The 144,179-nt window shown below is 37.1% G+C and overlaps 3 protein-coding genes across 13 annotated transcripts in view; 2 read left to right on the top strand and 1 right to left on the bottom strand.

Moving 5' to 3' along the window:
* IFT56 (intraflagellar transport 56) overlaps positions 1-41,036 on the top strand; it is a 44,236-nt gene extending 3,200 nt beyond the window's left edge. For 4 of the 7 annotated variants that reach the window (XM_057731684.1, XM_057731687.1, XM_057731686.1 and 1 more), the window contains 18 exons: positions 1,798-1,890; positions 3,234-3,348; positions 5,174-5,223; positions 6,929-7,074; positions 8,414-8,585; positions 15,155-15,229; positions 19,194-19,296; positions 20,617-20,672; positions 20,987-21,004; positions 21,775-21,828; positions 22,879-22,942; positions 30,555-30,643; positions 30,858-30,941; positions 32,551-32,620; positions 33,690-33,796; positions 37,230-37,363; positions 38,734-38,916; positions 39,913-41,036. In XM_057731684.1, coding sequence (XP_057587667.1) covers positions 1,798-1,890; positions 3,234-3,348; positions 5,174-5,223; positions 6,929-7,074; positions 8,414-8,585; positions 15,155-15,229; positions 19,194-19,296; positions 20,617-20,672; positions 20,987-21,004; positions 21,775-21,828; positions 22,879-22,942; positions 30,555-30,643; positions 30,858-30,941; positions 32,551-32,620; positions 33,690-33,796; positions 37,230-37,363; positions 38,734-38,845 — 1,542 coding nt within the window. In that variant the 3' untranslated portion in view covers positions 38,846-38,916; positions 39,913-41,036. Of the gene's footprint in view, positions 1-1,797; positions 1,891-3,233; positions 3,349-5,173; positions 5,224-6,928; positions 7,075-8,413; positions 8,586-15,154; positions 15,230-19,193; positions 19,297-20,616; positions 20,673-20,986; positions 21,005-21,774; positions 21,829-22,878; positions 22,943-30,554; positions 30,644-30,857; positions 30,942-32,550; positions 32,621-33,689; positions 33,797-36,303; positions 36,390-37,229; positions 37,364-38,733 lie in introns of those variants that run through there. The other 3 variants (XM_057731685.1, XM_057731688.1, XM_057731691.1) reach the window with 3 other exon arrangements.
* On the bottom strand, positions 9,899-11,380 carry LOC130851087 (60S ribosomal protein L36-like). Its single transcript, XM_057730957.1, is given in 3 exon segments — positions 9,899-9,905; positions 11,050-11,200; positions 11,203-11,380. Coding segments are annotated over 3 exon segments (336 nt in total).
* Positions 41,037-59,874: 18,838 nt separating the features above from the next.
* UBN2 (ubinuclein 2) lies at positions 59,875-140,399 on the top strand. 5 transcript variants are annotated; one of them, XM_057730703.1, is made up of 18 exons: positions 59,875-60,354; positions 66,115-66,204; positions 83,858-83,959; positions 89,214-89,351; positions 90,002-90,105; positions 92,147-92,636; positions 97,586-97,656; positions 101,142-101,271; positions 109,781-109,899; positions 110,419-110,532; positions 111,113-111,256; positions 111,976-112,026; positions 114,762-114,804; positions 115,140-115,190; positions 118,254-119,804; positions 126,236-126,467; positions 126,913-127,002; positions 130,206-140,399. In XM_057730703.1, the coding sequence occupies exons 1-18, from the start codon at positions 59,884-59,886 to the stop codon at positions 130,253-130,255; spliced, it is 4,041 nt and encodes a 1,346-aa protein (XP_057586686.1). In that variant the 5' UTR covers positions 59,875-59,883; the 3' UTR covers positions 130,256-140,399. The 5 variants fall into 5 exon arrangements, with proteins under 5 accessions (XP_057586686.1, XP_057586685.1, XP_057586688.1 ...); XM_057730702.1 differs by having other exon boundaries at positions 66,112-66,204; XM_057730705.1 differs by lacking the exon at positions 111,113-111,256 and having other exon boundaries at positions 66,112-66,204.
* Positions 140,400-144,179: the final 3,780 nt, after the last annotated feature.

The following is a 144,179-nucleotide window of genomic DNA, read 5'->3' as shown; positions in this document are numbered from 1 at the left end:
AGAATTGGCCTATAGTGCTCAGGAACCCATAATTTTGGGCGAGTAGCCTAAGTGCTCCTGATGTACTTGGTCTAAGGATACTGCACTTTGGGAAATGGCTTTATGGGAAGCACATATTATAGGAGAATGAAAGGGGTGCACCAAAGCCTGAAGAGATGAAGAGTTTTGACAGCACAGCCCAGTTGAGTTGTGCCATAATCATTTCTCTAAAGCACTACAACAGTTGTATTACTCTATCAGCAATAAGTGTTTTAATTAGCTTTATGTATCTTCTCAGTCTTTCATGTAGAGTCCTGTGTTTCTTGCTAGTGCTCTGGTATTGAGCACATTGCTTAACTTTTCTGGCATCAGCTTTCTCATCTTTAAAGTGGGGGAGTTGACTTGGAAGGACCATCTAGCTTTGCAAATCAGTGGACTGAGTGGTAGATATATGTGTAATTTTTGTCAGTCTCTTTTTCTCTTCTCTCTTTTCTTTGAAGCAGTGACCACACTTTCCTTATTGTGTAATCCCATGCTGCGTTTAACTTGTCAGGAAGGTTCTGCTCTACGCTTTCATTCTTAGGCAGCCAAAGTGCCATAATGAATGGGAGTGGGACCTGCCGTGGTTTGGGATGAGGAAGTCTCGTGACCTCTCCTGTGGCTCCAGGGAATTCCTGGGGCAAATTCAGGGAGACCTCAAATAAGAATTTCTTCAGACTTAAGGCACTGCACTCAAATTCACAATCTTTGGTGAGGGGAGAATTTCTGATATTATGGAGTTAGCTACAGGAATAAATTCTTATTCAGACAAGAAAGTATCAACGGATGTCTTCATCTTGTAATGGTTGAGGTACCTGAAGTTTTGTAACAATGATCTGGGTGTTTTTTTAATTTTAATTTTACTTTTTATTAATTTTTATTGGAGTATAGTTGTGTTTACAATGTGTTAGTTTCTGCTATTTAGCAAAGTGAATCAGTTATATGTATACATATATCCACTCTTTTTTTATTTCCTTCCTATTTAAGTCACCACAGATTGACAATGATCTGTTTAATTTTTGCTTTCTCACCCATGTTTTTGACTTATTACCATGTAGGATGAAGAAAATCTCACCTCGCTGTGGTAATTCAGACTCCTCCTTCAAGCTCTCACTGCTTTCCCCCAAAACAGGACTTTTCTGTCATTGGCTGATGAATTCATGAATGTTTTTTCACAGTGGACATAAATGATTAGGCGGTCTTCTAAACATCTTTAATTCTTGTAGGCCCTGATATGCCTGTTCAAGGGTAATAGCATGATTTAAGGGCTTGTCCTCAGTGAAAGGTTATAACTCATGAATAAATATATGTGTGCGCTCATGAGACAGGTTTGAAGTGTGAAGCTGAATGTGGGACAGAGCATAAGGGGGGTGAAAATATGGGCTTTGGAGTCAGTGGGCTATGGTGGTCCCTGCCACCACACTTACTGGCTGCGCGTGGCCTTGAGTTCATTGCTTAATTTCTCTAACCCTCAGGTATTTGGCATTAAATATTTCACATAAATCTTGGTTCCTTATATATCACTCAGAATTGTTCTGAGGATAGCCCTTAAATAGTATCTGGAGTAAGCTGTCAGTAAACACAGAAAAACAACTGTGAAATATTTGACGTAAAGGTAATTGCTCTGAGTTCTGTAGGTATTGGTTTAATTAAACTGAGATTATCTTGCTTCTATAACTTGTGATTTCCTATTGCTCATTAATAACAGCAGTTTTTTACACAGAGCGTTTATTATTCGAAGTACTCATAATTATTTTTTCATAAAATTTTAACGTGAAGTTCAAACGTCATGTTGGGGAACAAGAAGAGGACACAAACTTGTGGATTGGATACTGTGCTTTTCACCTGGGTGACTACAAGAGAGCTTTGGAGGTTAGTTTAAATTTTTTTTTATAACAGAAGGGTTTTGAAATATTATTAAACTTTGTATTATAATGATACCTGCTCATGGTAAAATTCAAACAATATAGAAGGGAACAAAGGAAAAAGGAAAAAAGCCACCCTGTCTGCCTTCCTCAATCCTATTTCTTTGTTAACAGAAGTAACCATTGGCTCTTTTTTTGATGTATTGCTTCAGAAATCTTCTATATATGTATATGTATCTATGTTTGTTTACTTTTTCCTTTTAGACATATACTAATGAGATTGTTCAATATATTAATATTAGTCTTTCTTAAGGAAATCTTCACGAGAAGAAAAATAAGCCCTTTTGATAAAAAATTTCATGATTCTTTTCTCAAAGGAACTTCATTGTTATTTTGCGTGGTTAATTTTAGACATAGGAAAGATTATATTATCTTTATATTTTTTTAAGTGTAGCTTTGAAAGTTGTTTTTCTTGGTCATTGTAAACCCTACAATGTAAGTAACAATCTATGGAATTATGGATCTAGATAAAATTGTAGATGCCTTATGTCAAGTAATTTTTAATTCATAAATGAAATTGTTTGGACATTTCCCACATATTCTTACTCTCAAAATGTGATCTAAGGATATTAAAAGAATCTGGGCTACTAAAATGAAAAGTATCCAAGATCAGGTAATGAGGAAGTAATATGAATAAAAGCAACAAAATCAGTGAAGGACAAGTGAAGATGTGAAAAGGGCAGAATAGAAGCTGGTAGTATTTGTGAAAGATGTAGGAGAAAAGAGAGTAGCCCAAATGGAGTAAGAAAGAAAAAAGGCATCTGGTGAAGACTGATAAATAGTAAAAGTGTGTATGGAAAATATAGTTAAGAAAGTGAATCTCAGAAACTGTCCTTAACAGGAAAAAAAAACCAAAACCCACCAAACTTAAAAGGTGTAAAGCCAAATAAAGCCAGAAAACAATTAGAATGAAATGAAATTTGTAGGGTATTAAGGTTATCAGATTTTAAATTAACTGAACCTATGCATTTTTAATCACGTATCTTTTTTTTAATGTCTTTTTAAGTTAGCAAAAAGAAAGTATTTTAGTTGCTTTTTCATTTCTGCAGTTTGTTCGCCCATATCAATATTAAAAGGGGGAAAACAAACAAATATAAGGTTATGTGGACAACAGCCCAGCATGGGTAGGATTGAGCCTTAGCTTCAGTATTTAATATTACAGGTATAGAATAGTTAAGGAGCATATAAAATTCCCTAAATGTGAAGTTGCCCAATCAATTAGAACTCCTTTTCCATTTTACATAAAGGAATAGCCCATTGATTGCTTTACTGCTGAAATGTATATTTTAGGAATATGAAAATGCAACAAAAGAGGAAAATTGCAATCCTGAAGTTTGGGTGAACCTAGCCTGTACCTACTTTTTTCTTGGAATGTATAAACAAGCGGAAGCAGCTGGATTTAAAGGTAAATTGGCCCTTTTAATATCTGGTATTCATCACTAATAGAGTCATTTTGGAGATTTTAAAACTTATTTAATTCCTTTTTCTATTGAGGAAAAATCAAATGACATTAGAAAGCTTAAAAAAAAAAGCTTTACTCTTCAAAGAATATTAGATCTTAGCAACTTTATGTTTAAAAAGAGAGTTAGGGGCTTCCCTGATGACGCAGTGGTTAAGAATCTGCCTGCCAATGCAGGGAACACAGGTTCGATCCCTGCTCCAGGAAGATACCACATGCCATGGAGCAACTGAGCCCACGCACCACAACTACTGAAGCCCCTGCGCCTAGAACTTGGGGCTCTGCAACAAGAGAAGCCACCGCAATGAGAAATCCTTGCACCGCAACGAAGAGAAGCCCCCGCTCGCCACAGCTAGGGAAAGCCCATGTGCAGCAACGAAGACCCAGTGCAGCCAAAAAATAATAAAATAAATCTTTAAAAAAAATAAAAAGAGAGTTAATTTCTGTGCTGCTTACCCTCCGCACTTCACCTCCCCAGAAGCTACAGCCAAAAAGCAGAAGGATGAGAGAAGAAAAAGGGCAAGGTGCCTTTCTTAGGCCCCACTGTGGTGGGAAGTTCATGCTGTTGGTAGGAGTTGGGTATAGTCGTTCAAGCTCTTATGAATGTGCATTTTATAGCTTCTTCTCCCGCTTCTGAATGAGAAACCAAGTAATTCCAATGTGAAGAATCCAGGTTTCTTCCCTTTTGCTTTACTTGCCAGAACAGTCATCTTAGGAGAACTGGACTCAAATTTGCAAATAAGAGTAGAGCAAAAGGGAAATATGGGAGGAAAGATTAAGAATAATTAGAGTATGAATCAAATTAAATTCAAAGAAAAGTAGAGAAATTGGGCAAAAGAATGTTTGTTAGGAAGTATGTTAGGGAAGACTGTATTCCAAGGAAGAATTCTTAGAGAATTAGCTGGTATATGCATATTTAGGTACAATTCCAGTTCAAAGTCATGCGAAATGTAGAACTTGAAGCCTCTTAATTTGTACCCAGATTGTTTCAATTTACTAATGTAGCTTTTCCTAATTTAGTTATAAAGGCCTTTGAGTTATTTATGTCATGTTTTTAGATTTTATCTGTGCTTAGAATAGTTAGACACACGTAAGGTGATCAAGGTAGCCATCTCTCTTTCCATATCTGTTTTTTCTTTATTTTACATTGACGTATGACTTTTTGCTGTAAAGAGATATAAGATTGAGTGTTCAGAATTAATAAAATTCTCCAAGAGCACAAAAGGGATCTGGAACTTAAAAGGTGTTAATCTTTTTGTTCGGCTACTTGTTTTAGATGGAGGATAATCATGCCAGAAGATCTATGAAATGGAGACTGGGCTAGTATTTAGGGAAATGTGGCAGTGTAATTATGAAAAGGAGATTTCAGAAGGAATTGACAAAGAACACTGGACGAATAGCTGAATGGGAGTGGATTCTTACATGTGTTGAGATGACCATAACCATTTGCTTCCAGTGTTTGGTTCAGTGTGTGAACTACACAAGGTGGGCTGCTACTGGAGCTGTGAGGAGTGCCATGCTGTGCTTTACCACCAGAGAGTCAGGAAGAAGTATGGGCAAGAGAAGAACCTTAGAGTATTTAACTTCTGGTTCTTGATGATGTTGCTGCTACTGCATTAGGACTAGACTAAAACAATATAGCAGAGATGTAGCAGGATGCGATAGGTAAGGATTTGGGAAGATTTACCTGAGTCTCATGTCACTCCTGCAGGGAACTAAGTGCCATAGAAAATTGAGTTCTTTAATAAGCACCTTGGATTTTTTTTCTCAGCTCCAAAAAGCCGACTTCAAAACCGCCTCCTCTTCCACTTGGCTCACAAGGTATTTAAATTACTATTTCACACATTTAGTTTTTATGTTTTAAAATTTTAAAAAAATTTTAAGTATTTTTTAATTGAAGTATAATTGACTTCACCCTTTTTGTTTTTAAAATATTTTTCTCTTTCTTTCTTCTTGTTACCAACAAGGGTGAAAGAATTAAGTAGAAATTCTCATTAATGGTATTTCTAGAACCAGTAGAATACAGGTGTTAATTTTATAGGACTTTCTCCCTCATTAATTTTTTTTACTCTATTTATTCAGAGATGTTAGGTTTTGATTCTTCTTAAGCAGTAGTCATTTAAGATTCGTTTTTTTCCACCATGTTATGGTCTCTTAGGAAACAGAATCAAATACACCCCGCCCTGACTCCTGAAAATAAATACATACTTTTCAGAATTGCCTTATAGCAATAATTTTGATCATATCATAAAATGATTTTAAAAATATTTTTTCATATTATAAAATTACACAGTCTATTAAGCAAAATATAAATATGCAGTAAAAGAATATAACATCTACCATATTTAAAGCTAACTACATTTCAACCTTTTGCCATATCTCCTTTTGGGATAATTATTTTTTATATGCATGTTTGTATTTTTGTTCATTTGTTTTGCAGAATGGGATTCACGTTAAAAATATATTTTTGTATTCTGCTTTTTTAAAAACTTATCTTTATACTATGAGCGTATCCCCAAGTCACTAGTCTTAAAAACCATACTTTTTTTTAATAACAGTCCTTCGTATGCATGTGCCACAATTCACTCAACATTTCCTAGTTATTTGACTCCTAGATGGGTTTAATTTTAATTATAAAAATGTAATTCTAACACCCTAAAATGGGCTTATTGAGTTACTGAATATGAACAATAAAAATGTAAAGCTTTTAATTGATACTGTCCAGAGGCAGTATTTGAAAATAATTATTTTTGGTGCATTTAAAAATTTCAGGAATTCCCTATTGGTCCAGTGGTTGGGACGCCACACTTTCATTGCTGAGGGCATGGGTTTGATCCCTGGTCAGGGAACTAAGATCCTGCAAGCTGGGCAGCGTGGCCAAAAAAAAAAAAAAAATTCATTCTATAATTGTCTGTCTCTCTAAGTTCTTTCCATTTTTGCTTTACATGTCTTGCAGACTATCATTAAGTGCATACAGATTTAGAATTATGTCCATCTAGTGGATTGGAAACATTTATCATTAGGAAATGTCTCTCTTTATCTCTAAAAGTCTCCCTTCATGTAAAGACTACTTTGTCATATTTGTGTAGCTCCACCAGCCCTCTTTTGGTTAGTGTTTTCTTATTGTATCTTTTTACATCCTTTCACTCTCTACCTTTCTATGTCCTTCTATTTTAAATGTCTCTCTTATAAACAGCATGTAAAAAAGATACATAGAAAAAAAGGAAAGGGAGAAGATATAAAGAAAGAAATAGAAAAGAAAAAGAAGGTAAGAAGAGGGGGGTCAAGTAATTAATATGAGCTGTAATTTAAAGGCTTTCCATTGTTAAGGCTCTGCCTCCAGGCACTGTTTTTATTCTTTCTCTGAAGGAGAGATAAAGAACACTAGGAGCTGAAGGAAAATAGAGAGAACAGGGACAAATGGCTGAAGAAGGAGGAGTTAAAATATCCATTATGTAGATGTTGATTTCTCTAACTGTACTCTAATGTGAATCTTTACATGTCTTTTTCTTGCTTACAATTTTAGTTTAATGATGAAAAGAAGTTGATGAACTTTCATCAGAATCTTCAGGATATCACAGAAGATCAACTCAGTTTGGCCTCAATCCACTATATGCGATCTCACTACCAAGAAGCTATTGATATTTATAAGCGAATTCTGCTAGATAATAGGTCTGTGTCCTTTTATGCCTGCTTGAAATCTCATTTTGTTCCTTTCTTCTGTACCTAGTTTGGCTGACGAACTAGTGTCCTTTGGATCTAATATCACCATCTTTTCAAATCTATTTAGTTAATAATCTGGTGAGATTAAGAACTCCTTATTGTCTGGATCAGGGTTGCGCCACCTTTATTTCAGTGTTGACCTTCCAAGGAGACTTTTTAGACTTTTTTCCCCCCCTTAATTGCTCTCCCACAAAGTTTCAATACCACAGATATACTTAGGTATTGTATGTATATCTATGCTTTATACATAAAATGAGTATGATTTTCCACCTCTTCATAGGTATTGTATGTATATCTATGCTTTATACATAAAATGAGTATGATTTTCCACCTCTTCATAAGAACCAATTTTTGCCCCTTTGGGGGTGATATCACACCTGTTGAAAATGCATGGTCTAGGTGTATCAGTGTTATAGTTACATTGTACGTAACTTGCTGACAAAATTAGAAACAAACCATTCTGAAGAATTAATACTACAACTTTGTCACTGACCACTTGGCATCTCGCCTTCATCCCCATAATATCTCATCCACTTCCCTTCTCCTTTCTTTTGCTTTACTGTCACAATCTCCCACCCATTCCCTTTCTCAGTTATCAAATCTACTTGCCTTTTCTGTCCATATTCTGTGTGGTGTCTGCTTGTTTGTGTTTATACTTAATTACTGATTATGTTAGTTTTTTTTAACGTGAACAGGGAGTAGTTGAACTTTTCCCTTTCTCCTCTAATTGTCATCTTTTACTCTACTTATATCAAAGCACTCAAGTATTATAGTACAAAAAGAAAAATACTACACTGATTATATTGCTTCTTTCTTTTTAAAAAAAAATTATGTGTTTATTTATTTATCAGCTCATTGAGTCTTCATTGCTACACATAGGCTTTCTCTAGTTGCAGCGAGTGAGGGCTACTCTTCATTGTGGTGTGCGGGCTTCTCATTGCAGTAGCTTCTCTTGTTGCGGAGTATGGACTCTAGATGAGCAGGCTTCAGTAGTTGCAGCACACAAGCTCAATAGTTGTAGCTCGCAGGCTCTAGAGCACAGGCTCAATAGTTGTGGCACATGGGCTTAGTTGTTCCGCAGCATGTGGGATCTTCCTGGAGCAGGGATCAAACCCATGTCCCCTGCATTGGCAGGCGGATTCTTAACCACTGGGTCACCTAGAAAGTCCCAACATATTGCCTCTTTCTTTGCCTTGCTGTCCATTAGAGCCATTAAAAAGTCTGTAGTTTGCCTACATTTCTGTGAAGTGGACTTAACTTGTTAATCTTTAATTCTTTCATCTAATAGGGAATACCTTGCCCTCAATGTTTATGTGGCCCTGTGTTACTACAAGCTGGATTACTATGACGTGTCTCAAGAAGTTCTGGCTGTTTATCTTCAGCAAATCCCTGATAGTACCATCGCACTCAATCTTAAGGCCTGTAATCATTTTCGCCTTTACAATGGCAAAGCTGCTGAGGTAGTGATGAAATTTGTTCTTAATTTACTTAAGTCCAGTTTGAATTACCCTGTACTTCCCAGGTTATTCATGAAACTATTATCTGTTAGTCTTGATTAATCTCCCTTTGTTATTGCCAGTGTGATTCTATAAGAAGCCAACTGTATAAATATTTATATTTACCAGATATTCTAAAAAGAATGTTGACTTCTGAACTCTCTGCGTGTATCTGATATACTGTAGATGATGTTTATCTACGCCTTACATTAACTTAAATATGTTAAAACCAAACACTTTTGCTTCTTTCTGTGAAATATGTTTGTGGCTTCAAGCCATCAGCACATAATCAGAAACCTAGCATATCCACCACTCTCTTCTCTTTCATCCACAATCTAATTATCCACCAGTTCCTATCAGTTCTATGTCCTAGACATATCTTTTATCTGTCCCGTCTTCCCTTTTGCCACTGCTCTAGTTCAGGCGTTCCTCATCTCTTATTTTAATTCTTTAAATAGTTTTCCTGCCTCTAGTCTTATTTTCTCCAGTCCAGCCATTGAGTTTGTTTCACATACCTATGTTCTGCTACTACCATAGCTATGCATACAGCATTCTCATTTCCTGGAGCGCCTTTCTCTGCTTGGTATACTTCAATGTCTCCTTTAAGGTTACCCCAAGAGGCATTAATGGTAGACATTTTGTAAATACTTAGAAATTGGTTAACTTATAGGCATTGTGCACAGTACTTTATATCCTTTATTTAGTTTCCCTGACAATCCTGTGGATAAATTCTGTTATAGCTCTCTCTCTCTTTTTTGTTTTTAATTTTTTTTCCTTGTTGTTATAGCTCTCTTTTATAGGAAACTCAGAGTATACAGGAGGCCATACATTATGACCCCATTTTATTTAACTACACACACACACACACACACACACATAGATATAGATATAAATAGATCTATAGATATGTTCTATACTATATGTATACACAGATTCAAGTGTATATATTTGTATATGCTTTATGTACAGATTTTTTTTGGTTAATCCTATGAGGGGGCCGTGCTTAGAAATTACTTCCTTGGCCATTACCTTATTTGATGTCAGAAGCCACCAGAATTTAAATGTAAAATTTCTGCATGTGTCAAAATTTTAAAATCTCACCTTGCCAAAAAAGTAATGTAAGTGGCATCATACCACTCTAGAGTAGGGGGAGGAAGGAAAGACTGAAACCAGAAAATTAACTACTATATCAAAGCAAAATTTATTATGTAATAGCAAGGAACACTTTTAACATGCTTTATACTAACAGCAGATTCAACTGCTGAGTCAAATAGTGTTTAGCAGCTGGCGGTTGGAGAACACGTCCTTAACATAAGCTGAGATTCACTTTTCATGGCTTATGTCGATAAGGGTAGTCAGTTGTGGCAAAACAAATGCCTATCAATTAAATTGCTTAGTATGCAATGCAGCGGTCTCTTTGTATATTGATATTACATAAAATACATTCTTGGATATACTCGTGTCAACTAGAGTCCCTAGAGTCTGGCTAGTTCCCAGCATCAGCAGTTTAATCGTAAACTCGATTTGCATTTTGATCTCATTAGAGGTTTGTTTAGAATAATAAAAGAAGTGTATTCTTGCCTTTCTACCTTGAGTCAGTCTTGGGGACTTTGCCAATTGTGGTATAAGGTCCAACCTATTAAATGTTTACATTTAGTCTGCACATGTTCTTTCCGTAGTCTGGTATGGGTGGCATGGCTAACCAATATGCTGTAGGTCTAACGCTATCAAAGTTAGGATAATAAATTGCACTTCCCATTTACTAAAGGCGTGCTTTTTCATTTGAAATTGTGTCCATGCAGATCACTTATTGATTTTATAATGGTCTCCAGCAGTAGATGACTATGTCAAAGATACCCTAAGAAGCTTTTTTTTTTGGTAGCAATAGGATATAGTTTCTGTTTACTTATGATAATTTTATTAAACCATTTAAAAGCAGGCATTCCTCTAGTAACTTTTATAACGGGCTCTATATTGTGTAGTTCATTCTCTCTCCAAACACCAAAGCAGTCTGCTTTTCTATAATAAGCATGAAATAATCTGTAATGGTTCACTCAATTCTTAAAGTACTTTAAACAACTTGCCCAGGGTTATACAACTAACAATGAGAAATTCAGGTCTCAAATCCTGATTCTAAAACCCATAGACTTAACCACTAAAATTTATTGCAAAGTTAGGTGTACATTCCTCTTACTCTTAATTTATATATATACATAATAATATAGCTAGCAAATAATAAGCATGATTTTATATATGTGTATATAACATCCAATAATATGGTTATAATAATACGGTTGTTGTATCTTACCAACAAATAACTGGTAATAATATGGCTATTATATATGATTTTATATCTATATATAAAAGCATGCTTATTATTAGGTAGTTGCCTAATTTTTTTTTTTTCTGAAAAGGTTTTATTATGCACAGAAGGGAGGGAGCTCTGTCCTTCTTGGCTGCTGCTTTGCTCATGGCTGACAGGACATGACTCAGCTCCTTACTCTTCCTTTTGGCATGGATGTCTGTCCCCACCCTTGTCTTGATGAACTTGAGGGCCTGCTTGTCCTTGGAGACCTGTGCAGCTCCATGGCCCGCCGTTCCTAAGGAGCGAGGCTGCATACCTCTTGGGCCCTGTCACTCATGCACTTGGGGTACTTGGTGAGGCGCCCGAGGAGGCGGCTCTGCCTCGGCCTGCTTACATTCTTAGTCACCTTGTGGCCCTTATTGAGGCCTACAGCCGTGGGGTAGCACAGAGCCATGGCCCTGAGCTGCACTGGGGCCCTGGGGGTCCGGATGGTGGCAGATCCTACCTGAGCAAGGCCTCATTAACCTGCTTTAATTATCTTTAATCTAGACAAGCTCATTGAGGGTTGAGACTGTCTTTTGACATTTGTATGTCAGGGCCTGGCACAATGCACACACAAAGTCAATGCTAGCTCAGTAATGGCCGAATGAGAAATTTAAAATATGACTAACAAATTAAGGGAGAATCACGTTTAAAGATGGAGGAGGTTCAAAAGAGGTTAATAAAGATGAAGACTGAGAAAAAGCCACTGGATTTCATAACTGGGTTTTCCTACTCTGATTAGGGTATCATTATTATTGGGTGTTGAAGCTAGATGGCAAGGAGATAAGGAGTGAATGAGTTGTCCTAAAGGATATGGCAGAGGAATGACAAGTAGATGATGAAGAAATAGAAGCAGTGAATATAGGATGCTGGTGAAAGGAAAGAGAACACTGGTTTCAGAGGATAAAGAAATGTTATCCCCCCAAACTGGGAAGGCCTCCAGGGTAGTGATTAAGAGCAGGAGCTTTGAAATCAGTTAGACCACATTCCAATCCTAGCTTACTAGCTATGTGGCTTTCAGTGAACTACTTAACCTCCTTAAGTTATCTGCAAAATATGCAAAATAACAGTACTGAATTATTGTAGGTTTCTGTGATGTATGTTAAGTCCTTAACTTCATATACATAGTAAAATCCCAGTGAACTGAGCAATTATCAAAGATTTTGTAGACTGAAACATAGTCAAATTTATCTATTTTCTTTATATTTAGTATTTTCTGTATTTTGTTTAAGAAAAGACTTCCTGGGCTTCCTAGGTGGCGCAGTGGTTGAGAGTCCGCCTGCCAATGCAGGGGACACAGGTTCGATCCCTGCTCCGGGAAGATCCCACATGCCGCAGAGCGGCTGGGCCCATGCGCCACAGCCACTGAGCCCATGTGCTGCAACTGCTGAGGCCCACATGCCTGGAGCCCGTGCTCCGCGACGGGAGAGGCCACCTCAATGAGGAGCCCGCGCATCGACGAGTAGCCCCCACTCACCGCAACTAAAAGAAAGCCTGCACACAGCAAAAAAGACCCAACCCAGCCAATAAAATAAATAAATAAATTTATAAAAAAAAGAAAAGACTTCCTAACTCAAGTTATATTCTCTGATATTATCTTCTAAAATCCTTATTGTTTTGCTTTTTTCAAATCCAAATTATCTGTAATTATATTTAAAAGGTTTGATTTCTCAGTTAAAGACAAAGATTGATAAATTAGATTGAAAAGACAAAACGCTGATATATGTTTTAGATATAGGACACAGAAAATTTGAACATAAAAGCATGTATTTCATGAGGAATATTTCTTACGTGATTTCTGTCATATTGTCGTGCTTTTAGAAAGATCATTTTCACTCTAACATATTATAAGATGACCTACATCTTCTATTTATAGTTTTATGTTTTAACAGCTTTATTGAGTTATAACTAACATACCATACCATTTATCCTTTAAGTATACAATTTGATGGTTTTTAGTATATTCACCACTATGTGCAATCTTCACCACAGTTTTATTTATTTATTTATTTATTTATCTATTTATCTATTTATTTATTTTTGAGTACTTTTTTTTTCTTTTCTCTATTTCTGGCTGCACCATGCGGCTTATAGGCTCTTAGTTCCCTGAGCAGGGATCAAACCCATGCACTCGGCAGTGAAAGTGTGGAGTCCTAACCACTGGACTGCCAGAGAATTCCCACCACAGTCAATTTTAGAACGTTACCATTACCTCAGAAAGAAACTCCATACCCTATAGCTATCAACTGCCATTCCCCCAGCCCCAAGCAACTACTAATCTACTTTTTGTCTCCATAGATTTGCCTGTTTTGGATATTTTTCCAAATTATGTTAAGTCCACATTATATATTGTCATGTTATATGAAAAGAAGTCATATAATATATGATCTTTTATGACTGCCTTCTTTTACTTTAGCATAATGTTTATAAAATTCATCATGTTATAGCATGTTTTAGTACTTCATTCATTTTTATGACCAAATAATATTGCATTGTATGGATATACGACATTTTATTTTTCCAGTCATCAGGGTGATATTTGGATTGTTTCCACCTTCCTATTATAAATAATTCTGCTGTAAACATTTGTATACGTGTTTTGGGGCCTGTTTTGAACATGTTTTTGTTTCTCTTGGGTATATACCTAGGAGTGGAATTGCTGAGTCATATCGTAACTCTTTATTTAATTGAGGAACTGCCAGACTGTTTTCCAAAGTGGCTGCACCAGTTTACATTCCCCCTAGCAATGTAAAAGGGTTTCAATTTTTCTACATTCTTTCCAACAGACTTTTTCATCCTAGCTATCCCCGTGAGTGTGAAGTGGAATCTCACTGTAATTTTGATTTGTATTTCCCTGATAACTAATGGTGTTGAACATCTTTTCATGTGCAGTGAGCTCTGCTTTAAATTTGGTGCGCTAGGCATCTCACCTGCCTCGCCTTTAGTCCTGGCTGGCCCTGCCTGAGATCAAAGCTATCCTCCTCATAATACTGAAAGATTTTATCTTTTCATTTTCATTCACTCAAGTGTGCAGTGAAGTTTTCCAGAGACAACATGATTTCAAAATAGGTTGATTGCAGGCACAGACATGCCGATTCAGCTGTCATCTGTGAAGCCAGACATTAAAGAAATTTGCAAAAATTTGAAACAGTAGCACTCTTCTCACTAAATTTTTGTTTTGGTAAATACAGTTTTTTAAAATGAAAAATATGTTATTTGTGTTCATGTGTAGTGGCTTTATTATTACTTTTGATTAATTGAATACTTAAAATTTCTGTTTTAATTTCAAACACAATAAATACGAATGGCAATAACCCACATAAACAGAAACTCTTTGGGATCCTTAATAATTTTTAAGATTTAAAAAAGATCTTGAGATCAAAAAGTTTGAAAACTGCTGAACTAGTCCAATATTACCTAAGACTTTGGAATTACTGCTGTGGACAAGGGAGGAGATTAGTAGAAGGGTTGCTGAATAGGTGTGCATTCCCATATGACATCAGGTAGAACAAGTTTGTGGTGCTTAGTGAGAACAGTCAAGGATTTAATTATTTTATCCAGAAAAGCTTAGCTACCCACTGATGGAACTAGAAAAAAGAGGTGAGGAGGATTAATCAAAATTATAGATTGGCAAGATGGGGATAGCAGAAATCTGAGGAAGGAGGTGAGTCTAGGACATTAGTGAAGACACTGTGGAAATGGCTGACCATCTGTGCTAAGGGGAGTTGAGAGGGCACGATAATACAGAAGAGATCTGATAGGTCTAGTAGATAACAACATGAAAGGGAGAAGGTATGTATCATGTAAATAAAGGCCAAGTCAGCAGAAAGGAGGTACTATGAAAATTCAGGACATAGGTGGAATGGTCCAATTGAAGAATAAACCTTAGTTATTAAAAGTTTATCACCTGAAAGAAAAGACTAACTCTAGGAATCTTCAGACTTGAGTTCACCAGTTTCAAACTTGCTGTTTAGTGTAAGGTTTAATCACTTAATGTTTATAAGCCTCAATGTTCTCATCTGTAAAATGAGGATAATAATAATTACATTATTTCTTTGAGTCCTGCAGAACAAAGGAAACAGCATGTTAAATTCTTTATAAACTATAAAACATTGGAACATCTTATATGTGATGTAAGAACTATACACTTGTCATTTTCATAAGCCTTTCCTTTTTTTAATTTCAGGCAGAACTCAAAAGCTTGATGGACAACGCTTCTTCTTCCTTTGAATTTGCTAAAGAACTCATCAGGCACAATCTGGTGAATAATAGTTTCCAGTCTTGACAGACTTGAGGCCTACCCTATTTTGATACATCACAGTGGTTGGAAAGCTGAATGAAGGGAGATATCTCAACAAGTATTTCTCTACCCGAGTGAACTCTTTTTTGCTGTGGAGAGGAGAGAATGAGTTTAGAATATCATTCTTTCCTCAAGCAAATCCTTATTGGGAGGGCAGTGATACATACTTAACGTTTAGAAAGCAATGTAAGGCAGTGAGATCCAAGTATTCATTTTGTTGGTAAAGACAAAGGAACATATCCGTTTGGGTTGTAATAAATGGGAAGGATATTCTGATGAAAGTAAACCTTAAGCTGGTCTTTGAAGGATGGCTGGGATTTAGAGGGTTCATTTGTGGCAAGGACATGGATGCATGAATGAAGACGACATGTGTAAGAGTGTGAGCAGATTGAATTTAATAGAAAAGAAAGTTTGCGTTGGGGTACAGTGAAAAGTAAAGTTTTACTTAGTGAAAAAGTAAAAGGGTGGTTAGGTTTAGGGCTGGATTATGATGGCCATTACTAAAAAAAAAAAAAAAAGATTCAGATGAAGTTTCAAGTTTGATTCCATTGACTATGCAGTGGAATGGGTACAGAGCAGCTATATTCAACTCACAGACCTGGGGACATTGAGCAAATTATTTAATATTGTTGAGTTTCAAATTCCTCATCTGAAAATGGCGGTAATAACACCTTTTCCTTCTGATTTCTCTATTCCTTCTTTCGCACCAAGTCTCCCAGTATGGATGCTGAAAACCATAGCTGTTTTAGTCTTTCTCTTCCCCTTTATCTCTGATAGCTACTCAGTCACTTAATCCTATTAATTCTTGGTTGGTAGTGTCTTATATTTATTCGATTCCTCCTCTAACTCAGGTCTCCATCACAGGTGGAATTTTCTGTGGTTATTTTTTTATTATGAGCTTCTGCCTCTAATCTTTTCACTTCTAATACAGTTTATAAATTAAAGCCAGGTTAATTTTTGTTGAGAATGATGTGTTAGAGATAGTAGTTTGGAAATTAAACTTGGAAAGAGATTGAGACTGGAGAATAGGTTTAAGAGTTTTCATAAGAGTAGTGATAGCTGAAGAAAGGATTAAAAACAGAGAAGAATATGGCTCCAAGAGAGCATTTGTATTTAAGGGGCTGGAAGAAGGAGAAGGAGAAGAAAATAACTCAAGAAAGGGCAGGCAAGAAAAAGAACCTTGATAATGTACAGTTGACCCTTCTACAGCATGGCTTTGAACTGCATGAGTCCACTTATACACAGATTCTTTTTCAGTTGTAAATAGTGCACGGTCTGAGGTTGGTTGAATCCTCGGATGTGGAGGAACCATGGATGTGGTGGCTGACTATAAATCATACTCGGATTTTCAACTGTGTGAGGGTCAGTGTCCTTAAACCACCCCCCACCGTTGTTGAAGGGTCAATAGTAATGTCATTTTAAATTTGTTTCCTGATTTTCATACAATTTTTAAAGATTACACTCCATTTATAGTTATTACAAAATATTTCTTCATGATATACAAATACATCTTTGTATGCTATCTTACACCCAATAGTTTGTACCTCCACCCCTATACTGCCCCCCGCCCCAAACTGGTAGCCACTAGTTTGTTCTCTGTATCTGTGAGTCTGCTGCTTTTTTGTTATAGTCACTAGTTTGTCACATTTTTTAGATTCTACATATGTGATATCATACAGTATTTGTCTTTCTCTGACTTATTTCACTTAGCATAATGCCCTCCAAGCCCATCCATGTTGCTGCTAGTGGCAAAATTTCATTCTTTTTTATGGCTGAGTAATATTCCATTGTATATTCCATGTACCGCATCTTCCTTATCCATTCATCTGTTAATGGACACTCAGGTTGCTTCTAACTGTAATGTCATTTACAACTACACATTTTAATCATCTGGGAGATTTTTTTAAATGATGGATGAGATTTTTATTGAATGGTTGGGCTAGGGTTCAGCTATCAGTACTTTTCTGAAAAGTTTCCCAAGTGGATATAATATACAGCCAGAGTAAATAACTGTTATATGTATGTTTAACCGGAAGGTGCATATTAGCTAGTGATAGGAATTATCTTTGAAGGGTGGGATTAAAGAGAAAAGTAAGAAAATGGAAAATTTCCTTTTTCCTGTTGTAATACTTGTGTATAAAGTTTTTTCCAGTGAATACATATTACTTTTATAGTTTAAAACAAAACTTGAAAAATATTAAGCAATATAAGTTGTTATTAACATCAACTTTGGCAGTCAGACCTGAGCTCAAAATCAAGTTATACCATGTACTAGCTTTGTAACTTTGGGTAAGTCACTAAACATTGATGAGTCTCCAAGTTCTCATGTGTAGAATAGGGCAAATTACAGCACCTACCTTATTTCCTTGTGATGATGAAATGAGGTAATGTGTATAAGGTACCTCAAACAGTATGCAGCACATAGTAAGCATTTAGTAAATAGTGCTGTTACTGTCATGCTGTGGCCATAGGTTTCAAAAGTGCAGATACATCGTGGAGCAAGAGGACAGAAAAGTCCATTGAATTTGGCCAAAGGGGTTAATTTGTGACTTGTAGAGTGAGTTTACTAGTGTGCAGAGAGCAGAAGCCAGTTTTCTGGGAGGTTAAGGAGTAAGAGGATGAGAAGAAAGTTGAAGCAGGGAGCCACATACTTTTAAAATATGACATTGAAAGAAAGGAGAAAAATAGGGTGCTATCCAGAGGGAACAGTGACACCAAGTGGAAGATTTTTCAAGAGAGCAGAAACCTTTGTGCGTATTTAAAGTTGAGAAGTGGGACCAGGATTAATGAAATGGAATGATTGATTGATGCAGAAACAAGATCTAGAAGTCATGACATCAAAGAAAACAGCTGGAGGAATTAATCTTGGCAAGAGAAGGGAGCGTCTCAAACAAGGAAGAACCAAATAAGATGACTAGATGAATATTTTGAGATAAAAAGAAGAGATTAGGTAGTTTATATCTGACTGCCTTGATTTCTATATATTTATTTGTGAAATAACTTACTATGTGCCAGATACTGTGCTAGGCCCTGGGTACAAAACAGTATGCAAAACTGTCCTTTCATGGATGGTGATTTTGTTTTAGCTATTCTCTGTAGCATTTATTATCGTGTGACAACATACCTAAGTTTGCTCTTTGAAGGTCTCTCCCTACTTGAGTATAGCCTATATAGTGACAAGGGAGTGACTTGTTCCTGGTGTAGCCCTGGTATTAAAATACCAGGCATATAGTAGGTGCTGATGGATATTTACTGAATAACTAAATGAAATATTACCTACTATATGCCAGACATTTAGCCCACTTTAACTCATTTAATCCTCATGATAACCCTGAAAGGTAGACGTTACTAATGCCATTTAGAGATTAGGAAACAGTCTCAGAAAGATTATATAAATTCCTTCATGGAGTTTTTTTTAAATAATTTTTTCTTAGTGCATTTTAAAAATTTTATTTATTTACTTATCTATTTATTTTGGTTGTGCTGGGTCTTAGTTGCACCATGCATGCAGGGTCCCAGGTTTCCCAACCAGGAATCTACCCCAGGCCCCCTGCATGGGGAGCATGGAGTTTTACCCACTGGACCACCAGGGAAGTCCTCTTCATGAAGTTTTTTATGTAGAATAGCTGTCTATAAAAAAGGTTTCGTTAATAATTGGGTACTTTAAGAGTTTTCTACAGTTCTTACAAGGAGAAAAGGAAATGTATGCAATAAGGTTATGCTTTTATTCTATTTCTTATAATTTAGATAATGCTTTCTTTCAATGTGGTCAGGGTCATGTGTATAGAGAGAGAACTTCAGGAATAAAATCATACTTTCAAAGAATAACTGCTGTGTCAGCTCCTTACATATTTACACCAATAGCCCCTTACACCAATAAATGTACTCATACTTACTGCCAATAACAGAGTTTCTCTGTCTTTAGGTTGTTTTCCGAGGAGGTGAAGGGGCTTTGCAAGTCTTGCCTCCCCTGGTAGATGTCATTCCTGAAGCTAGACTAAACTTAGTGATTTACTACCTTCGTCAAGGTAAGAAAAATTTGTCTTGGTCTTGCCTATAATAAGATATTTTAAAACATTTAATCGCTAACTGTGCTACTTGTTTAACTTTTAAAATCAGTCATAATACTATAAAAATATATTTGCAACAGGTTCATAAGATGGAAGAAATTTATTAGTATTTATTTGTTGTGCCTTTTCTCTTTATCCTCTCTTTCCTCTTCTGTTGCTTCCAATCTCTTGCTCATTCTGTTTTTTTCTTTTATTTTTCTGCCCTTTGTTCTTTGTTCATTGTATTTCAGTTTTTCTGTTTCTATTCCTTCCCCTCCCCTGCTTCTTCTTTCTCTTGTGTCCCCCTATGTGTTATGTACATCTACATTTTCTTGAATCTTTTCTTTTTCGTCATTAACTGCCTTTTATTTGCTCTAATTGTCTGCCTTTCTGTTTCTTTGTACGCCCAGCTTCTTATGAGAAATATTATGGTGCAAAGAGAATGTGATATTTGTTGCCCCTAAGTAAGGATAAAATTTTTAGGCACATGTCTAAAGCAGTCTTTTTCTTTTTTTTTTTCTAAAGCATTCTTTTATCTAACGGTTGTGAGTGCAGGGTAGGAGCTACCATGCAGTGGTGCTGGCACTCTGTCATGGACCTTGGACTAACAGTGTGGGCCTTTTTAGGTGCATGGTAGAAACCAACCAGACAACATATTCCTCACTGAGGAAAATGTGTTTATTAGCATAAGAACATGAACTTGCAAATAGTTCTCTCTAATTTGATATATAAGCACAAAGAAATATGCTTTTGGACAAGAATTAAAGCAACACTATATATTTTATAAATTAATTTTTATTCTAAAAATTTCAAACATAAACAAAAGTTAATAGTATGAACACCTAAAATGAACACCCAAATATTCACCCTAGATTCAACAGTCTTCAAGATATCACCAGTCTTTTCTCATTTATCCTCCCTCTCCCTTTTTTGTTGCTGAAATATTTTAAAGCAAATTCCAGACTTCATGTCATTTCACTCCTACAATACTTTATATATCTTTAAAAAAAAGTGGTTGTTTTTCTTATATAATTACAATGCCATTGGCATATACTACCCCAGTCCTTATTTTTAGCTTGAACTTTTAGGTGCTTCATGGCTTAATATGAGTTTCCTATAGATATTAGGTAATCTACTACTCGACATTGAACTTGATGGAGAGTTAGGGGACCAAAAAAAAAAAAAAAACCCAAATCATACTTCCCATGAATGTTTGAAGGATCTTCTCAATTGGGGGACTGTTTCAGAAGAGTTTGCTAGGATACAGACAAGTATGGCTACTTATTTCTTATGTTTCAGATGATGTACAAGAAGCTTATAATTTAATTAAGGATCTGGAACCTACTACTCCTCAGGTAATTGAGAATGTGTTACATTTTTACTTAACCAAATTCTGTTGAAAGGTAGCTGGAAGGTGTATTAGAGAAGATTTCTGCTTGCCAAATCTCAGGAAAGATGGTATATATTGATCTAGGAATGTTATGTTAGACTTTTGATATGAGAATGAATATTCCGGGCTTTTTGATATTTGTAAACTCCCATATATGTGGTCATTTCTTCAAAAAGGTTGAGGTTTGAAAATACTGAAATCTAGAATTCTGCTGAAACTAGGTATAGAAACTTACGCCACCAGTATAATTGTCTGTACTGTGTCTTTGTCCCCTGCTAGGCTGTTAGCTCCTTGCAGGTAAGGACTGTGTCTGTATTGTGTCTCCAACACTGTGTACACTAAGCACACAGTAGGCATCCCATTCATTGAGTGAGAAACTGACTGAAAAATGTTTCCAAGCCTAAATAGGTATGTTTCTCAAAATGCATTAAAAGCTTAAGCATCTTTTGTTCTGTTCTTTTTAAGAGCCCTCTTAAATAAAAATAGTACCCACATAAAGATTGATAGAGCTAAGAAGAGTATCTGTTAAAGAATAAAACCGAGTCTGAAAGGGATACAGTTGAGGCCTTAGGACTCTGAAAGCGAGAATACCTTACAAATGAGAATCAGAAGATACTTTTTTTTTTTTTTTTAGGAAAGGGATCACTAGCAAATGAAGGTTATTATATCATTGGAAAGGGAAAATAATATATATGATGTGGTCACAGAGAATGGCAGTGGCTGACAAGGTGTAAAAATTATTATATAAGCATTTTATTGTTAAATTTTTCCACTGAATTGAAATTAAAAAAAACAAACTTAACTCCTGTGAATGTACACTGAGTTTTTCTGCTTAAGAGTGAGAATTTACAAATATGATGGGTTCTGTTATATGCACACTTTCCTGGGAACCAAATGACAGTCTCCTAATTCTTTCATTCAAACCAGGGATAGAACAGAGAAAAGTGACTTTGGGTAACTTTTGATAATATATATAAAGCATTGAGTTGATGCAAATGATTTATTTGAAAGATATCTCATAGCTCCACATTCCTTTTAAATTAATTAGTGATATTCCATGTTTTTAGGAGTATATCCTCAAAGGAGTGGTCAATGCAGCCCTTGGCCAGGAAATGGGTTCGGTGAGTATAAAATCACTGGTAATCTATAGTTTGCAAAGTTAGAGTGTATGGAAAAGATCAAAATGAATGTCAGAGTTCAACCAGCAGTAAGTGTACAAATAGGCTCTTCTGCAGTTCCTTTTATTTTTCCATATCCTCCGATCCAGATTCCATTGTGCAAAGAATTCTGTTATTTAAAGACAAAGAAAGGGAATTCCCTGGCCATCCAGTGGTTAGGACTCTGTGCTCTCACTGCCAGGGGCCTGGGCTCGATCCCTGGTCAGGGAACTAAGATCCCACAAGCCGTGCAGTGTGGCAAATAAAGTAAAGTAAAAATAAAGCTATAACCCTAAGAATTGCTGCTTTGTTTAAGCAAAAAAAAAAAGCCCAATTGTTAAACAGTGTGTATATCAGCATATGATTGCAAAACTTCATTCTTATTTTCACTGTTTTTTTTTTTAACCTTGCATACTTCTGAGCTATAATTTTGGCATCTGTAAAATGGGAATAATTGTTTCTCTGGGAGAGCTTTTTATAAATACCAAAGCACTGACTAAAATTAAGCTCTTATTCATCTGAATATGGCATAGTAAGTTCTTTTTGGAACAAAGTGGGATATAAATAAATCTTTTTATCTCCAACTCACTCTGAAGTGCTTCATATAGTAGATAGGCAATAAATAGCTACTGAATAAATTAATGATTTTATTTAATAAATACCCCTTGATATAGCCATAGCTCCTACCACAAGGTCTGATATATGATAAAAAGAGCAATAAATATTTGTAAAATGAATGAATGAATGAGTTCATTTAATGAAGGTACTTTTAAGATAGAATTTGGGGATTGGATTTTTTTTTTCTTCTTTTCTATCTGACCCTAAATAGGTTTTAATTCAATTGCAGATTATCATTTTCTAGTTGCTTATGCTAATAAGAATTGTTTATTTGGGGAGGATTTAAAACAAGGGTATATGTTAAATCCTGACAAATATGTTAAAACCATAGAGATTGTAATACAAATAATATATTTTCAGCTTATTCTTCTACATCAGCTCTGCTTTGTTTTTCAGAGGGATCACATGAAAATTGCCCAGCAGTTCTTCCAGTTGGTGGGAGGCTCTGCTAGTGAATGTGGTATGTCTGAATTCTGTACTTGTGAGCATAATTTATAATTGGAGTTGGTCGTATACTGACTGGTGAAGTTTGATTCTCTGTCCAGGGATATATATCTGTTAGGCTTCCTGTTATAAAGTAGGAACTCAGGCAGAGGAGGGAATATTGAATTAGCCCTTCTTAACAGCTCAGCTAAAATGGGATGAGAGGATATATAAATACAGGAAAACAAGTGTATTCTCTAGTTCATTAGAATTTTTAAAATTTGATTCTGTTTTTTTATTTGAACTGTTAACTTTTATTGATTTCTCAAGAGTTGTTTATGTATAAAATTTTTGTCATGCTGTAGATATTTTTCCAGTAGGTCATCTACTTCTGACTTTACCTGTGGTGTTTCCCATGTGAACACATTCAAACCTTATTTATCTTTCCTGCAATGATTTCTTACATGGATATCAAGCTTAGAAAATGCTTTTTTATCCCTGAAGTTATGTAATATTCACCTGTATTTCCCACCAGTAGTTTTTTTTAAAGTAGATAAAGGATTTTTTAAAAAACATTTATTTACTTATTTATGTATTTATTTATTTATTTGGTTTCACTGGGTCTTTTTTTTTTTTCAATTTTATTTTTTAATTTTTTACAATAAACTGCATATATTTAGAGTGTACAGTTTGGTATTCCAGTCTCCCAATTCATTCCCCCCCCAACCCTCCCCACTTTCCCCACTTGGTGTCCATATGTTTGTTCTCTACATCTGGATCTCTATTTCTGCCTTGCAAACCAATTGATTTGTACCATTTTTCTATAGTCCACATATATGTGTTAATATACAATATTTGTTTTTCTCTTTCTGACTCACTTCACTCTGTATGACAGTCTCTAGGTCCATCCATGTCTCTAAAAATGTCCTAGTTTCATTGCTTTTTACAGCTGAGTAATATTCCATTGTATGTATGTACCACATCTTCTTTATCCGTTCATCTGTTGATGGACATTTAGGTTGCTTCCATGTCCTGGCTATTGTAAATAGTGCTGCAGTGAACATGGGAGTGCATGTGTCTTTTTGAATTATGGTGTTCTCTGGGTCTATGCCCAGTAGTGGGATTGCTGGCTCATATGGTAGTTCTGTTTTTAGTTTTGCGAGGAACCTCCATACTGTTCTCCATAGTGGCTGCATCAATTTACATTCCCACCAGCAATGCAAGAGCGTTCCTTTTTCTCCACACCCTCTCCAGCATTTACTGATTGTAGATTTTCTGATGATGCCCATTCTAACCGGTGTGAGGTGATACCTCATTGTAGTTTTGATTTCCGTTTCTCTAATAATTAGTGATGTTGAGCAGCTTTTCATGTGCCTCTTGGCCATCCGTATGTCGTCTTTGGAGAAATGCTTATTTAGGTCTTCTGCCCATTTTTTGATTAGGTTGTTTGTTTTTTTAATATTGAGCTGGATAAACTGTCTATATATTTTGGAGATTAGTCCTTTGTTGATTCATTTGCAAATATTTTCTCCCATTCTGAGGGCTGTCTTTTTGTCTTGCTTATAGTTTCCTTCGCTGTGCAGAAGCTTTGAAGTTTCATTAGGTCCCACTTATTTATTTTTGTTTTTATTTCCATTCCTTTAGGGGGTGGATCAAAAAAGATCTTGCTGTTATTTACGTCGAAGAGTGTTCTTCCTATGTTTTCCTCTAGCAGTTTTATAGTGCCTGGCCTTACATTTAGGTCTTTAATCCATTTGGAGTTTATTTTTGTGGATGGTGTTAAGAAGTGTTCTAATTTCATTCTTTTACATGTAGCTGTCCAGTTTTCCCAGCCCCACTTATTGAAGAGGCTGCCTTTTCTCCATTGTATATCCTTGGCTCCTTTGTCATAGATTAGTTGACCGTAGTTTATCTCTGGGCTTTCTATTCTGTTCCATTGATCTATATTTCTGATTTTGCACCAGTACCACACTGTCTTGATCACTGTAGCCTTGTAGTATAGCCTGAATTTGGGAAGCCTGATTCCACCAACTCCGTCTTTCCTTCTCAAGATTTCTTTGGCTACTCAGGGTCTTTTGCTTTTCCATACAAATTGTAAAATTTCTTGTTCTAGTTCTGTGAAAAATGCCATTGGTAATTTGATGGGGATTGCATTGAATCTGTAAATTGCTTTCAGTAATATAGTCATTTTCACAATGTTGATTCTTCCAATCCAAGAACATGGTATGTCTCTCCATCTGTTTGTGTCGTCTTTGATTTCTTTCATTAGTGTCTTATAGTTTTCTGAGTACAGGTCTTTTACCTCCTTGGTTAGGTTTATATCCTAGGTATTTTATTCTTTTTGTTGCAATGGTGAATGGGATTGTTTCCCTAATTTCTCTTTCTGATCTTTCATTGTTGGTGTATAGAAATGCAAGAGATTTCTGTGTGTTAACTTTGTATCCTGCAACTTTACTGAATTCATTGATTAGCTCAAGTGGTTTTCTGGTGGCATCTTTAGGATTTTCTATGTATAGTATCATGTCATCTGCAAACAGTGACAGTTTGACTTCTTCTTTTCCAATTTGGATTCCTTTGATTTCTTTTTCTTCTCTGATTGCTGTGGCAAGCACTTCCAAAACTGTGTTGAATAGGAGTGGCGAGAGTGGACATCCTTGTATTGTTCCTGATCTTAGAGGGAATGCTTGCAGTTTTTCACCATTGAGAATGATGTTTGCTGTGGGTTTGTCATATATGGCCTTTATTATGTTGAGGTAGGTTCCCTCTATGCCCACCTTCTGGAGAGTTTTGATCATAAATGGGTGTTGAATTTTGTCAAAAGCTTTTTCTGCATCTATTGAGATGATCTTGTGGTTTTTATCCTTCATTTTGCTAACATGATGTATCACATTGATTGATTTGCGTCTATTGAAGAATCCTTGCATTCCAGGGATAAACCCCACTTGATCATGGTGTGTGATCCTTTGAATGTGTTGTTGGATTCTGTTGGCAGTATTTTGTTGAGAATTTTTGCATCTAAATTCATCAGTGATATTGGTCTGTAGTTTTCTTTTTTTGTAGTATCTTTGGTTTTGGTATCAGGGTGATGGTGGCCTCATAAAATGAGTTTGGGAATGTTCTTTCCTCTGCAATGTTTTGGAAGGGTTTGAGAAGGATGGGTGTTAGCCCTTCTCTAAATGTTTGATAAAATTCACCTGTGAATCCATCTGGTCCTGGACTTTTGTTTGTTGGGAGATTTTTAATCACAATTTCCATTTCATTCCTTGTGATTGGTCTGTTCATATTTTCAATTTTTCTTGATTCAGTCTTGGAAGGTTATACCTTTCTAAGAATCTGTCCATTTCATCCAGATTGTCCATTTTATTGGCATATAGTTGCTTGCAGTAATCTCTTATGGTGCTTTTTATTTCTGCGGTGTCCGTTGTAACTTCTCCTGTTTCATTTCTGATTTTATTGACTTGAGTCCTCTCCCTCTTTTTCTTGATGAGTCTTGCTAGAGGTTTATCGATTTTATTTATCTTCTCAAAGAACCAGCTTTTAGTTTTATTGATTTTTGCTTTCTTTGTCTCTTTCATTTATTTCTGCTCTCTGATCTTTATGATTTCTCTGTGTGTACTAACTTTGGGTTTTGTTTGCTCTTCTTTCTCTAGTTTCTTTAGGTGTAAGGTTAGATTGTTTATTTGGGATTTTTCTTGTTTCTCGAGGTAGGATTGTATTGCTATAAACTTCCCTCTTAGAACTGCCTTTGCTGCCTCCCATAGGTTGTGGATCATTGTGTTTTCATTGTCATTTGTCTCTAGGTATTTTTTGATTTCCTCTTTGGTTTCTTCAGTGATCTGTTGGTTATTTAGTAGTGTATTGTTTAGCCTCCATATATTTGTGTTTTTTACAGTTTTTTTCCTGTAGTTGATATCTAATCTCATAGTGTTGTGGTTGGAAAAGATGCTTGATATGATTTCAATTTTCTTGAATTTACCAAGGCTTGATTTATGACCCCAAATGTGATCTATCCTGGAGAATGTTCCATGTGCACTTGAGAAGAATGTGTAATCTGCTGTTTTTGGATGTAATGTCCTATAGATATCTATTAAATCCAGCTGATTTATTGTGTCATTTAAAGCTTGTGTTTCCTTATTAATTTTCTGTGTGGATGATCTGTCCATTGGTGTCAGTGGGGTGTTAAAGTCCCCACTATTATTGTGTTACTGTCAATTTCCTCTTTCATAGTTGTTAGCATTTGCCTTATGTATGGAGGTGCTCGTATATTGGGTGCATATATATTTATAATTGTTATCTCTTCTTCTTGAATTGACCCCTTGATCTTTATGTAGTGTCCTTTCTTGTCTCTTGTAACATTTTTTATTTTAAAGTCTCTTTTATCTGATATGAGTATCGCTACGCCAGCTTTCTTTTGATTTCCATTTGCATGGAATATCTTTTTCCATCCCCTCACTTTCCGTCTGTATGTGTCCCTAGGTCTGAAGTGGGTCTGTTGTAGACAGCATATATATGGGTCTTGTTTTTGTATCCATTCAGCCAGTCTGTGTCTTTTGGTTGGTGCATTTAGTCCATTTACATGCAAGGTAATTATCGATATGTATGTTCCTATTACCATGTTCTTAATTGTTTTGTTTTTGTTCTTGTAGGTCCTTCTCTTCTCTTATGTTTCCCGCTTAGAGAAGTTCCTTCAGCATTTGTTGTAGGGCTGGTTTGGTGGTGCTGAATTCTCTTAGCTGTTGCTTGTCTGTAAAGCTTTTGATTTCACCATCGAATCTGAATGAGATCCTTGCTGGGTAGAGTATTCTTGGTTGTAGGTTCTTCCCTGTCATCACTTTAAATATATGGTGCCACTCCCTTCTGGCTTGCAGAGTTTCTGCTGAGAAATCAGCTGTTAACCTGATGGGTGTTCCCTTGTATGTTGTCGTTTTTCCCTTGTTGCTTTTAATAACTTTTCTCTGTCTTTAATTTTTGTCAATTTGACTACTCTATGTCTTGGCGTGTTTCTCCTTGGGTTTATCCTGCCTGGGACTCTCTGCACTTCCTGGACTTGGGTAGCTATTTCCTTTCCCATGTTAGGGAAGTTTTCAACTATAATCTCTTTCAGTATTTTCTCAGGTCCTTTCTCTCTCTCTTCTCCTTCTGGGACCCCCATAATGTGAATGTTGGTGTGTTTAACGTTGTCTCAGAGGTCTCTTAGGCTGTCTTCAGTTCTTTCCATTCTTTTTTCTTTATTCTTTTCCGCATCAGTGATTATCATCATTCTGTCTTCCAGGTCAGTTATTTGTCCTTCTGCCTCAGTTAATCTTCTATTGGTTCCTTCTAGTGTATTTTTCATTTCCGTTATTGTGTTGCATATCTATGTTTGTTTGTTCTTTAATTCTTCTAGGTCTTTGGTAAACTGTTCTTGCAACTTTTTGATCTTTGCATCCAATCGTTTTTCAAAGTTCTGGATCATCTTCACCATCATTATTCTGAATTCTTTTTCCGGAAGAGTGCCTATCTCCTCTTCATTTAGTTGTTTTTCTAGGGTTTTATCTTGTCCCTTCATCTGGTACAAAGTCTTTTGCCTTTTCATTTTCTGTGTCTTTCTGTGGCTGTGATTTTCAGTTCCACAAGATGAAATACTGCTGATACTGCTTGATGCTGCTGTCTGCCCTCTTGTGGAGAGAGCTATCTAGGAGGCTCGTGGGTGCTTCCTGATGGGAGGGAGTGATGGTGGGTTGGGCTGGGTGGGTGGAGCTCAGTAAAACTTTAATCTGATTTGGTGGGTGGAGCTCAGTGACACTTTAAGCTGCTTGTCTGCCAATGGGTGGGGCTGTGTTCCCACCCTACTGGTAATTTGGCCTGAGGCGACTCAGCACTGGAGCTTACAGGCTCTTTGGTGGAGCTTACAGGCTCTTTGGTGGAGCTAATGATGGACTCTGGAAGGGCCCACGCCAGTGAGCACTTCCCAGAACCCCTGCTGCCAGTGCCCCTGTCTCCTCGGTGAGCCACAGCTGCCCCCACCTCTGCAGGCAACCCTCCAACAACAGCAGGTAGGTCTGGTTCAGTCTCCTATGGGGTCACTCCTCCTTCCCCCTGAGTCCTGGTGAGCACACTTTTTTGTGTGCCCTCCAAGAGTGAAGTCTCCATTTTCCCCAGTCCTGTGGAGGCCCTGCAATCAAATCCCACTGGCTTTCAAAGTCTGATTCTCTGGGGATTCCTCCCCCCATTGCTGGACCCCCACATTAGGAAGCCTGACCTAGAGCTCAGAACCCTCAGGACTTCTTCTGTATAACTGTTCTTCAGCTTGTGAGTCACCCACCCAGCATTTATGGGATTTGATTTTAACGCGATTGCGCCCCTCCTACCATCTCATTGTGGCTTCTCCTTTGTCTCTGGATGTGGGTTGGGTTTTTTTTGGTGAGTTCTAGTGTCTTTCTGTTGATGTTTGTTCAGCAGTTGGTTGTAATTCTGGTGCTCTTGCAAGAGGGAGTGAGTGCACGTCCTCCTACTCCGCCATCTTGATTCTGACTCTTCACTGGATCTTAGTTGCAGCTTGTGAGCTCCTTAGTTGCAGCTTGAGGGCTCATTAGTTGCAGCTCTCTGTCTCTTTAGTTGTGACGTGTGAACTCATTAGTTGTGGCATGTATATGGGATCTAGTTCCCTGACCAGGGATTGATCCTTGGCCCCCTGCATTGGGAGCGTGGAGTCTTAACCACTGTGCCACCAGGGAAGTTCCCCACCAGTAATTTTGTGGCTTCATCACTCAAGATTCAGAGTAAGATTTGAGAAAGAGATCTAAAAATGGCTAATAGTTAGCTAATGAGAACCAGTATGGCTGTCTGTACCAGTTGTCCATGGCTGGCGTCTGTTCTGATCAACAGTGTTCATGCTGAACTGATTGTTAAAATATTCTAATCACCCCTGGATATTCATTTTCTTTCAAATGTTTCATCAAAACCATTTATTGATAATACTATCTTTCCCCACTTCAATTCATTCATGCAACAAAAAATCGTTGAGGGTGTTGGGGATACAGCAGTAAACAAAACAAACCAGTCCCCCTCTCCTTATGCAGTGTACAGTCTAGTGAGAACAGGCTATAAACATAATAAATAGACTGTATAGTATATCTGACTGTGATACGTGTTATGGGGGAAAAATTGAACAGAGGAGGGAGGATTTGGAGTGACAGTGGTGAGGGTGGGGTATTCCTCTGCCACTTCAAATAAGAATCTGTTATCAGACAAAAATTGGTCAGGATCAGGATCAGATAGTTCTGTGGCAAATTATTTCTCCATTTGAGATCAGAAGTGTTAGGTTGTCTTGGATGAGCAATGATGGGTGCTAAGTCACATTAGTTGAGTGTGCAGTTGATAGAGTTGGGTGAGGGAATCAAAGATCTGGGGAAAACTGTAGCCTGTAGGACATGTGCTCATATTGGACTCTGAGAGTTTACCACAAGAGAGATTATTGGTCATTCTTGAGTACTGTGACCTCCATCATGCTGAGGTTTTGCCCATTGAACAGAATCTGTAATTTCAGAATCTAGAAGGATGTCTTGGAGTGCATTCCTGTCTCTAAATTATCAAATAATTCAAATTTCAGCTAAAGAGAACTTTTAGTTTCATGAATACACCTGGTTTCTTTTCCCATTCCATTTCAGATACAATACCAGGGAGACAGTGCATGGCTTCATGTTTCTTCCTGCTTAAGCAATTTGATGATGTCTTGATTTACCTCAACTCATTTAAGGTCAGTGTAGAATTTTCTAAATGACTTTGTATACAAAATACTGTACATAATATGTCACAGATAAGACACTTTTAGACATGACCCGTTTACTGTGATGGCAGTACTGGCATCAGATAATTCCTTAAGATTATTTTTGTGTTTACGTCATATAAGTGATATTTTTATATATTATATGTTAATGCTCAATGTGACCTGTTCTTGGGGTGTTTTTCAGAGTTACTTCTGTAATGATGACATCTTCAACTTTAATTATGCCCAAGCCAAAGCTGCAACTGGCAATACCAGTGAGGGTGAAGAGGTGGGTACCTGCTTTTGAAGGCATTTGAATGATTCTATCTAAAAACATTGTTATTGGGGCTTCCCTAGTGGCGCAGTGGGTGAGAATCCGCCTGCCAATACAGAGGACATGGGTTCGATCCCTGCTCCAGGAAGACCCCACATGCCACGGAGCAACTAAGCCCGTGTGCCACAACTATTGAGCCTGTACTTTAGAGCCCGTGAGCCACAGCTATTGAGCCCATGTGCTGCAACTACTGAAGCCCACGTGCCTAGAGCCCGTGCTCCACAACAAGAGAAGCCACAGCAATGAGGAGCCCACACACCACAATGAAGAGTAGCCCCCACTCTCCACAACTAGAGGAAGCCCATGCACAGCAAAAAAGACCCAACACGGCCAATAAAATTAATTAATTAATTAAAATAAATAAATAAATAAATGAAAACATTGTTATCTTTTTCTCACTGAAATAAAATGTTTAATGGTAAAGGATTACTAAAAGTTCCATTGTTCTTAGGTTACATTAAAAAGGACAATATAGGGGAGTAATAAATTGGGAGACTGGGATTGACATATACACACTACTGTATATAGACTAGATAACTAATAAGGACCTACTGTCAGCACTGGGAACTCTACTCAGTACTCTGTAATGACCTATATGGGAATAGAATCTAAAAAAGGGTGGGTATATGTGTATGTATAACTGACTCACTTTGCTGTACAGCAGTATAGTTGATTTACAACAACACTGTAAATCAACTATACTCCAATAAAAAATTTAATTAAAAATAAAATTAAATTTAAAAAATGTACAATATAAATAGACGTATAGATTTTATAACCATATTCATGTTTTCCTTTTTTGGATAAATTTTGTAAAAAACATAACATACATGGAGAAAAGTATACAAATCAAAGTACACAGATTGATGAATATTTAAAGTGAACGTACCCAAATAGTCAGTACCCAAATCATGAAACAGAGTATTATCATAACCTAGGAAACCCTCTCATCTCCTTTTTGAGTCAATCCCTTTCCCCCAAGGCTAACCACTATCTTGACTTGTAACTCCATAGACTGATTATCTGAATGATTCAAAATAATTCAATTGAATTATTTACTTCAATTTTGTTATTCAACAAATTACTCAACTTATTATTATTTAAATTCCAAGCATTTTCCAATTTCCATTATGTTTCAAAATGATCTTTTCATTATCTTTGTGAGTTATCCTAAAACATGTTTCATGAGTTTCAAGTATATATGTTATCCTTTCCAGGTTATTTTATTTTCATCTCTAACTTAATTGTATTGTGGTCATAGAGTGTGGTCTGTATAACACCAATCCTTTAAAATCTGTTGAGACTTGCTTTATTGCCCAGTAGCACATGCAGTTGTTAATTATTCTGTTCATATCTTCTATATGCTTACCAGTCTCATTCACCTTGTGATATCAATAACTGAGAGAGGTGTGTTAAAATCACCACACAGTTTTGTCCTTCATTTTCTTAGCAGCCTGTATAAAATTTAGTCATTTATAATGCTTGTTAATGTAAGGCAAGCTGCTATGGGTATTTTTACCATAAAAGCATCTTCATGTTTATTCCCTTTTTCTTCCTCTTGTAGGTTTTCCTTTTAATCCAAAGTGAGAAGATGAAAAATGACTACATTTATCTCAGTTGGCTCGCGCGGTGCTGTGAGTCTTCTTTTAAATGTTATAGAGGAATCCTCCTTTTATTGAGTGTTTTCTAGTTTTGTTTTGTAGGATGAGTAAACTCTGAGATTGTGTTGTTAGTGCTGCTCGGTAAGGGTGGCCATGTACATGTGTTATGTAAGTTTACCCTGTGACTAGTTCTACCATATGACATTGACCTAGCATGAACAGTCCTAAAAGACGCTAACTTCTTCCATTAGCCTGTTAAAGCTTTCAGAGTCCCAGTTTACATTGTTTTTTGTTAAATGATATTGTTATGCTAATTTTACCTTTTCACTATGGTGCAGACCTGAAAAGTGGTAAAATGTCAAAAACATAATTTTTGTACTATGTAGCCTATCATCTCTGTCTGTCTGTCTGTCTCTCTCCACTATCTTTTCTTGCTCCTTTTTTTCACTTGGATTTAAAATATTCACTGAGTTTTTGACATCATGGGAAAATTTTAGCACTTAGGACTTTTTAAAAATTAATTAATTAGTTTATTTATTTATTTTTGGCTGCATTGGGTCTTTGTTGCTGCACACAGGCTTGCTTCTCTTGTTGCGGACCTCGGGCTCTAGGCATGCGGGCTTCAGTAGTTGTGGCTCGAGGGCTCTAGAGCGCAGACTCAGTAGCTGTGGTGCATGGGCATAGTTGCTCCACGGCATGTGGGATCTTCCCAGACCAGGGCTCGAACTCGTGTCCCCTGCATTGGCAGGTGGATTTGTAGCCACTGTGCCACCAGGGAAGTCCCTAGTAATTAGAACTTCTAAGTGAGGCTGAAACTGTATGAGTGGGATTGAATTAGTGATAGCAGGTGAGCAAAGTGGGAACCATTGGAAATCAACCCAATCTAAAAAGACATAATGATGTGAAGCCTAACAAGTATTATAAGTATGGTAGAGTTCTGTTGGGGAACCAGCTTAATGCCAACATTGCAAGCTTTCCACCTAAGAGCTGTTTAACATTACTTTGTGTATTTGTAACATAGAACCAAATCCACAGACTAGCAAGATGCAAAAGTGTATTTCTTATACATTTAAAAAGCATAAATCTTCGTTTCTCTTTGTAGATATAATGAATAAGAAACCAAGACTAGCCTGGGAACTTTATCTCAAGATGGAAACCTCTGGAGAGTCCTTTAGCCTCTTACAGCTCATTGCTAATGACTGCTACAAGGTGAGTCTGAGTGAGGCTAAGGGGAAAGTGAAGATCAGTATCACATTGCTCCATTGAATAAATACTAGGGGAAAGTGTCTTAGAGATTAAATGGCTATAGGTGAGAGGATTCGCATAGTGATGTCAGAAATGTCATCCCTTTTATGAATGAACTGAACTCAGAGATAGACAGCATTTCAGGGTCTTATGTGTACATAAAACATGTATACATATAAATGAAATATGAAATAATGTATATGAAATAGTGTTTTAGAGAGGAGGTTTTATTTGATTAATTATTTTAATTTTCTTTTTTTTTTAATTTATTTATTGGCTGTGTTGGGTCTTCGTTGTTGCGTGCAGGCTTTTCTCTAGTTGTGGTGGCTGGGGGGGACGGTTCCCTTTCTCTTTGCGGTGGCTTCTCTTGTTGTGGAGCATGGGCTCTAGGTGCAAGGGCTTCGGTAGTTTCGGCACTTGGGCTCAGTAGTTGTGGCTCGAGGGCTTAGTTGCTTCCTGGCATGTGGGATCTTACCGGACCAGGGATCGAACCTGTGTCGCCTGCATTGGTAGGCAGATTCTTAACCATTGCACCACCTGGGAAGTCCCTAGAGAGGAGATTTTAGATTTGCAAAGGCTGTGAATCTTTAGGTACCATGCAAGTAGAGATATTCATCTGGTAGTTGGAAGTTTGGTTCTGAAGCTCAAGAATGATGTCCTCTGACATCAAGAGACAGATTTGGAAAAATCATCACCACTTCAGTAGTAATTGAAACCCTAAAAACAGTGAAATCACCCAGATAAGGGAGTAAAGTAAGAAGAATAGAGAGTTGCAAACCAAATCTTTGGGAAAACCATGGCGCAAATAGTAGACAGGAAAGACAAAGGAACCAGGAAAAGAGAGTGAAAGAGCAGTCAGATTTAGTAAAGGATGCGCTGGGGGGTGGGGGTGGGGATTAGAAAGACAGAGAGGAGGGAGGAGTTTGGGGCCCTATCCTGAAATTCTGGAAAACTCCTATTTTGGGAATATTTCTTCCTGTTCAAAAGACAGGAAAACATCAAGTAAAAAGAGTCTAGTATCAAATTAATTAATAATATCTCATTTCAAAGTGAGTCATTACAAAAATAAAGCTAATCATTGTCAATGGAAAAGGTTTTAAAACATAGGAAACTTGAAAATGTTTAATAGAACTTGGTGGATGGCAATGATATTAAGTGAGTTAGGGAAGACAGAGGAAAAGAAAACACTAAAAGACAGGAATTTAGTTCAATTTTAGATGTATTAAATCTGAAGTGTGTTGGGGCTCCCAGGTAGAGGTATTACATGTGGGAAATTATCAGGGTGTGCCTGGAGCTTAGGTATTCATGTGAGAGGTTTGGATTAGAAATGTGGCTTTAGAAATTAACAGTAGTTAATGACGGTAGTAGTAGCTGCAGCAGTAGCAGGAGTAGCAGTGGAATATGGGAGAGAATGAGATTAACCAGTGAATGGGGTGAGGAACCACGTGGAACACCAGTATTCAAGGGATAGAAATAGAAAGAAGAGTCAGTGAAAGAGACAGAGGATGAAGATGAACAGAAGGGGAAAAAAAGAACCAGGAGAGAGAGGAAAAAAGTTTTTCATTACTCTTTTTCTTGTTTCTATTTTATCAAATGCTAAGGAAGGAAAATGTCAAATCTGCAACTAAATGGAATTTCATGAGGCCTGAGAAAGCACTAGTAGACACAGAAGAGAACTGAATAAGGAAGCAGATTCAATGAGAATAACATAGCCCACAAACTTTAAAAAACTGATGTATGATTTCATATTTGTAACATTCTTGAAATGACAACAGTATAGAGATATAGAAAAAAATTGGTGATTGCCAGAGGTTAGGGATGGTCAGCTATGAGGAGAGTACAGCTTTGTGGTGATGGAATAGTTCTGTATCTTGATAGGGGTGGTGAGTACATGAATCTGCACATTTGATTAAATGACAGAACTGTGCATACATGTTGCAGTGATGTCCATTTCGTTCTGTGATATTGTACCATAGTTGTGTAAGCTGTAATGGTGGAAATTGGTTGAAAGGTACCTGGGACCACTTTTTTGTAACCTTCTGTAAATTTGTAATTATTTCAAAATAAAAAGGCTTTAACAGATGACCCAACTAGAACTATATCCAACAATATAGATAAATCATAAAAACGTATGCAAGATGCAAAAGAATATTTACAGCATTATTTCACATAGCTAACGTACGAAGAGGCAACACTCAGTTATATTGTCTAAGGATGTATACCTAGCTGATAAAACTATAAATAAAGTCAAAGAACTGATGACCATAAAAGTCAGACTAGTAATTACTGAAAATAGGGAAAGAGGGGGTTGTGGTGTGAAAGTGACACACAGAGCTTTTGTTTTGCTGTCAGTGTTTTGTTTCTTGACCTGGGTGGTAGGTATACTTGTATTGACATTATAGTCATTAAACTGCGCATGTATGTTTCCCACACCATTTTGTGTGTTACTTTACCAAAAAAAATTTTTTTAGGACACAGGAAGAAGGAGTAACCTTGAAAAGGAATAAGAACACTTCTTTCTGTGAGATAAGCAGAAAAGAGGGGAGGAGTGATGAAGGTACAAGTATAATTTGACCTGAAGGAAGGAAAGTTATGTCTTCTCTATGAAGTATAGAAAAAAAGCTAAGCTAAGAATGCAGTAGAGGTCTTAAGTAAATTGGCAAAGGTTTAAAACAACAGTTTTCAGGAAAGGAAAAGTAACTAAACCACCTGAGTGAGGAGGATTGCCCAGCAACTTGAAGACTTCAGAGAAATTGGTAACACTGTACATTTTTGATTGCCCATCAGGAAACCTCATCTAAGCAGAATTTAATGATAGTCAGCATGCTGTACGAGGCCAAGGAAGTGTATAGTGTATTTGGGAAAGAAGTTTGTCAAAATGAATTAAATGTTTAAAAGTTTGCTGTTAAGGAGTCAGTATACATCAAGGCATTCTGAGACTTTAGGGACAAGGTCAGGGAAAGAGCATCCTCTTTTGTGGAACATGATCATATTAGCATAAAATGAATAATAGTAGTCATCTACAGAATGTGTGGAGGAAACTTGAAAAATAATCAGTTCAAATCACAGTCATCAGAGTTTATCCTCAAGATTAGAATATAGTTAGAAGAAATGACAAATGTTTTGATTACAGCATAATTTGATTATATGTAGAAGAAATGTTATATTGTTGAAAACTTAATGAAGGTAAAGGGATTTAAATTGAACCAATGTATACAAACTGTGATTTGCCTTCTTGTAATAAGAAATTGAAATTTATCTAATTTGCTAACTGAGAATGTTGTTATTGCCCATGCACTTATTTTATATAGTTCTGTTTTATGGTATCTTAACGTTTAGTTTCATTCTGTGCGATCTTTTGACTACAAGTATTACCACAGTACTTTCTTTTATTCAGATGGGCCAGTTTTACTACTCAGCCAAAGCATTTGATGTCTTAGAGAGGCTGGATCCCAACCCTGAATACTGGGAAGGCAAGAGGGGTGCCTGTGTAGGCATATTCCAGATGATCTTAGCTGGGAGAGAACCCAAGTAAGTAGACAGACAAGAGACACTACCTCTATGCGTTTCCTGGTTCCTGGGGGATGAGAATTGCTTTCTTGGATAACGTCTTCTGGAAACTAGAAGTGATGCTTTAGAATGATGAATAAAAGGTTAAGTTTTATATTTCTATCTGACCTTTTTCCTCCAGAATTTTTATTTTATAGAATCAGATTATTCAAAATATTGGGCACATGGAGTATACTACAGCTCTCAAATATAAGAGAAAGATGTATATTTGGCTCCAGATGAATTGCCATTTCATAAACCGTGTCTTTTTCAATCTCTTCTGCTCTTTTCTTTGACTCTAGACTTTTTTCTTGTGTCTCTTAGTTTAGACCTCAAAGAATTAGAAATGGAGTGAGTATGATTAACAATTCTTTTTTTTTCTTTTACTTTCTCATATTCCAGGAAATACTGAGACATTAGACTACATACAATTATGTGGCATTATAGCTTCATTTATAATAAAAGTTAAACTACTTAAAACTAAATTCAGTTTTCTGAAAATAATTTCATGGAATGTATTTGTTACTGATGTATGAATGGAAGATATGACTATTTTATAAGTAAATAATCTATCAAAAATTGCTTCCTGCCTTGTATCTACTTCTAGTCTTAAATAAAAGTTTAAAAGAACTTGGGTAGTTGAAAGAAGATGCTTGAGGGGAAATGTAGAAAATATGAGAGAACTCTTAGGGAAGAGGATCAATAGGCAGTCATCTATAAATTTGATGAGGTAATAGGGAAGTTTTAGTATGCATTACTTAAAACATGAGTTTTAATTTTAATTGAATTTAAATTACTTAAAATATAAATACTGGACATTGGTCAAATCTTGGTCCTTACCTTTCCTCACTTCCGTATTTATTAATATATTATTTTTCTTAAAGAGATCATCTATCTCTGGCTTTGTAAAATTTTACAGATATGGTAGTGACACCCAGTTTGGGTTGATTACCACCCTAAACAAAGGAGAAATCTGGGACTCAGTAAAGTTAAGTGACTTGTTAGCACAGAACTGGAATTTGAACCCAACACTTTGTACCCAGCTCCTTGATATACACTTTCTACTTTGTCATACAGAATAAGCATAGAAATGGAAATATGTATGTCAAAAAGAGAGAGATATATATTTTATAAGTAAACAAGGAAAACTTGGATTGGTGAGAAGGATTTCACAGCATTTCCATTTACTATGGCAGCATAAGAGTAGAAGGCTATGAATGGTCTGTGAACACACAGTGAAAGAGTAAGCAAAAATGCCCTGCCAGAGGATATGAAGAACAGTCACAAGTTTCTTTACATGTTAATTTGCATTCTTTTTTGAAACACTTTGTCTTTTCAAATCTTTTCCTCAGGGAGACCCTTCGAGAAGTGCTCCATTTACTAAGAAGCACGGGTAACACCCAAGTAGAGTACATCATCCGGATCATGAAGAAATGGGCCAAAGAAAACAGAGTGCCTGTCTAAAATAGCCCAGAGTCCTAAGGAACCAGTCACCACTTTGACATAAAAGTGGAAATCATTTTCCTCAAGTTTATGTAAGATATGGGGCTCTATTTTATTGACACTTCCTTCCTTGCTCTTCGAGCCTCAAGATCAGTGACTGGCCTACTTAGACCAAGCCTCCTGGCTGAACTAGAGCCACTGTCTGTGCTACGGCTCTGGTATGATCTGACGAGCAATAAGGCTTTGGACTTGTCTAGTGCCTTTCTTCTAAAAATACTCAGAGTACTCTTATGTAATTTACTGACTTTAAGGAGAATGGCATCACTTTTTTTCTATATTAGCATTCCATGGCATTTTCTCCAAGCTGCAATAACAAATGCCTTTAATGCTCAAAGGCCACCATCATTATGTCATCTTAATTTTAGCCATCTATGTACATGATCCTGTTTTACAGGGAAATTCCATAAAAAGTTTTGTATTACATCTCTGAATCTTGGGAGAGCAGAGGTTATAAATAGCTACATGATTCTAAGAAAGGCAGTAAGATCCTTTATCAAACTGTCCAGTCATTAATAGATAATTAGGCTTATGGAATTACTCTTTCAGTAGTTGAATTCTTGATGATAATAGCATGGTTACAGTAGAGTAACGTGAATATTGCAGTTTTTAAAGGTGAGTACTGTGAAGAAAATCTGTGTGGTACATTTAAAGATATTCAGGAAACAAAGTGTACAAATCTCATCAGTCACTTCATTATATTTTAGGTAACATAACAGGTTGGGTTTTTTCTTCATATATCTTGCTGAATAAACATCAATTTTTGAAAGTAGGGCTACAAAGATTATTTTATTTATTAATGTAATGATAATAGAAAATGGATTGTGTAGAGCCCTTTGAGGGGTTTCCTAATGGCTGGACTCTTCGTCCTAAGTCATATACCAGCCTGATGTTTCTGAGCTCTCAGCAATGTAAACCTGTTACACAACTGAGCATTTTTAGGCTCACAACCTATTTTCATAAGATAGGCCTACATGTTTTATGTACCAGATTACCTTTGTTTCTATATTACATAATTTTTTTTCTGTTAGTTTAAGGCACCAATATTACAGGTGTAGAAAGTGCAGAGCCATCCCTATCCAGGATGAGAACTGAGCGTCATAATTTCTTGAAGCACTAAAGAAGAATTCCTGTAAGAACTGTGTCAGTTTTTCCACCTATACCCCCAGCATCCACTGTGGAAGAAGAAGCTGTGTATAATGGAGATGGGAACATGGCAGGAGTCGGAGAAGCTAAGGAGAGAAGTCACTGATGGCAGAGAGCCTCTGCCTTCTGGACAGGTGCAAGGGGTTCTTCCAGCTCTGCTTAGGAAGGTGGCCAGTTTTCCAGCCTTTTATTTAGACCCAGATCTATTCAATTCAGAGCACAAATCAAAATAAACTGGCCTGAGTAACTGAATTTTAGAAAACAAAGTTGTATCATTTTTCATATGCCAAAGTTTCTGTTTCCTTATGTTGTTTCTGCTTTTTCAGTAATCGGTTCTCAGTATCTAAGTTACTAAGTGGGTCAGATCTGGACAGAACCTGCTGTATAATCTTTAGAATCCTTGTGATTCTTACTTACCTCACTTAAAATATTAGGGAACTTAATAGTAGAAAAAGACACATGGAACAGTTCAGTGGTTCTTAGCAATGAAATTTGTCTTCCAGTTAATTGCTATTATTTTCAAATTTCCTATTCTTGGAAACTTTTCCACTGATGGTGATTTTCTTTTAAATGAGTTCTTGTTGAACTTAACACTTTAGCTTCTTCCTGCCATTTTCCTGTTTTCTGGGAAAAAATAGATATTCCAAAAGGAGCAATTCCCAGAATTTTAGATTAACTTTTTAAAAAGTTTTTAATCTACAGAATTGAGCCAATAAAATAAATACAGGCTAGTTTAAGAGAGATACTATCCAATTCTGTTATTAAGGATAGCAGCTTCTGAAACATCTTGGTGGGGCCTCAAGATTGCAGAGTAGTGTTGCATGGAAAGGGGGGTGTTCCAGGCTTAGGAATGTAGTGTAATGTGTACAGGTCTTAGCATCAAGGTACTCTTTATAATCTGTAGCAGATATTAGTTGCAAATGGAAAAAATTTTTAAATTATTTTTTGTACTTCAAAAGAATTATTATATTCCACTGTAACATATTCAAATTAAAGCTTATTGTTTGGTTATTTATAGTATGCTGTTGAGTGTGGTTAAGCGTGGGCCCTGGGTGTGTCATGTGCCTTTTCTTCTCTCCTGACCCCCAGAGTGAAGGGGGAACACAAAGTTTTGGGCTCCACTTACTCTTTTTGAGAGGAAAGTAGATATCCCCTAAGACACCTTGTCCACTAAGGCCTGTGGTTCCTGCTCAATCATATTAGATTTGTCTCTTTACTGAGTTACAGCGCATTCCAGAAGTTGTTTGACCAGTGCATAGTATAACACCTCATATGCAGAAAGCTCCCAAATAGTTGTTGACTGAGTAATTAAATATACAGTAACTGGTAGAGCAGGGGACTTGTGAGACCTGACCTCATGTATTCTGCTTCCCATCTAATTGTTGTTTATGGTGCGCCAAGCATTTACTAGGTGCTATGGGTGCAAAGAGAAAGAACGCAGTCCTGATCCTTAAGAAACTCAGTCTAACAGAAGTATACACAACTAAGCACAGTAATGTGTGATGGTTGTCTTGATAGGAATAAGCTATTGAGAGAGAAAATTAGGCAATGGGAATGTTTGGATCCATATATATGGGACACCTCCTACCTCATTTTGAAGAAGCAACGAGAGTAGATCCTGGAACTCAACAGCTAGCAAGATGTCCAGGCTTCCTCCATGTGTGTAGCACATGCAACATGTATCCAAGCACACAGAAGCCAAAGGACTGCTTTTCTTCTTTATGGCTTGATACACTTAAAAAGTTGCAAGCAAGTGGGCATTAAATCACAATAGTTTTATCTACTTTCTAATGGCAAAAATGAATTTCTATCTACTTTCCTGTATTTATGACTCCCTTAATATGGCTTAGATAAATAGCCATCTCTCTTTTTCATCCTGTAAAATACGTCTCAGGTTTATATGTATTTTATGATAATGTCAACCAGTCTTCTGCATATTCAGAGATGCTCTCAGAGAAGCAGGGCTAAAGATTTGATGATGCACCCATAATGTACCTCAACTCCGGACTGCAGGAATATGTGAAGATATGAGACAGTACACAATAAAACCATGGGTAAATACAATCAGGTGATGTGTGCATATTGAATGTATAGTGTATAGACAAGTTTGCACTCTTCTGCATCAAAACCCTTTATTTTTATTTTTTTAAATAAATAAATTTATTTTTGGCTGTGTTGGGTCTCCATTGCTGCGCACAGGCTTTCCCTAGTTGTGGCGAGCGGGGGCTACTCTTCTGTTGCAGTGCTCAGGCTTCTCAGTGCAGTGACTTCTGTTGTTGCGGAGCACGGGCTCTAGGCGCATGGGCTTCAGTAGTTGTGGCACATGGGCTCAGTAGTTGTGACTTGCAGGCTCTAGAGTGCAGGTTCAGTAGTTGTGGTGCACGGGCTTAGCTGCTTTGCAGCATGTGGGATCTTCCCGGACCAGGGCTCGAACCCGTGTCCCCTTCATTGGCACGTGGATTCTTAACCACTGGGCCACCAGGAATGTCCCAAAACCCTTTCTTTAAATAAAGTCTAGATGCCAAGTACCATAAGGACTGTCCTGGTGGTTAGGTCCACCACTCAGGCTGCCTCTCAAGGCAACACAGTTTACAAACCTCCGATATAGGGAAGAAGTACCCTGCTAGGTGAACCTCTGGGAAGAGGACAGTGGGAAGCGCATATGTGGACATCCATGGCATAAACTGTGGATGCATTCGGTCTAATTCAATCCACCATTGTTTTGTATATTGATGTATTCCTGTATTTATTTGGTCAGTTGCTTATATTCCACTGTGTTCCAGAAACAATTTGAGATGTTACCAAATACATACACAATAAAACTTAACAGACAGAAGGCATGTAAGAGTAAAGGAAGCCAATAGTAAAGTTCATACACAAAAGTACATTCCAGAATTACCAAAGATGGGCCAGAAATTCACCTTCAAGCTTCTCACCAACCAAAGCAAAGGGGGAAACACAACCAGATAGAAAATTCAGTCCATCTGTGTAAATGAACTTCCTACAGGGAAAAAAGAAACTGAATTCTCAGGGATCTCTGACTGTTTGTTTGTTTTAATAAATTTATTTATGTATTTATTTATTGGCTGGGTTGGGTCTTCATTGCTGCACACGGGCTTTCTCTAGTTGCAGCGAGCAGGGGCTACTCTTCATTGTGCATGGGCTCCTCATTGTGGTGGCTTCTCTTGTTGTGGAGCATGGGCTCTAAGTGCTCGGGCTTCAGTAGATGCAGCACATGGGCTCAACAGTTGTGGCTCAGAGGCTCTAGAGCCAGATCAGTAGTTGTGGTGCATGAGCTTAATTGCTCCCTGGCATGGGGGATCTTCCTGGAGCAGGGATCAAACCCGTGTCCTCTGCATTGGCAGGTGGATTCTTTTTTTTTTTTTTAAGAACTTTTATTGAGATACAGTTGACATACAATAAACTGCCTATGTTTAAAGTGTACAATTTGATATTTTTTTTTGTGAAGAAATTTTATTAGATTTAAAGAAGACTCAGTTCACCTAAATGAACAAGTTCAGGCATGATAAGAGTAATGATATTTTTTTCTTATTAGTAATGTATATATGGCAATCCCAAGCTCCCAATTCATCCCACTGGCAGGCAGCTTTTTAACCACTGTGCCACCTAGGAAGTCCAGGGATCTCTGATTGTTGATGGGGTTCCAAATCAGGTTTTCTGTAACATAACTTAGACATAACCATAGGCTTAATAAAAATTTCAAGGGAATCATGTTGCATCTCTAAGTATGCACAGGTCTTTCCTACTGTGTATGGTTAAATAATACCCTTCTATTTTTAATTTCCTCTATAGACATATAATTATACTCTGCCAGTTTTTAACTGAGGAGTTGCTATTAATATGGTGGAGTGAGACATGTTATTCAAGTTTTTAAAATTACAGTGTATGGTAGAATGGAAATATAGGTAACTGACCTAGAGAATAATTGCAAGTTACTGTAAAAGCAATGAAATGATGGGATAGTATAGCTTATACATTTACCAAGAAAATTCAACAGTGGTAAACATTGTGGAATGGGTCACACAAAAAAAGGCTACATGGGGGAAGTGAATCTTAAGATGAAACGAAGTATAGAATTTAACTACATAGAGGATAAGTCATCGATTTTGAAGATAACATAAATGAAGACTTGAGTAATATTTACAGACGTTTAATCTTAACTTTATTCCTATTTATCTACTTTCATTTGTTCTTTGGGAAACAGTATGGCCTTTTTTGTAAACTTGTGTTTTCATACCATGACCCAGCAATCCCACTCTTCAGTACATGTTCAAAGAGGTACCCTTGTCCATGTATACCAGGAGATTTGTGCAAGACTGATCCTCACAACACTGTAACCAGGAAAAATCTGGAAACAGCCCAAATACCCATTGACAGGAGAGTGGATAAATAAACTGTGGTAAAGTCATAATGGGATGTTATACAAAATAAATGAACTACAGCTTCTTACAACAACACGAATGAATCTTAGCAATATAGTGCTTACAGCAGTAACTTTTTATAAGTAAAGACAACTCAAGTATAAATATATAATCAAAAGAGAAGCAGAACAAGGAAGTCAAGATGGTGGTGGCCAGGAGTGGGAGAGGCGGGGTGGGGCCCAGGAGACCACACAGAGAAGCATATTAGCTTCAAGCTTCTGTTTTCATGTTGGTGGTGAGCCACGGAGTTTATGCATTAATAAAAGTAAACTATAAATAAACATGCTTTTAAAAATAAATTATAAATAGTTAAATAATAGCGGAACAATGATGAGTATATGTCTTGAACTAAAAATTATGACCAACCCAATCCTGTCTACCTGAGGTAAAACAAAGCAAACATATAAATATATAACCAGAAGGAAATACTCCTAAATGTAAACAATGATTGTCTTCAAATAGTGGAATTAGTTAACTGTACTTCATATTCTCATTTCCTTTCTGTATTTTCCAAATTTTCCACGAGTACATGTTACTTGTTTACCAGAAAAAGACCACTGAAATAACTTTAAAATACTTTTAAAACCAAAGAAGAAATCTTTTCACTCCTGACAAAATTAATAGATCCTTCCTATCATCTAACACCCAGTCCTTATTCAAATTTCCCCAATTGTCCCCAAAGTAGTTTGCTAGAATTAGGATCCAAACTAAGTCAAGCATTGCAAGTAGCTGTTATATCCCCTACCCTTATTTTTAATTTATTTTTTTATTTTTTAAGAACTTTTATTGAGATAAAATTGGCATACAAACTGCATATATTTAAAGTGTACAATTTGATATTTTTTTCCTCATATTTTTTTTCTTAGTAATGTATATATGGCAATCCCAATCTCCCAATTCACCCCACCTTAACTCCCCTGCTTTCCCCACTTGGTGTCCATATGTTTGCTCTCTACATCTGAGTCTTTATTTCTGCCTTGCAAACTGGTTGATTTGTACCATTTTTCTATATTCTGCATATGTGTGTTAATAGATGATATTTGTTTTCCTCTTTCTGACTCACTTCACTCTGTATGACAGTCTCTAGGTCCATCCATGTCTCTACAAATGTCCCAGTTTCCTTCCTTTTTACAGCTGAGTAATATTCCATTGTATATATGTACCACATCTTCTTTATCCACTCATCTGTTGATGGACATTTAGGTTGCTTCCACGTCCTACTATTGTAAATAGTGCTGCAATGAACATTGGAGTGCATGTGTCTTTTTGAATTATGGCCTTCTCTGGGTATATGCCCAGTAGTGGGATTGCTGGGTCATATGGTAAGTCTATTTTTAGTTTTGCAAGGAACCTCCATACTGTTCTCCACAGTGGCTGTATCAATTTACATTCCCACCAACAGTGCAAGAGCGTTCCCTTTTCTCCACACCCTCTCCAGCATTTACTGTTTGTAGATTTTCTGATCGTGATGCCCATTCTAACTGGTGTGAGGTGATACCTCATTGTAGTTTTGATTTCTGTTTCTCTAATAATTAGTGATGTTGAGCAGCTTTTCATGTGCCTCTTGGCCATCCATGTGTCTTCTTTGGAGAAATGCCTATTTAGGTCTTCTGCCCATTTTTTGATTGCGTGGCTTGTTTTTTTGATATTGAGCTGCATGAACTGTTCATATATTTTGGAGATTAATCTTTTGTCTGTTGATTCATTTGCAAATATTTTCTCCCATTCTGAGGGTTGTCTTTTCGTCTTGCTTATAGTTTCCTCTGCTGTGCTTTGTTTCATTAGGTCCCACTTATTTATTTTTGTTTTTATTTCCATTCCTCTAGGAGGTGGATCAAAAAAGATCTTGCTGTGATTTATGTCAAAGAGTATTCTTCCTATGTTTTCCTCTAGGAGTTTTATAGTGCCTGGCCTTACATTTAGGTCTTTAATCCATTTGGAGTTTATTTTTGTGTATGGTGTTAAGAAATGTTCTACTTTCATTCTTTTACATGTAGCTGTCCAGTTTTCCCAGCACCACTTATTGAAGAGGCTGCCTTTTCTCCATTGTATATCCTTGCCTCCTTTGTCATAGATTAGTTGACCATAGTTTATCTCTGGGCTTTCTATCCTGTTCCATTGATCTATATTTCTGTGTTTGTGCCAGTACCATATTGCTTTGATTACTGTAGCTTTGTAGTATAGTCTGAAGTCAAGGAGTCTGATTCCTCCAGCTCCATTTTTTTCCCTCAAAATTGCTTTGGCTATTCGGGGTCTTTTGCATTTCCATAAAAATCGTAAAATTTCTTGTTCTAGTTCTGTGAAAAATGCCATTGGTAATTTGATGGGGATTGCACTGAATCTGTAAATTGCTTTCAGTAATATAGTCATTTTCACAATGTTGATTCTTCCAATCCAAGAACATGGTATATCTCTCCATCTGTTTGTGTCATCTTTGATTTCTTTCATCAGTGTCTTATAGTTTTCTGAGTAAAGGTCTTTTACCTCCTTGGTTAGATTTATTCCTAGGTTTTTTATTCTTTTTGTTGCAGTGGTGAATGGGATTGTTTCCTTAGTTTCTCTTTCTGATCTTTCATTGTTGGTGTATAGAAATGCAAGAGATTTCTGTGTTAATTTTGTATCCTGCAACTTTACCAAAGTCATTGATTAGTTCAAGTAGTTTTCTGGTGGCATCTGTAGGATTTTCTACATATAGTATCATGTCACCCCACCCTAATTTTTTAAATAGACATCCCCTCCCGACTTTTTCCTAAGCCATAGATGTGTGAGAAACTTGGGTCATTTGTGTCGTAGAATGTCTCACATTCCAAGCTTGGTTAATTTCTTCCTCATAGCACTGTAGTGCTTGTTCCTATATCATTCATATTGCCCCCCCCCTTTTTTTTTTGGCTGCGTTGGGTCTTTGTTGCTGCGCTTGGGCTTTCTCTAGTTGCGGCTACTCTTTGTTGCAGTATGCGGGCTTCTCATTGCGGCGGCTTCTCTTGTTGCAGAGCATGAGCTATAGGTATGTGGGCTTCAGTAGTTGCAGCATGCAGGCTCTGTACTTGTGGTACCCATGCCCTAGAGTGCATAGGCTTCAGAAGTTGCAGTGCATGGGCTCAGTAGTTGTGGCTTGCAGGCTCTAGATCACAGGCTCAGTAGTTGTGGTGCATGGTCTTTGTTGCTCCACGGCATATGGGATCTTCCTAGACCAGGGATCAAACCCATGTTCCCTGCAATGGCAGGCGGATTCTTAACTGCTGCACCACCAAGGAAGTCCTCATATTGGCTTTAAACTGATAGTTATATCTAAAGACTGAGTAGATTCAAGTTTAATTACTTTATTCTTTGTAGGTGGTGTTGTGTACTTCCTATTGTGTCATGTCAGGAGACAGACATGTCATGGTGTCTGGCTCTCCCACTTTAGAAGAATTCTATTCTTCTCATTAGTAGACTTGTGTTACCAAAAAAAATTGTAGTCAGTTATTATTATATTTTTAATTTCATCAATAAGAAATTTGGGGAAATTTGTTTTCTCTTTTATCATTTAAATAGTTACATAATATTCTCAATTTGCCTCTTGGCCTGCAAAGCCTAAAATATTTGCTATCTGGCCCTTTACAGAAAGAGTTTGTTGACTTCTGCTCTAGAATATTGCCTTATCTGCCTCAAGAGAAACTTTCATGCAAAGTGTGGTTGGAACAATTAAAGGAAAAATATTTGGGACTTCTCTAAGCTTCCATACTACACAATTACACTTATGTGAAGTATCCAAAGCAGTCAGGTTCATAGAAGCAGAAAGTAGCACGGTGGTTTCCAGGGCTTGGCATAGGCGTGAGGGGGAGGGAATTGTTTAACGATATAGAGTTTCATGTTCTCCAAGATGAAAAAGTTCTGGAGTGAACATTATACATAAAAGTTGTTAAAAGAGTAAATCCTAAGAGTGCTCATCACAAGGAAAAGTTTTTTTTTTTCTATTTCTTTAATTTTGCATCTATACAAGATGATGGATGTCCACTACACTTGTGGTAATCAATTCATTATGAAGTCAGATCATTATGCTGTACACCTTAAACTTACACAGGGCTGTACATCAATTACATCTCAATAAAACTAGAATAAAAAATAAATAAAACATAAAAAAGAAAAAGTTCTGGAGGTCTGTTCTAAAGCACCTTGAAGATACTTACTACTGAACTATACACTTAACGATTAAGATGGTAAATGTTATGCAATGGTTTTTTTTTTTTTACCATTATAAAAAAAAGTAAAGGGACGTAAAAGATATGCCATTGAGATACTAATCAAAGCAAGCTGGAAAGCCTACGTCAATAACCAGACAAAGTAGACTTCAGAGCAAAGAGCCCAGGGAAACCATTTGAATCATTTGCCTTGTTTTTGGACTGACTGTTGATGTTGCTGCCAATATCCTCAACTCTTTGAACAATTGTTCTTGCCAAAAGGCTCATGTTTTGTCTTTGGATACATTCTTCATCGACTGCTACAAGCAAACAGAAATTAAATCTGCATTGGTAAATGGCTTTCTTTGCTTGGCTTACAAATGAACCAGTCAGAAACTTACTTTGGTTGCAGCCTCATTTTCATTTTTTATTTTTGTGAAGAAATTCTGCTGTGATGAAATGTCATTTTCAATTTTCTAATGTTTTTGAACTTTGCTTTCCTATGAGCTGGAAATACTGTGGTGACTGCTTAATCTGGTAATGTGACATATTGTGTTCTTTTAGCACTATTACAGTGTCATTACATAATAAGCATGAAGCTTTGACATCTAATTTGACACAAAATAATTCACACTCCACTGTGCATTAAAGGCTCTAATACGAAAGGGTGAGGACTCATTGTTGAGATTCCACTAGCTATCAAGTGTGTAAATCATGACTATATGTTAAAGGAAGAGGAAATGACCACCAGGTGGGTCTACCCACCAATGAACCCACAGTAAGAGGGACTTGGGCCAGGACTGCACTTCCTACCTGGACCCCCCACTCCAAAAACAGGCCATAGAATTGGTAAGATGTTACGGAAAAACCCAAACAAACTTTTGGGCCAACCCAATACATTCTGGGTGTCTGTGTATCAGTGTCAACTAGGACCTTGTGTCTCCCAGTCCTAAGAAGAGCTGGCCATAAGTCCTTTTGGGCAAGGACTGGGGAAATCGTGAAATACGTATTTATGTTTTTTACAGTTCTGTGAGTTTTGGAAAATGTATACAGTCATGTAACAACATATATGTTATGTATATAGATCTGTTAATATATATATATATATATATATATATATATAATTTTTTTGGTATAAAAAAGCTATTTTAAAAAAAGAATCCCAAGTTTAAGTTTATGCTCACTCTTTATGGTTGCAACCACTATTTGAAAACTGGAATGAGACCTAGGCATCTGTCCAGCCTGTCAGTGGAACTAAAAAAAGATAATTATAGGAACACTGGTGACAAAGAGAACTAAAGTTTCTGATGGGGGAGGGGGGCACAGGTTGCAAACAAACATCCAAAAATCAGATCGATAAATGGCCTTGGACTTCTCAACAGCAACTCTGGAAGCTTTAAAACAATGTTGCAGTGCCTTAAGAATTCTGAGGAAAAATTATTTCTAACCGGAAACTGTCATTCAAGCATGGAGTAGAACAAATATCTTTTCAGACATGTATTTAATTTCATAAAATTAGCTCCTGAATTTTGTGCTCCACCAAAAACATGGGAACAATCTAAGGAAAAGAGAAAACAGCATACTAGAAATGGGGGCTCCAAATGAAGAGGGGGGTGGAGGGAATGCCCGCAGTACGATGTATTTCAAGACAGCTGTGCTACAGTCTCAGAGATCAACCAAAACAGAGAGGAGCAGCTCAGAAAGCTCCGAGATGGACTCACTCAAGACTAAATTGAATATCTTGTTTGTTAATATGTTGAGAAGAGAGTTTGGTTGAGAGTGCGGAGAAAACAAAGCAAATAATAACGTATGCAGGAAAGGAAAAGTAAAGTAAAAAAAGGCTTAGCTGTAAAAAGGGTTTATATGGTCAGAAAATTGTAAGCGCTGAACACTGATTCAACCAAAAACTGATCCAATAGTATGGGGCAGGGGTGGAAGGGAGTGAGAAGTGTGCATGTGTGGGGGGGGGGGGTGAGAAAAAGCTAAATCTTCATATTTCATTGTGCAATGATAAATGAAAAAAAAAAGTCTACAGTTTAGTTCTGAGAAGCAGAGGATGCCAAGCAAACCAAAGGACTGGACTAGCCATATTTGCAGGAAGCACTTTGCCTGTAGCAGAGACGACATCATTGTGAACAGCTCCACAGCTGCTTATCAGAGAAGGTGGGGAAGAATAAATGCAAAACCCTAAGTCTTAGGTAAATACCTGCCAGTGGGCACAGGGCCCTGGGGTCTCCCGACATGCATACCCACTAAAATAGCGAGTTCAGGAAAACGCATTTTCTTCAAAGATGGGTAACCCAAGCAAGCAGACAACACAGCTACGGGTCTACAGAAAATTGATACAAGTGAAAAGGAATGAAGGAAGAAGGTGAGGGAGGGAGGAAGGAAGAAAGTCAGATGCTGGACAGAAAATATTATTAGAATATTGGCGATGTGTGTATTAAAGCTGTAACCAAATATTTTACTCTGACATAAAAGTAGAAAATAGTAGTAGTTCATTGATATTTCATCTTTAAGATATCATTAAAGGTGACAAATTAAGTAGCATGTAAGTTGTATTTTATAATACTAGGTTAAACCTAAAGTGCAGAAAAAGAAAAATAGATAAATTTCATCATCAATCACAGTATGGAATTATGACAGTGTCCAAATAAACTGAGGATTAAGTGCATTATAAAATTATCCCATTAGAACAAAAATATAAACCTTCCAAATTATCAGAAATAACATAACAAAACGAAGCAAATGGATCAGTTCATGGAGGATTTTTTAAAAGGTTTCAGGAGAAAGCGTGATATTTTGGGTTGGCCAAAAAGTGCCTTCAGTTTTTAAGTAAAAATAAAAGACACATTTTTCATTTTCACCAGGAACTCTGTTGAACAACATATTCACCCTTTGCTCCACTACATTCTGCCATTTTCCAGGCAACTTCATAATTCTATCTTCCCAAAACTTTTTCTCTTTTTGAGCAAAGAACTGTTCCAGGTTCCTTTTATTCCAGGGAATACTGTACAAATCCTCTTTTGCATTTCAGTTGCAATTCTACCTTTCTTAAAATAATAAAGCACCATATGCCCAAAATGTTGCTTTTTTTTCCCTTCCATCTTCAATATTAAAATTACTACACAAAAATTCACCAATTTTGATTTTTTTTAAATGCATGCCGATATGACAGCTGTCACATACAATCTAACAAAAAATTGTTTCGAATGAAGTTAAAGAAAACTAAGTGCTGCTAGAGTCACATTACTGAAAAAACCGAGTGAAACTTTTGGCCAGCCCAATAAAGTAAATGTGAGCGATCTATGTTCAAACATACATCACGTCAAAATGTACATGGGCTTAACTCACCTATTAAAAGAAAAAAGATTGGCAGATCGGATCACAAAGCAAGACCTAACTCTGTGGTGTTCACACATAAATGTTGACAATAAAAAGATGGGCGACAGTACAATTAGACAAATAACGAGAGCAGTGTCACAATCAAACAGGGCCAAAATCATTAAGCAAGTCAAAGAGACACACTTCGAATGATGACGGGTCCATCTCTCAATGAAGATGTGACCGTTACAAAGGGACAACAAAGAAAATGGCATCAATAATCAAAAAACAGAGTCGCAAGGACAGCAGTAGCAGATTACAGTTCATGACAGTTGAAATGAAAAAATGTCAGTAAAGCATATAGGTGACTTAAATAGCACAACTAATGAAGACTGTATTGTTAATATAGCTTATACCTTGAAAACAGAACAAATGTCCTTTTCAAGGACCCGTAGAACATTCAATAAAGCTGACTGTACATGAGGCCACAAAGAAAATAACATCACTCGTTAGAGTACTTACTATGTACCAGCAACTTGTCAAATCACTTCACATACATTAACTCAATTCCGACAACTTTTTAAAATTTAATTTAATTTTTAAATTTTTAAAATTTTTTGGCTGCGTTGGGTCTCTGTTGTTGTGTGCGGGCTTTCTCTAGTTGCAGCGAGCTGGGGCCGCTCTTCATTGCGGTGCACGGGCTTCTCGTGGCAGTGGCTTCTCTCGTTGCAGATGGGCTCTGGGCACTCAGGCTTCAGTAGTTGTAGCACGTGGGCTCACTAATTGTGGCACACGGGACTTAGAGCACAGGCTCAGTTGTTGCTCTGTGGCATGTGGGATCTTCCCGGGCCAGGGATCAAAACCGTGTGCCCTGCATTGGCAGGAGAATTCTTAACCACTGCACCACCAGGGAAGTCCCACAACAACTTTTAAAAGTATGTACGTTATCATCGTACTTGCAAACGAAGGCACTGGACGCTGAAGTTGCTTGTGCCAAAGTCACAGAGTTAGTAAGCTGGAGTCTCACACACAGAACCAATGTAGATATTTTAATCACAATGTCATTAAGTAGAAGTGCATAATGAAACCAGGAAATTAAGAACCCTGACACCTAAACATTCAAAAGGAAGAATTTTTAAAATTAACCAACCAACCAAGAAACCCAAACCAAAAACCTAGACAAAAATTCTCTTTTAACTTTTGGGTAAAAGAGAAAATTTAAACTGTTTTCAAACTGGATTCGAGTGAAAGCTCAGAGAACAAGTTAAGGTTTTGAATCCTTACATGAATAAACAGAAAAAATAAAAATGAGTGACTTAAGCATCTTATCAAGAAGTAATAAAAAGAACATTGGAGTAAACATAAGAACTCTACAAAGAAAAATTAATAAGCTCTGAAATTAATGAATTTAAAACTAGAAAATGGTACAAGTAATAAGTAAGTGGAGTTGGTTATTTGAAAAAGAATAGATGAAATTATCTAAAGAATGAAGATGGGAGGGGGAGAGAGAGCACATACATGCAAAATATTATGGCTCTTGGATAAATTCATAGAGATGGAAATACTGGGTCAAATAGTATACACATTTGTATTTTGACAGGTATTGCTGATTGCCCATATACAGAGGTTATCCTAATTCCCGTCTCCCCCAGCAATGAATGAAAGTGATCGTTTCCCCACATCCTCAGCAACACAGTTTTATCAATTTTTAAAAATATTTGTCAATCTGGCACAAGAGTGTAAAGCAATTATGTTCCAATAAAAAAATAAAAAATAAAGTATTTGTCAATCTGATACATGAAAAATAGTATCTCTGTACAGGTTTTTAATTCTATATTTTTGTTTTGTGAGTGCTGTCTTTGCTAGAAGTCGAATCAATGTTTTGCTTGAGTCATGAAAAGAAGTTGGAATCTTTTCTCCTATTATATATGCTGTACCACTTTAAATAATATTAAACCTATTGTTCTAGACGTGCTTGGTAGAAGTGCCCTGTGAAACTGTCTGGTCCTACTTTTTGGGGTTTTTTTTTTTTTTTTTTTGAGTTGGTGGTTAGTTCTTTGGTAACGTTCTTGATTTCTTCTCCAGTGATTGATTGGGATTTAATGTTGTTTCTGAAATCATTTTGTTATACTTGCTATATTTTTTTCCTCGGATAAGCCATCACTGTGATTCCCAGTGATTTTACCACAAGGCATCATCTATATTATTGCTCTGCCATCTCAGGTAGTAGACATCTGGTGGATTGCCTGATAAGCCCCTTACCCTTTCTTGGAACAGTATCCTGCCTCCCATGCGCTACCCCAGCCACCTAATGAAGTTATGGCTACCCAAGCTCCTGGTAGCCATAACTTCATTACAATTCTTTGATCTGGGGGTGAGCACCTGACCCAAATAGGTCAATCAGAGAAACTTTTCTATGATTTTTGAAATGGGTGTAAAAGTTTCTTGTCTGAGTTTGAGCTGGTCTCTCCAAGAAATACGTTTTAAAAATTTGGGAAAGTATAACAAGGCCATATTTTTATCATGTAACTTGGGAAGCAGAGAAAGCTAGTCCACAGAGGGGAGCAGAATGAAACAGATTTGGGAGAGAAGCAGAAACGAGACAGAGACAATATTGCCGAGAGTCCGTGTAGCTTTTCTAGTCCCTAATTCCGGTTTCATCTTCCAGACCTCTTTGATTTCTCCCTCATCTGTCCCAAATATCCATGTAATATTTGTATATTAGGAGAGTTGAAAAATATTTGCCCAGCTGTGCCGCATAACACAAAGTTTTTCCATCTCAAGCATCTGACTTTCACACAGAATCCTTTAGTCTTCTAGCTTTTGCTGTGTGAAATTCCCATAGCCTTGCCCCATGGTTACAATCTCATCAATCTGTTCAAGACTAAGCTATTAGCTTAGCATTTCATAACTTACAGCACAATTTGCAATGAAACAGGTTCTGCTCAAGGGAACTATTCAACATGAATTCCATGACATTTCCCTTAAATTTGGATAACAGAAAATTATTATGCTTTATAAGCATAAAAGATGAATAGTATATAGAATATCCATTAATAAGATCACTGTATAAACAAATTGTGGTATATTTGTAAATGGGATACTACATAGCAAGAAAAAAGAATAAACTACTGATAATATGCAGTAATATGTATGAATTTCAAAACCATTATGTGGATTAAATATATAGAAATATTGAGTCACTACATTGACTATTGGGAACTGACATAATGTTGTACGTAAATTATACTTCAAAAACAAACAAACTCATAAAAAAAGAGATCAGATTTGTGTACCAGAGGTAGGGGGGTGGGGGAGGGGGAATTGGATGAAGGCAGTCAAAAGGTACAAACTTCCAGTTATAAGATAAATAAGTACTAGGAGGGCTTCCCTGATGGTGCAGTGGTTAAGAATCTGCCTTCCAATGCAGGGGACATGGGTTTGAGCCCTGGTCCGGGAAGATCCCACATGCCAAGGAGCAACTATGCCCATGGGCCACAACTACTGAGCCTGCACTCTAGAGCTCGAGATCTATAACTACTGAAGCCTGTGAGCCTAGAGCCTGTGCTACACAAGAGGAGAAGCCACTGCAATGAGAAGCCCACTCACCACAACGAAGAGTAGCCCCTGCTCACCACAAATAGAGAAAGCCTGTGTGCAGGAATGAAGACCCAATGCAGCCAATAAATAAATAAATAAATAAATAAATAAATAAATAAATAAATAAATAAATAAAAAGATAAGTACTAGCAATGTAATGTACAACATGCTGTTTGTTATATATGAAAGTTGTTAAGAGAGTAAATCCTAAGAGTTCTCATCACAAGGAAAATTTTTTTCTCTATTTCTTTAATTATGAACCTATGTGAGATGACGGATGTTCATTTAACTTATTGTGGTCATCATTCCATGACGTACATCAAATCATTATGCTGAACACCTTAAACTTATACAGTGCTGTATGTCAATTACATCTCAATAAAACTGGAAAAAAAATAAGACTTCTGGAGATGGATGTTGGTGGGTGACTACAAACAGTGTGAATATACTTAATGTTGCTAACTGTACACATTAAAATGGTTAAGCTGGTAAATTTCATGTTATGTGTATTTTACCATGAATACAAATAATGTTTTTTTAATGCTTTTTTTTGACTGTGCTACATGGCTTGCAGGATCTTAGTTCCCCAACCAGAGACTGAACCCTGGTCCTAAGGCAGTGGAAGCCCACAGTCCTAACCACTGGACTGCCAGGGAATTCCCACTAAAAATAATGTTTTAAAAAATTAAAAATAAATACACACATGGGACTTCCCTAGAGGTCCAGTGGTTAAGACTCTGAGCTTCAAATGCAGGGGGTGTGGGTTTGATCCCTAGTCGGGGACTAAGATCCTGTGTGCTGCCCGGGGTGGCCAAAAAAAAAAGTACATAATAAGACATATCATATCAGTCTGTGTACGTAAGTGTCAAGAACAAGCAAAAGTAATCTATGGGGGTAATTTCTGTGAGGGTTCTGAGTGGAAAGGGACATGAAAGACCTTTCTGGGGTCAAAGAAATCTTCTGTATCTTGAAGTGGGTAGTGATTAAAAAGGTGTATACAAGAAGAAAAATTCATCGTTGTACGCATTTTCCTACATGTTAAGAATTCCTTAATTTAAAAATGAAAAAAGATGCCAAAGTTCAGTTACCAGAGTTGGCTTCAACTCAAACAAGCACAGCTCAATTGTCTCCAGCTGATAGTTAAACCTCTTCTGTTTCAAGCCACACAGCGTCCCTCCCCAGATCACTTTTTAGTTGCATGTATCTACATCCAGATATTTTATGTATTTATAAATAATACATGATTTCTCCCCTTTAACACAATGTTTTCTTTTTGCATAAATAGTAGTATACTAAATACTGTTCTGCATATTGCTTTTTTCACTTAAGTATAGATCTTAGTGATAAAATTTTTTTGAAGATTGCATAGAATTCCATTGTATACGTCGACTTATAAGAGAATTTGTACACCAAAATAATTTAAATAAATATTGATATACTTATTTAATATATATCAAAGCTTGGCAAACAAAGATCAAAAAGGCTGATAGGGACTTCCCTGGTGGTCCAGTGGTTAAGACTCCGTGCTCCCAAATGCAGGGAGCCCAGGTTCTATCCAAGGTCAGAGAACTAGATCCCGAATGCTGCAACTAAAAGATCCTACATGGGACAATGAAGATCCTGCAAGCTACAACTAAGATCCAGCGCAGCCAAATAAATAAATATTTTAAAAAGGTTGATAACATATTTTCAAGGATGTTAGGAAATAGAGGCCCTCATACATTGCTGGTAGAATATAAATCGATACATTCTATGGAGGGTAATTTATCAGATTAGAAATGCACATATTCCTTGATTAAACAATTGCGTCAGGTTAAGCATGTTCATTTACTTAAGAGCTGTTTGTATTTCCTTTCCTGTGAACTGTCTGTTCATGTCTTTCCCCATTTTTCTATTAGGTTATTATTGTTGTTTCACCTTGATCTTTATAGACTAGGGAAATTCACCCTTTGTGAAATGTGTTGCAATTTTTTTCCAGTTTGTCATTTGTCTTTTGACTAATGCTGTTTTTCTTTCGTGAAATTTATTTTAAATAGTTGAAATTATCAGTCATACTTGGAAAGACATTTCTCAGTGTGTTTTCAAAAAAAATCTCAGCTAATTTCTTCTAAAGTTTTTTGTGATTTCATTTTTTTACATTTAAAACTTTGATTCATTAGATATTTATCCTTTCGTAAGGTGCGAAATACAGTTTTATTCTTGTCTCAGAGTTGTCTCCTACATCTTCCTCCATCTTGCTCACCGTGCTCCGGCCACTCTGACCTTTCGTCCAACTCACCACGCTCACTCCCTACACAGACTTTTTGTACTGTTTTTCTTTCTCTGTGATACTCTGCCTTTAGATCTTCCCAAGACATTCTAGTCTTAAATGTGTCTTCCTCAGAGAGGGCTAACATAAAAAGTACCAACATGACATTGAACTGTCTGGAAACCTACCTATTTATGTTAATTTTGTTTGTCTCTGCTGTTGCCAATTGCGTTTTTCCTATTGTTTAACTCCACAAGGCAGCCATCTTAAGCTTTTGCTAAATTCCTTTTGGGGACGATGCAAGACAGGGGTTTGGGGACAATCCTGATGCTCTGCCTCTAGGATAGAACATTAATGGAAAGGCATTAAAGGATCAGACTGATTTGCCCTTTCTCTATAAGTACACTTCTCCGTAAGTGCGAGATTACCCTACCCTGGATTGAACATTAAGCTTCAACATGAGATTTTAGAATTTGTAAAGTTATCAAAATTGCTGTGAAGATGTTTTAGCTAGTAATTACTCATCAAAAAGGTATGAGCAGCTTGATCTTACAGGCTATTTTATATGTAATAAAAACAGAATGACTGATCTTACAGCACTACAGTTAGATAACACAAATATCTTACACATTTTAGGTAATCTAATATTTTAGACAAAGATATTGACTGCATTGAACAAGAATTGACCTTGACCTCTTCCCAGCCTCTTCAAAGGCCCTCACTACTCCAAAAAAGTATTTAGGATTTCCGTATTAGCAACTGAGAAATGGGAGGGAACATCATAACCACAGATTCCAACACCATCTTTATACAAATAGGGAAAGTAACAGGAGGGCAAAAAACCGGAACCTACTCAGAGCTCGTCTATGACATCACACTGACTCAATCAATAGGCGTCAACATTGTTAATCCGGTTAATGGAATTACAGAAGGCGTGGAGGGCGCGCCCTTAGATTTGTTTTCCATTAAATGGATTAAAACGGACGGTAATCCTCAATTTTTAAAAGGTGAATTTCAATTAGTTTATTACAGGTGTGCCTAAGAGGCGTTCCCAATTAAGGCTCCTCTCCCCTGCCGGAAATGGGCCATTTAGCATTCTACTTTCAAGACAGTACGTCCCATAAAATACCAACAAACTCCGTTGAGGTTTGTTTTTTTTTAAATTAATTTAAACAGCTTAGACTTTATGAACAAGCCCAGAATTCTTCCCTTGCTTGTTCAATTTCCCAACTGCAAAACGTGACTGAGCATTTTAAGACCGTGTCACACAATCCCCGCCGCAGCCGGGCGAGAAAAACAGGAGTCGGTTTTGGAAAAGGAGGTCTGTGGGAGTCAGCGTCGCGCCTTGCACAGAGAAGCTGCAGGGCGAGTCCGGCTGGAGTGAGCCATTTCCTTTCTTCCCCCGATCCTTCGGGGTGCGGGGGCGCAGGGCGGGCAGACACCGAAGCTGGTCCTTGCGTCCCTCTACCCTTTCCGCGCATCCGCCTTGACTAACCAGCTGACAACCCCAGCTCTCTGAAGGCGGGAGAGGGAGGCGACCGGCGCCATAACTAGGTCGGTCCCAGGCACATCTCCACGCTCGCCCTTGAGCGAGCCAAAGCGCGCCTCCGGTTTCCAGGTGCGAATAGGAAGCTTCTCCGGAAATCCCAGACCCCTCCCCTTTAGGAAGGGCGCAGACGGCGTCTCTGTTTCCAAGGAAACCGGCCCTGCGATAACGTCACTTCCGCTGACCTGTCTGGACTCCTGACTGTTGGGAGGAAAAGAGGAAAACTGAGCCCCAGCCACGACGGTGGATGCGAGCGTCTCTTGTCTGCGCATGCGCCCGCTCAGCGGCCTGCTTCTATTTATGTGGGGGATCCAACATGGCGGCTGCGGCGACCCTGGCGATGGCGGTGGAGACCATCAGAACGTAGTGGCGGGGAAGGGGGCACAGTCCGCACTCACGGTGGCGTCGGCGGAGACGGCTGAGGGTGGTGGAGGGAAGAAAAGCGACGGAGAGCAAAAGGAAGGGCAGGCGGGCAAACAACTCGGCGTAGGACCGAGCGCCGGCTCGAGCGAAGGCAGAGGGCCAGAACAGTGGGGATGGCGGAGCCACGCAGAGTAGCGTTGATTAGCCTGTCACCGGTGAGGCGGCGCGAGGCCGAGTTCCCGGGGGCCGAACGCGAGCCCGAGTACCCTCGCGAGCCCCCCCGGCTGGAGCCTCAGCCTTACCGCGAGCCGGCCCGGACGGAGCAGTCGGCCCCGCGGGAGCTTGCCCCCCGGTCGGACGCGCAGCCCCCGCCGCGGGAGAAGCCGCTCCCCCAGCGCGAGGTCAGCCGCGCCGAGCCGCCCATGTCGCTGCAGCGCGAGCCCCCGCGGCCCGAGCCGCCGCCGCCGCCGCTCCCGCAGTTGCACTTGCAGCCGCCCCCGCCGCGGGAGTCGGCTTCCCGGGCCGAGCCGCAGCAGAGGCCGCCGAGGGAGACAGTGCGCCTGGAGCTGGTGCTCAAGGATCCCACCGACGAGAGCTGCGTGGAGTTCAGTTACCCGGAGCTGCTGCTGTGCGGAGAACAACGGGTACATAAGATCCCTGCCTCCTTCCCCAGACCCCGGGACCCTCGGGACCCTTCCGCTTCCCCCAGTGGTTTGCACCTCCTGACGCCCACCTTGCGCGTCTCGGGTCGCTCCAGAGGGTGGCTGGAGGGGGCAGGGGCCGAGCCGGTGGACGGGTGGTTGGTACTGCTTTCCTCTGGTCCCCAGGGTTGGCCGAGGCTCCCACCCGGCTCCACCGACCCCCTCTCCCCCACTCCCCTTCATGCGCCCGCCGCAAACACTGTTCCAAGCCGGCTTTCCTCTGCACCTTTGGAAATCCCAGGTTTCCTCTCTGCTTCCCACAAAAAAATCTGGGGGCCCTGCAAGTGAGTTGTTGGGTTTTGCTTGCCGAGCTCCGGCCGTCGTTTCAGTAGAAGGGAAGAGAAAACCTTGGGGGACACGCCCCCCAGCCTGAAGCAGAGAGATTGTGTAACCCCTCCAGAATCATCCTTACCTTCGTCGCTGTTTGTTGTGCTGGGCGCTGAGATGTGCTTCCGAGCGTGGGGTATTTTTCTTAATTGAAGGGGATTTAAAAGTAATCTAAAAATGTTCAGACTAAGGATTCCACTTTAGGAAGGAAGGTTACGTGAGTTAGTTATCTGGTTCCTGATTTTTCTCTCATGTTGATATTGGTAAACCTTTTTAGCTTTGTTTTCTCTAGTGTTTGTTCATACAGTAATTGAATGGGAGGGTGTCTCTTGTTTTATTTGGTGCCTACCATCATATTCTTATTTGAGTGCGTATCATTAGTTTATTGGTCCTCATTGGAGGATATTGCACTTGGCTATTGTAATTTTTGGAGGGTGATGAAAAAAATCTTAGCTTTGAATTTCTAAAAACTAATAAAAATATGTAGGTATGCCTGTGGTGGAACTGGTGAACAATGGAGATAGGAGAGAGGTTTGTTGGTAACTGTAATTTTTATTGTTGTTGGTGATCTTCAGAAGTAAACTAGAAAGGAAATGATAGAGTAACGATAATAAAAGAAAAATTTCATCTGTTGTTTAGAGACTGTGCTCTTTATTAGGTTTTGTTTTAGCACAGATCTAATGGACTCCAGAAGTCACTTGTTTTATTTTCATCCTCAGTTATCTTTATAGTTGAAATGAATAACTTAGTTTAAAAATATCATATTAATGTCACCAGATTTTGTTTATTGTAAGGCCAACTAATCTTTTGATCGTTATTTACAAATACTGTTGTGTGGTCAAACCAAAATGAATTGTTAAGGATAGAGATCATTTTGGTCATTTCCACATAACATTTTGCCCTTTGACTCACTTTAGTGACCCTGTTTATAAAATGATGCCATTTTTCCCCCCAAAGCATTTTGAGAATATTGGATTGGAGCATTTTTCCAAAAAATTCTACTGTGTTTGATCTTCTAATCGAAGTAGGCTTGTAGTTTTACTCTGTAATCTACTTCATAAATTACAGGTGATTATATTTGGGAAAAATACATAATAATGGCTAACATTTACTGGTTTCTTACTATGTGCTAAACACAGTTCTAAGTGTGGTACTTGGCTTGTGGAGTTTAGTCCAGCAGAACTCCATGGGACAGGAACCTTTATCATTTTGCAAATAAGGAGGCTGGTGCACAAAGTGCTCATATGTAATGTTATTAATACTTTCTTTTGTGCTAATACCAATTCTTAGTAAAACAAAATTCTTACAATTAACTCATATAGTTTAAATTTAGAAGTCCTGCCAAAATGAACTGAAATGAGAGTTATAGTAGAGATACAAAGACCTCTATTATGACCCCCTTTATGCTGTAATATTCATGCTGTGATAAACTAATAATAGATATGTATGTTTTAATTATAAAGTTAATTTTGAGACCCTGCCTTATTAACATGATAATATCAGAACTAATAATTTCATGTAATAGGAGAAAGGTGAATAATTCCATTTAATTTTCAGTTTACACTATCAGTTTGGAGTATATTAGTCCAGTTTTCTTGAACATTCAGCCATGTATCATTTGTCATATTCCACTGAACCAAAAAATCCATTGTTTGTGCAGTGTACCTTTTTTTTTTTTTTTTTTTTTTTTATTGGCTGTGTTGGGTCTTCATTGCTGCACTCAGGCTTTCTGTAATTGCAGAGAGCGGGGGCTACTTTTCCTTGCGGTGGCTTCTCTTGTTTCGAAGCATGTGGGATCTTCCTGGGCCAGGGCTCAAACCCATGTCCCCTGGCAGGCGGATTCTTAACCACTGCGCCACCAGGGAAGCCCTGTACAGTGTACCTTTGCAACAAAGATTTGCCAGATTTTCCTATGATTACTCCCAATGAACATATTTATTACATAAGAAAGTGTAGAAAATGTCTTTCTAAGTGAAATTGTCACATTTCCATGAAAGGAAATCCTAGGAAGAGAAATCATCAAGAAGCAAAGTGTAAGCAATAGAATTTATCTGCAAAATGGTGATTGCCAAATTTGGTTTTTCTTCCCCTCAGGAGGAGTCCAATTTATTTTTAGTGTTGTTGTAATATTTTCAAAATAGTTTTAATTTTGAGTTCTTGTCATTGAACAACATACTATGTAGCAGGGTAGCAGTAGAAAGGGGAGGAAAAGAGAGTTTGTAAAACTGAAAGAAGAAAAGCTTTGAAAATTTTGAAATAGCCATCTATCACCCAATAAGATTTTACTTGATAGATGTAAGTATAAAAAAAATCTGTTATATGTGAATACTGTCTATACTGGAGTGAATTTAAATCATCCCCCTTCATAAATATGAAATGAACAGTAAAACCCCAATTAACTGAATGCAGTCAGAAATTTTTCTAAACTTACTTTTTATTAGTAAGGAAAAACAATTAAATGAGCGTATGTTCGCAAAATATGGCAAAAAAAAAAAAACCCCTCCTCTAGGTTGTTAGGACACCGGTTAGATAAACCCTTAACCTCCTTGTTATCTGTAGAGTATTGATCCCTGATTGAGGCTGAGGCATTGGAATCATCTCTATCCTGAAAGATTAATTTGTTCACCATTTCTGGCTAAGGGGAATTGCTGCACAAAAAATTCTTTTTTGACTCTTAGTAAACCAGAAAATCACTTAACCAGAAAACATCTTCCTGTAAACATGATTAGTTAAACATTTAGTATAAAAAGAAAAATAAATGATTATAGTGTTAACGTGATTATCCTGCTACTAGAGTTCTGTGCTATTCCATTGCTTGTCATACTGTATGTTTTGGATAACATATATGAAAGCTCTCCTGAAAATGATGTTCATGAGTTGACATCAGAGGATAGAATTGTTGCTTCAGTTTTGTTTGTGCGTGGTTGGTAATTTTGGTGTTTACTAATTGTCAGATCTTTTCACCTGAAAAATGTAAAGCTTACTTAGAGCCTTGATTGAGGGTAGGCATTATTTAACTGTGAAAGGTGAGTCAGTTTTCTTAAATTGTTTTTATAGACTATCAAGGGTAAATAGGAGATTTACTTTTGCTGCCTTTATAAAGTCTACATAAAATATTTTAGAGTGGCATATAAAGTGATTCTTATTAAAAATATATATTTGTGTGTTTATATTTGCACATATAAAATGGGTCAGACGAGTAGTAAGACCTAATATCTGGACTTCATAGTGGCATGAAGGAACTGTTTATAATGGCAAGCAAGGCATGGTGGTTTTTTATGCTCTTTAACTTTAGTCTCAAGTTAAGGCTATACCCTGAACATGCCTAGTGCTTCTTATTTCATCACGTCTATTTCTGCTAGTTTGTTTCCTTTCAGGTCATATTTATATTTTTCCATTGGTAACTCCTATTGGGATAAAGGATACTGTAAATATATTACTTATTATAATAGGTAGTTTAAAAATTGATTCAAAATTTCTTTAAGTTTTAAGATGTATCCTTTTATTCTAATGCCCTAGGTATGATGAATTGTTTTGTATTCATTCTGTCCATATTTTTCTGTCATATTTTTGGATTCATCATGTCTCAGCCTTTATACGCAGGATGAAGTGTCTCAGTTTCAAAGTGTGGAAAATTTCCTCTGTTCTGCATTTTTTTTCTTGCCTTTCAGGACAAATCTGTATCTAATATTTCAGCTGTAAATATGTTTTCATTTTTAATTACTGCTTGAAGATGCTACATCAGTAAAAGCATCTAGCCTTTTTTTAAAAAATGAATTTATTTTATTGGCTGTGTTGGTTTTCATTGCTGCGCACAGGCTTTCTCTAGTTGCAGCTAGTGGGGGCTACTCTTCGTTACGATGCACGGGCTTCTCATTGCAGTGGCTTTTCTTGTTGCAGAGCACGGGCTCTAGGTGCGTGGGCTTCAGTAGTTGTGGCACACGGGTGCAGTAGTTGTGGCGCTCTTGCTTAGCTGCTCCTCGGCATGTGGGATCTTCCCCGACCAGGGATCGAACCTGTGTCCCCTACATTGGCAGGCAGATTCTTAACCACTGTGCCACCTTGAAGTCCTTAGCCTTTTTTTTTTAATGAACTTCCTAGTCATTTGTTCATAATTAGATAAAAATAGCATTTTTATCCATATGTAGCTCCTTGTTTTGGCTTTTTTGTATATTGAAATATATATATATATATATATATGAAGTGTGTCTGTGAAAATATAATAAAAGATGTGATGTATCTTTTTGTTTTGGTCAATAGATGGTAAATGTGTGTATATGTGTTTTAAACCATAGTAGATTTTTACTCTCCCTGCTAGAAGGAAGCCATGATAATGTAATCTGTTAGTAGCTGTTGAACTTTTCTGCTTTGTTTAAAAGTCATATGTATTCCCTGAATGGATATGCATTGACAGGATACAGGTGATACAGAAGTTGTCGATGCTGGGCCTCAGCAAGAAGTTGTAGCGGCTACAGATGCTCCAGTGCTAGCTCAGGGCAGATGCTTAGATGTTGATTATAATAACCTAGATTCCAATAACCTTTTAGAAGCATTTTCTGACCAAAGTTGTTAATCATTGTTGGGAAGCTCTCAGGCTAGAGTTATAGATGGGATTTTCATTTTACCCAATTTTCTTGGGTTTCTTTGGCCTTTTTATTTTGGATGGGGTAACCATAGATCATTTTGTGAGTGAAGACAATTTTTGAATTGTTGAGTTCTTAACCACCAAAAAACTTTAGAATGTGTAAGAGTTCATTAAAACTATAAATATTTTTGCTACAGACCAACATTTCTAGTTGCTTTTTTTACTTTTGAATTTTTTTAATTTAAAAATTTAAAAAAATTTTTAAATGAAGTGTAGTTGATTTACAATGTTATATTAGTTTCCTTTTTAGTTACTTTTTTTTAAAATCCAGTCTTTTAAAAAAATTTTTTTTAATTGATTAATTAATTAATTTATTGGCTGTGTTGGGTCTTTGTTGTGGTGCTTGGGCTCCTCATTGCGGTGGCTTTTCTTGTTGTGGAGCATGGGCTCTAGGCTCAAGGACTTCAGTAGTTGCAGCACATGGGCTCAATAGTTGTGGCTCACAGGCTCTAGAGCACAGGCTCAGTAGCTGTGGCACACAAGCTTAGTTGCGCGCAGCATGTGGGATCTTCCTGGAGCAGGGATCGAACCCGTGTCCCCTGCATTGGCAGACAGATTCTTAACCACTGTGCCACCTAGGAAGTCCCTTTTTAGTTACTTTTTAATGCTTCTAACTTATTAGTTAATATTTGGAAAAATTGACTCATTTATTAAGTTAAAAGTTGTATTCAACTCTGGTTGAAGTAATACTAATACTTCTATTTCTTTTACCATTCTCTTTGAATCAGAAGAAGCCCATTTACACAGAAGACCCATTTAATGATGATCATAAAGAGAGGCAAGAAGTGGAAATGTTGGCTAAGAAGTTTGAAATGAAATATGTGAGTATAACAGACTTGTCACTTAGGTAATTTTATCCTGTTGGCCTAATTTTTTCCTGTGGCTGGTTGGGAGGGCTGGTAGCATCCATTGCTCACATTATCTTGTTCTAACAAGTTGAACCCAAAGAAATGGTTAGGTGGTCAAATAAAGATTCTGATAGGTTTTTGATGGCTATAATGGTAGCCATCATTTATTGTACTCCTCCTAGAGTTCAGACAGTTTGCTTATCGTTAGTATCTCCAATCCTTATAACAACACTACAAGGTAAGTAATATTGACCACGTTTTACAGATGAAGAAACAGGCTCTGAGTTTAAGGTTAAATAACTAAGGTCTAAGGTTCAATATCTAAGGTCACACAGTGGCAAGAATGAGCCTGCACATTCAGGTCTGTCTAGCTCTAATCCTTTGCTCTTTCCACTGCCACTGCTTTAATTCCTTTGGTGTAGTAGTTCTCAAGCCTTCCTGCCTCTTAAGAGTTGATAAGAGAATGAATGAGTGCACTTCTAGGCCACTGGGGTCAAGATCAATCAGAAGCAGCATGAAATTTCTTTGTAAGTGTCTTGTCTACCTTAAAAATTCATGTGCGTTTTATATTCTGCCACAGTAGATTGGTGTTTGTTTTAATATAAAAATAAAATTGAATTACCTGATGTTTGTGAAGTTGCTTAATATTATTCTCAATTTTTCTAGTATAACTGACTTTGTTAGAAGAGCCTTCCATTCCCTCCCCATTTTTATCCTATGGCTTCAACTATTACTTGTCTCTTTGCTAAAACATGACCCAAGAGAAGCAAGACCTTACCCCTTGTGGTTCGCCTGTGAGCATTGGAAAGTATCTCACAGAGATGGGATATCAGCTCACACTAGCTCTGTCATTCATGTTATCTTCAAAATGCAGCTAGGGTCTTGGTGGACACTTGTTGGCTCTTCGTAGTAATGAAGGAACAGTTTGGGGATGGGGAAAATACATGAGAGTATTTTGAAATGTGGATCCAGTTCTAGGCCATATTTTGCCAGCTACTAATTATGGCCATTGGTGGGGTTATTTAACCTCTTTGGACCATAGTTTTCTTATTTGTAAATTGATAAGTTCAGATTTCACAGCCTCTTCTGGCTCTGTATTCTGTGGCTGTGTAATATCTTTAGGGGTGGACAGGTGGATGTTTTGATGGAAGGAACAGCCAAAGTTGTTACACTGATTTGTAGTGTTAATTATAATACAGTGTCCTCAGATTATAAATCCTGAAATAACTGTCTGTACTTTTTTATACAAATTAATATATCGGTTAAATTTAATGTTTTAGCCAACTAGTACATTTACATGGTTCAAATTCAAAGATTAAAAAAGTATAGCGTGAAAAATCTTCCTTTTATTCTTTTGTCCATCCACCTAATCTCACTTCCTGGAGGCAAGTAATGTTCTTGGGTGTCCTTTCAGAGATATGTGTATCTCTCTATATACGTTATTCCTCCCCCTACCTACCCCACACCCCTTTTTACACGTATTACAGAATACATTACATGGTTCTGCTCTTTGCTTTTTAAATTTACTATATCTTGGAGATTTTTTTCACATCAGGACAAAGAGAGCTTTCTCTCTTTCTTTTTTAAGGCTACATCATATTCCATTGTATGGACATATCACAGTTTATTAAACTAGTCCCCACATAATTTCAGTTGTTTCCAAAAATTTGCTCTTCTAATAGTGCTGCAGTAAATTACTTAGTAGCATGGCATTTCACACATTTTCAAGTTTATCTGTAGGACAGATTCCTAGAAGGGGATTTTTTGGTCAAAAGATTTCTGCATTCATAGTTTTGGTGTATACAGTATTATCAAATTACCAGTTTCTACTCCTTCCAACACTATATTAGAGTGCCTTTTCTCCCCCATGGGTTATAAAACCAAGGATTAGGATTGTCCTTTGCAAATGGAAAATTCCTAGCATATCCTATAAATAATGTACCTCACAGCTAGCATTAAGTCTTTTTGGGGAGCTTTTGGATAGTTCTTGGCATAGAAAAACCAGTGTTCTGAAGAAGTTGGTTGATGTGTAAAATTGTTTCCAAAAACTGGGATCTATCCAAGCATTGTCATTGCACAGGGATAAAATGCTACTCTTGTTATAATCCAAGTTAATAGGCTGTATTTCTTCTCTAGATTTTTATTTTGGCTGCTGACTCTCTTATTTCCATTCTGAGTAGAGATTTAAAATGTCCTACCTCATGAAGGCTTTATGTGCATAAACCTAAAAGCATGCCATGAATACTGTATCTGTGAATGTTAAATATGCATATTATAACAAATTATTTGGAAGCTTTTAAGAAAATCATCAGGCTAAAAGTGACCTGGGAGAAGATATCTTGTCCAGGTCCAGGCTTCACAAAAGATCACTCTTTTTAAAAAATATTTATTTATTTATTTATTTATTTTTATTTACGTATTTATGTATTTATTTATTTTATTGGCTGTGTTGGGTCTTTTTTGCTGTGCACGGGCTTTCTTTAGTTGCAGTGAGTGGAGGCTACTCTTCATTGTGGTGCGCAGGCTCCTCATTGCCATGGCTTCTCTTGTTGCACAACACGGGCTCTAGGTGCGTGGCCTTCAGTAGTTGCAGCACATGGTCTGAATAGTTGTGGCGTACGGGCTTAGTTACTCCGCGGCATGTAGGATCTTCCTGGAGCAGGGATCGAACCTGTGTCCCCTGCATTGGCAGGCAGATTCTTAACCACTGCGCCACCTGGGAAACCCCACAAAAGATCACTCTTAAACAACAAAGATTTTTATTGGTGTTCAGGGATGGCATATGCAGATGTCTCTATGTATATTTATACATATATGATATTTATTTATACAAACATTATATATATTTATATTTTAAGTAAAAGAAAATCTTTTATACATTTGCAAAATGTTAGCCCACCAAAGTTAGATTTCTCTTTTTGCAGATGACAAAAAGATGAGTTAGTTCTTCGAGGTTTATAAAACACAAATAAAACTTGTATCCGTAGCTACCTTATCTTCTTACTTTTTTTCCCTTCATAATATAACTTAGATGTTCTTGTCATTATTTCTGAAAATCGCTCAAGGTTACTTCTAGCCCTTTGTGTCTTAGAATGAGAGATGGAGTTATTTGTTAAATTTTGTATACAAATAATAAATAGTTGAGCATTTATGCTGAACATACAAAGAGATGTTATTTGCTGCCTCTTGGAGAGACTTTGAAAATAATTGGGAAGGCAGAACATATATATGACACATAAATGCAGTGTCAAGCAGTGCTTATGGAAATGGGGCCCTGAAAGTGAGTAAAAGTCCCATGCTTGAAATTGGAAGGAATTTTGGAGACTTGAATGGATACTTTCAACCTCCTTTACACCCTTTGTAGGCTTGCAGTGGGTGAGAGGCGGCAGCAGCAATGTGCTGTAGTGGAAGGAGCCTGGGATTATGAATTAATGCAGATGGATTCTGATCCTCTCTTTGCGGTAACTAGCTGGGTGACCTTAGTGAAGGCTCTTGGCTTTTTTATGCTTTAGTATGTGTGAAGGGGAAAATAAGTCTGCTTAGCCATCTTTATAACACAAGGGTTTTGTCAACATATGAAAAATAGATTATTAGTGTTTGAAATATTTAAAGTGCTATCTAAATGTGAAATGCTTTCAGTCACTTAAACATATCATTCTCTTTTTTTTTTTTTTGAAAAATTATCTAAGGAAATAGCAAGTAACTGATTAATTTTGCAAAAGAATAGACATTAAAACACCTAATATTTTTCTATCTCTTCCAGGCAGATTTATTAACCTGGCCTCTTGATTACCCCAAGGGCTAGACCAATGCAGTGAATTACTTCATAGCATAAAACAGAAATTAAAACATTCTTGTAGAGAATTGCTCTTATTCTGTACATGTCATAAATTCTTTTTACATAAACATCTATGTGGTTTTAACCTCTTTTAATTGACGACCCCATTGATTTTTATCTTTAATTCAGGCATTCTATTCCAAGTGGCCTTTATCTTTGGTCCTCCAATCAGTTTTTACATATTCTTCTTAACTATTGTAGTCTTCTTAAAGACCACAACAGATTATTAGAGCCCTTTAAGAAAATCATCAGCCAAAAATGACCTGGGAGAAGATACCTTGTCCAGTCCTGGGCTCTCACAAAAGATCACTGTTAAACAACAAATGAAGATATTTATTGACCTATAGTTTACTATCTTATAGTTACTTTAGTGTCTGAAATTTAGGAGTAGCAAATTCACATGTCCCCAACTGTCCGCTGATCCATCAGAGAAGCAAGCCAGATGGACAGTAAAGGTGGGGGATTGTTCCAAACAGGAGACAGCACATACTCTATCTAAAAAGGATACTGCTACTCAGTTCCAGCCTTTGTTACTTTGTAGGAATTTGGATTTAGGGTTGCTAGATCTTTCCATTTCTCCGAAGGCTGAAACCTTGATTTTACTCTATTATCTCTTTTAAATGTTGGCTTCTAACTAAAATACCTACTGGGCCAAGCAAAATACACATCTGTGGGTCAGATTCGGCTCTCAAGCTTTTGTTTGAGACCTTTGTGTACTACTTCACTGTTATTTTTCCTAATATATTTAACTCATCAGTTCATCTGCTTTTACATTCTGCCCTTTCTTTTCTGCGAGCAGAGTTGTTGGTGGTACATGTGGGAACGTATACCATTTCCATTGTGGAGGAGTGTGCATTTGTACGAAGTTCAGAGAACAGAGCAAGTTAAACTCAGTTGGGGGTTTCCAGATGTGGAGAAAAATAGGATGCATTGAGATGTGGCTGGGTCCAAGAGTGATCTTAGTGATAAATTCTGTGGTTTGTTGGAAGGCCTGAGAAGCAAGTTTGTGGGCTTTTTATGGTCTTTAGTATATCTCGCTGTTGCTTGTGCTAGGGAGGAGTTGAGTGAAGGGAAGCAGGCGGCCAGCTGAGGGAGAAGGGAAGGGTACCTGTGGAGTATAGGATATGCCTTATCCTGAAGCAGTTGCTTGTGGAAGAAGGATTGAGACAGCTTTGGTGGTTGAAAAGCAGTGATAGCAGAAATTATGGGGAGTATAGAACTCTGTATTGAATGGTTGGTTTGTATTTTTTCCTCCATTCTGTCTTATTTTTATCATCTATGTCATATTTCTGTTATGTTACTCTTTAGGTAATGTGACAGTGTGTATTCAGCATCAACTGATAAAAGTTTTTCTGGGAAAAGGGCAGTGTAAGTATTCAGCACTTTTACCTAGAGTATACTAAATTGGTTGTTGTACATAAATCTTAAATAACTAAGTCCAAGTTTTGACCTTTGACCTTTGTCTTGCTGGTTACTGTAGGAAGGAAGCAGGATACAGTTTAAGAGGCCCCCGTGACCTTCCTATTCCCAGTTTTAAGGCTCCAAATGTTGAGGCTGAATATCCTATTTTCCAGTTCAGTTTTTAGATGGTTTCTAGGTTGTGTATGTTTTTCTGAGGCCAGGTACACTCTAGAGCAGGGAGTGAGGTTTGGTTTGTTGGGCATAGACTTGTTCTCTAAGCCTTCTAGGGCGTAGGATAACCTGTGGTGGTTGGAAGCTTTCTTTTAGTGATTTTTCTCACTCTGTCTCTCCAGCCATCTTGAAAGATCAGGCTTTCCTAGAATTGGATATAAATTCAATAATCTAAATGAAAGTGCTTAACACAATACCTGATACCTTGCAGTTAAGACTGTTTGAATCTGAATGACTCTTTAAACAGGAAGATTTGTATTCTGCCAGGCATTTATTAGCATTTATAAAATCACATTATGACTTTAAAACCTGCTTACTATACCACATAGACCTTTTTTAAAATTATTTTATTTTTTATTTATTGTCTGCATTGGGTCTTCATTGCTGTGTGTGGGCTTTCTGTAGTCTCGGAGAGTAGGGGCTACTCTTCGTTGCAGCACGTGGGCTTCTTATTGCGGTGGCTTCTCTTGTTGCGGAGCACAGGCTTTAGGCACACAGCCTTCATTAGTTGCAGTGCGTGGGCTTCAGTAGTTGTGGCTCTCGGGCTCTAGAGTGCAGGCTCAGTAGTTGTGGTGCACGAGCTTAGATGCTCCGCAGTATGTGGGATCTTCCGAGCCCAAGGATCAAACTCGTGTCCCCCTGCATTGGCAGGCGGATTCTTAACCACTGTGCTCTGGTATGGCTTTGTATGGCTTTTAAAACTGATTTTGTCCAGTTATGTTTTAAAGAATGGCAATATTTTGGAATAACTGTATGATTTCCAATGAAACTGGCTTTTTCACGGTATATACTACTCAATTGAATAGAAAGGAAAAATGTTTTCGTACTTAAAATAATTGCGAATTGTTTGAAAATAATTATGAATTGTTATTGAATTGCTCCTCAAATATGAGACTGATGTAAGTGGATCTTAGAAAGCATTTATACACTCTCTCTGGGGATTTTAAGAATTCTATCTGTTATTCATATTAGATTATCATCCACACTTGCTGAGGCAGTAGAGCTTCCTTGGGAACTTCCTGGACTGGTTTTCCTCTGTTTGTTTTGGCCTTAAGTTAGGTCTGGTTCCTAAGGATCAACTTGGTAGGGCTTTGGGTAAAGCAGTTTGGGGCAATTTGTTAATATCACCACAAAATAAATTCTGCTAACAAAGCACAGATACCAGTGTATTTAGGTTCTGTTAACCAATAATAGTGTGGTACTGCAAATACAATAAAAATGTAAAATAATAATCTTGTAAAGCAATGTAGGGGTGTGGTTTTTAAAAGGCAAGGGAGACTTCTCCGCTCAAATAATAGTTTCTTTATTGCAGTTACCAATTGTAATTGCCATGACATGCCCTTCTTTTAAGTCCTTGGCCTCTTTAAGCTAAATAAATTCTCTTCATCTTCCTTAAATCCCTTAGGAACGATTGAGAATTAGCAATTTTAGGGTATTTGGGAGGACAGTACTGTATCCATAAGTGGCTATTATGGAAATCTGTGTATATTATTTCTATGCTAAGTCAGCTCTTGACTGTCTTTCCACTGACTTAAAACTTTACCCTTTTGTATTGGTAGGTTAAGGAAATTAGTAAAGGTGGAAGATAAGGTTGTGATAGAGCTAGAACAAGTAGGGAAGCTGTGCTACCAGGAGATATTTTCTTCTCAGTTATCAGACTGGAGTCTTAGCCGTGTCATGATTCTTCTGTCTTCCATACGCGATCAATGAAAGTTAGTTACTAGTTAGGTTTCTTATTAGCTGGAGGCAATAGGGAGTCCTGTACTAAGAACACTTGTTTGTTTTCCATTTTAGCATTACAGTGTAATTGGACTTCATTGGCTTAAAACACTGATTATCAGGTTCAGCAGGTATTAATGACTCAGTGAGCCATTTTTTCCCTGAGTTACACAGTGTGTGAACAAGTGCCCTAAGGGAGTAGATTTAAAGGGGTTTCTTCATCTTAGATGTAGCAAAATTCAGGTTTTTTTTAAATTAGGAAAATAAAATTTGTATTTTTATAAGATGCATTTATTGTGTAAACTATAACATCAACAACTGTAGGAGGCCAGAGAATTTATCAACTAAGGCTTTGATGCTACTGCAGAGTGTATTTTTGCTATAGATGCTGAAAAAAAGAGCAGCTCAAAATAGGCCTAGTTGGGAAGACATGATAATATAGTCCTTTGCCAATCTGTCTTGAGTTCCTATAGGTGAATTTTAATATTTGTGGATTTAGAAAAAAGGGGGGAGAGGAGAGTTCCCTGGTCGCCTAGTGATTAGGATTCCGGGCTTTCACTGCTTTGGTCCTGGGTTCAGTCCCTAGTTGGGGAACTGAGATCCTGCAAGCCTCGTGGCATGGCCAAAAAAAAATTTTGGGAGGGGGGGATTAACTGGTTTGTGCCTTTTATGGTGACTGTTAAAATTTGGCTCCACTTTATATCATTTGCCTATCACTGGATTTCAGCACAACTGGGAAAGTAGAGAATTTGTAAGCTAGAGAATAGAAAAAGGGAGGTAGGGCGGAAGGCAGGCCAGGGACTTGGAGTTTTTCCAGTAAGGCCAGAAGGTGAAGAAAAGTAAACTGAGGCCAGAAACACTGTACTCTGTTGGCCTCTGTGATGAAGGAGGAAACTGGAATGTGCCACCGGTAATGCTTTGGTAGAAAGCCAGTAACCGGTAGAGCAAAGACCGTGTCACCCTGGCTAGCAGAGAGGGATTTAAGAAAGCACCAACATGGGCATAGGTGTGTCACGTATAGTTCATCCAAAATTCTTTCCCCACAATGGGCCTGGGAAGCAGAACCGTATAAGGAGTCAAACACTAAATGGTATTGAATATTTGATGAATAAAAATTCCTTGAGTGGGTAATACATGCAGTTAATAAAAATTCAAAAGGTACAAAAGATAATATAATGAAAAGTAAATCTGCCTCCTACCCCTGAATACCAGTTAATCAGCCCCCTTCTCAGAAATAATCAGAGTTTTTTACCCAAGAGCTCTGTGTGTATGTAAGCACTTACATATTTCAAAGATTTTGTTCACTATAAAAGAGTATATAAATACAGATAAAGAGAAGAAGAGAAAAATCAACCAATCATCTCTAAGCCCACTGCCAGGCATAACCACTGTGTACCTTTTTAGGACTTTTAAAAATGCATCTGAGGGACTTCCCTGGTGGTGCAGTGGATAAGAATCCGCCTGCTAATGCAGGGGACACGGGTTCGATCCCTGGTCTGGGAAGATCCCACATGCCACAGAGCAGCTAAGCCCGTGCGCCACAACTACTGAGCCTGCGCTCTAGAGCCCGAGAGCCACAGCTGCTGAGCCCGAGTGCCACAACTACTGAAGCCTGCACGCTTAGAGCCTGTGCTCTACAACAAGAGAAGCAATCATAATGAGAAGCCTACTCACTGCAACGAAGAGTAGCCCCCTTTCTCTAATTGCCGTGTGCAGCAACAAAGACCCAATGCAGCAAATAAGTAAATAAATTTATATTAAAAAAGTAAACAAATTATTTTAAAAAATGCATCTGAGTTTATGTGTCCTCTCTTGCACCTTTTTAATCTCCTGAGTATTACATGAATACATTCCAGTTATTAAAAACAAATTCCGATATACGTATTAAGCCAAATTCGTCCTTCACCACTGCCTCCAGTTACATCTCTTCCACGCTGATGATAGCCGTGGTTATCCACTTGTTATAATTTTTTGAGCATTATATATGTAATATATAGCTATAGAAGTATATTGCTATGTTTTTCTTAAATGAGATCCTGCTGTTTGTATGGTAGTTGAAAAAGCAGTATCTTATTTTAATGTTGTCTCCATGATTACCAGTTGAGTTGAAAACTTTCAAATGCTTAGTGAACATCAATATTACCTTTTCTGTAATAGCCTGAACTATACATAGCTATAATTGATATAATGCTTGGTAAAGCTCTTATACTTCTAAGATCCTACTTTGAGAGGCATTTTAGTCACATTAATACTATTATAGTTAAGTAAAGCATTAACCATTTTGGTTACTGTCATTGACAAGAGTCATATTTACTTATTTAACCATTTTACTGCACATATTTTAGATAAGGACTCAACTATTAATAACAGCTTTCTTTTCCTGTGGTAATTACTGATAGCCTTGACCAGACTTAAATGTTCCTAAATCTCTCTACTTATGCGTAAGTTATTTGGGCTTCTTCATATGTCTCTTTGTGCCCGTTAAAACAGAACCCATTTGTTTTTTCTAGTTTTCCATAGGTAAATCTTCTATAGGCAGCTAGTTGTGCCTAGACAAAAAATATGTTAGGAGAGCAGAAAAAGATCATTGTGATTTTGAGTAGAAAACATCTAGGAGGAAAGGTTTAAAACTTGAGCTGAGCTGTAAAGGGTGGAAGAATTCAGAGAGGAGTAAGACACTATTCCAAATAAGGGGAAAGCATGAGGAAAGATAAGCAAGTGTGTCTGGGAGGAGACTGGATATATAAACTGAATGGATTCAAGTGTTCAAGTCAGAAAATTGTAAGTAAAAAGTTGGAAAGGTAGTTTGAGTCAACATGTAGGAGACATATAATTAGTGCCATATTAAGGGGTTTGGATTTATTTCCTAATAGGTAGGATGCTTCTGAAGCATTTTGAGCAAGGGAATGATATAAAATGATATTTTAGAAATATTAGGTGGTATTAGGCAGTATGAATCGAGGATCAGTATGAGGAAGGAGAAGCTAATTAAGGCATTCATTACATTTAAATGAAAAACAATGGCAAGAATTATAAGCAATGGCAGTTAGAATGGAGCAGAAGCTGTAGATGTGAATATTCATGAACAAAGGTTCGTGGAGAGAGAGTAGAAGCAGAAATAATAATGAAAGGTTTCTAAAAATCATGATTATTGAAGTATACTTTTTTTTAAGATTATTTTTGATGTGGACCATTTTTAAAGTCTTTATTGAATTTGTTACAACATTGCTTCTGTTTTATGTTTTTGATTTTTTGGCCCCAAGGCATGTGGATCTTAGCTCCCTAGCCAGGAATTGAACCTGCACCCCCTGCATTGGGAGGCAAAATCTTAATCACTGGACTGCCAGGGAAGTCCCTGAAGTATACTTCAAATAAATACAGTTCATTCATTTTAAGTATACAGTTTGGTGAATTTTGATAAATATACTCAGTCCTGTAACCACTGCCATAATCATGATATAGAACAATTTCATCACCCCGGAAACTTCCCTTTTACCTCGCTGAAGATAATCCTTTCCCCTCCAGCCCTGGGCCCCGGGCCACCTCTGGTCTACTTCCTGTTTCTGTAGATTTTTGGTATTTCTTTTTTTAGAGTTTCCTATAAATGGAACCTTATAGTTTTTGTATATGGCTGCTTTCACTTAGTATAATGCTTTGGAAGTGCACCCATGTTTTGCATGTTATCAGTAGTTGCTTTTTATTGCTGCATAGCATATGGATGTACCACAGTCTGTGTATCCACTCACTGGGTGATGGGCATTGGGTGGTTTCCAGTTTGTGGCTGCTAAGAGTAAAGCTGCTCTAACACTGGAACACAAGTGTGTGTGTGTGAACATATGTCTTCATTTCTCTTGAGGAAATAGCAAGAGAGGGATTGTTAGGTCATGTGGTAAGTGGGTGTGTATAAGAAACTGCCAAACTGCTTTCCAAAGTGGATGTATCATTTTGCACCACCCATGTAGGAGAGTTTGAATTGTTTTACATCCTTGTTAATATTTGGTGTCATCAACCTTTGTAATTTTAGTTAATGAAGTTTTTATAAGATTTATTTTTTTATTTTATTTATTCTTGGATGCTTTGGGTCTTTGTTGCTGTGCACAGGCTTTCTCTAGTTGTGACGAGTGGAGGCTGCTCTTCCTTGCGGTGTGAGGGTTTCTCATTGCAGTGGCTTCTCTTGTGGAGCATGCGCTCTAGGCATGTGGGCTTCAGTAGTTGCAGCACGTGGGCTTAGTAGTTGTGGTGCACAGGCTCTAGAGTGCAGGCCCAGTAGTTGTGGCACACGGGCTTAGTTGCTTCTTGGTATGTGGGATCTTCCTGGTCTAGGGATCGAACCCATGTCCCCTGCATTAGGGGACAGATTCTTAACCACTGTGCCACCAGGGAAGCCCAATAATGAAGTTTTAAGGCAAAAAAATAGAGTGAATAAAATAGACATGTCAAGTAGGGGAAGCTAATTTGGAGGTGACTGACGGTAGGAACACTGGTTTCAGTTTTGGTATTGAATTTTATGTGTCTCTGAGTGAAAAAAATGACCCCAGAGGTTCTATAACTTTTACAGAACTTTTAATAGAATGATACTTTGGAGTCAGATGGTCATGAGTTTGAAAGTTGGCTCTTTTACTTTCTCTGTGATCTTAGACAAGTTAGTTGTCTTTTCCAAGCTTAGGTTTTCCCATTTGTTAACTGTGAAACGATATATGATTGTACTTAACTATAGGTGCTGATGCAAAGTTAGCACTCAGTGGATTGTGGCTCTCAGCAGCAGCATCATGATTGGCACTTAAATATATGTTTAATGCCCCCAGCAACTTGTGACTTTCTTGCAAACCTCTGCATTTTTTTCTTTCCTAACTGATCTCCCCATCTGTGTTCTTTGCCCTCCACAATGGCCAAAGTGATTTTGTTAAAGCACTGATCTTACCAGGTTATTTCTCAGTTCCAGTCCTTTCTGTGGCTTCCACAAGTGATTACATCAGCTCATCCTTGTCCAGGCATAAATAGCTCAGGAAAGCCTTGATTAGGTCTTCTGTTAAAAAATCCAGTACCACCTGTATTTTCCTTTTCACCGTTTATTACTACTATAATTATTTAATCTTTTTCTTCTCCACAATACTATCAATATAAAATCCATGAAGGCTAGCACTTGGTAGGTGCTCAGTTAATTTGTTGAGTGGGTTATCTTTTAAGTTCCTTCAGGACAAAGACTTCATACTTAAATCTAAGTTCCTTCCGACCTCTAACATATTGCCTTTTTTTTTTTTTGTCATTTTTATTGAAGTAGAGCTGTTAATTTCTGCTGCACAGCAAAGTGAATCAGTTATACATATACATATATTCACTTTATTTTTTCTTGGCTACATTGGGTCTTTGTTGCTGGGTGCAGGCTTTCTCTAGTTGTGGTAAGCGGGGGCTGCTCTCGTTGCAGAGCACAGGCTGTAGGTGCACAGGCTTCAGTAGTTGCAGCATGTGGGCTCAGTAGTTGTGGCTCTCGGGGTTAGTTGCTCTGGGGCATGTGGGATCTTCCCAGATTAGGGATCGAACCTGTATCCCCTGTGTTGGCGGGCAGATTCTCAACCACTGTGCCACCAGGGAAGTCCAGTTCACTCTTTCTTAGATTCTGTTCCCATATAGGTCATTACAAAGTATTGAGTAGAGTTCCCTGTGCTATACAGTAGGTTCTTAGTAGTTATCTATTTTATAGATAGTGGTGTGTGTATATTAATCCCAATTTCCCAATTTATCCCTCCCCCCAACTTTCCCCCTTGGTAACCATAAGTTTGTTTTCTACATCTGTGACTGTATTTCTGTTTTGTAAATAGGTTCATTTGTACCATTTTTTTTAGATTCCACATATAAGTGATATTATGTGATATTTGTTTCTTTCTGTCTAACTTACTTCACTCAGTATGACAGCCTAGGTCCATCCACGTTGCTGCAAATGGCATTATTTTGTTCTTTTTTATGGCTGAGTAATACTCCATTGTATATATGTACCACATCTTCTTTATCCATTCCTCTGTCAGTGGACGTTTAGGTTGCTTCCATGTCCTGGCTATTGTAAATAGTGCTGCAGTGAACATTGGGGTACATGTTTCTTTTTGGATTATGGTTTTCTCCAGATATATGTCCAGGAGTGGGATTGCTGGATCATGTGGTAGCCCTGTTTTTAGTTTTTTAGGGAACTCCATACTGTTCACCATAGTGGCTGTGCCAATTTACATTCTCACCAACAGTGTAAGAGCGTTCCCGTTTCTCCACACCCTCTCCAGCATTTATTGTTTGTAGATTTTTTTGATGATGGCCATTCTGACTGGTATGAAGTGATACCTCATTGTAGTTTTGATTTACATTTCTCTGATAATTAGTGATGTTGAGCATCTTTTCATGTGCCTCTTGGCCATCTGTATGTTTTCTTTGGAGAAATATTTAGATCTTTTGCTGATTTTTTTGATTGGGTTTTTTTTTTTTTTTTTTTTCCCTGACATTGAGCTGAATGAGCTGTTTGTATATTTTGGAGATTAATCCTTTGTCAGTTGCTTTGTTTGCAAATATTTTCTCACATTCTGTGAGTTGTGTTTTCATTTTGTATATGGTTTCTTTTGCTGGACAAAAGCTTTTAAGTTTAATTAGGTCCCATTTGTTTATTTTTTATTTATTTTTTTAAATGTGTGGAAGGATATACTTTATTTTTTTTTTCTGTTTTTTAAAAATTTATTTTTTTTATATTGCCTGATTTGTGTCTTCATTGCTGCGTGCAGGCTTTCTGTAGTTGCAGAGAGTGGGGGCTACTCTTCATTGCCAAGTACTTCTTATTGCAGTGGCTTCTTTTGTTGCAGAGCATAGGCTCTAGGCACGTGGGCTTCAGTAGTTGTGTGTGGGCTCAATAGTTGTGGCTTGCAGGCCCTAGAGCACAGGCTCAGTAATTGTGGCGCATGGGCTTAGTTGCTCCATGGCATGTGGGATCTTCCCAGACCAGGGCTCAAACCCTTGTTCCCTGCATTGGCAGGCAGATTCTTAACCACTGTGTCACCAGGGAAACCCCCATTTGTTATTACTCTAGGAGGTGGATTAAAAAGTTATTGCTGTGATTTATGTCAAAGAGTGTTCTGCCTGTGCTTTCCTCTAAGAGTTTTATAGTATCCAGTCTTACATTTAGGTCTTTAATCCATTTTGTTTTTGTGTATGGTGTTTGAAAATGTTCTAATTTCATTCTTTTACATGTAGCTGTCCAGTTTTCCCAGCACCACTTATTGAAGAGACTGTCTTTTCTCCATTGTATATTCTTGCCTCCTTTGTCATAGATTAGGTGACCATAGTTGTGTGGGTTTATCTCTGGACTTTCTATCCTGTTCCATTGAGCTATATTTCTGTTTTTGTGCCAGTACTATACTGTTTTGATGACTGTAGCTTTGTAGTATAGTCTGAAGTCAGGGAGCCTGATTCTTCCAGCTCTGTTTTTCTCGAGATTGCTTTGACTATTTGGGGTCATTTGTGTTTCCACACAAATTGTAAAATTTTTTGTTCTAATTTTGTGAAAAATGCTGTTGGTAATTTGATAGGGATTGTGTTGAATCTGTAGATTATATATATTGCTTTCTATAGCATACTTTAAAAAAAATTTTATTTGGATGCACCAGGTCTTAATTATGGCACATGGGGTCTTCATTGCCACTCGCGGGATCTTTGTTGTGGCATGCGGGATCTTTTAGTTGTGGCATACAGGCTGTTAGTTGTGGCGTCTGGGATCTAGTTCCCTGACAGGGATCAAACTCAGGCCCCCTGTATTGGGAGTGCAGAGTCTTAACCACTGGACCACCGTGGAAATCCCTATAGCATACATTAAAAAATATATATATATTTATTTGGCTGTATGGGGTCTTAGTTGCAGCACGCAGAATTTTTTGGTTATGACATGCAAACTCTGAGTTGCTGCATCTGGGATCTAGTTCCCTGACCAGGGATTGAACCTGGGCCCTGTGCACTGAGAGTGTAGAGTCTTAGCCAGTGGACCACCAGGGAAGTCCTATAGCATACATTTTCAACAGCTACTTTTGAATCTAAGTAGTGGTTCAAAATAAGCTGTGTAACTTAGTAGAATTATTGAGTCAAATATGATGAAGAGTTTTTTAAAACTTATTTTAGTATATTTCCATTTGACATTAATACTTAATAGAAAGTTTGGAAAACATAGTAGAGGCAAAAGAAGAAAATGTGAGAGTATGGCAGAATTTCTTGGCAGATGCTTTCAGCTTGCTTTCCAAGAGTTTTATTGGTATACTCTTACCAGCAGTGTTTGAGCAGTCCTATTTCTTCTCCATCTTGCCAGAATTTTAAAAGTTTATAATTTGATAGATGTAATTGGTGTCTTACTCTATTTTTTATTCATTTTTGAAAATGTTTATTTATTTGATTGTGCAAGGTCTTAGTTGTGGCAGGTAGGCTCCTTAGTTGTGGCATGCCAACTGTTAGTTGCCACATGCATGTGGGATCTAATTGCCTGACCAGGGCTTCAGCCCAGGCCCCCTGCATTGGGTATATGGAGTCTTAACCACTGTGCCACCAGGGTAGTCCCATTGGTGTCTTACTTTAATTACATTTATTTATTAATTGCTCTCCATTGAGTCATAATGTTACCTTTTTCATATTGAATTCATTCTTGTATTCTTGTCGTATCTATTTTAACTCCTATAACTTTAAATGTATTTAATATGTGACATGGTTAGTCCTCCTCATTAGTTTTTGTCGGTGCATTTTTGTATTATTAGAACTCTTTCTTTTTTGGGTGAAACCAGTCCCTTATGTATTTAACTGCTTATGTGTTACTTTTTCTCAGTAGAATACCTTCTAACATAGAAATCTTTTTCCTTCCCCTTACTTCTTATTCTCACTGTAATTCTGTAACCTAGTATAAGAGTTCCAGCTTGCAGACCTAGCAAATGGAAAAAAGGACACTTTATTGAATGTGTTGCGTTTAAGCATATATGTACGTTTTATCTGTGTGTGTATGTATGTTTGTTTAAGTTGCCAGCTGGTGTTTCTTGAGAAGAATTGTTCTTATTCTGAGATTATGTCTTCAGTGGTCTTATTTAGCAAAATTAAAGGGTTGCCACCCTGTGTTGGTCTCCAAAATTGTTTATGAAACTTGTAAAATCTGAAGACATAGGAGCCACTACTTTATCTCACACCGAAATGATGCTCTTGGTGGTGATGATATAGTAATAGTTTTGTTCATTGAAAAGCATATAATGGAGTCATAGTTATGGGGGTTAGGTTTTTTTTTTACATCAGTATGCAGTATAAACATAATATTTAGTCAGAATTACCTTTACAAATTGCTTAGAAAGGAAATGGTACCATGTTGGAGACATTTCTCAGTAAGTCCATCATAATTGTTTTTTTTCAGGTAAACACTGGAAAAGATCACCATTTCTTTACATGGAAATAAGATGAAGCAATTTGCTTTCACTTAAGAGTCATGTTATACAAAACTCAGCCATCTTTCACCATTAGAACCAGTCACACTTTGCATTGAGAGACATGCACTATGGGAATTGAAACCAAAGGAGAGTCACGTCTTGCAGATTTCACCAGTTTTTACATGCATTCTTTTTTTATTTTCCTGTATGTCTGTGTGTGTAAATGATTCTAGGACATTAAAAAAATAATTTTAAGAATAGTTTGGATTTACAGAAAAGTTGCAAAGAAAATACAAAGAGTTTCCATATAGTCCTCACCCACTCTTCCCTGTAACATCTTATGTTTGTACAGTAGATTTGTTAAAACTATCAAACCGACATTGGTACATTATTATTAATGCTGCATTTTATTCAGCTTTTACTAGTTTTCCCCTAATATCCTTCTGAGTCCCTGGATCCCATCCAGGATACCAGATCACAGTTATGTCTCCATAGGTTTTACTAGAGTATGACAGTTTTTCAGATTTTTCTTGTTTTTGATAATCTTGACAGCTTTGAGGAATACTGGTCAGTTATTTGTAGAATGTCCCTCAATTTATTTTGTCTGGTGTTTTTATTGTGTTTTAGTTTGTTACGATGTTTATCTCATGGTTAACCTCTGACTGAGGTTATAGGCTTTTGAGAGGAAGACCACAAAGGTAAAGTGCTATTTGTGTCTCATCATGTCAAGGGTAATGCTGTCAACGTGACTTATCACTGTTGATGTCAGCCTTGATCATTTGGCTGAGTAACGTTAGCCAGGTTTTTCACTGTAAAGTTACTTTGTCTCCTCCTTGTGTACTGTACTCTTAGGGAGCAAGTCCCTAAGTACAGTTTACATTCACGGTGTGAAGGGGCTTAAATTCAACCTCCTGAGGGAGTTATCTACAAAAATCATTTGGAAATTCTTCTAATGGGTATTTTTTAATTTTGTGGAAACAGCATGAGTACTGAATCAGTCTAACATATCTGTTCTTTACAGGGTGGGAAGCCCCGTAAACATCGAAAGGATCGGCTACAAGATTTGATCGATATAGGCTTTGGCTATGATGAGACAGATCCATTTATTGATAACTCAGAAGCTGTGAGTAATGTATCTTATTTATTTATTTATTTATTTATTTATTTATTGGCTGTGTTGGGTCTTCATTGCTGTGCTTGGGCTTTCTCTAGTTGTGGCAAATGGGGGCTACTCTTCATTGGGGTGCAAGCGGCTCCTCGTTGCGATGGATTCTCTTGTGGAGCATAGGCTCTAGGCGCGTGGGCTTCAGTAGTTGTGGCACGCAGGGTCAGTAGTTGTGGCTCACGGGCTTAGTTGCTCCGCGGCATGTGGGATCTTCCTGGACCAGGGCTCGAACCTGTGTCCCCTGCATTGGATTCTTAACCTCGGCGCTACCAGGGAAGCCCTAATGTATCTTTAATATAGCAGCAATTCTTTATTTGATAGTAGAATTCAAGGATAAAGTAACTAAATATTTCAGCAAGTGTTTTTACTAACTAATCCCCTTTTGATGCACATTTAAATTGTTGCCAGTTTTATGTGCTTACGAATAATTGAGCATCTATATACATTTCTCTTTGTGTATTTGAGTATTATAAAAGATAATATAGAGTACAAATATATGTGTAGGATAAATTTCTAGCAGTGGGATTTATTGATCGAAGGGTATTTACATCTTGAATTTATTGATATTCCCAAACTTGGACGGGTGTATTTTGAAATGACTTCCAGATAAGAACCATGCGATCTTGAAGATTGGAGCTACTGGGTTAAAGTTAATCTGGCAGATATCTTTAAAATGTACTTAATATTTTTATTGCTGCCAAGCCTTACTGAAGTGGCAATAATTGAATGCCAGCCTTTATCACAGTCTGTTTTGATCAAGCCCTATAGCTTTTCCCCTGGAATCCTCTTTCTCTTATAAAAGGAAGAGGAAATTTAGGAGAGCATTTTAGGACGTTGATCACATAGCAGATAAATAAAGGCATGTCATGTTTGGGGGTCGGTAAGGTGTATGTTCTTACATTCTTCTCAGTGTACTAGAGTAATTAATCCCTGGAGTATGATATCCTCTGCAGTGTACAATGTACAGTGATTACTTAGGATATACAGAAAGTGATACTAAAGTGGCTGTTATGCTACCCACAAATTAGTACCTCTTTTTCCTGTTACTACAGTGCTTGGTTATGTAGATGATAACAAGGCCTATAGGAGAGTGAAAGGAAGGACTTCCAGCATGAGGCCTACGGGATGCCCTGTCATACTCCTGTGTTTTTTTGGTGTCCTGATATAAACTGGTTCACAAGCCTAGTCTGTAGAAGTATAATGTTGACAATGCCCTTTGGAGTAGACAGGACTTCCTGTTAACGAAAAGGTTGTCAGCCCTTTTTGTAGGTTAGGGCATGGAATGTTTTCAAGAGTCTTGACCTTGATTTGGCATTCAAGTCAAAAGTCCTAGATTCTAGACCTCACTTGGTTTCTAATTCACTGTGGACCAGGAGCAAGTCTTTTATTTTAGCATCACCCAGTTTGCTCTGTTTTAACTTGCTTGCCGAGCAGAATTATGTACTGTGAGATTCAAGATAATGACATGCTGAAAAACATAATGCAAGTATAAAGCATTAATACTGGTGTTAACATTATATGTAAAATAGATTTTGAATTCTAGGTAACCGAAGAGGGAACTCAGCCATATATAAATGGACATTGCATATACTCAGGCTTACATAAATAGCATTTTTTAAAAAATTAGTAAACTTGGGACTTCCCTGGTGGTCCCTTGGTAAAGACTTAGTGCTCCCAATGCAGGGATTCCGGGTTCGATCCCTGATCAGGGAACTAGATCCTGCCACAACTTAAAGAAAAAGAAAAAAAAAAAAAGACCCCACTTGCTGCAACTAAGACCTGGCGTAGCCAAATAAATAAATAAATATTTTAAAACTTTATAAACTTAATTTTTTTAGAGCAGTTTTAGGTTCACAGCAATGGAAGGTGCAGAAATTTCCCTTATACTCCCTGCCCTCACAACATGCACAGCTTGCATTATCAGTGTTCCTCCCCCAGAGTGGATACTAGTTACAGTTGAAGAACCTGCATTGACACATCATCACCCAAAGTCCATAGTTTACCTTAGGATTCACTCTTGATGTTGTACGTTCTCTGGGCTTTGACAAATGTGTAATGTCATGAAGCACCATTATACTGTCATACAGGATAGTTTCACTGCCCTAACTATGTGTTCTACCTATTCATCCCTCCCTGACACCTGCAGCCGCTAATCTTTTTATTGTCTCCATAGTTTTGCCTTTTCCAGGACATCATATAATTGGAATCATGTAGTATGTAGCCTTTCATAAATAGCATTTTTAATATTTTCTTTTGTAGCATTGCAAATATTTGAATAAAGTGTTTTTCAAACTGATTTTTGCAACCCATAATTGGATTATGTATCAGTTTAGAGGCTGTGGCCAGCATTTTTAAAGAGAATGAAATAGAATAGAATAGGAGCTGTTACAGTAAACCACTGGTACGTTATGTGATTTTTATTGTGTATGTGTGAGTTTGTTTGCGTGCACTGGGTTTCACTGTGTAGTATATTTTCCATTTGGGTTGTGGTGAAGAAAATTTGAAGGCCAGTGCTTTAATAAATAAGGATAAACTTTGTAGGTATAAGTTGTTGTATAAGTTATACAGTTACTGACATCTATAGGACAAGTTAGGTCCCTGTTTTATAGGAGGAAATTGAACTAAAACAGAGGTGGTTTATTGACTTGCAAAATAATTTTGTATCATTGTCCTTAACAGATTATTTAGTTTTTATTATGAGATAATGTAATAATTCAGACATAAAAGACTTATGAACCAACCAAATGATTCTGTTTGTTTTTAAATGATTATATAGCCAATTGGCTTTTTTTTTTTTTTTTTTTTTTTTTGCTGCACCGTGCTCCTTGTGGGATGTTAGTTCCCTGATGAGGGATTGAACCTGGGCCCTTGGCAGTGAAAGCACAGAGTCCTAACCACTGGACTGCCAGGGAATTCCCACCAGTAGGCTTTCACTGTTCATATGTTATTTGATAGAGAGTGAAAATAATCTGATTCTAATTAAATTTCAGAATTATGTACTACTTACTACTATAATACCCAAAAATAAATGGATTTGAAGATTATTTTTAGTCTAACACTTATGCTGCCAAATTTTTTAAAAGACTGAAAGAAAATGTTTTTATTATTGAGAAATAATAATACCAGACATGAGTAATGCTTTTATTTAGGTTATCTCTTTTAAATTTCACTAGAACTTCGTGAAGTAAGTAATATTGTTTCTGTTTTATAACCCCAAAGTATTGATGTTAAGTGATTTACTCTGGGTCACAACAGCTAGTTGTTGGCAAAGGATCTAATAAATCTGATTCTCAAGTTCAGTAATCCATTGCCTCTTAATACATTGTATATAAAAGGCTAAATTATACAGAAGTAGAAATATAATGTTGTACACGTGAAACTTATGTAAGGTTATAAACCAGTGTTACCTCAATAAAAATGAAAACAAACAAACAGAATATTTGCTGTACCTTATCAAAGAAAAAAAAAACGCTGGGCACATTTATAATTCACAGTGCAGTGGAGGCTGTGTGTTAATCCTTGTTCTGTCACTTACTGGCTGTGTCACTTTAGTATGGTTGCCAGATTTAGAAATACAACTACAGTCCACCCAGTTAAATATGAAGAAAAAAAAGGGGGGGGGGGCTAAATCAAATACGCATAAGGAGTTTATTCTCCTGAAAAGAGTTCTGATAGGGAAAACTCAGCAGAATACTGTAGAAGAAAACGGACATTGAACACATTCTGGTAACCTGGTGATGAGTGTGTTTCCCATGTGAGATGCTGCTTGGTATAGTGGATGGGTTGGGAAATAGTCAGTGACTCTGCCAGAAACTAATAAAAGTACTCTGGCAAGGTTCTTGGCCTCTCTGAATTTGGTTTTCACTTATAAAATGAGAATAATATTTGCCTTCCTTACCTCAGAAGGGTATCAGGAAGACCAAGTGAAATAATTTATGTGAAGAAGCATTGAAAATTATAAAGCAGTATACAAGTATATGTAAGCAAAAAGTACAGGTGTATTTATCTTATCACAATGACACATTTTCAGAATAATTACTTCAGAGTCTTTTTTCGCTTTTAATCCTTTACTCCTCACATCACTCCTTTACTTGCAGATAGTCCTGGGCCCTTTCTGAAGGTCTTAGCTGTAGGTCTTTCTACAACAGTAGCCCCTCAAGTGGAACAACAAGAAGGGAGTTCATTCCTTTTTTTTTTTTTTCCCTAACTTCATTCCTTTTTGATTCAATATGATTAAATGTAAATTCTTTCTTTTACCATTCTCCATGTAATATAAAAGGATACAGGTTAAAATCACAACTTTTGTAATTAGCCTTAATATTTTTAGAGTAACTAATATGTTCTGTATATTTTTTGCCTGTGCAAAGAATTTTCCTTACAAATACGACTTTCTTAAAGACTAATTATATAATGTGACGAGAACCCTTAGGTAGAGTTCTGGGGACCCCAGGTAGCAGGTATCTTGCTTTTGTTAGATGAGTAGTTCGTTTTTCTCTTCTGCCATAAACACCTTCATTTAGTTAAGGTTGACATTCCATTTAATGATTGATTTTTCCTCATCTTCATCAGGTGAGATAATGATAAACCTTAAAATCCAGGCTTAGAGGACATTGGCTTAAAGTGATATTCTAGGCCAGATCTTCAGACTGATTTAGACAGTTTGAGTCTCTTCTTTGAAGCAAAGTGCCTGGCTCATTATGGGCCCTCAGAGTATGCTTACTGAACAGGGCAGTTCTTTTTCTACTTCCTTTTAAAACATATATATGCTATCTTTCTTTTATATGTTTAAAAAATATTCCCTACTTAAAAGCTTAGAGCTAAGGCAGAAGAAATAACCTTTTATTTGATAAGAAATGAAGTTCATTCATTGTCTGGATATTCAGTCATTTGTTTTAACTTGTTTCAATTTTTCATTAGAATTATTTCTTGTTAAGAACAGCAATGATGCTTAAATTTTTCTCAGCGGGTGATATCTTTAGAATTTGCTTCAGTATTCTAGAAGTTCCTTTCTACTAAATACAGAATGATCAGAGTTCATTTCTATTCCAGATACTAACTTTTTCTAAATTTATTTACAAATATCTTCATTGCAGTTAGTTTTGCAGTTAAGCTTTAAGGAAGATTCTGACATGGTGATTGAATTTCTTTGACATATTTATAGAATTAAAGATAATAAGATACATCGGAAGGCTTTTTCTTTTTTTTAATCTAGTATGACGAATTAGTTCCTGCTTCTCTAACAACAAAATATGGAGGCTTTTATATCAACACTGGCACTCTCCAATTTCGCCAAGCTTCAGATACTGAAGAAGAAGATATTACAGACAACCAAAAGCACAAGCCACCCAAAGTGAGTTTTCCAACACTGCAACAGTAATGAGAGCATTCAGTTAAAAGGATATATATTTTTGAATTTTACTTGTACTTTACAGTTGTGAATATAAGGAAAAGTAAAATGCTAACCATTGTTTAATGAATTTATAGTTAATTGTATACGTTAATAGGGGGAAATTTATTTTTATATCATAATAGAATTACGTTTTCTTTTAAAACTTGTTTCTCTGTATCTAGTCTAATAATATACTGTTTCTGGATAAGGTTGAGGTTCTAGAGTAGGTTAAGACTTGATATGGAAGTGCCTGTTAGTAGTCATTACTTTTCCTAAGATGTAAAGCAAATTTTATAGAATATATGCATTGTATTTGGGAAATAAATAGAATGCCCTTAGATAGTGTTCCTTAAAGTGTGAGCCAAAGACATATTTGTACCAGAATCACCAAAATGTTTGTTAAAAATGCAGATTAAAAGGCTCTACCCCAGATAACTGAACAGAAACCAGGGGTGGGAATTCTCATGGACCCAAAGAATCTGCATTTTTAATAAGCAATTCTAATGCACCCTGAAATCTGAGAAAGACTACTTGCCCTGGTTGTTGGATTAACAACATCAGAGAGCAAAGCAGTAATACTTAGGTAAGTGATGCATTTAATTATTTTGTAGATTCCCAAAGTAAAAGAAGATGATATTGAGATGAAGAAGCGGAAGCGGAAAGAGGAAGGGGAAAAGGAGAAGAAGCCAAGGAAAAAAGTACCCAAACAACTGGGGTATGTGAAATTAGACATAATGAGGGAACTAATGTTGTAGCATGACAAACTCTCCTTTTAGAAAGATATATTTAGCATTAATTAGTTTAGTTTAGCTAGGTCTAATTTAATACAGTATTTATAAATGTCAGTGAACTATTAACTTATATTTTAATAATACTGTATTTATTAAGTAGACATTATCTTAGACACTTAAGATGTTTTAGATCAGATTTACAAATTTGTTCATTAAGTATTTTGCTCATTGCAACCTTTTATCAACAAGAACCAGTTTGAAAAGATGGTACAAACATTGACCATGTCATTTTAATTTTTTTTGTACTAAAACTAAGCTTAGATGCCTGGGGATTGACAGTTGGCAGTAGTCTTTGTATAAACAATTTATGGTTGTTTTTAGATTTTTTAAAAGTCATTGATTTTATTTAGCTATTCTTACTGCTTGTGACTTTAGGTAATGATATTGCCCCTGAAAAACCAAGTAGAATTTCTCAAAAGCCTTGTTAAGTCATAAGGGGGAATTCCTTGGAGGTCCAGTGGTTAGGACTTGGCGCTTTCACTTCCGGGACCCAGGTGCAATCCCTGATCCCTGGTTGGGAACTAAGATCCCGCAAGCTGAGAGGTACAACCCCCCAAAAATAATAATAATAATAAAAAAAAAGTAAGAAAAGAAGAGAGAAGAAAAACTCATAAGAATAAAATGTTTGTACTTCGCAGTCATAAAACTACCAGTTGTTCCTACTTCTCTATGGCTTTTTTTTAACAGAGCCAAAGGACAGAAACTTGTGAGAGGCTGGATTTTCCTCACCTCCTTAGCAGAGGAGGAACATCTGAATTTGGGGCTGTCAGTATCCCCAACGTTGATGTAGGGAGGTATTTATCCCCTCCTAAACATGAGATTATAGTCATTAAGAAATTATTAAGAAAAAAAAATATTACTAATGGTTGTTTTAAATGTTCATTATTTACAAGTAAATATCGTTAGGAACAAAAACTGTAAGTAATGCCTTCTATGGAATGTATCATTTTCTCAAATTTATAACTGATTCATTCAGCAAATATTTACTAAGTGCTTACTGCATACCAGACACTGTCTGGGTTTTGTGTATATAATAGTAAATGAAACACTGGCCTACCTTCAAGACCCTAACAATCTTTTAGCTTCTGTAATGCACGTAGAAGCATATAAGCCATAGAATTTAGAAAAGATTTTTTTAGAGAAAGTGATATCTAAACTGAGACCATCCTTTCCTTATAGTCCCCAAAGGGAGAAAGTTGTCATTGGAAATTACACATATCTATCCAAAAGCCTCAGAAGGCTGTTTCTAGAATGGAAAGTGAAAAATGATCAGAAGGTAGTAACAGATAGAACAGGGTCTAGAAAGATGACATGGTGGTGAATGAAAGCGCACGGATTGACACAGAGGATTTTGCATTTCTTTGGCAGTTTGTAGCACAAACCGCTGGGGGGTACCAGTTTGAAGGTGTACTGTGTAGGTTTCTCTGGTTATAATCAACTCTGTTTTCAGCAAAAGTGCATTTCTTTACTTCATTAATTCTTTAGGTGACTACTTTATAGGTGTGCTAAAGAATGAACATTCCAAAAAGAGTAGTAAGTTTAACTTTGTATACTTTCATTTTCTTTTATTTTTTTATTTTCACTACACCAAGTGACTTGCGGTATCTTAGTTCCATGACCAGGGATTGAACCTGTGCCCTTGGCAGTAAAAGTGCGGAGTCCTAACCACTGGACAGCCAGGGAATTCCCTAACTTCGTGTACTTAAAAAACCAGAGCTCTATTCAGTTTTATTTCTCTTGGCTTTATTCCTTTCATTTTCTTCACTCTAATGGCCATTCACCTGTCTTCCTTTCTTAAGTGACAGTCCAGATCATGATGAAGATGCTGTGGCAAAAGTATAATTTAGTAACAGATTTGTGTTCTCACCTATCAGATGATTATTTTAATTCTCTGCCTGCTTATTTACCTGAGGTTTTAACCTTTAAAATCATACGTAGCCTAACGGATCATTTTTTTCTTCACAGAGTTGTGGCTCTAAATTCACACAAATCTGAAAAAAAGAAGAAACGTTATAAAGATTCTCTTTCTCTAGCTGCCATGATAAGAAAATTTCAAAAAGAGAAGGATGCATTAAAGAAGGCGTCTAACACTAAAGTCCCAGTGAACTTCTCAGCCTCTTCTCTGAATAAACCCCCCGCTCCTGCTGCACCATTGGGAAGTGATGTCTCGGACCTAAATCTGAATAGCGCTGATCCGGACCTCCCTATTTTTGTTAGCACAAATGAGCATGAACTGTTTCAGGAAGCTGAAAATGCCCTGGAGATGCTAGATGATTTCGACTTTGACAGACTGCTGGATGCTGCTTCTAACGGTAGCCCCCTCTCTGAGTCAGGGGGAGAGAATGGAAACACCACCCAGCCAACCTATGCCTCTCAAGTTATGCCCAAGGTGGTACCTACCCTCCCAGAGGGTCTGCCTGTCCTTCTTGAAAAACGTATCGAAGACCTCCGTGTAGTAAGTGTGATAATTCTCTTATGTTTGCTGCACAAACATAACAATAAATACTTTCAGGCAAAAATAATAACCTATAATCCTAACATAAGTAACTTTATTTTCTATATCTCCTTTTAAGCATTGGCTCTATGCATAGCCTTTTTCTTTTAAATAATTATAACATGGATACAGTTGATTGGTTTATTATCTCACTTGACCTTATAAATATTTTTCTGCGTAGATTTCATAAATATGTACATAGTCATGTAAAGAAAATGGAAGGTAGAAACAAATAGTAACAATGGAGAAGTGTACTTGAACTTGGTCCAAACTATGTTGACAACTAGTTATTCTACAGTCGATTTTACCCGCTAGTCCTTACCAGCTAATCAGCAGCTTTAGTAAGCATACATTGTGTTCTCACTAGACAAACTTAAGAGTTGAGTTGTTAGCATTTCACAGTAGAGTCCTCTCCCGATTGACTTGGATACATAATCTTCGTTTAACTAGCTGCAAATCCAGGTGTGTCCGTACGCTTCTACCTTTAATCTCAGGGAAATGTAATTTGACTTAAAATGTTTCAAACCTAGCGTAAAATGCCCATTTTAATTACTGTAGCACGTTTGTCTGAACCCATGCCATGTTTTAGTCCTCTGCCCCCCCCACCGCCCCAGACTACAGAAGTAGTACACTCAATATGAAGTGTATTTTTTTTTTTTGGCACACGGGCTTAGTTGCTCCGCGGCATGTGGGATCTTCCTGGAGCTGGGATCGAACCCGTGACCTCTGCATTGGCAGGCAGATTCTTAACCACTGCGCCACCTAGGAAGCCCTGAATTGTATTTTATACTTAGGAAAGGTGCCCCATTATCAGACAGTCCCCAACGCCAGCAGGGATAACCACTATTAAACTACTTGTTTTTCTGGATTTTAATCCATGTATTTGCCAATATGTTATTATTAAAAATAATTGTTAATAGAAGTATAATGTATAGACTATTCTACAACTTGTCTCTTTGTCTAGGGTTACAGTAACCGTTTAAATCACATTTTAAATTTATTAATCATCTTTATGTTGTATTTATTTCTCTTAACTTTCTGATTTTAAATATCTGATTAGGGAAGCAAGTGATTTTCTGTTTTTTTCCAACAACTGATTCATGGAGTCTATTTATCAGTTTTATTCCTTTTTTTTCTATTTTTTGTTCTTTGGCATTTCTTCTGAGGTTGTGGCTTATTAAATTGTCTTACATTTTTACTTATTTTAAGGTACTTTATTAGTTCAGGACTTAGAAAAATGTGTTCAGGTATCTCATTGCTAGTGTTTCTTAGGTTATAACTTGTATTTACCATAGTTTTTGCTTTTTTATTTCTGTGCTATGTTGTTTGTTGGCCCATAAAATTCTTGATGGCTAGACCTCTGCTGTGATGTTTATCATTTGAAGGTGGCCCTTTCTGTGCTATTAAGGCTTTTCACCTTGAATTCAATTTTGTCTGATTTTAGTGTAGACTCCTTTCTCTTTATTTTTTCATGGTGTAGCTTTTCCCATCATTCACCTTCATTTTAGCTCTTTTTTTTTTAGCTCCTTTATTTTAGCTCATTTTCTTATAGACAGCATGTAAATGGAAATTTGTTTATTGACCTTCTCTGAGACTTTTTAAAGATTTTCTCTTTAAGATTTTCTCTTACCTGTAGCTGTTATAATGATGATATAATTCATCTTTGTTCTGTCATTTTCTTTTTTATATATATTTTACATTTTATTTTATTTATTTATTTATTTTTATTTTTTACAATAAACTGCATATATTTAGAGTGTATAATTTGGTATCCCAACCTCCCAATTCATTCCCCCCCAGCCCTCCCTGCTTTCCCCACTTGGTGTCCATATGTTTGTTCTCTACATCTGGGTCTCTGTTTCTGTCTTGCAAACCGGTTGATTTGTACCGTTTTTCTATATTCCACATATATGTGTTAACATACGATATTTGTTTTTCTCTTTCTGACTCACTTCACTCTGTATGACAGTCTCTAGGTCCATCCGTGTCTCTGAAAATGTCCCAGTTTCATTGCTTTTCACAGCATTTTCTTTTATATTCCGTTTTATTGCTCCCTCCCCGTCCTTTGCTTTTCATTCTTTTGCTATTTTCTGTGCTTATTTTTTGAAAAGTATACAATCATTTTATTAATCAAATAGGTTTTGTTTTGTTTTTAATTCTGTGCTCCAACCTTTCTACGCCTCTTCAGAGGCAATCATTTTCACGGTTGTTTTTTTTTGTTTGTTTTTGTTTTTTAAAGATTATTTATTTATTTTTGGCTGTGCTGGATCTTCGTTGCTGTGCACGGGCTTTCTCTAGTTGTGGCAAGTGGGGGCCACTCCTCATTGCGGTGCACAGGCTTCTCATTGCAGTGGCTTCTCTTGTTGTGGAGCATGGGCTCTAGGCGCACAGGCTTCAGTAGTTGTGTGGCTCATAGGCTCTAGAGCACAGGCTCAGTAGTTGTGGCGCATGGGCTTAGTTGCTCCATGGCACGTAGGATCTTCGCAGACCAAAGATCGAACCCATGTCCCCTGCATTGGCAGGCAGGTTCTTAACCACTGCGCCACCAGGAAAGTCCCTCAAATAGGTTTTTTACTTACTCTTCTTAACCACTTTATTTATGAAGTATACATTAACAAACTTACTTAAGTGGAGGCAGGTTAAATAGCTTGGTCAGTCCATGCAACGAGTAAGTGGTGGAGCCTGAATTTAAACACAAGGGTTCACCTGACTCCACAGTACATGCTTTTTGCCATCCCATATTGCCCCTAAAATCTTTAGTTTCTTTTATGTTTTAAATAAAAAGTGCTTGGGATATAATTCAGGCTTATCAACATGTAAATAATAATAGCTATTATTTATTTAGCAAAAACCTATAGCGTGTATTGAGTGCAGTGCTTCTGGGACCCAGAACTTCACAAGACATCATTTACCATTCAGGAGACAGTGCCCTGGGCTAAGAATACTGTATATACTGTGTGGTCTAATCCTCCAGCAATCATGTGAAGTAGGTAGTATTCTTCCATTAAATAGATGCACAAACTAAGATTCGAAAAGGTTAAGGGAATTTGCCCAAGGCCACATAATTTTTAAGTGAGTGAGCCTTGATGCAAAGTCAAGATTTAAAGGCAGGACCATCAAGCTCTATAACTTGCACTCTGTCCACTGTGTCATATGCCATTCATTCTCACTTAATAAACAGAATTGATTAGTAATGAGTGTATTTCAATCTAGTAATGTGCTGTCATGTCTCATATGCTAAAAACTTTTTCTATAGTAGCCATGCCAGGATTAAAACAGCTACTTCCTAACCTCTTAGTAGGAAATTATCAATAAGAAGATTCATTTAACTTACTAGTATCTGTGAATTCTCCGTATTTTTTTCTTTAGAAGATGAGAATTCATTGTTGCCTAAAATGTTCATATCTGTCTGAAAAGGACTTTCTTCCGTTTACTCTTTTCTCACTTTGTAACATTCTTCCACTGTTCAGCCTCTTGACTTCTTTTGATTCTCTTTCTTGAAGTTTGGTTTTCATTCTGGCTTTCTTCGTGTATTTCTTCTCCCTGCACATACCCAGTCTTCATCCTTTCTAAGAAGCACTGAGACACATCTCAGAAATTGTCCTCTTCTATTTACAGCATGTGATATTGTCTAACAGTGTAAAATTATCAATCTACCGATTGACAGAGTAAGCATATGTCTTGCTCATATTATTGGATTGGGCCTCTCAATGTTTTACATCTTGGGCATCTCAAGATAAACTGTATCTTTTGTGATTTTTCTCAGTAAATTTTGCTTATGGTACAGTGTCTTGGTTTGCATCCTCTTTGTTTCTGGTAAACTGGTTGAGGTGACAAACACAGTGATGAAAATATCATTCTTAACCTCATTGAATTAATTGTTGCTTATCCCTCGATAATGACCGTGGCTAATTTTTTCATTGTTAGTAGTTAGGTAGAACCCAGACTGGCTGCAGTAAGCTGAGTATCTTTGTACAGGCTGACAGTGTTGTACAGTTGAAGTCAGAAAGCTTCTGGTCTGAGTCCTGGATCCACCAATTGCTAGCAGTGTGATTTGGGGGCATATCATGTAACTTCTGTAAGATTTAGGTTCCTTGTTTGTGAAATGGAAACTGTAATACCAATGTCACTGGTTGTTATGAAGATTAAAGTGGTAATGAGTATAATATAGAATTTTGTATTATAGAATATTATAGAATATCAGACACGTTGTTAGACAGTATTGTCTTGTAGAAAGTGAGACATCTGCTTTCAGTTATCTTGGAGATCACGGCAAGAATTAATAAACAAACCTTACAGGACTTCCCTGGTGGCACTGTGGTTAAGAATCCGCCTACCACTGCAGGGGACATGGGTTTGATCCCTGGTCGGGGAAGATCCCGCATGCCGTTGGAGCAGCTAAGCCCATGCGCCACAACTGCTGAGCCTGTGAGCCACAACTACTGAAGCCCACATGCCTAGAGCCCGTGCTCCGCAACAAGAGAAGCCACCTCAGTGAGAAGTCCGAGCACTGAAATGAAGAGTAGCCCCTGCTCACCGCAGCTAGAGAAAGCCCGCACACAGCAATGAAGACCCAGTGCAGCCAAAAGATTAAATTTAAAACAAAAAAAACCCCTTACAGATCCTCAAAATGCACAAGACACCCATAGCACTAAAAGTCTTATATGCATAACTTTTTAAATTTAGGAAAATTTAGAAAAATGAAATACAGACATAACAGGAAAGAATGTTATGTGTGCTAAATTTTGTTTCAGCACTCTTTAATTGCCTGCTCATGCCAGGTAATAAGCTGGGATACAGAGTGAAGTTAATCATAGCCCAACCCTCAAGGAGCTTATTCTAAGTAAACAGATATGGAAACAAGTAATGTGTTTATTGAGAGTAATATTGACAATCTTGTGTTTCTCTAGGCTGCCAAACTTTTTGATGAAGAAGGAAGGAAAAAATTCTTCACACAGGATATGAATAATATTCTTCTGGAGTAAGTAATTTTCTTCTTTGATTAAAAAACCTTAAAAATTATTTAAACCTTAAGAATTCATTAAAAAATATAGTAGGCCTTTGAGGTACAGATGCTGAGTGGTTGGCTAGTCTGATGCATTAACTCTTCCCTTTTGGCCTTACAGCATGTGTGATTAACATTTGTTTCTTAGCAAAACTATGCTTCTGCATACATTGGTTCTCCAGGACCCCTTATGATAATCAAAGCTTCCAGTGTTATAACTGCCAGAGCGAGTGGCCACTGTATAAGTTGAATATTATCCTAGATTTAAATGCATTCTTTGTCACATTATATGAAAATATCTTTCTGGGACAGCTCTGATTGTTTATACATAAATTTGGTGTACTTTCCTTCTACTTTGATTCAGGATTGGGAAAAATTGTTCCATTAGTATCTAATGGGGTTTGTTATAATTCATACAAACACTTATAGCCAAATGGAAAGTATGGTTTAACGAAGAATCGTTGTGGGGTAGAATGGAGGCAGTGTGAAGAAGACATGTTAAATTGGAAAGGAAAGGGTGAAAGCTGGTTTATGATATAAATTGTATTTAAATTAGTGATAATTTTCACCCTTAGAGTTTGATATTAATAGAGTTGCAGGTTCTAAGATTGTGGTCAAATAAGCTGTACCTGTTGGCTTATAAATTTTGATCATGGTCCAGTATATAATTGGCTACAGGCAGAAATGGGCAAAAAAGAAGTGGTCCCGGAGAAAGCATCAGATTCCTCTCTGATGAAAATAATGTGTGCCTTATTTTGGTGGTCCAGTAGCATGATATATAAAGAAACAAGGCAATGTTTCCAATGCTGTGGTTCCTGTCTTTTAAATATATAATGGAGATGGTTTCTCATGAGATATAAAGGATGGATTGGCTTATTGGTTTTGATAACTTTTAATTAACACAGTCTTTCATTCTCCTGAAGTATTTCCAAATCATTTTGGTCCCCATGGACTCATAAAACACATAACCTAGTTTGCTACTAGCATGGAGACAGAGGAATTTCTTGTTCCTATTTATTTTAGCCAGGGGATTTCAGATTGATTCTGTCTGCCTGCAATTGCTTCCTGTCTGTGCCACCTCCTTTTACCTAGCTCCCTTTTAAACCTTAGATTGAGTAAATCGTGTAACCATTACTCATCAGAGCTGTCCCAGATTCCAAAATCAGAGATCTGACTAGCCCTTTTTCTTTCTACTTAAGAGCCCTAAGTTTACTAGATCAGGTCTTTTTCCTGTGACTGAGACAGTCCTTTTTTATTTTACTCTTCTGTAAGGGGAGAACTCTTTCTCTCTTGAGAGAATCAAAAGATCATCCTTGGGACATAACATCTCAAATAAACAGAATATTAGTATTCTGATAATAGGCTTCTCTGTTAATTCCTGCCGTGTCTGTCTTAAAACAAATCCTTTAGTTTTTGTGGCGCCCATCTACTTTTTATTTCACAGAGAGTGTGCCTCTAATTCTACAAGCCCTAGTGTCGAGAGTTGAATTTTTTCCCTTTTAGTCATTTGCTTATGTCCCCTTGTTTTCTTTTTCACTTTCCTAAATATCCCTTATTTCTCTTGACTCAGTTGGTTGTCTGAGGGCATGTGATATGTGATTGTTTGGCGTAGTAATTCCCATGAATTTATTCAGGTATATTTTATTATCCCCGTATACTAAAAGATTGGAATGCTTAGTGAGAAAAAAATATTAAAGTGCATCTGTGAGGGATGTGTACTTAAAATAAACTGTTCTCAGATATGAATTTGCATATATTTGGTATAGACCAGTACTGTCAGTAACCTCTAGGGTTAATACATTTCTCTAAGTTTTACCTGATACTATGGGCTTAGGAATAGGAAGTCAACGCTTCCAATTTCTAAGTTACCCCCTCTGGAAACCACTAATTTTTATAAGTAGGTTATTGAGTCAATCTGTTCTTATTTGGAATCTCTTACTACTTGGAGTTTCTATTTTATTTTCAGCTTTACCTGACCTTTTATAATGGGGCAAGCCTAGAATGCCTCCCACGCAGAGTCTAGACTTTTAATGAAGATCTAACCACATTATTGAACCAGATGTTCACACACAGAACTCATGACCTTAGTCATTGTCTTCCACGTGAACCTCTGCATTTGACCCTCTGGCTCTAATAGGCCTTAAACTTCTTTTCATTTATTTCTTTATTGTGTTTGGCTTCTCTAACACCAAGAATTTTCTACTGTCAATTCTAATGAGTATAGTTTTCCACATTTCATTTTTTCTGAAATTGCAGTGTATATTATAAGTGTTGGATACATTTGATCTGACAGAGTTTCTTTTCTTCCCCAAGAGCTGTGAATTGAATCTTTGGTTGCACCTTATATTTGTGAGAAGTATTTAAGTCTCTCTGTACCTTCTTCTATAGTAGAAATGATGATTTGGACATGGTTTGTTGCCAAGGGCCCCAGTTTGGTCATGGCTTTCAAATTAACTTCTGTTCTCATCTTTCTACAGTAGCAGCTTCCAGATAAACTGTCTTCCATCTTGAAGAAACCTCAATTGTTTATTAATAGGCTTGTCCTGCTGAGAATATGGTGGCTGTTAAAAACTCTTCCTTTTTTTCTTTTTTTTTTGTTTAAGTTATGTTTGGCTAAATACCCTTTTAACAGGAACTGGAGAATTGGAATAAATTGAACAAACTATTAAATATCTAGTTTGTGCAGTGGAGGCACAATAAATAAAGATGGATAAAACAGTCTGTGTGTGTAGCCAGGAGGGCTTTACCTCTTCTGAATCTGTAATTTTTTCAAACACCTTTAGAGAAAAAATACTCTAAGAACTCACTGAAACTGTGACTATTGTATAGCAGTTGCAGTGTGGTGAGGGGAAGTATGATCTCTTTGAGGAAATGAGCTTTTGGTTAATAATGGAGTTCCTGTGCTTTATCCAAAAATACAGACTTTACCCCGTCATCAAAAAATTATTTGGGCAGGGTGTGGAATAAATTAGGAGTTTAGGATATTTTTTTCCTTTTTTTTCTTTTTTTTTCTTTTGGCTGCATTGTGCAGCTTGCAGGATCTTAGTTCCCCGACCAGGGATCAAACGTTTGTCCCCTGCAATGAATGCACGGAGTCCTAAACACTGGACCGCCAGGGAATTCCCAGGAGTTTAGGATTAACAGATCTGAACCACTTTCCTGTATACTTGAAACTAGCACAATATTGTAAATCAACTATACTTCAATTTAAAAAAAAGAAGAAAAGAAAAAAAAATTACTTGCCATCTTGTTTGGGGTTATAAATTCTACCCTTAAACTAGATTCATTGAAATTTTTTATAGCATTACTATTTATGGTGGGGGTTTTTTTCCTTGAGAAATACTGTCTAGGAAATCACAGAAAGATAAAATGAGAAAAGAATCACCACCTCTGCCCCCTTACTTGTTTGTTACTACCTAAAAGAAATTCTGTACTACTTGTTTGTTGTTGTTTTTGGTCAGCATTGAGTTACAGCTGCAGGAACTAGGCCCCATCATTCGTAGTGGTGTCTACTCCCACCTTGAAGCTTTTGTGCCATGCAATAAAGAAACACTGGTAAAACGTCTAAAGAAGTTACATCTCAACGTCCAGGTAAGAGGAGAAACGATATCTGCATCTGGGGTTTTATAACCTATAGAGAGATGGATTTCTGTTTGCTGTTTTTGCATATTAATTGCTTTATATTCATATTGTATGTATTTAATAACCATAGGATGTTCTTAAAGGCCCGTTGGATCCTCTGGGGAAAAATTCCTTTTCATATATTGATAGGTTTCGATGAGAAATAATGTTTTCTAATGCTTCTTGGGCTGGGTAAATTAACCTCAGTTCCACAACTGATAGAACTTTGCCCTCAACAAATAATCTGACGTATGTATAATTCAGTTTTCTTATTCCTGAAATGAACCTATTCAGATATGCTCACACTGAAATGAAGACCAGTGGAAAAAATCATGTAAACTTAAAGATTATTTAGTGTAATCATCCATGATTTGCTAGATTCTTCTCGACTACAACCCCTCTAAGTGGTTGTCCAAGTTTGTGTGTTTCCAGTGATCAGAAACTTACTTCATCACAGTATCAGAAAGTTCTTGCATGCATTGAGCCAAATCTAAGTGCTTTCTATCCCGTTGGTCCTAATCCTACTTTTGCATTTATTCACAAATTATGTCCCCTTCTTTACGTCATATAAAATGGGTTTCAACACCTTCACTGTCCTGATTACTCTTCCTTTAATGATTTGTTAGACTATGTGTTTTAAAAATATTTACAGCTTGCAAGTTATAGAAAAATAACTTGAATGCAGTTTAAGATTAAAAACAGGACATTTTTTTTCCCTATGAATAAAGGTATTTCCTGGAATTAAGGGCCAGAAAGGGATGGGAACTGATAATCTGGAGTAACTCTTTCTCTTTACATCTCTTGCCTTGTCTCACTTTTGTCCTTTTATGTGCATCTGAAGATGTTTACTTTATTTCCAAGGTTTTCTATTACAGAAAAGTCACACACAGAGATGGATGTAATTTTCTCATCCCAGTCCATATTCTTGGGGTAAAAACTCTGGTTGTATTATTTTGAGTCAGTCTGAACTTTTCTGGTCAAGGAGTGAGAGCCATACAGCACAGCATGGTATGAATAGGGGACTAAGTGTGGTGCCCTGGATCACTATAGTGGGTGTGGTCTCACAGGCATACAGTTCTTTGCTATGGGTGCTGTACTTCTGTTAATAAAATAGTGCTTTTGAGTTGAGAAACTATAGTTCTTTCTCAATCAAAACAGTTAAGGAACAAATGAAATTTTCTTGAGGTCTCAGATTTTGTGCCTATGCCTGGACATTGAATATAGAATGTTGGCTATGGAAGAAAGACATTTATCTAACCTTTGCTTTTCTTTATATGGTATAATCATGTACCTTTGTATTCCTGAACATAATATTATTTGGTTAGACATGTTTTTGCACTTCATATAAATGGAGTAATCATGTCTGTTTTCTTCTGCAGTTTTGCTTTTTTACACTCAGCATTATGCATCTCAGATTTATCTGTCTTTACATGTGGTGGAACTCCATTTTTACTGCTGTGTGTACAGTGTTCCGTTGTATGAATATATCTCAATTAACTTATTCATTTCACTGTTGATGGATATTTGGATTGTTCCCAGGCAGGTAGTCTCAGCTATGTAATTCTTAAGATGAGATCACCTGGAAACCATTAGATTGGATTTTGCATTTTTTAAAATGGGATTTTATAGCAGACACTGTCATATGTGCAATAATATTTATTAATTGGTATGCATGAAATAAGTAAAATGCTTGTTAGTAATATTTGTATTTTGTTTTTACTAAAAATTAATGTTATTAATAACTAAAATGTTTTAATTTGTAAAATATTCCTGCCATAACATGATAATTGCCTTCCTAAAAATCTTCTCCTTACCAAAAAATCATACTTTAAACATAGTCGTGTCAGTAAGAAAAGCAAAGTCTTATAATATTTATGCACCTATGACAGTAATGAGTATGTTCTGAATAGTTATATAATATATTTTGTTACTTGCAAGATAAAATTAATAAATTGATTGATTAAAGTGGTCAGATACAAACCTACTTGATTTTCTTTTTGCCCTGAACCAACATGAATAACAGTCTCCCCCCCCAAAAAAAAAAAAAAAAAAAAAAAAAAAAGGAGTCTCCCGGTTTCCTCTTTGGCCTGGACCTTGCATTTTTGCTTGCAACTTAAATCACAATTACTAACAGTAAACAAGAAAACAGGATGCCAATAACCTGTTGGTAGTCACCAAACCAAATTGTGCATTCTAGTCTTCCTGAGCAGGATCTCTTCTTCTGGTACTAGTTCCCCAGCATAATGGGGATTAACTGATAGTAGTCTGCACAATGTAGATTTTGTTCTTTATTTAATCATTTATTGCAGTTAAAGTGTCCATGTAATTTACTGGAGTATTTTTAATAATGTAATTGAGCACTATTAATAATTATGCTGAAACAGCAGAAAGATGGCAGCAAAGTAGAAGGACGTGGAATGCATCCCTCTCTACAGATGCATCAGGAATACATCAAAAGATGCAATAATTCCCACAGAGAATCAGCTGAACACCAGCAGATGACCTCAGACATCAGAAAGGACCACAAAGATCCCGACATAACTGGTATTTGTTTGACTCAACACTCTGCCATTAGTCTGGGGCTTGGACAGTCTTCTTTAAACCTCTTTATTGCTGGGACAAGCGACCTCTGAAGTCTGGACTACTCCATCAGAAGTCAAGTAGGAGGCTCTGGGGAGGGAGCACTGAATCCAGGATGCTAAACTACTAGGGAGTCCTCAGACATAGGGAAGATTAACTGCAGAGAACTCTCACAGAGCCCTGTATCAGAGTCTTAACACCCAGCTTTGTCTGACTGTCTGCAACTGCCAGTGCTGGACACCTCACACCAAACTACAAACAAGACATGAACACAAACCCACCCATCAGCACACAGACTACCTAAAGCCTTATTAACCTCACAGATACCCTAAAACATACCACCTGACACGGCCCTGCTCATCAGAGAGAAAAGACACAGAGCCCCACACCAGAAAGCAGACACCAGACCTCCCCTCCACCAAGAAGCCTACTCAAGACACTGGACAAACCCCAGCACAGGGGGCAGAGAGCAGAAACAAGAGGAATTACTACCAGGCAGCATAGGAAAAGGAGGCAGCAAATTCTATAAATTAGACAAAATGAGAAAATAAAGAAACACCATGCAGGCAAAGGAGCAGGAAAAAAACCCACAAGACCAAATAAATGAAGAGGAAATAGGGAAATTGCCTGAAAAAGAATTCAGAGTAACGATAGTAAAGATGATCCAAAATCTTGACAACAAAATAGAGAAAATACAAGAAACAGTTAATTAATAAGGACTCAGAAGAACTAAAGAGCAAACAAACAGTAATGGACAACAAAATAACCAAAATTAAAAATACTCTAGATGGTATAAACAGCAGAATAACTGAAGCAGAAGAACGAATAAGTGAGTTGAAAGGTAGAATGGGGGAAATAACTGCCACAGAGCAGGAAGGAGAAAAAAGAATGAAAATAATGGAAGACAGTCTCAGAGACCTTGGTGACAATGTTAAGCACACCAACAGTCAAATCATAGACATCCCAGAAGAAGAAGAAAAAAAAAACGGTCTGAGAAAATATTTGAAGAGGTTATAGTGGAAAACTTTCCCAATATGGGAAAGGAAATAATTAATCAAGTCCAAGAAGTGCAGAGAGTCCCATACAGAATAAACCTAAGGAGAAATACACCAAGGCACATATTAATCAAACTAACGACAATTAAACACAAAGAAAAAATATTAAAAGCAGCAAGAGAAAAGCAACAAATAACATATAAGGGAAAACCTATAAGGATAACAGCTGATCTTTCTGCAGAAACTGCAGGCCAGAAGGGAATGGCAGGATATAATGAAAGTCCTGAAAGAGAAAAACCTACAGCCAAGAATATTCTACCCAGCAAGAATCTCATTCAGATTTGATGGAGAAATCAAAAGCTTCACAGACTAGCAAAAGTTAAGAGAGTTCAGCACCACCAAACCAGCCTTACAACAATTGTTAAAGGAACTTTTCTAAGTAGGAAACACAAGAGAAGGAAAAGACCTATAAAAACAAACCCCCAAAATTAAGAAGATGGTAATAGGAACATATATGTCAATAATCACCTTAAATGTAAATGGATTAAATGCTCCAAGCAAAAGACACAGACTGGCTGAATGGATACAAAAACAAGACCCTTCTATATGCTGCCTACAAGAAACCCACTTCAGACCAAGGGATACTTATAGACTGAAAGTAAAGGGATGGGAAAAGATATTCCATGCAAATGGAAGTCAGAAGAAAGCTGGAGTAGCAATACTCATATCAGACAAATTAGACTTTAAAGACTATTACAAGAGACAAGGAAGGACACTACATAATGATCAAGGGATCCATCCAAGAAGAACATATAACAATTGTAAATATGCACCCAACATAGGAGCACCTCAATACATAAGGCAAATGCTAACAGCCATAAAAGGGGAAATCGACAGTAACACAATAATAGTAGGAGACTTTAACACCCCACTTACATCAATGGACAGATCATCCAAACAAAATAAATAAGGACACACAAGCTTTAAATGACACATTAGACCATCTCGACTTAATTTGATATCTGTAGGATATTCCATCCAGGAACTACAGAATACACTTTCTTCTCAAGTGCACATGGAACATTTTCCAGGATAGATGACATCTTGGGTCACAAATCAAGCCTCGGTAAATTCAAGAAAATTGAAATCATATCAAGCATCTTCTCTGAACACAACGAGACTAGTTGTCAATTACCTGAAAAAAACCGTAAAGAATACAAACACATAGAGGCTAAACAATACACTATTGAACAGCCAAGAAATCAATGAAGAAATCAAAGAGGAAATAAAAAAACATCTAGAAACAAATGACAGTGAAAACACAACAACCCAAAACCTATGGGATGCAGCAGAAGCAGTTCTAAGAGGGAAGTGTATAACAATACAGTCCTACCTCAAGAAACAAGAAAAATCTTGAGTAAACAACCTAACCTTGCACCTCGAACAATTAGAAAGAACAAAAAAACCCCAAAGTGAGCAGAAGGAAAGAAATCATAACGATCAGATCAGAAATAAATGAAAAAGAAAGGAAGGAAACAATAGCAAAGATCAGTGAAACTAAAAGCTGGTTCTTTGAGAAGATAAACAAAATTGATAAACCATTAGCCAGAGTCATCAAGAGAAAAAAAAGAAGACGCCAATCAACAGAATTAGAAATGAAAAAGAAGTAACAACAGACACCGCAGAAATGCAAAAGATCATGAGAGAATACTACAAGCAACTATATGCCAATAAATTGGATAACCTGAAAGAAATGGATACATTCTTAGAAAAGTACAATCTTCCAAGACTGAACCAGGAAGAAATAGAACATATGAACAGACCAATCACAAGTATGGAAATTGAGACTGTGATTAAAAATCTACCAACAAACAAAAGCCCAGGTCCAGATGGCTTCACAGGCGAATACTGTCAAACGTTTAGAGAAGACGTAACACCTATCCTTCTCAAACTCTTCCAAAAGATAGCAGAAGGAGGAACACTCCCAAACTCATTCTACGAGGCCACCATCACCCTGATACCAAAACCAGGCAAAGATGTCACACAAAAAGAAAATTACAGGCCAATATCCCTGATGAATATAGATGCAAAAATCCTCAACAAAATATTAGCTAACAGAATCCAACAGCACATTAAAAAGACCATACACCATGATCAAGTGGGGTTTATCCCTGGAATGCAAGGATTCTTCAATATACGCAAATCAATCAATGTGATACACCATATTAAGAAACTGAAAGATAAAAACCATACAATAATCTCAATAGACGCAGAAAAAGCTTTTGACAACATTCAACATCCATTTATGATAAAAACTCTCCAGAAAATGGGCATAGAAGGAAATTACCTCAACATAATAAAAGCGATATATGACAAACCAAGAGCCAACATCGTCCTATATGGTGAAAAACTGCAAGCATTCCCTCTAAGATCAGGAACAAAACAAGGATGTCCACTGTCGCCACTCCTATTCAACATAGTTTTGGAAGTCCTTGCCACAGCAATCAGAGAAGAAAAAGAAATAAAAGGAAACCAAATTGGAAAAGAAGAAGTAACATTGTCACTCTTTGCAGGTGACATGATATTATGCATAGAAAGCCCTAAAGATTCTACCAGAAAACTGCTAGCACTACTTGATGAATTTAGTAAAGTAGCAGGATACAAAATTAATGCGCAGAAATCTCTTGCATTCCTATACACTAACAATGAAAGAGCAGAAAGAGAAATTAAGGAAACTCTCCCATTCACCATTGCAACAAAAGAATAAAATACCTAGGAATAAACCTGCCTAAGGATGCAAAAGACCTGTATGCAGAATACTTTAAGACATTGATGAAAGAAATCAAAGACGATACAAACAGATGGAGAGGCATACCATGTGCTTGGATTGGAAGAATCAACATTGTGGAAATGACTATCCTACCCAAAGCAATTTACAGATTCAACGCAATCCATATCAAATTACCAATGGCATTTTTCACAGAACTAGAACAAGAAATCTTATGATTCATATGGAAACGCAAAAGACCGTGAATAGCCAAAGCAATCTTGAGAAGGAAAGATGGAGTTGGTGGAATTAGGCTTCCCGAATTCAGGCTATACTATAAGGCTACAGTGATCAAGACAGTATGGTACTGGCACAAAAATAGAAAGGAAGATCAATGGAACAGAATAGAGAACTCAGAGATAAACCCACGCACATACGGGCTCCTTATCTTTGATAAAAGAGGCAAGAATATACAATGGAAAAAAGACAGCCTCTTCAATAAGTGGTGCTGGGAAAATTGGACAGCAACATGTAAAAGAATGAAATTAGAACACTTCCTAACACCATACAGAAAAATAAACTGAAAATAGATTAAAGACCTAAATGTAAGGCTAGACACTATAAAACTCCTGGAGGAAACCATAGGCAGAACACTCTATGACGTGCATCAAAGCAAGATCCTTTTTGACCCACCTCCTAGAATCATGGAAATAAAATCAAGAATAAACAAATGGGACCTAATGAAACGTAAAAGCTTTTGCACAGTGAAAGAAACCATAAACAAGACAAGAAGACAACCCTCACAATGGGAGAAAATACTTGCCAACGAAGCAACGGACAAAGGATTAATCTCCAAAATATACACGCAGCTCATGCAGCTTAATACCAAAAAAAGCAAATAACCCAATCCACAAATGGGCAGAAGACCTAAATAGACATTTCTCCAAAGAAGACATGCAGATGGCCAACAAACACATGAAAAGATGCTCAATGTCACTAATCATTAGAGAAATGCAAGTCAAAGCCACAATGAGGTATCACCTCACATCAGTCAGAATGGCCATCATCAGAAAAACCTAGAAACAATAAATGTTGGAGAGGGTGTGGAGAAAAGGGAACTCTCCTGCCCTGTTGGTGGGAATGTAAGGTGGTACAGCCACTATGGAAAACAATTTGGAGGTTCCTTAAAAAACTACAAATAGAACTACCATATGACCCAGTAATCCCACTCCTGGGACTATCCCCAGAGAAAACCATAATCCAAAAAGAAACATGTACCATAATATTCATTGCAGCTCTATTTACAATAGCCAGGATATGGAAGCAACCTAAATGCCCATCAGCAGATGAATGGATAAAGAAGATGTGGCATATATACACAATGGAATATTATTCAGCCGTAAAACGGAATGAAATGGAGCTATATGTAATGAGGTGGATAGACCTAGAGTCTGTCATACAGCGTGAAGTAAGCTAGAAAGAGGAAAACAAATAGTGTATGCTAACTCATATGCACAGAATCTAAAAAAAATGGTACTTATAAACACAGTGACAGGAAGAATGAGGATGCAGATGCAGAGAATGGACTGGTAGACGGGGTTGGGGGGGCGGAGGCCAAAGGGGAAGCTGGGACGAAGTGAGAGAGTAGCATAGACATATATACACTAGCAACTGTAAAGTAGATAGCTAGTCAGAAGTTGCTGTGTAACAAAGGGAGATCAACTCGATGACGGGTGATGCTTTAGAGGGCCAGGATAGGGAGGGTGGGAGGGAGTCACGGGTGGGAGGGGATATGGGGATATATGTGTAAATACAGCTGACTCACTTTGGTGTACCTCAGAAACTGAGTGTAAAGCAATTATTTTGCAACAAAGAGCTTAAAAAAAATTATGCTGAGATAACAGGCAAAAACTGGGACTCTGCTTGGCTTTCTGGGAAGTATGGTTATCCTAATTTTATATCCAGTGGTCATTATGAAAAGTCAGCGTTGTAGAAGGAATATCCATATCTGAACATGCTAACATTTGAAATGTGTGATCAATATCTAAAACCCAAATTTCATCTTTTGTGGATCTGCTTGCAAAATAAATTTTGTAACTGTGTTGGAAAAAACTTTTAGTATTTGCTTTTTCCTCAGGATGATCGTTTAAGAGAACCTCTGCAAAAACTGAAGCTGGCTGTTAGCAATGTCATGCCTGAACAGCTATTTAAATACCAGGAGGACTGCCAGGCTCGTAATCAAGCTAAATGTGCCAAGTATGTACCTCTTCTATTTGGACTGGCTTTTCCATTTGAGAAATACTTGTAACCATTAGGGATTGGTCTTAAGTGGGCTTCATCACCAAGTAGAAATCCACATAAACCAGTGAAGTGGTATAATTGAATATTTTCTAAGTGGCAAGTCACTTCCCACTTAGTTACTTTGGTATGAAAGGCAAAAAGTCTTTTGATTTTAGTGATCAAAGCTAGAGCTGACACTGGTCAGACATTTCACATGTTCACCTACTTAACTGGTTGAAGTTGGACACAAAAGATCACTGTTCCAAAAAAACAAACAAACAAAAAAATGCTTATGCCTTTATATTAGAGTTTGAAGACTTTATTTATCAGAGTGTTTTATAATACACTTCAGAGTATTATGTGGAAAGTTAGATTCCTTATTTACCCTGTCTTTTGAGTTAGCATTCAGTAAAGCAATTCAGCAGGTATCTAAGGAGCATATTACAGGCAGTGTTGGGTTAAAACTTTGTTTCATAAAATGTTTTTCATTTTTAGGTTTCAAACAGATGAAGAACGAGAAAAAAATGGATCTGAGGAAGATGATGATGAGAAACCAGGGAAACGTGTCATAGGACCAAGGAAGAAATTCCACTGGGATGACACCATTAGGTAAGATTTAACCAAAACCTTTACTTTTAACCAAATAGATAATGCAGAAGTAAGGTTTCTCATAAAAAGAATCTATTGTAGATGGAAAACTAGATTAGAAGCAACCAAAAGTTAGTGTGTAGGAAAAAATTTACTCAAAAGAAAATTAATTTAGTTCTAATATCCTTAGAGTTCTGTCACTTTTATTTTCATAAAGTACTTTTTATAAGTTAATCTTATTATTAAGTCATACTGGTTTCAGAGGTGAAGTACTCAATATATTTGTGTAACTATTCATCTTTCTTACCAGTATTTCTATACTCCACGTAGAGGGTTTAGTTGTAGGACTCTCCCTTTTAATCTTTGGTGCCTAGATTAAAGGTATCAAAGGAAGTTATCTCATATTGAGAATTTGGCTGTAGTACACTGAATGATGTATGTTAGAAATTATTTATCTTCATGTCATCTTCTGAATTCCTCAGATTATATTCTTTTTTATTGCTGTCAGATTTGTGTGCTTTTAAAAAATCTGTTTCAAGCTTAATTTTCTACAGTTTTGCAGTCAGATTTATATATAAATATATATTTTTAATCTGTTTAGAACTTTGTTATGTAACCTTGTTGAGATCAAATTGGGATGCTATGAGTTAGAGCCAAATAAAAGCCAGTCTGCTGAGGATTATCTTAAATCCTTTATGGAGACAGAGGTGAAACCATTGTGGCCTAAGGGCTGGATGCAGGCAAGGTAAGAAATACGACATCCTAGATTTTATTTTACTTTCTTATTGCTGTTATTAAAGACATATATACACACATATGACATTCATTTTGCTAAGAACCTAGTGCGTTTAACATTCTGTACAGTCATCTCAGATGATGTCTGCTTTGAAAGCTTCATTCACTTAAAGGAAAGAACAGTTAATCACGTGGACATAGAGATATAGAAATACACATAAAGATGATTTTTTTTTTTTACCAACCACTTTTTCTCTTTCGTACTTGAATTTCCTAATAGAGAAAAAGGGAGGGGGGGAGAAGGTTATGAACTTTGGAAGGGGAACTTTATATAGGTATCATGAAGATATGTAACTGAATACAAGATTTAGAGTGTAGAAAAAGAGGCACAGCCTTAGCCATTGAAAATTTGTAGAGTGGTATCTCAAAAACTAAGAGTAGCCCAGTTTAAAGAGTTAAGTAGAGAATGTTAAAATTAATAAACTTGGCTATCTCAACCTGTCATCCTAAAGTGTTCATCTTAAATCTACAGAAATCTGTTAAAAGATTTAAATAAAGAGGTAATAAAAATTTCCCATAAAATAGGTTATTGATTTTACTGTACCATTATAAGTCTTTGGTAAAAAAGCAGGTAGTAGCCTACTGAATATCAAATGATTAAAATGACAAAGTAATTATCATGTTATTATCTGCTATGGGAAAATAATTGTGTTCTTTTAATTTTTCCAGAATGCTTTTTAAGGAAAGTCGGAGTGTACATAATCATCTTACTTCTGCTCCGTGAGTAAATGCAGACTCCAGATGTCTTCATTCATTCATTTATTTATTTATTTATTTATTGGCTGCCTTGGGTCTTCATTGCTGCACGAGGGCTTTCTCTAGTTGCCACTAGCAGGTGCTACTCTTTGTTGTGGTGCTTGGGCTTCTCATTGTGGTGGCTTCTCTTGTTGTGGAGCATGGGCTCTAGGCTCACAGGCTTCAGTAATTTTGGCACTCAGGCTCAGTAGTTGTGGCTCAATGGCTCTAGAGCGCAGTCTCAGTAGTTGTGACACACGGGCTTAGTTGCTCCTCGGAATGTGGGATCTTCCCAGTCCAGGGTTCGAACCTATGTCCCCTGCATTGGCAGGCAGATTTTTAACCACTGCACCACCAGGGAAGTCCCTCTTCATTTATTTTTATTCACATTATGATATTTAGTAAATAAAAATATCATTTATTAAGGGCTAGGTAAAATAGGACTTAAACATACATTTATACAATCTCTGTCTTACCACCACTTTTTTGTTTTTAAAAATTATTTAAAGTGTTGACTCTTTAGACCTCAGGACACATTTATCTATTAAAGAACTTCTCAGGCTAGTCTGTAAAAACTTGAATCCATAATGTAATATATTGGCCTGAGATCTGGTAGTGTGAATCAATGTAAACAGGAAGGCTCTGGGGGTTTTCCCTTGTTCCTGGACCATCTGCCCTCCAGTTCTTTTGTATACTTTTTCTTTCGCTCTTAATGACCATCTACAAAGGTAATCTTTCCAAGACAGTTCTGTATGCATCCTACCTAGCCTTGCCTTGCAGTGTCTCATTCCACAAAATTAACAAACTCTTCATGTCCTCCCTTCTGTCCAAAACTGAATCTTTCATTAACGATGTATTGATAATTACTAAAGAAAGGTCTCTGGTAAAAAGGCAAGTTTGTTCTGTGGTTACATTTTTGGGTGAATACTGGTTAACATGACAGGGATTTTATTTTTACCTACAACTTAAGGCTACTTCTCTGTAGCCTTAGAATTGTAGTATTAAGGGTTAATAAAATTTAAAATTAGCAAGTCACTGAGAATTTACTGAGCGCTCTAGTTCATTACTCCATAAGAGGTCTGGTTAACATCTGGGTAGTGTTACAAAATTCCCTCTCTCCTTGTATACAGTTATAGTAGATGGAATTTTTTACAGCTTTTAGGAAAGACAGTTAGTATATCATCAGAGATGTATTGAGTTGGTTTGGGTTTTCAGATCTTGCTGTTTTTGTTTCTTGGGTATATATTTGGAGTAATTTGGTTTCATACATTATAGGTTTACTTTGTTGCAGGTGGTTTAGGTAGATATCCTGGGATGGGGATGTAAATATTTTTTATGGCTATACATGTATTTGTGTCAGTAATATTTTAGGCCTTTAATTTCCCTGTAGTTCTAAAATCACATTACAATTCAAGTATAAATAATTCATTTCTTTAATTCTAAAGCAAGTGTTTGCATAAATCCTTTCCCTCCATTTTTTTTTAAAGTAGCCTCATTAATTTTTTTTAAAATTTGTTTATTTTAATTACTTATTTTATTTTTGGCTGCATTGAGTCTTCGTTGCGTTGCCTGGGCTTTCTCTAGCTGTGGTGAGCAGGGTCTACTCTTCATTGTAGTGTGCGGGCTTCTCATTGCAGTGGCTTCTCTTGTTGTGGACTATAGGCTCTAGGCTCGTGGGCTTCAGTAGGCACATGGGCTTACTAGTTGTGGCTCGAGGGCTCTAGAGCACAGGCTCAGTAGTTCTGGTGCATGGGCTTAGTTGCTCTGCAGCATGTGGGACTTCCTGTGGGATCTTCCTGGCCCAGGGATTGAACCCATGTCCCCTGCATTGGCAGGCGGATTCTTAACCGCTGCGCCACCAGGGAAGCCCAGTAGCCTCATTATTATGGCTAACTTTATGTTTTGTTTTGTATCAGAAAGTAGGAATCTGTGTGATACTATGGGCCTGAAGTCATAAATATTACTGTTGCCTTAATGAAGTTGTAGATTGGCAGTAAGATTTTAATCAAGACAGTTGCTGATTTAATTGATGGCATTTTAACTTAGTGAAGTAGAAATATTCAGATGATATGAGGTATTTTATCTTTTCAATACTTTAATCATTCGATAGACATTTGAATACTTTCTTGTGCTATATAACCCATAAGATTTTTTTTAATCTTGAAACTTTTTCTCACTGGTTCCCAAAGATTTCAGGTTTCCATGGTATTTTTTATTGCGTTTTTCTGTCGTTTTGAAATTTTTCATTTGAATTATTATGTGAAAAATAATTTTCTTTAAAAATTTGAGAATTTTTTGTTTTGTTTTTTAAACAATATCTCATTTACAACCTCTGAGGGTGGTTTAATTTGAGCTTGAAGTCCCTTAAAGCTTTTTTTCCTATAAATAATTACAACTTCTTACCAGTTCTTTGAAATAAGTCTCCTTAGGCAGCTTCATTAGCCTGTTTTGAGTTAATTTTTTTTGAGTATTTCTGTTTAATTTTTAAAAAACTTTATCATCTACATTTCGCATTTTACTAATGGTTTGGCCTTTATTCTAGTTAACTGAAATTGAGGAAAATGTTGCTGTGTATTTACATATAAACTGAGCACTTAGATATAGTTCCTTCAGAGAACTTCCCAAATAGAAGAAATTATTTACCCATATAATTATAAGATTATGTGTTATATTTCCTAATGAGCTACTGAAATGGCCTCCTTTTTAATCTTTTCTCTTAGGGCAAAGAAAAAGGTGATTCCTGCACCTAAACCCAAAGTAAAGGTAAGTATTGAACCAAATCTTTAATTAGTGAAATACATTCTTAGGATGAAAAGGTTATATGATATTTAGCATAGATTTTAGGTACTGTCCTCTTAAGATGGGTGTTTTCAAACGTAAAAATCCTAGAACCACTGTATTTGGGAGAATAGATGACTGTGTGGCAGTCGGAAATTTATATAGTTAAATTGTAAGGCTTAATACTACTTATAAATGTTGGATAAAGTATGGCAAATATATTTTAAAAGCATAGCTGAGAATGCGAATATATAAGAGAAAACTCAAAGGCTCAAAACAAAGAAGAAGCTGCCAGTGTTAATCTGTCAATGAAACTTTAGTTGCCCCTAGGTGCATTTGCTGATTTCCATCACCTTCTCAGAGCACAGCAGGTAAGATTTTCTTAGACTTAAATAGGTTGGGAATTGGAATAAAACTCTCCATGAACCTGGGACTCTCAAAGGATAACATTTTTAGTAAAAGAAAGGACTAGAAAAGAAATCCACTCACCACCAGAAAGATTAAGAAATGTGTGCATCTTGGCCTGGGTTTTGGATTAGGGGAAGAAAGTCCTCCCTGAAAATTTCCCCTGGATTAGGAGTTTAATTTACACAACCTGCGTGATCTGGGAAAACCTCAAACTAAGAAAATAACTTAGTTGTTAGATTAGTATTAACCCAGGGCACCGGCAAATCGCATTCTCTCTGGAATAATACACCTTCATCCCAGGCCTCAAAGGCTTATCACATATGTACTGTGTCAAACATGAGTTTAAAATCTGAAAATACAGAATACATGAGGAAGTAAGTTACTGTGAGTAAGTCAGCAGAAACAACCAACAAAATTAGATCCCTAAGAAGGGCAAGTGATGGATTTATTAGATTTAGAACATAAAATAACTTACATTTTTTAACATTTAAAAAAATAGAAGAGGGGACAAAAATATCTTATCAATATAGGCAAGGCAGAGTTGAATCCAGTATAACCTCTAGAAGTGAAAACTATAATCATTTGAAATTATAATTGTAATGAAAGCACACACCTTTTAGGTTTTAGACTTTTCCCATAGCTTTCATCTCTTTGAATAGTTTCTTTGCTTTTAAGGTTATGGCCAGAAGGTCAATATTTGCTACTCTGTGGTCATCTTATCGTGTTAGAGGCTCTTTACAGAATAGTCTTCTTTTTCTTAGTTAACCTACTTTGTCTTCTAATCCAAGCAATATTGAGCCAGTATTTCATTAAATTTATTAAGTTCATGCTTTGTTTTGACGTTTGACTTTATTTTTAAACTCCTATTACCCACCGTAAAGGGTTGGTTAAATTTTGACACATATGATATTTAAATCATATTTAAGCATATGATTAATTTACCAGAATTCTAATAATGGGTGTGTTGGGATGGTACAGGGGAATTATCTGTTTTGTTTGTTTCTTTGTGATTAAATTCCCTTTCCCCAACTGGAAAGACTGTATTGTTGATTTGGTTTTTTTCCTGCCCTGCTGCTCCTTAAATACCTATTTCAGTTATACACATAATATAAGGAAATGCTTACAGGAGAAAATGCAAACAGTACAGAAAAAGTAAAAAGGAGGAAAGTAAAAGTATCCAGAAATTTCTGCTCACACAGAATAAAAAGCTCCTAACTTTTGGTACACATCTGCCCTCCCTTCTTCTGGATCTCTGTTCCTGCCTCTCCTCCTTCTTCCCTTCCTTCCTTCCTTCCATCCATCCATCCTTCCATCCATCTTTCCACCTGCCGATCCAATCATTCATTTATCCAGATTGAATTAACATTTTATGTAAATGGAATAACATGCTTTTTCAGCTCAAATATATATCCTGAACAATTTGCCAGTATAAATCTACACAGTACTCTCTTGGGTGGATTTAATGTTATTTTTAATAAAGAAAAAAATATTAATTAAAGAAAAATTAATTAAAAAGTTACTTAAAATGGCAATTTTATACTGGTAACACTACCAATATTATTTTGATAGACTCCCCCACTCTCAGTTTCTGTACTTGTTATGGTAATGCACTTTTCACTAATCATGTAATTGGATGGCATGTCAGTGCAGTCATGTCTCATCTGCATTAGCTCTTTATCTTAGCAGACAATTTTGACTTTAATGTAGTTACACTAGACTTCTAAAAGGCATTGAGGTTTTCAATCAGGATTTTTTTAGAAGTTTAGAGAAGTTGCTAGGAAAGTTAGAGTGTAGTGGCATTCTTAACAGAAATAAGAATTTATTATTCTTATTTACTGTAATACCTTAGAAGGTAGATGGTAAAGACCCTTTCTCTCCATGCTTTCCCCACTGTAGTTAAGGTAAGTGCTGTGGTGGCATAAATTAATATATAATATAAGGCTTATTTGGATTTGTCTGTTTGTTTTTGAGAAACTAATTGAAGGAACTTTGAAATGATTTTTATGTAGTTTTATTTCTTCTTAATAGTAAAAATAAAATGTCAAGTACTTTATATTGTTCTTAAGAGAAATATACTTCTTTAATTCTTTTGCTCTTTGAGTGTTTTAAATTGTAATTTTTGTATCTCTTCCTTGAATTTTAAGCAAGTTAATTTTTTTGATAAAACAAAGAATATTCTCTCTTAGGTATTCAGAGTTTTAATTCCTAATACTCTTGTTTTCTTAGCATTAGTGCCTTGCTCATAGTGAATATATGTGGAATAAATTACAAATGACTTCTACCATAATGAGCAGAAAACATCATTTAAGTGTGCTTGAATTGAATCTTTTGCCAGTTTAATGTACCAGTTTCTCTATGTACTAGCTGTGGGTAGCTGAAGGACAGGCATACAAAGAGGCCAAAATGCAAGAAAACAGTGAGGGTCAGTGTCGTAGCAAACCATACTATACAAGATGGGTAATCTTAAGATAAAGGCAGAGGGAATTCCCTGGCGGTCCAGCGGTTGAGATTCTGTGCTTCCGCTGCAGGGGGCTCGAGATAGATCCCTGCAATCAGGGAACTAAGATCCCAAGTGCCACGCAGGGTGGCCCCAAAATTAAAATATATATATATATAAAAGATAAAGGCAGAATTTTTCCTAGGCACAAGGAGGATAAAAAGAGAATAGTCTCTGAACAGATAGATTTGGAATAGTATCTGAAGATCTGATACAGGTGGGTGAGGGGAGAGGAGGTTTCATCAGTAATACAGCTAGTATATGGATGTTCCTTTGTCTTGGTCTTAAGCCTTCTTAGAATGGCTTACTAAGATGTGGCAGCTGTGTGCAGTGCATCAGATGCTTTGGCTTTTGAGGACAGTTCAGTTAGGAACTCTACCCTCTGAAAAATTATTTTGGTTTTTACAGTCTCTAAAGAAGAATTCCAGTAGAATTTTAATTATGAGATTCCTTAGTTCTTTAAAAACTAACACTTTGTAATTTTTGATTAATTGTTTTTGATTTTCCAATATAATGCTGTTTGTGCTAGGAGTGTAGTCCAAAAAAGGACCAGAAAACTCCTGCATCCTTGGCGGCTTCAGTTGGTGGTCCTTCAACGAGCTCCAACACATCTGCCGTGGCCTCAACCAGTTCTAGCTCTACACCAGCCCAGGAGACGATCTGCCTTGATGACTCACTAGATGAAGAACTGTCTTTTCATCCACCCGCACTGGATCTTGTTTCTGAAGCTTTAGCCGTTATCAACAGCGGGAACAAGGGCCTTCCAGCTGGCTCAAGGATAAGTGTGCCAACTGCAAAACCTCGTCCAGGACTGAGAGAAGAAAAATTAGCAAGTATCATGAGTAAACTGCCACTGGCTACTCCCAAAAAACTAGATTCTGCTCAGACCGCACATTCATCAAGTCTTATTGCTGGCCACACAGGGCCAGTACCAAAGAAACCCGAGGATTTAGCTCATACTGGCATCTCTTCAGGCCTTATTGCTGGTTCTTCAATTCAGAACCCTAAAGTTTCCTTAGAACCTTTGCCAGCCAGGTTACTTCAACAAGGACTACAGAGGTCAAGCCAGATTCATGCTTCTTCCTCCTCACAGACCCATGTCTCCTCTTCTTCCCAAGCCCAAGTTGCTGCCTCCTCTCACCCTCTGGGAACATCAGAGGCCCAAGATGCTTCTTCATTAACACAAGTAACAAAGGTGCACCAGCATTCAGCTGTCCAACAGAACTATGTGTCTCCATTGCAAGCAACTATTAGTAAATCACAGACCAATCCAGTGGTGAAATTAAGTAATAATCCCCAACTGTCTTGTTCATCCCCACTTATTAAGACTTCAGATAAGCCACTTATGTACCGCCTTCCCTTATCTACTCCCCCACCTGGAAATGGTTCTCAAGGGTCCCACTCCCTGGTTTCTAGGACAGTACCTAGCACCACTACCTCCAGTAACTATTTAGCCAAGGCGATGGTGTCACAGATCTCCACGCAGGGTTTCAAATCTCCCTTCTCAATGGCTGCATCCCCCAAACTTGCCACATCTCCCAAACCTGCCACATCTCCTAAACCCTTGCCATCACCTAAGCCTTCTGCCTCACCCAAGCCCTCTCAGTCAGCTAAGCCTTCAGTATCAACTAAACTTATTTCCAAATCCAACCCAACTCCTAAACCTACTGTATCCCCAAGTTCTTCCAGTCCAAATGCACTAGTGGCCCAGAGTAGCCACTCCAGCGGTAACAACCCACTCCATAAACAGCCCAGTGGAATAAACATCAGCAGACAGTCTCCCACCTTGAATTTATTGCCCTCTAATCGCACTTCAGGCCTTCCGTCTACAAAAAATCTTCAGGCCCCTTCAAAGCTAACAAACTCATCATCCACTGGAACTGTTGGGAAGAATAGCTTGAGTGGAATTGCAATGAATGTACCTGCCAGCAGAGGTAGCAACCTTAACTCAAGCGGAGCTAATAGGACTAGTCTATCTGGGGGAACAGGAAGTGGAACACAGGGTGCTACTAAACCGTTGTCTACTCCACATAGACCATCCTCTGCCTCAGGGTCTTCAGTGGTAACAGCCAGTGTGCAGGTATGTATGTTAGATGCATTCATGTGATAAAATGTAAGATTGTGTAATTTCTCTTGTGAGTCAGTTTAATGACATATCAGTTGTTTATGATGACTTATAACTTACGGATATTGACATCATAGTGATGGAGACACTTGGGGATGAAATGTTTGTTAAGATGTGGATTTTTTTTTTTTTTTTTTTTGGGCTGTGCGGCATGTGGGATCTTAGTTTCCTGACCAGGGATCGAACCCACATCCCTTGTGTTGGAAGTGCAGAGTCTTAACCACTGGACTGCCAGGAAAGTCCCTGGTTTTTTTTTAATTACATGCTTACTTCCAAAATTTTTGAAGAACACAACTAAAATGCATATTTAAAACTATATCTTATCAAAGTCCAGAACAAAATAGTCACTTATGATTTTAACATACCTTCACTTCTCCTCTTTTCCCCATCCTAGTCCCCTTACTCGTGCCAACTTGTGTAATTTTTTATTTAATCAAATTTATGCATTCATATTTTTTTCTTTAACCATTTGTCTTCTCGAATAAAATTTTATTTTGCACAAATTTTGCAGTTATTCATATATAATTCTCTGTCAGATTAGTGTCAGTAATCCATTTATACCATACTTTCCCCATTCATGAGTTTTTTAATTTATTGATTGGCTGCATTGGGTCTTCATTGCTGCACACAGGCTTTCTCTAGTTGCGGCGAGTGGGGGCTACTCTTCATTGTGGTGCTCAGGCTCCTCATTGCGTTGGCTTCTCTTGTTGCAGAGCACGGGCTCTAGGTGTGTGGGCTTCAATAGTTGCGGCACACGGGCTCAATAGTTGTGGCTCACAGACTCTAGAGCATGGGCTCAATAGTTGTGGCGCATGGGCTTAGCTGCTCCGCGGCATGTGGGATCTTCCTGGACCAGGGATGGAACCCATGTCCCCTGCATTGGTAGGTGGATTCTTAACTACTGCATCACCTAGGAAGTCCCCATTCATGAGTTTTTAATTTAAATTTCTCTCTCAGCAGGCGTACCTAATTTGAGGAATTTTTTCAAGAAGGCTAATGTGAAAGCTGTTTTACTTTAGCTCTTGCATATTTGGTAATTTCTGTGCTGTCACACTCGACTTGATAGACTTCTTGGGTCACTAACTCTCTCACTCCAAATTTTGTAAATATTGCTCCACTGACACTTGCTTACTATTTAAGGTTGTAAAAAAGTGTGAGGCCATTCTGACTTTTTGTTCCCTTGTAAGTAATGTGTTTTCTCTGCTTAAATGCTAATCACATTTTCTCGAGTGTCCCCAGATAATGGCTAGGTTTATCTAGTTTACATCAATTGTGTACCTAGAAAAATGGTAACGTCTTTCAATCTCAGACCTGCGCATTTTTTCAGCTCAAGAATATTTTATTCCATTATGGGTCTGATTATTTTTCTGATCCATTTGCGTAGGTTTTTTGAGAACTCTTTATCACTCGTGTATTCCACCTCGGCCTTTCATGTCATCTTCTCTAATTGTTTTCATGTATCTGCCACTTCTTTGTATTTTGAGGTTTTCTCAAATTTGTCCTTCACCTTACTGATCTGGTTTCTTTAACATTTTTCCCCTTACCCGAAACATAATCCATGTTCACAGTAGACCAAATTCAGAAACAAAATAAAAGTCACCCATTATCCCACCAGTGTTCATAATTTTCCTATACTTTTTTAGATTCTTCAAGAAAGTGGATTTTACATAATATTCTGTTTCATAAGAAGCTTTAAAAAAACATAACATGTTATGATGTTATTTCTTAGATTTCTGAGTTATTCTTTGAAAATATCACTTTTATTGATTTATGAAATTCTGTTGTCTAAGAAAGTGCTCTGACTTTGTACTGCCTGTTATTTATGTGGAATTGGAACATCTAATGAAATGTTTCCCCTTGGTATTTGTAGAGGTTCTCTGCTATTCAGTACAAGCTAAGAGTTAGTATTCATTATACACTTAAAACCCAAATCATCACTCTGCCTTTACTGTAGGCTTAGGAATGAATGAATTCTAGAATTCTAATATAGAACAAAATTCAATTAACTGATAGCTTCATTAACTGAAGTCTAGGATAAATAGATGTTTTATCTATATGACTTTGCTTTTATCAGAAATGAGAGAATAACAAAAAAAAACTGATGAAGGACTGTATGTTAAAATTTAAGTTATAACTAAAGTCTGAGTCCACATTCCTTTTATTGTCTTTATTAAAATGTTGACTGTTTTTGAAATTAATTTTTAATTCAATCATAGGAATATGTGAGAGGATTATAACTGAAATGGCAGTTCCATGTCCTAGATCTTCCTCCCTAGTGTCAACTACTTTTAAGTCTCTTAGCTTTTTCTCTTGTGATTTTTAAAAATTGTGTTTTTAAAAAATAAAAATGAATGGAAGACAATTTATTATCTTTCAACTTCTCATTGTGATAAATAAGGCTTTTAGCTCACTTATACCTTTCCCATTCTCTTCAAAGACTAAAATTACAACTTTTGGTTAAATCTGTGACTATGTAAAATATTGTCTTTATTGAGCTAAACATCATGAACTGTGGTTTCAATAGGTTTCTATTATAAATTTGGGGCTTTTTTCCTGTAGTTAAAAATTGCTTTTTTTCCACTTGCTTTGTTTTCTTTGAATTTAAAGTTAAATCCCCCTCTATCTTTTGTCATCTCCAAAATCTATCAGTTTTTTTTTTTTTTTTTCCTGGAAACCTTCCTATATTTGATCATTTATCCTGAAAGAACAACTTGGTTTTTTGTTTACCAGTTAGTTTGTTAGCAAGGAACCTACATGGCAAAATTTGTGTTTCTAAAATATAACTACTTCCTCCTGGTTTTCTTCTTCTCTGAAATGGCTTTGTGATTTGGAGACCTTAGTGTTCCTACCTTCATATCCGATCCATTTTGTCTTTCTTATTGGTCAACCTAAGGTTCTTTATTTTTAACATAGCGTCTCACTGAGGTCTTATCAGCTACCTTGTGGCCTCTAGATCCTGTCTTTCTAGCTGGCCAACACTAAAAACAAATTTCCTATCTATGCCTAGAAAATATTCCACTCCTGTCTGAAAGACATCTTCAGCTGTTTGCAGATGTGAAAATAACAGGTCCTGAGGTTAACAAGTTTCAGTCTTTCTGGGTTCAGATTATTTTATCTCTGCCTGCTTTTTATTTAACAACTTTCCACTCAAGGCTTTCCTGTTCTTTCTTGCCCTTCAGCTTATTGATTTTCTGTGAATCCTGTCTTTGCCACTCTGTAATTCCCAAAATAATTCACTAAGCAAATGTTTACTAAGTGTTTAATATGTGCCAGGCACTCTTCTAGGTGCTGGGAAAATGGGGTGAATCAAGATCCCTCCTCTCATGGGGTATATATTCTAGGTAGGAAGATAAGCAAGACATAAGTATTTAAAAATACTTTAAGTGCTATAAAAATAGAATAAAACAGAATAATATGATAAAATGTGATTGCTGCTAACATAGGGAGATGGAGAAGGCCTCTTTGAGGAGGCATCATTTGAGTTGAGAATTGAATGAGCAGGAGCCAGCCATTTGGAGAGAAGAGCGAACAGCCCAGGCAAGAGGGAGATGGTAGATGTGAAGACACAGAGATAAGAAAGAGCCTGATGACAGTCAGGCCTGTATGGCTAGACAATAGGGAAAGATGGGGAGGTAAGGAGCTCAAAGATCAACTCCGAACCATGTGATGGAGGACCTTGTGGGCTACAACAAGGACTTGGGTTTTTGCTTCATGTTCAGTGGAAAGCCATTGGAAGAGGGTGGTATGGTCTCATTTGTATTTCAAAAGATCACTCAGGGTGTTGTAGAGAATGAGGGGCAGATGTACTCACCAAAATGAAACATGTCATTTAAAAAAAAAATGTAATGCCCACCACAGAAAGAGCAAAGTGTCCTGTCATATTTTCCCCTGGGCATGAAATTCGGAGGTCATGGGAAATATTTTTGATTATGGGGCTTTATCCCAGACTATTTGCCTGCTTCATGTTGACAGCTTCTCCTGTATGCTTCCGAATGATACCAACAGTGGGATACCCCCCTTTTGAAAGGTCTCCATCTCCATCTTCTATGAGAGAAAAACTTATAAATGCCTATATAACATTTAGATAAGCTGGTGTTTCATTTTAGTTTTATAAACGAAAGTGGATATGGAAGGTTTTTAAAAGTACAAAATGTTAGACATTTATGGCATTGTGCCAGTTTTTATTGTTAACACGTTTACTTAATTTTGGAAGTTGCCCTAATTTACATTTTCTGTCACTTTTAATGCTTCAATTAGCCTCCTCCAGAAAACCGTAAGAGTTCTCCTTGTTAGCAGTAAATAATGTTCCTTGCTAGCAGGGCTCTACTTGGGGCACATGGCCTTGGAGTGTGTTCCCCATATTATCCTGAGACTATAATAGAATTATGATTAAAAAGAAGAAAGAACCCTTGTTAATTCTTAAACTGATGCCGGATCCTTTTTTTGCTTCAAAGCATTGTTGTTTTTAACTTAGTAATTCTTTCCTAAGTCCCATTTTGTACATCATGATTAGCACAGTAGAGGGGGAAGACTGGCAAATAAGAAAAATACTCAAGTTCAAGCATAAAGTGATGAAGATCTGTACTTCAGAGTGGAAGGAAGTTGTAATTAAAAAAAAAAAAGACATTTGTTGACTGTGAGCTCATCTTGTCCTTCATTTTGTGATGCTTAAAAACTAAGGTTTCAAGCCTGAGTGGTGGGAAAGAATGAAGTTATTGATCTTAGCAGTTAACATTTACGGGAGGGAAGTGATTGTAGCAGATGAGTTCATTCTGGACTTGCCAGATTGGTGAGAGTTAGATTACCAAGTGGGATTCTTCACTAAACCGTGAGCTGAACAGGATTGAAATTGAGATGAGACGTCAGAACTATAGGTATAAATTTGAGAGATAAATAAAGGAGATAAGGGAAGGCTATTGGAGAACTAGAGGAGAAACCAGAATAGAAATCTTTTTGAGAATGTTCTTCATTTTTTGTTCAGGAGTGGTGTGGACTATTCAGTGTATAAGTATATGATGTAATGTGGCATTTTTGCGTGGGAAAATCACCTACATTTTCTCATACATTAACTAAGAAATAAAATGATCAGCCCTTAATTAATAATGTTTACTGGTAGAAATGATCAATATACAAAATAAAACTGACAATAGCTAATGCCTATTATTGATTAAAAAATATTTAAAGAATTCAGTTTTCTTGACCAAATTTAGAACTGTAAAAATTTTTTACCATAGAAGTTGAGTTGATAAAATAAGGCTACAAAAGAAAACTCACAACTGCAGAAACTATAGTAGATAATATCAGATACTGACAAATTTTGATTATAATCTTTGTTGATAAATACACATTAAAAAAGTCAAAATGGGAAAATGATTTAATTGCTTTATAGGAAATTGTTCAAAGAATTAAATTAGCTTAATAGAGTATATTTAAGTTCTCAGTGAAAACTCATCAGTGCTAGCATATTTCTAAGTGTTTTTCTTCATAAACATGGCATCAAAGCCCAGGTAGGGGAGTGTCAAAACACTCTCTAATTTGCCTTTTGCCTTCGGAGTCTAAATTCAAAAAAATAGTGGAATTGGAAACTAACTTTCAGGGGCTAAGGAGAGACTAGATAATGTGGAAAACAGAGGCTGTCATTCAGTAAGTTTGATAAGAAAAGGAAGATACATAAGTCATGTTGTTGGCTAGGGGTTGGGGAAGAGCCAGGAATGACAGGTGGTTGTAAAACAATGTAAGAGGTCTCTGTATATGCGAAAGCAGAGGAAATACGGAAAAAGGTGCAGTGCTTGATATTTGTAACAGAAAGTTCTGCATGGGTGGGGTTCATGGCATAGGTCAGGTGGTTAGCTTTTGAGAAAGAGGCAGGTAAGGCTAATGATGGGGAAGACACAGGATGGCTGTTATGATGAAAGTACAGGGTATCAAATTGGGGGGTCTGAGAGAGTAATAGTCTAGAACAGCAGCTGCAGGGATTGTGTCAGAAAAGATTGTTAAGACAGTAAAATTACAGAGCATTTTCAGAGACCAAATAGAAATTATATGAAATTAATGATCAGTATCCGATCGAGGGGCTAAGCAAAAGTGGAAATCTAAGCTTAGAAATGAGTGGATTAAGAGAGTGAATGGGTGTTAATATAGGCTTTGCAGTAACAGTTAGGAAGGAGCCTAAACTGGTGATGAAGAGCTGAGTAGACGTGTTTCCAAAGCCAGTATTGGTCACTCTTTGAAATGTAATTTACGCTTCAGCTTTATATCTGTCTCCCAAAGTTTCTGTTAGAGCAGATATAAGACACAGTCTTGCGTCCATGAGGATATTAAGTAAAGTAAATCAATTCAGGTTAAAGACTTGATTTCTTATGTATTTTGACCCCTGGTTTCTGCAGTCCACAGCAGGAGCATCATTATTGGCTAATGCCTCACCTCTGACTCTCATGACATCACCTTTGTCTGTAACAAATCAAAATGTGACTCCTTTTGGGATGCTGGGTGGCCTTGTTCCAGTGACCATGCCCTTCCAGTTTCCCTTGGAGCTACTTGGCTTTGGAACGGACACAGCTGGAGTGACAACCACCTCGGGATCTACCTCAGCCGCTTTCCACCATAGCCTAACTCAGAGTAAGTCGGGCTCTTTTATGTACTTGGCTACCTAGTTTGACAGAACGGGAAACCTCACATATTTGTACTAATTGAGAGTAGTCAAGTTGGCGTTAGTGAAGATTATGGAATTTTTTTTTAAAGAAATGCAGTTTATTTCATCTATATATGTAAAATAAGTCAAATTACTGGACTCTGAAAATTTTTTATGGTTTCTGAGTGAACTGTTCCGCATTTTTATCTTAATGAAATTTATAATAAGGGAATCAGATTTACTGGGTTATTTGCATACACATTTATATTTATACATGTAAGTATTTTTAAATGTATGTGCTCTAGTTTAAGAAAGCCTTTGAAGTCAAGGTCTGTGCTTGCATTAGATAAACTAAACTATTTTCATTTTTTATCTAAGAGGGCTCAAATCTTAGTTTTAAGAAGCTCACTGACAAGTCTATTTTCCTCTCAGATTTACTAAAGGGTTTACAGCCAGGAGCTCAGCATGCAGCAACGCTTTCCCACTCACCTCTGCCTGCACATTTACAGCAAACGTTTAATGGTAAGAAAGCCACCTGTGTCTTCTTCTCTTTTTTATTTATACAAATTTACCAATAGGTATTTAAAATCTTTTCTGAAAACAATGTGAGGGAATGACAAACATTGGAAAAACTAATTTTCATATGGCTGAATCCTTATTGGCAACAAACGCCTTTTAACAGAAAGGAAATAGATAAAGGAGATCTTTTGTTACATGTGCAGAGAGCCTTTTTGAAATTGTTTGTTATATGGAAATGATGACAAAGGATAGGATTCGTAAGACAGTGTACAAAAGTTATGTCCAGTAATTAGTCATAGTTGACTTTTATTGAAAGCTTATGAAGTGACAGATAGTCTTGCGACGACTCTCGTGTGTATTAGCTACTTAGATCCTTACAACAAAGCTGTGAACGAGGTAACAATCCCCATTTTACAGATCAGGAAACTAAATCAGAGGTAAGCAACTTGCCCAAGATCATAGGGTAGTAAGTGTTTAATCTGAGATACAAACCCAGTAAGTCTGACTCCATGGCCTGAATTCTTAACTGTTAAATTTCTCTGCCTCTTAGCCGTGATTAAATTAATGTGGTTTCAAACTGTACACATTATATACTTAGAGCCCAACTAGATTGCTCTGAAATCTGAAATTGGATAGTGGATGCTGGACTCAACCCTGGCCTCCAGATTCTTGCTCTCACCAGCAGTTGACCCTCGTAGAGCCCTGATAACTGTTCTGAAGGCCGTTTCAGGATCTGTGAGGAGCTTGGCTGCTCTCTTAACTTTGGAAGTTGACTGAGGCCTCTCTATTCTTTTTGGCCACTGCATTTAAAATTATTGCTGAGCAAGTTTTTAGTTGACCATAATGTGGAAATGTGAGCTTTAGAGCAATCTTGAGGCAACAGGTTGTAATTAATTCTAAACACCTAAGTGGTTAGCTGCCTCAGACTCACCCCTTGAGAGGATGAATACAAAACCACAGTCGTGCAAGTGGGGGAACACAAAGTAGGCACAAACGTCAACAATCCTGATCTTCCTGGGCTCCTTGATTCGATTGAAATTGCCCTGTGACTAAAGCAGTTCCACCCTGGGTATTGACAACTGCTTGGTGTGATGAGTCCAACTTAGAGCTGTATGTTCATGGGCAGATGGGTAGAAACCTGCAAGGAATTAAGACACATAGGATTCTTGTGGTTCGACATGACCCCAATATTCCAGATTTAGATGCATTATCTTGTTATCTGGCCAGCACCACTGTTGCAGAGGGAGAAAGAAAACAAGACTGTCAATATTTTCCAAGTAATTGAAGTTTAAAAGTTTATAGTTTTTCATTTTAAAAACATTTTAAAATATGAGACACTAAATTTGAGAATCAGGCTGGAATTTTTGAATTCTAGGACTGTCGCTTTGAGCGAGTCTAACTTGTTTGACCATCGCTTCCCTTGCTTGTAAACTGGGGACAACAAGGTTTTTTTTTTTTTTTTTTTACAGTCCCTTGCCTACCTCAAATTACATTGCATTGATACTATATTTATTTATTTATTTATTTTTAACTTTTTATTTTTTTATTTTTTACAATAAAGTGCATATATTTAGAGTGTACAATTTGGTATCCCAGTCTCCCAATTCGTTCCCCCCCCAACCCTCCCCACTTTCCCCACTTGGTGTCCATATGTTCGTTCTCTACAGACAACAAGATGTTTTTAATAGCCTTCTTATGAGAATTTAACAAAAATATTTATTTAAAGCTTCTAGCACGGCGCCTGGTACATAGTAAGAGCTCAGTTAGTTGTCTCATTGTCAGTTAACTCAATTGTCTAAAGATTGGGGTCAGTAAAAGTTTTCTATAAAGGTGCAGACAGTAAATATTTTAGGCTTTGCAGGCCACATAGTGTATCACAACTACTCACCCCTGCCATTGCAGTACAAAAACAGTCATAAAACAGTATGTAACATGAGTGTGGCTGGGTTCCAATAAAACTTTATTCATAAAAAGAGGTGGCAGATGATATTTGGCCCAAGGACCACAGTTGCCAAACCCTGGTCTAAAGAATTTCACAGTCCAGTTAATATGAGTATTTTATTTTGCTAAATAATCAAAGCTTCTTTGAGCAAAATCCCACTCTGCTGTTTTATGAATTTAATTGTACCTCAAGTCAAATCATTTCTCTCTACAAATTCAAGGATATAATACCTCATTACAAATGGAAATGCCAGTTCCTTAGATGTTGTCACCAAGTTCATTTTAATAGTATTCTTTTTATACAGCTTTTGAAATAATTGTCTTGTGTCATTGATGCATCTTTTCTTCAAAAGAGGCAGTTTTTTTGTTTTGCGTACGTTTTACCTGAGTAATTTAGGTTTCACGTGAGTGGACTTAGTGTTGTGCCTCTTGTGGTCTCTTCCAGCCTTTAGATTGTTACTGTAATGCAATAATTTGTTCCTTTACACCTGTGTGTTTCTGCTGTTCATGCCTCCCCCTATCTTTTTTCTCTCAGGCCTGGTGGAGGCTTAATTTTCCTTGCTAAAGCAGTGAATGATCTGTTAGAGATTTTCTTTATATTTTGTTGGCTCTCAAGATCACCAGGCCCTACTCTTGTCCAGTTTTAGTAGAGTGATCGACATTTTCCCAGTAAAAGTTACACAGCCATATGTAAAACTAGAAACTATTGTTCCAGTAGCAGACTTCCCTACATTTTACAACTTTTGCCAGGTTAGGACTAAAACAAAGACTCAGCTGGAGTCCAGTGTGGTCCATTCATTCACATAAATAATTAAGAGTTATTAAATGCTATGTCATGGCAAGAAATTTAATTTCACTTGCAAGAAAATAAAATTGACCTTGTCTTCTAAAGGAATCACAGAATGTGATAGGTCCCTAAAGGGAGGGGGATTATTATCTTTTATGTTTCTTTATAGCTCTCAGAGCATTTGACACAATTGACTGTGAGGTACAGGTAGATAAATACTTGTTGAAATAGTACTTGTAGGACACTGAAAACCAATTAAACCATAGTCATTTGAGAGAAGAGGATCATTCTTGTTGAGTTTTTTTTAATCTCCTTTATGTTCTCAACCTCTATAATGCTATAACATGTAAGGTCCTAAAGCTTATTTTTTTAGCAATGTCATCATCCATGTGAAAATTAAAATTTTATTGTTCCTTTTGCTTTGTTTTTACTTTTTATTACATGCCGACCCATACCAATTAAACATCTCTTTCCTCAGATGGAGGCCAAAGTAAAGGGGACACTAAATTACCACGGAAATCTCAGTGACTTCCCAGCAAGCAAAAGAGATGACACACTCGGCTGGCTGATGGAATCTACCTGATGGGAAAGTACTCATGTGGTCATAGGGCTGCTGTTCTGTCAATGTTTACATTCTCTCGTCCCAAGCACTGTGGTGAGGAGGAAAAAGAAAAGAAAACATTACTTGAGTAAAGCCAGGTGCAGGAGGAAGAAATGCTTTCTGCAAAGTTAGTGACCTTTGGTCTCTTCTAAAGAAAGACAAAGTTACCATATTAACTGACTTGAAAGAGACTCAGTTGTCAAACCCACAGAAATACAAATTTGATTTTTCCCCGGGGGAGGAAGCAGGAAATTAAGGATTTGGGTAAACTCCATCCATCCTGGGGGTTGGATCTGAACATTTGTAGACATAACTGCATAATAAAAGGCAATACTTCTGAAATTAGTCCAGTTTGTCAGGAGTAATGATCATGTCTGAGTGGACTATGTAGCAAATTTGCCACAAAAGAAGTTAATGACCCTATGTCTGATATAGACAGTAGCTGAGTATAAATCATGTACCCTCAAAAATCCTGAGCAAACTTGAATCTTCTCCAGTGTATAGCAACTCCTGTGTAAATCAGTGGACTAAAGATGCTTCAGGAAAGTCATTTTAGCACAGTGATATATATTACATTTTTAAGTAGAAAAATTGAGCCTGTTGCTCTTAACAGACGAAACTTAGATGTTCCCTTTTTGTAAAAGGGTCAATTACATCTTCCATTCAGAAGCAGGTACTTAACTCTCTTCTTCAGGTGATTTGTGCATCTGGTATTGACTGGTTAATTCTTTCCATTCTTGATGTTAAAATGTGACTGTGTTCACATTTTCCTCTTGAGAAATGGGAATCTTTGATGTAGAGCTGGGGCTTTGGTCCACTTAGCCTTTGCAGGCCTGCCAGTATGAACTGTAAATCTCCCCCAACATCACCTCAGCTCACAACTTCTCCTTCTGTTCTTTTAGCTAGTGGTATTTCAGGTGATTATTAACTATTGACATAAACAGGTATAAGTGTGTATTACAGTGCTTCATTGGTCATTCAAATGGCATATATGTATTTTTTTGGAATTTTGAAGATAGTATTTTAAAGGGAGGAATTAAATTAGGATCATTGTGTGTACAGGGGATTATTTTTATAACAACCATAGTGTATTTTTACTCCCTGTATCCAATGTAGTGAAATTGATTTGGAGCATTTGGGATTTTAAAGCTTTACTAATATTTACTCAGAGTATTGATATGTGGGTAAACCTGCAGATAAGAAGACTCTTTCATTATTATAGCTTCCTCATGCAAATAGCATATTCAACAAAGGATGTTAAGGGAGAAATTTATGGTTACGTTTGGATACATTTTGATTTTTTTCACCTCATCATTGTTCTTGTCTCTCTTTTTTATTCCTATTTAGGCTTCTGAATGTTTTCAAACTGTACCCAAGAATGGTGTAAGCTTGGTCCATTAATAATGACAGACTAACCTAAAAAAAACAGTATCAGATTGGTAGTAGCAAGATTTCTTGCATATGTTTTCAGTATAAATCATTCTATACCCTTATGTTTATTCAGATAAGGGTATTAACCAGGCCCTTTTTTCCTTTCATAAGCAAAAGTTCCAAGTAGCCTTTAGGACTGTGAATAAATTACCACAGATCTCTTTAGATCTGTAAGCCTATATTTTGACTTCAAAGTCACATTGGCTTGCTTTATAGCAAAAAAAAGTTAATAACTGAAAACTTTAGTTCCAAGAACTTGTTACACTAAGGGAAAAGGATTGTTTCAAAAGGAATCATTGATATAATTACTTGCCTCTAAGAATTCAGTTTACCAATAAAGCAAGTAAGAATGTTGTGTCAACCTTGGTGGATATTTTGGAAGGATATGGGGATGTTGCCGATAGGTTTGACTTGAATTGAGTATGTTTGATTAGAGTTTGTTTGTTTTAACTAGCAAAGCTTACCCAATTCTTGAGTTGTTCCAATGTAGCATACCTCTTGCTTTTATCTAATTTAGAAGAAAAAAGTCCTTGTTAATCTATAGGAATTTTCCTTTGGGAAGTCGCCTTTGTTTTACTTCCCATACCAGGAGAGGAGTCAGAGTACACATTAATCTCTCTTCCCGATAGTTGTGCATGTATTCATCTGTGTGTTTATCTGTACACATATATTTATCTATATATAAAATAAGTTCATTATGTAGTTTAAGTCGATGAATAACAACTTTAATTTCTTAAATCCATCAACTCTGAATCATGCCATGTGAAGATCCCTGATGACTGTCTTCATTAGAGAAAAAGAGGATTATCATTTCTTCCCCCAGTATCGTTTTATAACTAACCAGTAAAAATAACTGAAGGCCATTGGCTCTGAGAAGTCCTCATATGTGGAGATTCTCTTCTGTTCTCTTCAGTCCTGATTATGTGAGGACTACTGCCTCACTGCACCACATTTTCACTACCTTAATCCATTTCAATCAAGACTACCCTTTTATGTTGTACAAATGAAACAAACATCCTTATATTTCTTAAAAAGTATGATCACAGAGTTACTATTGATACATGTAAATACCTATTTATTTTCTAGGTCATAACATTGAAGATGGTGTCCGTACTGTACGGTCACCTATTTTTACAGTTTTTTTTTACTAAAAACATACATACAAATCGGTTATTTTTCAGCACAGAGGCTTGTGACTCATATTCTATTTTTGCACTTGAAAGTCAAATTATGTTATTTTTTAAAATGGTGAGTAATTGGAAAGGATATAGAGCAATGTGTATTTCTGAAAAGCATTAGCAGCATCCCAGTGTAAAAGTAATCAGCACACAATTATGTCCCATTCAGCGGGATTCTTGATTCAGGAAAAGTAAGCTGTTTGTTTTCAACTGACTTGTATTTTAAATTGCCTTCACTGATGTGTAAGCTGTTACTGTACATACAAGTTAATCCTCAGTATTCACGAGCAATAATGAATGGTCAGCAGAGTTGTCTCCAGAGATAGCAGTGCTGAGCCTCGGTTGGAGACTGAGAGCAAGTGTCAAGCTCATTCAGAGCCTCCACAATAGATGTAAGCAATAATTTCATTATAAGTCGATTATAATTCTTTCTCATACACTTCTGAGATCAGAGGTAAAAGAAATCATGGTTTTAAAACAGCCTGAAGAAATTAAGTTTTGGGAAAAGAAGTGAGGTTAATCTAAAGTCACAAAAATCTTGATGTTGAGGGAATCAGAGGATTGTGTTAGTACTTTCTTTCATGCCTACCACCCCTTTGATGGATGTTGTTAGCCCAAATTACTTTTTTTAATATCATAGAAGCTGAATAGGGTTTATCATATCACTAGGGCAGGAGGAAGAACCGGGCACACACACGTTTGAAAGCTGTGGGTTTGACACCTGTTTGAAAACAACTTACATGAAAAGATTTTTAACCCAGGATTTTTTTTTCCCAAAGCAGATCTAAATTGTTTACTACCCAGGTTTGGAAAGGGCAGACACCTCTAATCTTTCTCCTCTCGTTGCCCTGTACCACACCCCTTTCCACCTCTACTTGGTTCAAGATATTTTCTGAAATGGAATTCTACTGTTATTCAAACTGCCATTGATTATGAGAACGCTGTGTTCCTTGGGATCATCTCTTAGAACTCCAGTTATCTATCAGATTTGCTGCTACATTTGTAAAATGAACTTTGCCTGTAATGGTCAACTTTAATCTAATTTACAGTTCTTTCTAGGAAGTTTTGTCATATTATTTGACCCATGTATAGAATTAAGATACTTTATTTTAGGGGTGTACCATAAAAGCACACTGGTCCCTGTAGTCTTTTTATCATCATTTAGGTTTTGAATTTTTGTTTGCTTTTTGTTTGTTGATGTTTGTTTTGTCTTGTTTTAAATTAGAAATAGAAGAGTGAGAGAAATCTATAATCAGGCCAAACTTGAGAACTTGCCCTGTGCTTCAGCACTGTAGTTTCTGCTGACCTTATGTTCTCAAAAGGGCACTTTTACTTTCTGTTGTGCATGTATGATTGTTTTTGTTTGTTTGTTTTGATTTTTGCTTTTTAGGGGGCTTTTGTTTTTGTAATAATGATGCAGAAGAAAAATGCAGTAGTTGGTAAATGACATTACAAACATGTTATACAATTTTATTTTATAAAATTTAAGGGGAAAGATTTAATTCTGTAAATCATTTCTTAGCTCTGGTAAAATGGCTTATCTATTACTCCTCTAAAACATACTCAATTCAGGCCTTTGTCTTTGTTAAGTGCCTTTTTTTTTCTTTCTTTTTCCCTCTTTTGAAACTGTTCTCAGATACCCTAAAGTACAGGCTAATATATCAGGGGATTCAGAAGGAAGAATCTCAAACTTGCCAAGATGATGTAATGCTGTAATATTCTTCCTTTTCCTTATATGTATATGGATATATGTGTAAGATACATACATACATGCATACATATATATGTGTATATATATGTATACATATGTAATATATATTATATAAAACTAGTAGCTGCTGTACCATTGCATCCTTTCCAAGCACTCCCCTTTTAATGTTTGCAAAATTTCTGCCTTGTTTATTCCATTGCTTTTAGTCAATTCAAATGGGTAGATTGGGCAATTGTCTTTTTACAAGATACTGTCTTCCCCCTTTGAATGTCTGTTTATAGAAGTTAACAGCAACAACAACAACAACAAGTATATATATAAAATGTCAGTTATTATAAGTAAAATTTAGTGGACTCATTGACTATTCCTGGATGTAATCCACTGCTTTCTGTCATTCAAATTGGCATGCCTAATACTGGATAAAGCATTGGAATAACAAGAGTCTTTCCTTCTGGGTCAAGCTGATAAGGTACACGATGGCAGGCAAGACTAAAGACGTGGGAGAGCTAGAGTTAGAACCATGGTATTGTTTCTGAGTTTTGAAGGAAGTTACCAACTTTGTCAATATGAAAATGCATTGTATGTTCTTCTGGGAAATGATTTTCGAAGAATTCATATAGCTGCATATCTGTCAAAAGGTTAATAAACTTTAGAAGTAGAAAGACTTCAGATACTGAGGAAAACATATAACGCATAGCATTCTTGAGAGAGGTTCAGTTTTCTTATTTGCCAAATAATTACATTTGGCTTAATATGATTTAATGGTTATTTATGTTTCTCCCTTGAGCAAAAAATAATATCTGGTAGCTAATATTCATCTGTTGTTGAAAACAGACGTGACATGTTAAAGGAGACTAAGTTGAACCAATCCTCGAAACCCAGTACAAATATCTCTAATAAATGCCCCCTTTTAAATACATTTTAACTGAGAGGAGGAGACTAATGGCCAAAAAGGAGAAAGCAGAGGCTCCTGGTAGTGTTACCTGATAGCAAGACTGTTGTCAGGCAGCCTCAGTTCAGTCGTGTTACTCTTAAATTACTGTGTTTAGGGGGAATATCATTTAACCTTTGTGCCTCAGATTACCCACTAGAAAATTGGGTATAATAATATTCACCTACCTCCCAGGGATATCAGAGACTTTTTCAAAAATATTTTGAGTTTTTCTAAAATGTCCTATATGATTAAAAAAGTATTATCATCTTCCTGCAGAGGCTAAAAAATATTTCCCTATGATGGGTATAAAAAGCACCATATGATTTTTAAGTTAAAAAAAAAATCACTGGAATTCTAATTTAGATACATATTTGTTATTTAAACATATTATATTTGTGGTTGGATAAAATGCTTCGTTTCAGGTTAATAAGTGGGGAGGGGTAAATAACACTAAGTTTCTTAATCATAAGTAGATTTTTTTTAGCCATTCATGCTATTACTACACGTGTGATTTTTGCCAAGGTTGTGGAGCTGAAGCTAGCTAAAGCTTGGATGATTGGTTATTGGAGTTGATTAATGATCCCAAATGTTTCATCTGCCTCACTTTGCCATCTTCTCAATCTAATTTCCATATATTACTTGTTGAGTGATGGATAGCTAAGCTTTTACCTTTCTAAGAATGAATGGGAGTTTCCGCCTTCTTGTGAATCAGAGATTGTGTACTATTCCTGTAACTATAGGCTTATCCAGCTCTTCACCGAAGGGGCAAGCACTACACACAGTCAGCTGTACTTTTAGCCGGTCTACCTTTGTAACTTGTGCTTCTTCAGCTGTGAAAGAGTTGGAGCCATCAACTGCTCAGGTTGTTAGGAAAATGGGGAGGGGAGGCCGGATTCTCTTCCTAGCTGGGGCAGGGGTGGGGAGGGTGCGGGTAGAAGGAAGCATGTTTTGCCCAACTCCTAGGAGGAAAGGAAGGTCATATGATCCTACCCTCCATTGGGTATATTAAGCAGTAATACATAGAATTTTCCTTTTATCATTTGAAACAACAACAGGAAGAAATTGTTGCTGTTTCTCAGAGCTGAATGCTGAGCAACATTTGTTAGGGACGTGTGTAGATTTAAATTGTAGCAGGTATTCAGGGTCAGGAAAGAGAATGTAGGGGGATGAGGAACAGCACATCCGGTGTAAGTGAGTCAGGAGAAAGCACCAGGCCCAAGCAGAACAAGCCTCTTGGGAAGTTCCCAGAACTGGCTGAGGCCCATTTCATCTCCAGTGATAGGATGTTTTTCCTTAAAAGTCACTTTTTGGTTTTTTTTGTCGCTTTTTCCAGATAAAGCCTTAGTTAGTAGCCTCTAAATATCAACTATGCAGATAAACATACACATTTTCCACATTTTCCCTCTTTTTTCCATTCTTTAAATAACAGACGTTAATGAAGACTTCTACCCAAAGAAATAAGGCATAAGGGTTTTGTTGAATGTGTGTTTGTTCCTCTAGGGAAAAGTAATGGAAACATAAAAATAGAGATATTTTGTGTGTTCATCTATCCTAAAATGTGAACTTTATATTGAAAAACTAAGTACAGATTCTGGTGCAAACTGTAGTTAGAATCATGAAATGTCTTTGGGTTGTTAAGATAAAACCATCCCAGTGTTCAATTCTGAGAAAGTTTTAGATTCTGTGGCACAGTGTTCGCGTTTGTGGAGCTAAACAGATGGTCAGACTATAATTAAAAAGTAGCTTTGAATATTAATGTCAAATTCTTATTCTTTCTTCATTTTCTTTAGTCTTCATTCTTCTTTCCTCTAGTCTGAGCTCTTAAGTTAACCATTTCATCTACCAATTGCTACTCTAGAATATAAGTTGCTAAGAGTCTGGGGAGGAAAGGTTAAACTGTCTTTCACCTCCTTTTCTCACTCACATTGACCATCTCTGCTGTGTTCCCGTTGAATTCAAAAGTAAAGACTACAGGAGTTTTCCAGGAGGCTATTTACATCCCAGCGCAGACTCAGACAGGAACTGGTAGGATTTTAATCAGACTGCCTTTGAATAACTTGGTATTAAGTTAATTATGTTTTTCTCAGATACTCCCAAAGTACCATTTGCTTGGAAGTAACTATTTGTGATCTTTATTTCATTTCCTCATACTGTAATACTTTTATTTTTCAGCCTTTCTTTCATGTCCATTTTAGAGTGGGTTAGTACTTTTCCGAACTGTTACCTAAACAGGTCAAGAATACTTTAAAAAATTTCAGTAGTAAAATTAAAGGGGTCTATATGTCCAGGACTTAGAGTCATCACTGGTGACCTGAATTTTTTTTTTCTCTTCTTTGTGTTAAAAATAGATTTCTCTACTATATAAAGCAGTAGTAGCTACATTGCATGGCTTCCTCTTGATACTTTTCAAGGTTATTCAAAAGAGATGCAAATCTTGTTAGGGCTCTTATTTCACATAGCACTCTGCCTTGCTTGTTTTCATTACTTCCCCAGGAATAAACCTACTTTGCAAAGGTCTGAGTCAGATAGGCCATATGAATGCTTAGTACCAATTTTATATTCTTCAGAAAACTCTCTATACATTATTTGCTCCCATTTTGCCAATAATAATATTCTATTTTATCTTAAATCTAGTTTTAAAATATTTTGTAATAAAGCACTAATGGAAACCTAATTGAAATACAAACAAGATAATGATTACCTAAAATAACTTGGAGATACTTCTGTTTTTTAAGTTAAAAGCTCCATCTGCCCTCTAAGCACATTTAGGACTCGGCACTAACCAAGACCAACCAACTAGCATGTTTTTCTGTGTGACAACATGCCCTTTGTCAGATCTCAGCTATATTATGTTTTCTGTCCTTGCGGCCATAAACTTACCTCCTTTTTTTGCTACTTTCTTCTATTTGCAGGGGTAGTATGCCCTGTGCCCACACATTGGGTTTTCTTTCCTGTACCTGTGAAATTACCAAGAATTATCCCAATTTTGGCCAGAGGCATTAAAAGAGAAGTTATTCTCAGTTGACAAAGGTATTACTGTTTTATGTAGGTAGTTGGAAAGTTGACCAAGTTTGGCCAACTTTAAAAATCCTGGCTATGCTTACATAATTAATTACATAGACCTTCTGAGACCTTCAGATAAGCAAGGGGCCCTTTCACCAGTAGAGGTAGGTTTCCAACCTACACATAATTTCCTGGCCAGCCTCCAGAGGAAGGATTCAAGCTTTGTACTGTTCTTTTCTTGGCTGTCATCGGAAAAACTATATTATAGAATGTATCAAAAGTATCTAATTGTCCTTAAGAAGAGTATGTAAATGTGGAGCTTGCCCTTGTTTATTGCTCACTAGACACTGTCAAACTTAAAAGAAAGGGAAAAAAAATCTCTGGCTGGTGAAAATTTTGTGCCCCAAGTAATATGTTAATCAAAGTCTACCACGGTAACCAAGTGATGAGTGTTTTCTCTTTTATTACAAGCAAGAAAACTCATTTGCAGTTGTAAAAATTATTGTGGGACTGCAGACCTATTTGCTGTAACTGATTGGAAATAAGGATTCTGATTTTTAGGCTGGGTAATAAGCACATATTTCCACCCCTTGCAGTATGAATTTTCATAAAGGAAAGACTTTTGTTTGGTAACAGAAGGAAAAACAGGACTTATTTATACAGTGAATGTTCACTCTTTAGAGGAACTTCCCTCCAGTTACACATCATGTTCTTACTTTAGCCACCTCCACACTTGATATAGATGCCAACATGTTTTACGAGTCTTGAAGGAAGGAGCCTAAATAAGTGCTGCTCCTCTGGGTGAAAGGCCCTGATTATTGTATTGCATTTGTTTATAGGGAGGTGTGTTTTTGCTAACTTGAAGGGATATACTGTATTTTAAGTAAGTGTGTGACTTAATATTTTGGGATTTTTTTTCCTCCTTTAAAACTGGACCTGAACACAGCTTTGAGTTGATATTTGTAATAATCTCAGGACCTGAAAGATTGTAGCATTTAGTGTGTCTTAAAAATTATGTACTGTACCAGCCATGGATTTTTGTAAATATACCTGTCTCCCTTTTTTGTATTATTTTAGTAAAAAAAAATAATAATAAATTTAAATAAAAGGGGGTGGTGATGACACGTGGATGGGTGTGGGTATGTATGTGTGTGTGTTTGCATAAGGCTCTTTTGAGATGAACTGGTGCTTGTTTAATTTCCGGCTCGAATCAGAGCAGGAATATGGACAAACTGCTGCTACTGAACCCTGCACTGAGCCTAGGTGTTTCCATTGTGTTTCCTAGTGATTGACCAGGAAATGACTAAGTTAAAATTCTTCCCACTGCCATCTTGCCTTTGGATTCTCAGTTCTACACACTTTTTGAACTTTAAAGGTAAAGCTTTCCAAACTTTGGGTGGTTTGCTGGTCTCTAGTTTTTAGAGAGCTCTTGTCACTATTTTCTAAGAAGAAAGGACAGGTAAATTTTTTTAACCAAAAAAAAAAAAAATCACATTTCATAAAACCCGGATGAATTTTGGAGAGGACTTAAACATTCCTAAATGTGGATCTGTGAATTTAGTAAATAGACCCTATTGATATACTCAGTGCAGGGATTTTTGTTTTTTTCGTAACAGCCTTGCTCATATTCCAGGTGTAGCTAAGCAAACCCCTGTTTTAAAGCAGGAGCCTTATTTGATTCAGTGTAGATGTTTTCCTGTCTATCCTTTGTGACAGGGCCTTTTACATGAGTGTTTTTTCTTTTTTGTATGTGTCACGTGTTTGTTGTATTAAATAAAGAGGAATGTACATATTATTCTCGTGTCTGTTGTATCATTGGACTAACTTGGATTTTAATAATTTATTCTATCAGTGGTGGTTGAGTATCTCCTGCTTGTATCACACTGTGCTCGGCGCTGTGGGATACAGAAGTAAGGGCATAGTCCCCACCCTCCGTATATTTACAGTTTGCAATCACGTGATAAGTTAAAAGACAACAGTTCAAAATTTGTTGCAAGAGTGTGGTCCATGGCCACCTGACATTTGAGTTCACAGTAGGGGAGAAACTGGACTGGAAAGACTGAGGGAGATTTTGTCATGTTGATGGCATTTGAACTGGGCCTCCAAGGATAAGTGGGATTTGGCTGGGAAGGAGGAAGAGGGAACATCCTGAGCAGAGTCAGGAAGAAATGAGAAGGAGGCCAGGCTGGTGTGAGGTGGACATTGGGGTGAGTTGAAGAAGCCAGGCTGTGGGAGTCTGGAATGCAAGCTTACTAAGTTCTTCCTCCAGGTTATAGGATGTGTGTGTGTGTATATACCTCCAGGGTCAAGGCTTGCAGTTGTAGATACAGGAATTAGTTGCATAGGTGAGCATCTTTAGTCTTACTTGTAGAGGATTTCTTTAGGAAAAATATTGTTGAGAGAAAAAAGTAGAAAAAGAATTCAACCTTAGAAATCCAGGTAGTGAGTGGGAAAAGGATGAAAAAGTAGAAAGCAACTTGTCAGAGAAATTGAACAGTTTTGTCATAAGTGTGTGTGTGCATAGAAAATACAGAAAAGAGCATATGCCCTTGAATATAAAGAGTGGTGGTGTTTGTACTTAAGTGTATTTTCAGTACACTGTCATTAAGATGAATTTAAAAAGCATGATCCTTATGCAGGGAGGAGGGTAGGCGGCAAGCGCTTTTATGAAAAACAAGTAACATTTAAGGACAGTTTTGTGAAAATGTATTCTTGGGAGTAACAGCCCCTCAAGAAATCTGTAGTTAAATAATTTGACTACACTTAACTATGTTGTCACCATCTTGTAAATGTGTATTAACATATTAAAGGTGCCGTTCTTAAACAGAATTTTTTAAACCCATAATTTTCTCAAGCTTATTTGACCATGGAATACTTTTGTTCATGTAACTTCAGTTAACATTAAATTATATAAGGCATATGAAGCACTTAGCACAATGACACGTAGTAAGCACTAGGTAAATGTTAGCTTTTATTACCATTCATACTAGTTATATTTTATTATTTATTATATGGTATATAATTTTTTAAAGTTTTTAAGAAGAAAAATCATGGCCCAGGGAGTTAAGGATTTCAGAATAACCAAGTCAGTTTAGAGAGCCAAGAAGTAAGCAGGTAGAGAAATGCAGCCAGTTCTCTAGAGTTAAATGAGGGACAGGGGTCCAGAAGAGGGGATGGTTCAAAGGAGTAGAGAAAGCTCTGAAGCAGGAAGTATGGTTTTCACTTGTCCACATAGTCAGGAAATCATCTCAGACCTCAGCTTTGGCACTGAAAAGAGTATCTGTGGCTAGTTATGAAAAGCGACAACTCTTAGATGGAGCTCGAAGGCAGAAGTTGACAAATTGGTGATGGAGCTACTTTGCTGTTACAAATGTATTCTAAGGGGAAAATGGCCTTGTACAAAGGTTTCTGTACAAGGGGCTTCATCTGTGTTGCTCATAACAGTAAAAGTTTGAAACAATCCAATGTGCTTGAGGGGATTGATAAAGTAAATAAAAATACTACTACTAAATAAAATTGTTTTAAAAAGAGAAGTTATAGGTGTTAATGCACATAGACAAAAAATATGGAGGGACATACACTCCAGCATACGCAGAGTGGTGATATGAGTGGCTTTTTTCTTTATCCTTTTACTTAAATGTATTTTCAGTGAACATGGATAACATGAGTAAGTTTTTTGGTTTGGGGCTTTTTTAAAGAAACAAGTAGGTGGTTTAATTGAAGAAAAGGGAAAAGAAATGGGAAGAAGCCTCTTGCTGTCTCATTGCTGGGAGAAAAGAATTTATTTCTTCCACTCAGACGCTATTAGATCCCAAAATTGGATCTGGCTTAGAGGGAAGACACAACTGAACTGCTCGATTTAAAGATTTTTTTTGAAAAGATTATTCTTACACTTAATTGAAAAGAAAAAAGTACTAAATACATGATTGTACAGTGAATGCAAAACATCTTTCCTACCCATGGCCCCATTTTCCTCCCCCAGACCAACCACTGCTAACTAGTTTCTCCAGTTAAAAGTATAAATTTGTATCTGACTTTTTAACATAAATTTAGCATACGTATCTGCTCTACTATACCTAGCATTTGTTTTCAATTATCTTGGAGGTCCACATCAGCACATACAGAGGTCTGACTTGTACTTTTTTTTTTTTTTTTTTGGCACACGGGCTTAGTTGCTCCGTGGCATGTGGGATCTTCCTGGAGCAGGGATCGAACCTGTGTCCCCTGCATTGGCAGGCGGATTCTTAACCACTGCGCCACCTAGGAAGCCCCTGACTTGTACTTTTTGACAGCTCATAATATTCTATAGTTACAGTACCACAATTTATTGTATCCATTCTTTATTGATGGGCAGTTAGATAACAGGTCAAATCCTGGTATCCTTTAGGTATTTGCGGTCTGTGTATGCATCTCAAACCAACAGTCAGAAGTTTGTTTTGTGATGGATAATAATGACTGACATTCCAGGTTTGAAAGTCGGTGTCTGGAATCTGGGACGTTGCTTCATATCTAGGTAAAGGTTCGAGGAATACTTGAGAAAATACATCTTTTTTAAAAAAGTTTTGAAAGTTGGAAGTAAAAGCAGAAGAACTGATTCTAGGTGCACAAATTGTTAAATTACATTCCAGGTGGGATCGTGAGCTTTTCAGAGGACAGTGACAGCCCCTCTGACGTAGGTATCGTCTAGTACGATCGCTCTTCCTCATCAATACGTGCCTTGACATGGCTTGTCTTCTCTGTCTCTGTGTGTATTTACCTCTTCTGTGTCCCTGTGTCTGTCCCTTCACTATTTTCCCACTATCTTTTTTCTAGTAGGGTGGGCACAAGCTGCGGATCTCCTCTCAGCCTGTTTCCTCATTTCTGCAGGGATAATCCCCAGTGGTGGGGTTTGTTGTTGAATTAGAGACAAGGTATGGAAAGCACCTAGCATAGTGCCTAGCACATAAGAAGAGCTAATGAATGGTGGCTACTATTATTCTGTCTCTTTTCTGCCTTTTCTCTTTTTAAATTCATGCTTCCTCTTGCTCTCGTAATTTCCCCAAATATAGACGTGAAATACATATTTAAAAGTACAGGAGTGGATAAATATCGGTTAAAATTCTTTCATCACAGGTGTCAAACCCCTAGCATAAAAAGTAAGGGGAGACTACTCTAAAAATAAAGTCTATTAAACCAGTTAAGGGACTCCTTTGGTTCATATAAGTGAGCAGTCTAGAGTTAAACCTAGTTTAGGGAAAGCTTTATCCAGTGATTCAGTGTCACCAAGAGCTAGCCATCTGTCTCTGATCTGGCATTCAAAGTGTCAGGTTTCACAGATAGCCCTCTGACAGCTACTGCCCCTCCCTTCATAGCCAATGGGCTGCTGCATTTCCACACTGTCTGTCAGTATGTGTTGTATATAAACTCGTTTCTGCTTTATTGTACTTCAGATGCAAAGCAATGCATTAATCATGTGCCTCAATCCATAGCACATGATCTTCATCACTTAATACAAATCTCATTCCCTCGTTTTATTATAAATTAGGTTTCTCCTTCCTTCCTTAGTCCCCACTCCCTCTGTCCCAAAGGTCCCCACCCTTACTTTTTTGATATGT

The sequence above is a fragment of the Hippopotamus amphibius genome, chromosome 4 (genome assembly GCF_030028045.1).
Source record: "Hippopotamus amphibius kiboko isolate mHipAmp2 chromosome 4, mHipAmp2.hap2, whole genome shotgun sequence".
NCBI lineage: Eukaryota > Metazoa > Chordata > Mammalia > Artiodactyla > Hippopotamidae > Hippopotamus > Hippopotamus amphibius.
The sequence above is the reverse complement of the archived record's forward strand: the minus strand, read 5'-3'. Positions and strand labels throughout refer to the sequence as shown.

What these genes read in the sequence shown, in the direction of transcription:
- UBN2 (XM_057730702.1), top strand. Translation starts at nt 59,884, where the DNA reads ATGGCGGAGCCACGCAGAGTAGCGTTGATTAGCCTGTCACCGGTGAGG. An exon ending in AGAAGTTTGAAATGAAATAT is followed by an intron (nt 66,205 to 83,857) that starts GTGAGTATAACA and finishes TGTTCTTTACAG; the next exon opens with GGTGGGAAGCCCCGTAAACA. An exon ending in AGTTACATCTCAACGTCCAG is followed by an intron (nt 101,272 to 109,780) that starts GTAAGAGGAGAA and finishes CTTTTTCCTCAG; the next exon opens with GATGATCGTTTAAGAGAACC.